The sequence below is a fragment of the Corvus moneduloides genome, chromosome 22, assembly GCF_009650955.1.
Source record: "Corvus moneduloides isolate bCorMon1 chromosome 22, bCorMon1.pri, whole genome shotgun sequence".
NCBI classification, from domain to species: domain Eukaryota; kingdom Metazoa; phylum Chordata; class Aves; order Passeriformes; family Corvidae; genus Corvus; species Corvus moneduloides.
The window spans coordinates 5,064,960-5,202,200 of record NC_045497.1 but is presented as its reverse complement, the minus strand read 5'-3'; the positions used below and the strand labels follow the sequence as shown (position 1 = coordinate 5,202,200).

Sequence of the window (137,241 nt, the reverse complement as noted above, 5' to 3'; positions counted from 1 at the left end):
TCTCTGGTAGAAATCCAGGTCCGTGAACTACACAGGGAATATTGGCTGTGGAATTGCTGAGTCTTACTGGGCTCTGATGAGTGCACTCTTGGCAACATTTTAGACCTCCCTGGGTCTGATGTGATTCGGTGTTGTTTCTGTCTTTGGAGAAGGTGGTACTTGAGAGGGCTGAGGCTGTGGAGGAGAGTTTATAGTGATTGCTGCAAAGGGGGGCTTGCAGTGAGGGTTGGGGTTTGTGACTGTTCCGCTGGTCAGTAAGATTTTTCTTTCTTCCTCCATGTGAGCACTTCTGAGCTCTGCTGTGGGAGACGACAGTGGATGAGTCACCTCTGTCCTAAGGCAGGTGTTGGGTCTGGTCTGATTGGGAGCAGGCTGAGGAGAAAGCTCTGGGGAGATGTCATTGCAGCCTTCCAGGACTTAAAAATGGCTTATAAAAAAGGAGGGAGAGTGGCTTTATGTTGGGGTGGCTCAGCCCACTCATGAGCTGAAATTGTTAAATGCCACTCAAGCCAGAGCCATCCATTGGGTGGATTTCCCCGCCCAAGACAGTGGGTCAGAGGGTGGATCATGGGACGGCTCGGAGGTCTAAGCCAGATTCCCCTGGGTGGTTCCCGGGCCCAAGTTACCTCCCTCTGTTCTGGAAAGTTCTCTTTTGCTCGGTTGTTCATTGGTTCCCTGTTGTGACTCCTGCCTCCCTGTCTCCCTTATTGGTTCTTGTTAAATTGTATCCTCCCCCTTGGCTGTACCCCATTGGTTGCTTCCCTTTTCCCCACCTTGTTCCACCCCCCTATAAAAAGGCATGCACAACCCTCCTTGGGGCCCTTCTGGTCCCTGGACCCTCTGGCAATAAACCTGTTGGAACCCACACCAGAGGCCCCTCTCTGTTCCTTTACCTCTGGGTTGACGCAAGCCCAGACATTGGCTGCCTGTCATGCCTCCTCTGAGGAGGAAGCAGCATGCGTGTTCAGTTTGTGCCCTGCCTTTCCACAGAAGGCGTTCCTTGAGGACATCGTGGAGGTGACGCTGCATTCCCTCTGACCGAGGCCACACCAGAGCTCGGCCTATCGAGCCAGCTCGCGTCAGCTTTATACATGGGCAGATAGTGATAGGACAAGGAGGAACGCTTTTAAACTAAAATAGGAGAGCTTTAGATTAGATGTTAGGAAGAAGTTCTTTACTCAGAGCAGGGTACAGGCCCTGGCACAGGTTTCCCAGAGAAGTTGTGGTTGCCCCATCCCTGGAAATGTTCATGACCAGGTTGAAAGGGGCCCTGAGCAACCTGATCTAGTGGAAGATGTCCCTGGCCATGGCAGAGAGGTTGGAACTAGATGGTCTTTAAGGGCTCTTCCAGCCCAGGCCTTTCTATCATTTTGATTTGTGTGCCCATCATTGTCACACAAAGTGGTGCTGACTCATGGGTAGCCTTAGACAACCATGTCTGTTTTCTTTCCTTGTACTGCAATTTCTCTGTCTGCAGAATCAGCTTTTATTACAGTTTTGAGTATTTAGTTTAGCATTTTTCTACTCACAAATATATAGTAGTGAATCTTAAAATAACACCAGGGCATGTCTCTGGGACATACCTGTGATTACAGTTAATCAGGGCTGTAAGTGCTTCATTGGACTGATGCCAGGGCACTCAAGCACACTCAGAGTCAAGCTTGCCTCTCAAATCCTTCTGCTGTGAGGCAGAAGAACACGCTTCCTCCAGGTTACTGTGTGCCAGGGAAGGGAAAATTCAGTATTACAACTGGAAGTGAGCTTTCCTCATCTCAGGTTAAGAAAACTTGCAGACTCTCATCCTGCTCCTAATTAATAGAATCTATTCTACTTTCATTGCATGAAACCTAACTCCTTAGAAAGGAGAAGACAATTATTTTGGAGCATTAACAACTTTCCTAATTTAATGTTGCATGGAATAGCTGATGCAGAAAGAAACCTGAGATTTTATGTCTACAACTCTCCAAAGTCTGCCTACCCAAAGGGAAAAGGCTTTTTTACCTAGGACAAGGGGAGGAATGAGTCAAGAAATAGATAAAGGGCAAAACATTTTTCTTCTATGTCTCTTTTCCCACAGATTCATTAATTCCTATGTGCCAGAAGACAGCAGTTGGTCCTTGTCACACTAGCAGGGGGAAAATTGTACCCTCAGCCCAGATATTTGCAGGTGAATCCTGTGCATGTGGTAGCCTTTGATGCTGAGTTACCTCTATGCCATGATGTAATTTACTACAAACCTAGAGATGCTACAGACAAAAAGTTGTGCATACCTTAGGGAAACTTTGCATGTTCTAGTCCAGACTGAGCTTGTGTGAGTAGTCCTCTCATGTAATCCATGAGGAATTGGGTAGGTGCTGCACGTTACCAGTTGCCGCTAGCCATAGGTCCCAGAGGCTTAAAAATAAAAAAACCTGGTGACCTACCCAAGCATGGGACTGCTGGTCAGAACAGAAATCAGTGTGCAGAGTACCTCCTTTCTTGCTGGCATACTTTTTCTCCTAAACAATATACCTGTCTGTTGGTTCTCTGTTTTAAGCCAGCTTGATGGTGCTGTGGTTCTCCTACAAGGCTCTGATACTCCCCCGCTGAGCTCTGATACAGAGAATTACTATTAAATGCCTTTCTAAACTTTGATTGATTGTAAGCACTTGTGGGACTGTGTATTTGGGATGCTAAAGCTGAGGCACTGCTAGGTAGAGGTGTTCCAGCTGTTCAGGTGTGGCCTTTCCAAGGGCCCTGTGCCTATTTTGGTGAGACTGGGGTGCAAAGCACCTGTAGAGGGTCCAATCCCTGCCCACCTTGTGCTCCTGGGAAACTGCCAAGACTGTCACTGGGGATTGGCATGTTGCTGATGGATAAGATCAGCTCCTTGGCACTGACTGCCAGCAGATCCTTCCCCACTGATCTCTTTTCTCCTGTAGTGTCCTTTTACGTTTTTCTTTAAACCATTTCTAATGTTACAGCCTAAAGATATTGTTTAACGCAGTACTTGTGCTCGAGGCACGAGCTCTGGCGAGCCCCTGGTCAGAGAGGGTCCAGCTGCGTTCTGTGTGTCGCTGAAGCGACTTCGGCATCAGAAAAAGTGCTGCTGACTGAGCTAGCTAGCTGGCATCTTTGCAGAGGGAGACACGGCAGAAGCCGATGATATCGGCTCACGTTAGCTCGGAGACAAAGGAAGAGAGAGGCTGTTCTGGTCTGACGCCTAACAGGCTTATTGTTAGAAGTTTCGCAACCCGAACAAGCTCGGAAGGGATGGAAGGCGATGGGATGCTCTCCCGAGGCTTGTCCTCAGTTTTATCGAGAGCTTGAAAACCCGCAGTGAAAGGGGAAAACAACCAATGAGTTACAAGCCAGGGGGAGGATACAATTTAACAAGAACCACTGAGGGAAACCGAGAGGCGGGAGTTATAACAAAGAACCAATGAACAACCGAGTAACCGAGAATTTTCCCAGGCCAGGGGAGGTGGCTTGTACCCGGGCACCACCGGGGGGGGGGGGGGTGTGGCTTAGGCTTCTGAGCCGCCCATCGACCCACCCTCTGAGTCTGCCTCTTCAGGAAACTCGATCCAGGGGATGGGCTGGGATTGATTGGCATCATGCTGCCCCAGACCCACAGTGGGCTGGGTCACAGCAACATGGGACCAGATGGGATCCATCCTAGGGGGATGAGGGAGCTGGAGGAAGAGCTCACCAAGCCACTCTCCATTATTTACCATCAGTCCTGGCTCATTGGGGAGGTCTCAGAGGACTGGAATCTGGCCAATGTGACCCCATCCACAAGAAGGGCCGGAAGGAAGATCCAGGAAATTACAGGCCTGTTAGCCTGATCTCAGTGCCTGGCAAGATTATGGAACAGATCATCCCGAGTGCCATCACATGGCACCAACAGGATGGCCAGGGGATCAGATCCAGGCAGCATGGATTTAGGAGGGGCACGTCCTGCCTGACCAACCTTTTCTCCTTTTATGACCAGGCGACCTGCCTAGGGAATGAGGCAAGGGCTTTAGATGTCTACCTGGGCTTCAGCAAAGCCTTTGACACAGTCTCTCACAGCATCCTCCTGGAAAAGCTGGCAGCCCATAGCTTGGACAGGTACATCTTCACTGGGTGAAGATGAACTGGCTGATAGCCAGGCCCATAGAGTGGTGGTGAATGGTGCTGCATCCAGTTGGTGGCCAGTCACTAATGGTGTCCCCCAGGGATCAGTGCTGGGCCTAGTCCTGTTTGATATCTTTACTGATGATCTGGATGAGGTTGAGTCCACAATCAGCAAATTTTCAGACAACACCAAGATGGGAGTGTGTGTCAATCTGGTGGAGGATAGAGGGGCTCTGCAGAGGGACCTGGACAGGCTGGATCCAGGGGCAGAATCCAACAGTATGAGGTTTAACAAGACCAAGTGCTGAGTCCTGCTGCCCTTTGGCCACAACAATCTCTGCAGCACTACAGGCTGGGGACAGAGCGGCTGGACAGCGGCCAGGCAGAAAGGGACCTGGGGGTACTGATGGACAGCAGCTGGACATGAGCTGGCTGTGCCCACATGGCCAAGAAGGCCAATGGCACATGTATCAGGAATAGTGTGGCCAGCAGGACTAGGGAAGTCATTCTACCTCTGTAATGGGCACTGTTGAGGCTGCATCTTGAGTGCTGTGTTCGATTCTGGGTCCCCCAGTTTAGGAAGGATGTTGAGGGGCTGGAGTGTGTCCAGAGAAGGGCAACAAGGCTGGTGAGGGGTCTGGAACACAAGTGCTGTGAGGAGCAGCTGAAGGAGCTGGGGTTGTTGAGCCTGGAAGGAGGGAGGCTCAGGGGAGCCCTCATCACTCTGTACAACTCCCTGACAGGAGGGGACAGCCAGCTGGGGGTCGGGCTCTGCTCCCAGGACACAGCGACAGGACAAGACACAGCCTTAAGCTGTACCAGGGGAAGTTTAGGTTGGACATTAGGAAGAAATTCTTCACAAAGGGTGACTGGGCATTGGAATGGGCTGCCCAGGGAGGTGGTGGAGTCGTCATCCCTGGAGTGTTTAAGGGGAGACTGGATGTGACACTCAGTGCCATGGTCTGGTTGACAAGGTGGTGTTGGGTCATACATTGGACTTGATGATCTCAAAGGTCTTTTCCAACCTAGCCCATTCTGTGTGAAATTACTCTCTATAGCCCCTTTCATTCCCACAGCCCAGAATGCTTTAAGCTTCCCAAGAAGTATAAATGAGGTAATTAAATGACATTGCTCCTTGGAGGTGAGAGAAGGGTATTAAGAGATCTCCTCAGACCCCAGTGAAATAGATTCACCTCTAGATGGAATTAGGAGCTGGGAGTACAACAAAACAGTTATGCAGACACATTTTGCTTCCTAAGACTCCTCTAAGTTTTGACTCAGGACTTTCTCAAATTATGGTATTTGAAATTAAGTTTCCACCATAAATACTATGAACAATTTTTGTAATGTGACTGCAGGAATTAGAACTCCTTGCTATTCTGATGGCAGGTAGGAAGCAACTTTCTAAGTCCTGGGACTTAGATCCACCACAGCTCATAGATGTTAGTAGAGCTGGTATTCTCATCCTGGCTTCATATTGTTCACTTCATTGCATGTCCCTATAGGTCAGCTCATCCCCCCACAAAGTTAAAAATCAAAGCAGTGTTCTGGATATTTAACGCAACTGGGGGCTTGTAACTACAAGCCTCGGCATGCCCTCGGGCAGAGGGGACGCAGCGTTAGCCTCCACAGCGTCCTCCCTGGATGGCTCAGTGGAATCGGCGTGGGATGGATGCGTGCGCTGGCTCCTCCTCAGAGGAAGCACGTCGGGCAGCCGACGGATCAGGCCTGCGTTAGTCCAGAGGCAAAGAAGGCGGGAGGGGCTTCTGGTGTGAGTTCCAACAGGTTTATTTGCAGGAGGGTCCAGGGACCAGAGAAGCCTCGAGAAGAAGCGGGCTCGCCCCTTTATGGGGGGGTGGAGTAAGGCAGGGAAAGGGAAAACAACCAATGGGGTACAAGCAGAGGGGAGGATACAATTTTTCAGAACAAATGGGGAAAACAGGGAGGCAGGAGTCATAACAGGGAACCAATTAATAACTACAAAAGGGAGAACTTTCTGGAACAGGGGGAGGTAATTTAGGATTGGGAGCCACCCACGGGGAGGTAACCTAGATCTCTTCTGGTCCGCCTTCTGATCCACTGTCCTGGGTGGGGAAATCCACCCAGTGGGCGGTCCTGGTTTGACTGACATTTGATGGTTTCAGCCTGAGAGCAGGCTGAGCCACCCCAACAGATATTAAAATTCACCACTACCAAAGTTGTTCACGTGTTTTTCTACACCAAGCTAGTTGCTCAGGAACATACCTCATAGGGGATAACTTCACAGTTTGCTCCTCTTCCTCCTGGCCCCCTTGTCCACGCATATCATGTCTCAGCGTACATCTGCACATGTCAGCAGGGTGTGAGGGACTGGGACACTCAGGCAGGCAGTGCCTCCCCTCCCCTCATCACCCTCTCCCCTTTCTTCTGGAACAACTGCAGGCAAATTTGGCTCACCATTTGCCACAAATCAGGGAGCCAGGACAGACAGCAGGCAATAGGGATGTTCTGGAGCCCAGCTGTTAGGGTCAGCCCAGCCCCTGTGCCATGGAAAGCATCAGCCTTTCAATGGAAATGATCAACTGTGCAAAGCAGTTTCCACAGGGAAGGGGGAAATTAATTCCTCCCTGATCCCCCTTCTGAGCTCAGCTTATCTCTGAAGCATGAGATTCAATTACCCTTATCATTATGGTAGTTTGCCTTGCTAGAAATGTTATTAGCGGTGATGAAATTATCCAGCCCTGTTTTACGCTGGAAAGAAATGCAGAAGGCTCCTCACGACAGCTACAAGCGAGCAAGTTGCTCTCTTCAGCAGAAGGGGAAAGGCTCTTCTCTAGGTGCCATAGCAGCCCCTCCAAAGGAAGGACCAGGACCTTGGTCTCAATTTATGCAACACACCTGTCACTAGCTAAGGACCACAAGCATATGATGGCCAAGTTGTCCTGAATTACACCCTCAGAGAGCTGTGACATCCAGGCCTGTTATGTAAACCCAGGTATTGACATTGCAATTCCCTTTTTGAGCTCTGGCCCAGGCGGGACATTCCCAAATTGTATTACTTGAATTGGGCTTCCTTCAGTATCACAAGTGATACTTGACCTGAAGTTGTGCTGGGCAGAGCTCCAGATGTTTCACCTGGGTATGGAGGTAACAGGAGATGCTTCTGACCTAAGGGACTGTGAGCTCTGCCACGGAGGACTGGAAACACACACATCTCAAGAAAATTCAGGCAGGGTTTCACCCATGGAGATCAGGAAGTGATCTGGAAGATGCAGCCCTGTAGCTTTGTCTTGGGTTATCTTTGTGCCCACAGACCACTGCAATTCAGAGGGCCAGGCAACACAGGCTTTGGAGAGCAACATTTCTCCCAGATGTACAACACAACTGGGACACTGCTTCCCTTCCTCTACTGCTCCCTGCCTTCTCTTGGGAGAGACCTGGAGGCAGGGCACTTCTCAGCACAGGCAGTCCCTAGCAACAGCAGCTCCCAGGGCCCATAAGGACATGCAAACAAAGCTCAGTGTATCACCAACCAGCACATCCAGTAACTAATAGGGAAAGCAAGGTAGAGCCAGCAGGGAGACAATTTTGAACCAAATCAGTAATTCCCACCATGTTCTTTATAGTCCTGTTAAGTTTGTTTTTAAACAGAGGTGGAATCAGCCTCAGCCTTGCTTGGAAAAAGCAAGCAGTAAACATTGAGAGCTCATGAGTGTAAGGGGATTTGGGGTGCCCTGGTAAAGTGGGAACATAGATGTGTAAAGGGATAGGAAGGACAAGTGTGGGCCTGTGTGGAGCAAAGGAGTGCAGGCAGGCAGGCATGCACACAGGTAGCTGGTCAGCCACAGAACATACAGGGTGCTCAAGTCCAGCTGTCACTCTGTTTGGAAGCAACCGAGTTGTGAATGCATGTCCATGCATGTAGGCACACAAAATGACACCTGAGAGCAGCAATATGATGAGCACCCTGTGCACAGATCTGTGCTGGGGGAGTTTAACATCCACTCAGTCTCTGGCTTCCCCCTGCCTGCTCAGCAATCCCTGAAGGGGCTTCCCATTTTTCAGCCAGCTCTAATCCCTTCTTGGTTTCTTCTCCCTTTAGAGCAAGTTTTAAATTCATCACTGTTTTTAAGGAAACACTTAAAGAACAAAGCAGAACTGATAGCTAAATTAAACCTGCTGAGAGTGCTTGTTTAATTGAAAATGCCATCTGTAATTTAAATGTCAGGGCTGGGGTGGTTATTAAAACCCTCCTTGATTACTGCACCTCATTTCAGAGTTTCAAAACAGACAAGAAAAAGCTGCAAGTGGGTCATGTAAAGCAGAATCACCAAGCAATGAATAAGCCTCCCCAACACACACCAGTGGGGCCAGGCCAGCTTGTCCTCCATGGCAAGGCTGGCTCTTGCCTCTGTCCAGCACAAGCTGTTGGGATATCATCTTCCAGCTGCAGCAGATCATCTTTTCTCTTGGAGGGTGCACAGGAGAGCCAGACAGACCAAGCAGTTCAACTCTTCCAGGCCCAGCGGGCAGGAAGCTCTTGGAACACTGGGCAGAGTAGAGTCCCCTCCAGAGGCTCAGCTGCTGACTGGAGAGGCAGCTCTGTGTCCCTGCACTGGCTCTGCCCAGCTGCCAGGCATGTGCTGTTTGCTGCCTGCTCCCCGTTCCTTCCCTCAGCAAAACCACTGGCACTCATGGGGCGCTACCCAGCTGTCCCCAGTCACTTACCCAGGGTTTTCCTGCTTCTCTATGCAGTGCTCTCTGCCCTATATCTAGCTCTTCCCAAGGCAAGAGGGAGAGCAGGTGGCTGGTGGAGTGGGAGGAAAAGGAGAAAGCTCATGCTGAGATCAAGGTCAGAGAAATCGCTGCCTTGTCCTGATCCCAGCAGGCTCTGATGCAGGGGAGGGAAGAAAACAAATCAGCAGCTGCTGAGGTAGCAGCACCAAAGGCAGGCTTGCATTACAGAAGTGCCATCCATCATTCCAAGACTACAGTTTATTAACCATGGGGCCTCAGTAAACTACAGGAGGAGCCAGAGGAGCATGCAGGCCACCATAAGCACAGGCTGCAAGCCATCCCCTTCCTGCTCTCCTGGGGCAGATGAGCTGCCAGCATCCCCCCCACTGCTTGTTGCCAGGGAGGAAACTTGTCCCAGCAGAGCTGGGTTCACTGACACCCAAACTTGGGTACAACAGCACACCTGACTCCTTAGCCACTGGTCAGGCTGGGGGTGTCCTTGTGCCAGCAGGGCACCTGCATGCTATGCACCCTTTTTTGTATGGGTACTGTATGCCATGGCAAGGCTGGTTAAATTAATCAGTACTGCAGTGGGGGCACTGGGAGCCATTAATTAGTTATTAATGGTCATTGTTAGAGTTGGAGGAGATTTTAATGAGTACTTGGCCATGGGAACTAAAGCCAGGTGCCTCTTTTCATCTCCTCTACTCTCTCACTTTACCTCTAGGTTTAGTCAGTGGTTGACGTTAGGGCATGAAATCCATCACTCCTCTGACATCAGGAGCAGGGAAGAGAACAGGGATCAGTTGAACCAGTGCAGAGTTCTGTGCCCCAGCCCTGGATTCCGTGCTGCAGCAACAGAGCAGTAAAGAATTGCAGTTGATGAGGTTTTGCACACAACTCCCCCCACCCCAAACCTTGATCTTCCTGGTTGCTTTTAATTTACTCATTCGCTTCACAATGCAAAGAATGTAAAAAGAAATAATTGAGACATTAGAAAATGTATCAAGAGATGAGCTAGGACAAAGGGTAATTAATATTGCCCCTCAGCTACCTCCATGAAGTCCACTGCAATTGGATGGTAAAGCAGTCTGCTTTATGTAATGAAAAAAAGGAAGAACAGACTTGCATTCCAGAAATCTCAGCCCAAATTTAAAATTACAGTAATCAAAGCCATAATGAGCTGTAACATTTCATGAAACTTTTCAACAATTGTTGCTGTGACCCAGCCCACTGTGGGTCTGGGGCAGCATGATGCCAATCAATCCCAGCCCATCCCCTGGATCGAGTTTCCTGAAGAGGCAGACTCAGAGGGTGGGTCGATGGGCGGCTCAGAAGCCTAAGCCACACCCCCCCCCCAGGCGGTGCCCGGGTACAAGCCACCTCCCCTGGCCTGGGAAAATTCTCGGTTACTCGGTTGTTCATTGGTTCTTTGTTATAACTCCCGCCTCTCGGTTTCCCTCAGTGGTTCTTGTTAAATTGTATCCTCCCCCTGGCTTGTAACTCATTGGTTGTTTTCCCCTTTCACTGCGGGTTTTCAAGCTCTCGATAAAACTGAGGACAAGCCTCGGGAGAGCATCCCATCGCCTTCCATCCCTTCCGAGCTTGTTCAGGTTGCGAAACTTCTAACAATAAGCCTGTTAGGCGTCAGACCAGAACAGCCTCTCTCTTCCTTTGTCTCCGAGCTAACGTGAGCCGATATCATCGGCTTCTGCCGTGTCTCCCTCTGCAAAGATGCCAGCTAGCTAGCTCAGTCAGCAGCACTTTTTCTGATGCCGAAGTCGCTTCAGCGACACACAGAACGCAGCTGGACCCTCTCTGACCTGGGGCACACCAGAGCTCGTGCCACGAGCACAAGTACTGCGTTAGTCCCACAGATTTGTGAGCATCTAAGTGCTTCCCCCTGGATTACAGGGGGGCTATTCTGCTCCCTGTCCCCATCTCCTAGCTCAGGAGGCCAGTTGTACTGAGGATGACCTGTCTTACTGTTGAAAACTAAGGCAAAGAAAGTCTCCGAGACCTTCTTTGTTAAGTAGCTCAGCCTTTTCTTCATCTTCGGTAATTTTTTTATTTGTTAAGAATGAACCACAGAGTGATGCAGCTCAGCCATAACGAGTTTTCAGACCTTTTTGACAGGGTGGGAGCTCCCACTAGAAAGACCTGGCTGACTGAGCTGGAGAGAGCAGATGTCTGGCACACAGTGGGAGAAAAATGTCAGCAGACATCTGCTGTGGGAGACAGAGGAGTAGAAACTCCTGCAATTAAAGGAGGCTTTGATTTACAACCCTGGAAGAGACTAGGTCTGGCTTAATTGACAGAGATTTATAGACTTTAAGCAAAAGGATTACAAGCTTCTATTCCTATAGTTATAAATAAAATTGTACACTGGGTGTTTTGGTGGAGGGTTTTAAAATATAATAGTGTGATTTTATATAGTTTAAGTTAAGAATGTAGATGGTATAATAGAGACATCTGTGTGTACGTGACATGAGAAGTTATTGGTCAAGATACAGCTGCATTGCAGTGGGAAGTGCCACAGGTGATAGGTCATAAATCTAAAACAAAGTGTCATTTTAAGTGTCTATTGGATTAGAAAGTTATAAATTATGATGTTACCCTAAATCTTGGGACTAGTCGCCATTACTCGGAGGTGTTGTAAAATCTCACGCCTCGACTGATGCGTTTGTTATTTTAAACAATAAATTTGTGTAATTGCATAGTCCCATCCCTTAAAGTTATTTTCCTCCGACACATGAAAGCACAAGAAACGGACAATCTCCCCTAGTCCTCTCACTGTACTCCATGACTATGCCTTTAAATGGATTTATTTCCCCCAGTGCTTGATTTGGATAGGAACAGGTGGTAGAGTTGTTTCAAGGTCTGTAAGTGGGCATCCAAGACCTTGAAAGTGAATTGACATGTTCAAGAGCTATGCAGGGAAACCATGCAGAACAATTTTTTTTTCTTTTTAATTTTTATTTATTTATTTATTTACTTCTAGGAGAGAAACCCCTATGCTCAGCTATGCTAGTCCTGGAGGATGGTGTGGTGCGGGCACAGGGGAAGGGGCTGGAGGCAGGAAAGCATTTCTATTCTTTTTTTTCCTTGTAGCAAGTGTGAATTATTCATGGAGCTCCACTGACTTAGTGCAGGGAAAAAGATTTCCTGTTCATTATTCACTGATCTCTTCAGGAACGTGACATCTTTTCTTTTTTTTTTAAACTTGGAATCTCTCTAGGAACAGGAGAAGTTTGGCCCCCTGGACTTTCAAGGAGTCCTTTGTCATGTACCTTAGTTATTTATTCTTTATAATGAAGGTGCTAGAATTAATTCCTAAGGAAGAGAGTGTAAAGAAACATCCCTGTCATTAAACAGTCTTCAGAGCTGTGGTTAAAAGATTTCCAAGTGGCAAATAAATGCCCCAGTGGACTCTATGTCAATTAACTCATTATGTGATTGATGGTGTCTAGTCTTGAATTGAAGCTGTCCTTGATGTCTATCACCTGGTTCCTTCTCTGGCTGTGAACATGGGATGAGAAGACTGCAGTGGGATACACAAAATTCCTGGTGACCATGCTGGGAAGAAGTCCAGCAGCTCAGCCTGGGACTAGATCTATTTGAGGTTACCAATCCCCAAAGTACCAAGGATATTGAAGTAGTACCATCAGATTTTTTGGCATTCACTTGCATTCCTGCACATGCCCGGAAGAACTCTGAGTTTGCTTTTCACTGGAGTTTTGCTCTTTTATCTCTTTTTCCGGCCCTAGCACTCTGTACAAACACAGGTGTTGCAAGCCCTGCATGTTGTTTCTTTATGGGACATTTGCTGTTTTCTAAAGGTTTTGTTCATCCTTTTCTAGTAATTTGCAGTTACATACAGGGTAATTTCTCTCCAGATCTCTTTCCAGGCAGGACTGTGATAGTATCAAGTATTTAATTGGGCTATGTGGTCTCTGAGACCAACCTCAGACTCCTGATTCCCTGTGCAGGTGAGACAGGTGCTGCTGTGCATATTGATGAAGAAGAGCTTTCTGTGGGAGCAGGCCAGGATGGGTTGGGATGATGAGAAAGGAAGAAAAGACCCAGAGAGAGGAGTGATTGCTGGTGTCATGATCAGGATAGGTCAGAGGGTGGGACTTGCACAGCGGGCATCGCTGCAGATGTGGCTGTGAAACAGATGCTATGTAGCACTGCTCTGGCAAGCAGGGCAGTGTCTGGAGCAGAGCCCTCTCTCTGGGACACTTAAGAGTGGAGAGGAGACACTGTGGCTCTCTGTGTGGGTCTCTATATATGTCTCTATTGATATGCTCAGGCTGTTGTAAGTTACATCCCATTATTGTGCTCTATCTACTTTGTTTTGTGCTTGCTGTGCAAGCTCTGCCTGCAAGAACAGGACAGCAGGACTTGTTCCCAGGAAGTCTTCGTAAGGACTTTTGAAAGACCAGAGAAGCAAAGTGAATTGAGGCATGAAGCATATGTTCACGGTCCAAAGGAAGGTATCAGTTCATCTGGACAGGAATTGCTTCCAGCTTGGCTATCCCATCTTCTCCTATCTGACATCATTCATGATTAGTGATTAGACTTATGAAGGAGTGAATGCAAAGAAGGGGTTTGAAAGCAGCCTGGTAGAGCTTGGCTGGGGTCATGGCATACAAGTCATTAGGAAAATAGCAGCACTTCTGCCTCTTGGTTGGCTCTAATGCTCTCTGGAGATGCAGGTGAGCTGCCTGGCCAGGCTGCATCGTAGGGAGGACAGGAAAATGGCCATAATTCAGTTATTCAGGCGGGTCAAAGGTCTCTGCAGGCAGCTGCTCCTCATGTATGTGTAGGGGAAGATTGTAGCATTGCTGATGAGTGTCACCTGCAAGGAAGGAAACTCAGAGTGTGTGGCTGAAACCTGGTGGTTCTGGGCCCAGGGTGCTCATTGGCACTGAGCCAGGGGCTGGGCAGTGCAGGATGGGCTTCCAGTGTCTATCCAGACAAGTCCCTAGCCAGCAATGCACTGCTCTCTGACAACAGGCAGTGTGGTCTCCTTTTTTTGCTTCATGTGGCAGACACTGTCCAGACACCCCTGGGTACTTCCTGGCTGTTTCTCTGCCTGCTGGACATAACAACCCTTTCAGAACTTTCTGCCACACAGGGGTGTGCAGCAGGATGTGCTCAGGGAGTGAGAGCTTGTGTGCATTCCCATCTGCCGGGAATTGTTATTGAGGGAGGTAGACCTTGACACTGGAGATATAATGGAAATTACTTGGAAATGAGACGAAACGTCATTCATTTTGCATGCAGGCAAAAAACACAGTAAATGAAAGGATTAGATGGAGTATGCACAAAGGGAGAGCTCTTGTCCTGATCAATAATTTAAACTTCCCAGACAAGTAAGTGTTAGGGCTTGCATGTACAAAACAGTTGAACAGACTTTCCAAGAAATTATGAAAAAGACTAGTTTATTCAGATTTACTGGTTGCAGTTGAGCTGAAGGTCAGAGCTAAATCTAGCTGAAACTTATGCATGTATAGTAATTCATAGTTCTTTCTATTCAAAGTGCCTTAAACTCTGTCCTTAGCATCGTGGCAGGAGAGAGAATAAAAAATTGAATTAGCCCTGTCTGCTTAGAATTGTCTCTGTCGTACTTAAGTCATAACAGTTGAAATACTTTTTCTGAATGTGTGCTGACTGTGACCAAACTTCCATTCCAAGTGGCCTTGTGCTGTGTTGGAGGCTGTACAAAGCAGTGAGCGAGGCTTGAATGGGGAGGCAATGTGGTTCAGGAAACAGGTCTGTGGGCATGGAGGTGTTGCTGTACTCAAAGACTTCCTGTGTGTGACAGGCTTATGTCTCTGCCATCCCTGTTCTTAAATAGGGATAATGGCTCATGGAAGGTAATAAAATGTGTTAATAGTTCAGAAGCACATAGGTATTTCATGTCTCACATTCTTGGAGCATGCACTGTCTAGGTATAGATCAGGGGTTAACGCATCCCTTGTGGTTTTCTTTCTTTTAATAAATATGATCTTCCCTTTTAGGCTTATGTGTCTGTATCCAAGCCCCTTTTGTCACCTTTTTTTCATCCATACTGAATTCCAAACTCTCTGCTAAGAACAGAAGCACTGACCTTCATGACTGTCTGTGAGTAGCATCTCCTCTTTAATGAATGTGTCATACCATGAGTACTGCAGCTTCTCATTTCTTTGAGCTGAAGCACTCAGTGGCAACAAATCAGTATAATTTCCTTTGTTTCATCTAGTTTTCCTCATAAATAGTACCACTAAAATCCAGAGGAATCCTTTGCTTCTTCAAATGTGCCATGTTTTCAGCACCCCCTGCCCCAGGTGGTGTAGTAAATCAGAGTGCATCAGGAAGGATTAGTGTTCCCTGCCCTCTGTGAAAGGCTGATTTGAAGGGTCTTATCTTAGATATTCCAGGGAACAGCTCCCTGAGGTGTCATCGAGGAGCTGGTTTTGCCTCTGGGGATCCCCAGACCCAGGTCTGCCAGTTAATGCCCCCAAAGAAAGTGTCAGAGCTTCCATAGTAAGAAAGAAGGGTCAGCTAGTGTGTGCTGGTCCAGATCCCGCCCAGACAGGGTGCCATCCTGCAGGCTTGGCCCAAGACAGGACACAAGGAGGAGTGTTTTCATATTTATTTTGGTGATTTTGGATCAGTGAGTCATCCCCCTGCCTCTGTCCACTCCTGCCACTCTCACACCCGAGTGCTGTGTTTCATGATGTGGCCATGGTGTTGTTTGCTTACCAGCAAGAGTTACCTTGGACAGATCATTCTCCATCTGGCACTGCTGGGTGCCCTTGAATCTGATGTGGTCCCTGAAGGCACAGTGGGAAGCGTGGGCTGGAGTTGTGCTCTCGGCTCTGCCCAGCCCACTGATAGTGGGTGACTGAGTGCTGTGCAGTATGGGGGACATGAGCATCTTACAAGGGTGACTGGGGATGCTGCCTGATTTCTTAAAATGTTGCCTAGAAACCAAACTCAGTATTGCTGAACTCCACCAGGTCTGCAGTGCAGAACTTGCTGCACAGGGAAAAGGATTTTTTATTTTTATTATTATTTTCTACTTTTTTTTCTCTCTTATGAGAAATAACTCACTTTTCAACTGTTGGAGAAGGTAGTAACTCATCTAGAGCTTTGCAGTTTGCCTTCCAGAATGGTTTTATTCTTAATGTAGGAATAAAATTCTGTTAGGTCAAATACACAGCAATAAATACAAGAAGCACATTAACTCTAATATATTGGATTATTCCACTTAGTGGTGACGGGGAAAAAACCGAGATTTAATTCCCCTGACAATGCAGGCAAAGAAAATCGCTTTCCCTGCCTGTGTTTTTTTCTGTTAAGTCATTTTTGTCTGTCAATGCTGGTGCTGCAGGCTTTGGTGGGGTTTAATTTTACTGGGTTTTTTTTAACCTAGTGTGAAAGTAAGAAGTATTTTCTCCAAGTAAATTGTTCACAAATTCTCTCAATGCCTTTCATTTCTAGCTGTTGCAGACTCCTTCCCTAGTGACATGCGTGGAGCTCTTGGTACTGTCAGAAGAGGTGGGATTGTCATGAGCTGGCAAGGCAAGGGTGAGTTTTAGCTTCACTCTGCTATAGGAGTGGGGCAGTGAGTTCAGCACAGGTGTTCTCCTTTTTCCAGGCATTCTGGTGTTGGTTTCTCTTCCTGCCCTGGAGCTTCTCAGCTAAAACTAGGATTTTCTTTTCCATGCCGACTATTTTTGTGATGTACCACTACCCTTCAATGACACAACATCTGTTGCACCTTTCCTTGTGTCCCACACTCCAGTGCTGGTTTTGGGCCCCCATACAGTGTATGTACATATACATGTACATGTACATATACATACAGAATGTACCCAGCAGTGCATTAATGAATCCCAAGTGATATTCCTTGCAGTGCTGAAGTCTTTCATCAAGTCTCTTAGTCAGTCCTTGTGCTAAGCCTTCCCTCATTTTTCTGGGAGAGCAGTGACATTAGAAACTTTTCCCACAATCCTTGCCTTTTCACAGGTTTCTGTTTTATATTGGGAAAAGGACAGATGAGATGAGAAGAGGCAGGAATTACTTCCTTGCTTGTCATCATGGCAGACAGGTGGCTCTGCTGTGGACCAGGCAAATAGCAGAAAGACTGCAACAGGGATTTTGTCTGGGTGAGAGAGGAAACATCTCAGCATGGAGGAGGACTGTAACAAAGGATTTGCAGGGGTAAAGCCTTTCTAGACAGAAAGCTTTGAAAAAAGGCTGGAGGAATCTCTGTCAGGAGAGATGTACAGGTGGGAAGGGATCTGAGTTAGACAGGAGAAGGAAACGTGGAGCAGGCAGGCTTAGGTTGTATGGCTGGAAGTGTATGTGTTCGTTCCAAAGCATCTCTCTCCTGTGTGCAAGTTGGCAGGAGAGACTGAGGAAAGGCAAGGTAGGAGTGTCTGTGTGGGTAACTGAGTTTTTGCGGTGTTTTTATCTGTCTAGGCAGAGTTACCAATACACCGGCCTCCTGCACCAGCACACAGACTCCATCTGATTGTATTTGTCTGAGAGAAGAAAGACTTCATGATAATCCTGCTGACAATTAATTGGCTTTTGTTCAGCAAGAGTGAACAAGATCTCATCTTAATCTGTTCCATTATTTCGCCTTGTATAGCACAGTCAACACAAGATTAGGTTTAATTTACAAAAAAATGCAAAGTCATTACTCATATCTGGATCAGGATTTTATCTGCTTCATTTTGCAGAGCGTCATGTGTCAATATTAATGAGAGGAGCTGCACTATGTGTGGTGAGGTAGAAATAGCACTTCTTGACTTCAGGACCTTTTGCAAGGATTGAAAGTAGCAGAGCTCTAATACCATCCTTACTCTACTCTCTACTCCTCCCTCAGCTCTTCAGAGAAGAAGCTTTGTGCTCAGGGAAACTTGGGTATATATACCCCAGTGCATTTCAGTGCTTCTGAACATGGTACATCTGCAATGTGCTCTGTGGGAGGCATGTTGCTGCCAAAGCTTCCTCCCCTCCCTGTCAGCGCCCAGCCCGTTCCTGCTGCAGTGAGATGTGTTTCCCCATGATCCGTCAGTCCAATGAGTGCTCTTATGGCTTTATTGGAGCCTCTCTGGGAGCACTGATTGCACTGTGATTAATGGGTCTGCACAGATACCAGCTGCAGATGAGTTGCTCTGAGTGACTGCAAAGGAGGTCAGCCAAGGCCATGTGTGATGTGTCTGGGGCTCCTGCCTGGTTAGGGAGGGCTGCAGAGCTCTGCATGCAGAGGAGGTAGGCAGAGGGGCTGTGAGTGCCTGGGCATGGTGTACCAGGAGACACAGACAGCCCTGCTGCTCTGGTGAGACTCTTCTGAGTCTTGTGGGCTGCATTAAGGTTAGAAAATACTCTGCAAGGAAAGGTGTGTTACTAATTTGAGTGATACTTCAATGCTTTAGGATAGTGTTGAGCAAATTGTGCTGCTTCCACTTGAATTTGAAAGGCCTTGATCTATGTTCAGACAGCTTTCACTGCTCTGATTACTCATTGCAGTTTAAAAGGCTGCCTGCATCCAAGAGAGGTGTGTTGTGTCTGCTGCCCAAGAGACAACAATCCTTCCAGAATGTGTATGGGTGTCCTGGATGGCAGAGATAAGCATTAGGGTCTGTGCAGCAAAGGCTGCACTGCAAACCATGCCTGCAGGCACTGCAACAGGACAAGAAGAAAACACTCATTCGAGCCTAAGCTTCAGCCAGAAGAAACAAGGTGCAGTGCTCAGAAACAGACTCAAAATGCAACATCCAGAGCGGTACAATTACATCTCTTGTGCATCGCTTGGCACGGAGAGAGCCGGCAACCCCAGCAGCTCCTGCCTGCAGCCTGAGTGCCCTCTGCTGTCACCTCCCAGGGACCAGGCTTGGGGAGGGTGACACATCCCCCAGCTGTACCTGCCTGGCTGTGCCTGGCTTCTCTGTTCCTGTGACATCTCTTCCTCAAGTGTCAGTCTTGACCATGAGTATCTTGTTCTGGTTGTCTGTGAACCTTTGCTTTACACACAGGCTGCTGTGTAAGGAGCTCAGCCCTCTCAGGCAGTCCTTGTGCTTGCCAGCTTCTGTGAGACTTTCCAGCTGAACTCACTGTAGCTGTTCCCCCTGTAATTCCAGAGTGGCTCCTCAGTAGCAAAGCATCTTTGGGTCCTTATTTCCCTACTAGGTAAGGAGACTGAGGCCAGGGAAGTCACTGCCTGTTCCGGTTTGGCCGAATTTAGAAATATATCGTCTGAGGGAAGACACAACCACCCCTCCCTACCAGGTTCAGGGGAAAAAAAAAAATTTCCTCGAAGGAAAGTGAAGGAGATAAAACTATTTATTTAACAAACACATGGGAAAAGGAAAATAATGCTAAATAATAAAATCTCTCGCTGTGGAGAAAAACCTGGGAAAGTGTTAGAGTCCTCCCTTTGGTTGCCTCGGAGCTGGGGCTTGGCCCAGGGCCAGGCCCTCTGTGCCCAGTGGAAAGTCCTCCCGATGTGTTCTGGTATTGAAGCAGTCCAGTGGAAAAGGGAGAAAATCCAAAATTCCAGGGAAGGAAAAAAAAATTCAACTCTCAGTCTCTCTCTGGAGAAAAAGAAGCTGAACCACTGGCCAAAAGCTGACTCTGAAAAAAACCCAGCAAGCTGAGTGCCTCCTCCCTCCCCCGCCGCAGCTGGAAAAAAAAACCTATCTCTGTGTGACCTTGAACAAGCTGCAAACTGCTTTGAAAAAGTTTTGCTCAGTTTTTTCCTTCCCCCTCTCAGGCTCAGTTTAGAGGCATAGAAAGGCACAGAAATTAATTTCTGGGCATAGGCAGCGATATGGGATACACATCATAAGGTCACCCCAAGACATTCCACCCCTTATCCCATATTGTTGGCTCAATGCCCAAACTAAGATATTCTAATTCTACACACACATTAATACATATATATACACACAGCTATATACGAACAGTGACAGTGACAATCAGCAAGCAGGGGTATACAAGCATTTCACACTACAGGTGGTTCTCATAAAATAATCAGATCTCCCTGTGGTACACAACATGTTGTTCCATCTTTCTGCATTACCCACCATGTGCAACCAGGTCCCTGAGCAAAGACAATCCTGTGGATGGGTTTGTCTGTACTTGAGGCAGAATTCATCCACACAGTCTTTCCTAACAGACCTCTGACATGCACTACTGGGACCTTATCTCCATCTACTGTATGCAGGGATTCAGATTGGGCTGGACCAGCTCTATTGGTGGAACCTCACGTGTTAACTAACCAGATGGTCTTTGCTAGATGCTGTTCCCAATTTTTGAAAGTTCCCCCACCTAGTGCCTTCAAAGTGGTTTTCAACAATCCATTGCACCGTTCCACTTTGCCTGCAGCTGGTGCATGGTAAGGGATATGGTACACCAACTCAATGCCATGTTCTCTAGCCCAGGTATTAATAAGGCTATTCTTAAAATGAGTCCCATTGTCAGACTCAATTCTCTCAGGGGTGCCATGCCTCCAAAGGACTTGCTTTTCCAGGCCCAGGATGGTGTTCCAGGCAGTAGCATGAGGCACAGGGTAGGTCTCCAGCCATCCTGTGGTGGCTTCTACCATTGTGAGCACATAGCGCTTGCCTTGGCGGGTTTGAGGCAGTGTGATGTAATCAATCTGCCAGGCCTCCCCATACTTGTATTTGGACCACCGTCCACCATACCACAGGGGCTTCACCCGCTTGGCCTGCTTGATAGCAGCGCATGTCTCACAATCATGGATGACCTGGGAGATACTATCCATGGTTAGATCCACCCCTTGATCTCGTGCCCACTTATAGGTGGCATCTCTGCCTCGATGACCTGAGGCATCATGGGCCCATTGAGCTAGGAACAACTCTCCCTTGTGTTTCCTGTCCAAGCCTACCTGTGACACTTCTATCTTTGCAGCCTGATCTACCTGCTTGTTGTTTTGGTGTTCATTAGCCCTACTCTTGGGGACATGGGCATCTACATGGCAGACTTTCACAACCAGCTTTCTTACTCAGGCATTGATGTTTTTCCACTCTTCAGCAGCCCAGATTGGTTTTCCCCGGTGGGGTATGCCCAGCCCCTGCCCTGGAGGGATCTCTGCTGAGATAAGAGGTTTCGTAATCGCCCAGCAGGACTCCCTGGAAAGGCAACCACTTCTTTGGTCACGGCGAGAAAAGACAGACCCACAATCCTTTAGGAGACACTATGCAGATCCTTTGTGACCCATTGGTCTTTACCCATCCCAGATCCTCTGTAACCCATTGGTCCTTTACCAATCCCCTGTATCCCTATAAAAGCAAGCCCTCTGGCCCCTGTGGCGCAGAGAGGGTTCTCATCCCTGGCTTTCCCCTTCGCCAGAGGGGACCAACAATAAAGCTACCTTCATGCGGAACCAGCCACACGAGCCTTCTCGTCTCTCTCTCTGGTCTGGCTTGGCCTGGAGGCCGCCCTGCAGAGCTGAGCTGGAATCACGAGCTGATAATCACTAAAGAGCTGACAGTCTCTGCAAGGGCCCTCCTGCCAGCAGCTGAGGGAAGACACGGGGCCTCGGGAAGGCGATTCCTTTCAGGACCATCTCTCCGGACCGGTCACCTCTTCCTTGGTCAGAGCTGCTGAACCCCATCACCAGCTGTAATAACTGGCGCCCGAACAGCCTTGGACCCCGGACCTGGCCTGAGCTGCGTCTTGACACGCCAAGACAGAACCAGCCGTTCGTGTGCTGATCCTCTGAAGATAGACCTACGTTTTAGCAGGCCTTTTGGACGGGGACAGTTCGAGACCCTTGCCTCCCACCTAGGACTGAAGTCCCTGAGGATCGAACTGCCAGACCATCCCCCCAGCAGACCTTTCTAGGAGCCAGCCTCACCAGAAAACGGGATTTGTAAGTTTTAACTTGAGGCTTTCCTCCTCTTTCTTGTGCACAACTTTAAGTAATTTTGGGTTTTTTTCTCTTTTTTCTGCTGAGGGAGGAACTAAGATGGGACATAGGCAAGCTAAACCCAGCCTTTCCCAATCTGAGAGAGACCTATACCCCTTTCTCCTAACCCTTCTCTTAAAATCTGACTTTAAATTCTGTAAAGGTGCTCTTTCTAAGAAAAATCTCAAGTCTTTCAGCAATTGGATATCTCAAAAGATGCTACCACAGACTCTGTCCTTTCTGATCCGTTCTGGGACAGAGTGGGGAACAAACTGTATTCCTCTCAAGCCTCGGGAAACCTCTCTGTTTCCAAATTCATTCCTTTATTTCATTTATTGGTTAAAATGAGTCGTGCGAAAACCCACCCTCAGCCAAACCCCTTCTCTGCCCTTCCCCCCTCCAACTTCCCCTCTCCGCCTCCGGCAATGGCCAGCCAGAGCGCGGACCCCGCCAGCCACTCCGGCCCTGGCCCGGCTGGGGCGCCGGCCACCCCACTTCCCTACCCCGATCCCCTATTCCCGGCAGTCTTCCCATACCCAACCCCCCCGCTCGCCCCCTCGGTTCCGCTGCCACCCCCCAGGCAGCACACGCGGGATCCATCCCAGACCCATCCCCCCTCCCCGGGATGGATACCTCTGAGCCGCCCCCAGCCCCATCTCCCTGTGCCCCTCTTATTTTGCAACCCTTCGCGCATGACACCGCCCTTCCCCCTCTCGCCTCTGACCCCCCTACCCCACCGCGTCCCAGCTTCCTGCTGCATCCCTGCTCCATGCGGCCCTGCCCCCCCCACCCCAGTGCGGCGGCCCCATCCCAGCAAGCCGCCCCACCGCCGCTGCCCCTCCCCGCACCCACGGAACTGGCATGGTACAACACGGGACCAGTCCCGCAGAGGCCCGCGCACGCACTGTGGGGCACGGAACAAGCGTCTGCCCCTCTCACCGCTGGCGGGACGCAGCTATCCGCGGCACTGCCCCAGGCTACCGCCCGAGGAGTGGAATCTCCCTCCTCCCTCCCCCCACCGCCAATGGCCCTGGCACCCTGGCAGGTGCCGGCACACCCGCTCTCTCCCCTCCCAGCTGCATCTTGCGCAATCCCTGCTGATGCTCCCCCTCTCCCTGCACCCCCCCCTCCCCCTACCACAGGTTCTTGTGCAATCCCCATCTCTTCTGCTCCTGCCCTAAAGCCCACCGCCCCCCCACACCCTCCTACAGCCCATCCCGACTCCACACGGAATTGTGAAACCGGCACTACCTGCAACCCGACCTCCCCCCAAACGACCTGCTGCTGTACAACCTCTCCACCCCCATGCTGCCACAACAGACCCCCTTCCCACCCCTCAAACCACCCCCCACCCCCCACTATCCCTGCCCTGGGTAAAGGAAAGCCGGCATTTCAAAGATGCTGTGCTACGCCCCCTGTATCCCAGCCCCGCCCTGCCACAGCCTATCCCTCCTTTTCAGATGACAGTAGCAGCAGCTCTGACTCTGAATCTGAGGACTGATGGGCACAGACACTCAGGGAAGCGAACTGGGAGGGAGACTGGGAGTTAGCCCAGAAAATCTCAGCCTTTCCAGTCATTATAGGGAAAAGGAGGAGGGGTGGTCCATCATCTACAAAAACATGGGAACCTATCCCATACAAAGAAGTCAAAGAGCTTTGCAAGGCAGCAAAAGAACATGGGAGAGGGTCACATTTCTTTAGAAACTTATTGGAAGCCACTTTCTCTGCCTATACATTAGTACCACATGATATTAAAAACATTATTAACTGCATCCTTTCCCCTGCCGAATATATGTTATGGGAAAGGCATTGGAAAAGACATTTAAACGCACTGTCTGACACTTATGCTAACGATGCAAATCAGACAGATTGGACAATAGAACAACTGGCTGGAGAAGGTGACCTCCAAAAACCCTTAGATCAAGCTACAACCTTACCTGAAGTAGCATTACAAGACATAGCTATTGCAGCTAAGACATCGCTGCTCCTTACTCCTGATGATTCTGTTCCTACACAATATTTCTCTAACATCAAGCAGTCAGAAAATGAAAGCTTCATTCAGTTTGTTGATCGTTTAAAAGCTAGCTTAGAGAAACAGACAAAGAGTCCGGATGGACGAAAAGAACTTTTGGGTAAACTTGCCATGGTAAATGCTAACGAACAATGTAAGAATATCTTGAGGGCCCTACCCATGGACACAGAACCCGCAATAGAACAAATGATAGAGAGCTGTACACAGCACACATCTGCAGAACACCCAATGACCCAAGCAGTTGTAAAAGGCATCACAGAGGGAGTTTCCGGTGCATTTGCTGCAGCAGTCTCTAAGGAGAATGCCCGCTGTTTCTATTGTGGCGAACTTGGACACTTTATAAAGGACTGCCCACAAAGGTCACCCACCCAGGACCATCGTGCCACTACCAAAGGCACCAGAGACAGCAACAGCACCAGCAGTGTCCAAAAAACTTCTGTCGGAGCGCAGTGTCAAGGCCCCGTGCTCAGACAACAAATCAAAGGCCATACTACCCCGCCCCGGCTGTGAACTCCACATCGGACCACTGAGAGCAGACAACTGGACCTCACCTGGCACCATCACCCCAGGCGATCCCAGAACACGTGAGAAGGATCCAACACACAGAGTGCTACCGATGGGAACCAGACGCCAACTGGTAACATCACTGCCATTTAACTTTGTTGACAAGCGTTTTTATCATATTCCCACAGGAAAGTATGGACCGCAGAACGGCCCATGGGACATTCTTATCCTAAGCGATACCCTCCATGGTCCAGAACAACTCTTTGTATTACCTGAGATACAAACAGTGCACCCTGGACAAGAGATTCTTGTCCAGCTTTGCTGCATGGACACACCTTTCTTTCTCCCACAGGGAACACCGATCGCTCAAGCTTTTTTACTTCCACAGAACCGCCCAGAACAGCTTCCTCTCAATCCTACAGCAATGTGGATAGAGATTGTGGGCTCAAACAAACCGACCATCGAGTGCAGCTTGTTCTGTAAAGGAGAGAGGGTCTACCGCCCAGAGATGCTGGACACCGGAGCAGATGTGACCATCATTGCCCGCTCTGAGTGGCCAGGGAATTGGGAACTGGAGCCAGTGGCAGGTATGATCTCCGGGATTGGTGGAGTTGCAGTATCCATGAGAAGCAAACGAAATGTTGTCATTGAAGGACCCGAAGGCAAGATAGCCACCACCCGACCATTCGTGGTAAGAGCCCCCATCACCCTATGGGGCAGAGACCTTCTATCCCAGTGGGGTGCCACCCTTACCATTCCCAGCCAGGATTTCTGACTGGGGCCACTGAGAAATGCGTGCTGCCATCTACTCCCCCGCTCACCTGGAAGACTGACAACCCAAAATGGACAAGGCCGTGGCCCCTCAGAAAAGAAAAACTCAGCACGCTGGAAGCCCTGGTGGAAGAGCAACTCGCCAAGGGTCATATCACCAAAACCACAAGCCCTTGGAATTCCCCTGTCTTTGTATTGAAAAAGCCCGGCAAGGACAAATGGAGACTACTCCAGGACCTACGAAAGATTAATGAGGTCATTGAAGACATGGGCCCCCTCCAACCCGGCCTGCCATCACCATCAATGCTTCCCCGAGACTGGCTGCTTGCCATCATAGACATTAAAGACTGTTTCTTTAACATCCCACTCCATCCTCAGGACGCACCACGGTTCACCTTCTCCGTCCCCTCTCTTAATGAACAAGCCCCACTCAGAAGATACCATTGGCTCGTCCTCCCACAAGGCATGAAGAACAGCCCGACCATCTGCCAGTGGTACGTCGCCCACATTCTGTCTCCCATCAGGAGCCTATTCCCAGAAGCAATCATTTACCACTATATGGATGACATACTAATCTGTGCATCAGAAAAAACTTACTTGGACAGAACTCTTAAAAAGACAATTGAAGCCATAGAAGAAGCAAGGTTCGAGATCCATGAGGACAAAGTGCAGCACTCCAGCCCATGGACTTACCTCAGCCTCCAGATCCGTGATAGAACCATCGTACCCCAGCAACTCGCCATCAAAGAGGATCCCAAAACCTTAAGGGACTTACACAGCCTGTGCGGATCCATAAATTGGATACGCCCCCTACTGGGAGTCACAACAGAAGACCTCACTCCCCTCTTCAACCTCCTCCGCGGCAGCGGAGACTTGGACTCTCCATGCGCCCTCACGCCTGAAGCCCGAGATACCATCACCAAAGTCCAGGAAGCCCTGTCTTCACGCCAAGCTCATCGCGTTGAACCCAGCCTGCCTGTCCAGTTTGCAGTTTTGGGTAAGGCTCCCCGTTTACACGGACTGATCTTCCAATGGGACCCTAAACTCAGAGACCCTTTGCTGATACTTGAATGGGTCTTCACAAGCCATCAACCTGCAAAGACATTAACCACCTTCCAAGAAGTAATGGCACATTTAATAAAAAAGGCCAGAACTCGTCTCCGCTCTCTTGCAGGGTGTGAGTTCACATGCATATACTTGCCATTGACCACTGAAGATCTAAAGCAGTTGCTCCAGACCAATGAGAGCCTCCAGTTAGCCCTAGATAGCTACACAGGCCAAATTTCCATTCACATGCCTGCGGAAGGTATCTTTTCAGCTTTATACCGGCTAGCGCTTGTATTTCAATGCCTTAGAAAGCCTCGAGCAGCCTTGAGAGGTAGCACGGGCAATCTAGCACTTCAGTAGCTCTAAAATCGGTACCTGAATCAGCTGCAGAGCAAATACCATCAGCAGAAGCAAAGAGGGAGAAATATAGCTCCCTGCTCGCTCAATTCCCTGCAGTTAGAAGCCTTCAAATGAGACAGATGACCAGAGATGTTTACAGGAAAGTAGCTGAGCTGAGAGAGAGCCTTTGCCTCCCCTCGACCATCTTTTATTAGGAGAAGGGGAAAGGGGAGGACTGGGGGCGGACCCGGGGTGACCGGCCAATGAGACACTGCTGAAGAGTCTGAGTTACATTTGGCTTTGCCCGCGCTTGGAACAAAGGAGCTATGAGCACATGTCTTTGGGAGGGGGGAGGGGAAGCTCAGAACAGGCAGCAACACATGCCAAAACATAGATTTTTCTACCGTGATGCAGCTTTTAAATTGATTCCAAAATTAATCCAAAGTAAAAAACCTCTCAAAGCTCTGACCATCTTTACCGATGGGTCTGGCTTGTCACATCGGTCTGTCATGACATGGAGGCAACCCAATACCCTGAAATGGGAATCTGATATCTAAATAGTAGAGGGATCTCCACAGATTGCTGAGTTAGCAGCTGTTGTCAGAGCCTTTGAGAAGTTTAAAGATGAACCTTTTAATTTGGTCACAGATTTGGCTTATGTCGCTGGCATAGCTATGAGGGCTGAACATGCTTTTCTAAAGGACGTCTCCAGCCAAAAATCATACCAATTGGTTTCTACATTAATTCATTTAATCTCCCACAGAAAACAGCCTTACTACATTATGCATGTGAGGTCACACACTGACCTCCCTGGTCCCATTGCTGAAGGGAACAGGAGAGCAGATGCACTGGCCATGCCAGCAGAGACTGCAAACGTCCCTGACATCTTTGCCAAGGCGAAGTTGTCACATGCATTTTTTCACCAAAACATTCCTGCCCTCGTCAGAATGTTCAAGCTTTCAAAAGATCAAGCAAGAGCTATCATTGCAACGTGCCCGAACTGCCAGAACTACCAAATACCATCTATGGGTACCGGAGTCAACCCCTGTGGTCTGAACAGCTGCCAATTGTGGCAAACTGACGTAACCCACTTCCCATTCTTTGGGAGATCCAAATACGTGCACATGTCAGTTGACACATTTTCTGGGGCAGTGTTTGCATCAGCCCATGCAGGGGAAAATGCCATCCACGTCATCAAGCATTTTCTCCTTGCCTTCGCCACCCTGGGAGTCCCTGAAGAAATCAAAACAGATAATGGGCCTGCCTACACCTCTCACAAGTTAAAAGATTTCTTCAACCAATGGGGAATAAAACACAAGACAGGCATACCTAGAAATCCCACAGGACAATCCATCGTAGAAAGGACCCACCAAACCCTCAAAAGAGTCCTCATCCAGCAACGGAGAGAAACAGAAATCTTGTCTCCTGTTGAAAGACTCTGTAAGGCTCTCTATGTCATTAACTTCCTAAATGGTACATCATCAGAGCCTGAACCCCCAGTACTCCGCCACTTCTCAAATTCAACCCAAGCTAAACTCACAGAGAAGCCACCAGTGCTGGTGAAGGACCCAGAATCACACCAGGTCTCTGGGCCTTTCCAATTGATTACCTGGGGGAGAGGCTACACCTGTGTCCAGCTACCATCTGGCCCGAAGTGGTTCCCAGGAAAAAGTATAAAACCATACTTAGGCCCTACGAACACTGCTTCCGCAAACACCAAGAACTCTCCTGAGACAAATACAGGACCTCCCCAAAACCAGACCAGCTCTGCATGGAGACGAAAACGTCGCCGGATGCCCACCAACCAGGAAAAAGATGGTCCCACCACACGGCAGCAGACAAAACAGAAAGCTGAACAAGAAGCTACAGCAAAAAGTCAAGCCGTAGGCCAGACACAGCCTGAAAAAACTGATCCTTAGTTTATATGTTATCACCCCTTGCTACCCCAAAATATCCCCTTCCCTCAACCCTTGTCAAACCTCCCTAAACCCCAAAACCTCCCCTCTCACCACAAAGCTAACAAATCTCGCTTATATTCCCTCTCAGAAGCCCCATCCCTGGCCAAAGATGAAATGTATCTATGTCGATGCTGTCCTCACCGCTGCCTCGATGTTCTTCGCCGTACCACATGCCTTCAGCTGGTTTGTCCCACAGCCTAGCCATAATGTTTGGGTGACCCTAGCAAAGACACTCAATCAAGACAATCTGTGCCTGTCCATGGGCAGCGTAGACAACCCACTCTCTACGTGCCTGGTAGGAATTCCTTTAGTAGCAGATGATTGGCCCATCACTAACTCAGAGCTCCTCCGCACCACAGGTAAGAGGCCTAAGCCGGTAGACACTTGGGATGAGTGGACAAAGATTCTGCCAAATGCTCGAGATGAACCCCAAGAATTAAACCTGCTGGGGTCCTCCAAAGCAACATATTGTGTCAAATTTTATTTTAGACTGCAAAGCCAACACTGGCCAGGGATTGACCAAGCAAAAAACACATAGAGAAAAGACATATCACCATTTAACAAAGCCTATAATAGTCAAGATTGGTGCAATTACACCAGCCACGTACTCTCTGTGTCCACTCTCCACCCAAAAGTGTTACCCCGGGGAGTGTTTCTTGTCTGTGGTGACAGAGTATGGGCTGGGATCCCCTCATGCCTCCAAGGAGGCCCCTGTAGCCTTGGCAAGCTTTCTACTCTCATCCCAAATATTACATTGTTACATAATTGGAGACAAACAGACACATCAACACATCAAAAGAGATCCTTTGCTGAGTTTGACGAAAGTTGTGACAGCCACATTTACAATTGGAATAAGGCAGGACAAGTTGCAGCTTCCGTGTTCACCCCTTGGTTAGCTGCACTCAAGGCCCTTGGGGATATCAATCACCTAGGGTGTTGGCCAAGCAAACAGGCCAATGCGACATCTGCCGCCTTGAGCAATCTTTTAAAAGATGAGGAGACTACCAGACATGCAGCTCTACAGAATCGAGCAGCAATAGACTACCTACTGCTTGCCCACGGACATGGCTGCCAAGACTTTGAAGGGATGTGCTGCTTCAATCTTTCTTTGCACTCAACATCCATCCAGGTGAACATCCAGACACTACAAGAACTAGTAAAAGACCTAAAAGTAGATAAGAGCCTAGACTGGGTCAATGACCTTTTTGGACGATGGGGAATAACGGGATGGATTGCATCTTTGATTAAGGGAGCTTTGTGGGCATTCATTGGAATTATTACTGTGTTACTTATGTTCTCTTGCCTCCTACGTTGCTGCAGAAAGGCTGCTGGGAATGCCTTTTTAATAAATACAGAAGGGGGAGTTGTGGGGTATGCCCAGCCCCTGCCCTGGAGGGATCTCTGCTGAGATAAGAGATTTCGCAATCACCCAGCAGGACTCCCTGGAAAGACAACCACTTTGGTCACGGCGAGAAAAGACAGACCCACAGTCCTTTAGGAGACCCTATGCAGATTCTTCGTAACCCGTTGGCCTGTACCCATCCCAGATCCTCTGTAATCCATTGGTCCTTTACTGATCCCCTGTATCCCTATAAAAGCAAGCCCTATGGGCCCCTGGGGCTCAGAGAGGGTTCTCGTCCCTGGCTCTCCCCTTCGCCGGAGGGGACCAACAATAAAGCTACCTCTGTGCGGAACCAGCCACACGAACGAACCTCTCTCGTCTCTCTCTCTGGTCTGGCTTGGCCTGCAGGCTGCCCTGCAGAGCTGAGCTGGAATCACGAGCTGATATCACTAAAGAGCTGACAGTCTCTGCAAGGGCCCTCCTGCCAGCAGCTGAGGGAAGACACCGGGCCTCGGGAAGGCGATTCCTTTCGGGACCATCTCCCTGGGCGGTCACCTCTTCCTGGGTCAGAGCCACTGACCCCCCATCACCAGCTGTAATATTCCCCTACGCTGCCAATTAGCTTTTTCCCACTTGTCCAGCCATTCCCACAGAGCATTGGCTACCATCCATGAATCAATGTAGAGGTAGAGCTTTGGCCACTTCTCCCTTTCAGCAATATCCAGGGCTAGTTGAACAGCTTTGAGTTCAGTGAGTTGGCTTGAGCCACCTTCTCCTTCAGTAGCTTCTGCAACTCGTCGTGTGGGACTACATACGGCTGCTTTCCACTTTCGTTTCATCCCTACGATGCGACAAGGACTGTCAGTGAAAAGAGCGTAGCGTGTGTCTTCTAATGGCAGTTGGTTGTACGGTGGAGCTTCTTCAGCACGTGTCACTTGTTCTTCTTCATCAGCGAAACCAAAGTTTTCACCTCCAGGCCAGTTTGTGATTGTTTCCAAAATCCCAGGGCGATTCAGTTTTCCGATACAGGCGTGCTGTGTGATGAGAGCAATCCATTTGCTCCATGTGGCATTGGTGGCGTGGTGGGTAGAGGGAACCTCTGCTTTGAACATCCACCTCAGCACCGGTAGTCAGGGTGCCAGGAGGAGTTGTGCCTCAGTGCCAATTACCTCTGAGGCGGCTTGGATTCCTTCATAGGCTGCCAAGATTTCTGTTGCAATTACTAAAGGATCCGGGACATGGATCATTGATAGAATTATGGGATCGATAAAAGAACTATACAAGCAATAGGCCTGGAAGCAAAAGGCCTGTGTGTGAGAAAAAACTCTCCATGAGAAAATTCTTGTGTGAAGAAAACAAGCAGGGCTGGGAACAAGAAGGGAGTTTTGAGAAGGTACAGCTGCGTAGATAAGACCGAGAGAGAAGGAGGATAAACTCTTAATTCTTTTAATCATAACATAACTGTAGAAGCTTGCCAATGTAAGTCCAATTATGTAGAAGTAGAAATGTGCTTTGATAAGCTTTAAGCCACTTAAGAGTTAACAAGCTGGTATACTATATAAGTGCCTTTGGATTGCTAATAAACGGAGTTTTGCTCTTATCAACCATATTGGCTGGTCTGCAAGGTTCTCCCCCCGCCGGAGCCGGGCCTCTCGCTTCTTTTTACAATTCCAACAGATTTCCTTCTCTGTTGGGGTGTAGTTGGCTTCAGATCCTCTGTAGCTTCGGCTCCAAAATCCCAGTGGTCGACTTCGAGTCTCACCAGACACCTTCTGCCAAAGGCTCCAGGACAGGCCATGGCTCCCGGCTGCAGAGTAGAGCACGTTCTTCACCTCTGGTCCTGTCCTGACTGGGCCAAGGGCTACAGCATGAGTGATGTCCTGCTTGATTTGGGCGAAGGCTTGTTGCTGTTTGGGGCCCCAATGGAAATTGTTCTTCTTGCGGGTAACCAGGTAAAGAGGATTCACAGTCTGGCTGTACTCAGGAATAGGCATCCTCCAAAAGCCTATGGCACCTAGGAAAGCTTGTGTTTCCTTCTTGTTGGTTTGTGGAGACATTGCTGTGATCTTATTGATGACCTCAGTGGGAATCCGATGCCGTCCATCTTGCCATTTCACTCCCAGGAACTGGATCTCTTGAGCAGGTCCCTTGACTTCGCTCTTCTTGATGGCAAAACCAGCTTCCAGGAGAATCCGGATAATTTTCTCTCCTTTCTCAAACACTTCTGTTGCAGTGTTCCCCCACACAATGATGTCATCAATGTACTGCAAATGTTCTGGAGCTTCACCCTTTTCTAGTGCAGTCTGGATCAGTCCATGGCAGATGGTGGGACTGTGCTTCCACCCCTGGGGCAGTCAGTTCCAGGTGTACTGCACACCCCTCCAGGTGAAAGCAAACTGAGGCCTGCACTCTGCTGCCAGAGGAATGGAGAAAAAAGCATTAGCAATGTCAATAGTGGCGTACCACTTCGCTGCTTTGGACTCCAGCTCATACTGGAGCTCCAACATGTCTGGCACAGCAGCGCTCAATGGTGGAGTCACTTCATTCAAGGCACGATAGTCCACAGTCAATCTCCATTCTCCTTCAGACTTGCGCACAGGCCAGATGGGACTATTGAAGGGTGAGTGGGTTTTGCTGACCACCCCTTGGCTCTCTAGCTCACAGATCTTGTGGATGGGAATCACAGCATCTCAAGCTGTCCGGTACTGTCAGCAATGCACTGTGATGGGTTCTCTGATAGCCCAGGCAAAGTGTTCAATTGCTTAATGCCCTCTGTCTCCACAGGAGCCATTCCAAAAGCCCACTTGAGTCCCTTTGTGTCTCTAAAATACCCATTCCGGAGGAAGTCTATGCCCAAAATGCACAGGGCCTCTGGGCCAGTCACAATGAGATGTTTCTTCTACTCAGTTCCAGTCAGGCTCACCTCAGCTTCCACCAAGGTCAAATTTTGTGATCCACCTGTTACACTAGAAATAGAAACAGATTCTACCCCCACATGCTGCGATGGGATTATTGCACACTGCGCACCAGTGTCAACTAAAGCATCGTATTTTTGTGGTTCTGATGTACCAGGCCAACGAATCCACACAGTCCAAAAAACACGGTTCTCCCCGACCTCTACCTGGCTGGAGGCAGGGCCCCTCTATGCCTGGTTATCTTTCTTTCCCTGGGCCTGCATCTTAGAGGTTTCTTCATGGGAATCAGACATGCCATCGTCTTTTCCATCATTTCCAGCAGTTTGGCTACAGGCAACTGGAGCTACTTCCTTTTTGGTAGAACTTCCTTTCAGAAACTTGCATTCTTTCAATTCACGCACTTGTGCTGCCAGAGCAAAGGTGGGTTGTCCACCCCACCTCTTCACGTCTTCCCCACTGTCACACAGGAATTTCCACAGCTCACTTTGTGGGATGTTCCTTCTCTCTGGGGAATGTCCGCTTTTGGTATCAGAATCTCCAATCTGTACTGTCGAGATTTGGAGAAAGCACTCTTTAATCTCCTGGAGACTCTTCTCCATCTTATCTTCCATTTTCTGCACACGTGTTTCCACAGCTGTGATTCTTGCATGTGTTGGGCCATGCACAGAGTCTGCATACACTCGGAGCTTCACTGCCATATCGTGCACGGTCTCATTCGCACCGTAGTCTGGTTTCATTATTGCTAAAGCAGAAACATATTCTTGTGGTCCAAGTCGTATGAGTTTTCGCCACATATATGGAATAACTCTGGCCTGGTCTGGACTCCTCAATCCTGGGTCATTTGTGAAGACAACCTCTACCACCCCTAGTTCTCTCAGGCGTTGGATCCCTTGTTCTATGGTCTTCCACGGGGTTTGCTGCATGTAGAGATCATCTCTACACATATATCTTTCACCCATGCCTGTCAAGACCCGTCTCCAGACACGCAGAGTCAGCCCCCCTTATCATCACTTGGTCGATCACTGGATCACATGACAGGGATCCCAAATGCCTCGCTTCAGCACCGTCCAGCATCACATCATCACCTGCAGCATCCCAAATATGGACCATCCAACTTATTATGGATTCATCAGACCGTCGGGTGTAATCCTTTCTTAGGCTGTGAAGGTCCTTTATGGACATGGACTCAGTAATGGTTTCTGTGCCTGAGTCAGTTGGTGGTTTTGAGGTTCCTTCCCCTGCATCCTTTGAGGTTCCTTCCCCTGCATTATCCTCATCTTTCACTGGGTGATCAGTTTTGGTTGTGTGTTTTTTCCTCGTGACAGGAGCCACTGTCAGTGGCTTAGACTCTCCATCTGGTTTGGGCTTGTCTGGTTTGGCTGCAGTCTGAGTGACTGCAGGGATGTCTGCAGGCTTTGCTGATTTATCTTCCTGCCCCTCTACCATTACCTGCTGCAGTGTGCGATAGGCATATGCCAAAGTCCAACATATTGCAAGGAGCTTGTTCTCATTGGAATTGTCATTGTATTTCTCTTTCAGATATTTTGCCATCTCAGCTGGTTTCTGAACTTGTTCAGGGGGAAAATTGCAAACCATTGGGTCAGAGAATTTCTTTAGGGTTTGGCCTATATCCTCCCATTCCCCACACCACTCAGGATGTTCCACCTCTGGGTCAGGTGTCTCGGCAGTTGCCCGGGAAATCTGAGCTCTCATTCTAGACAAGCTGCGAACCACATAGAGGAAGCTTACGAGATAAAATACCAGGAAGGTGGTCTCTTTAACATCCAGGGGAAACTGAACACTCCCAAAAGATAACCTATCAAATTTAAAGGGAAGGGAAACCCTGTGTCCTCCTCCTCTAACAATCTGGGTGCAATAAATTCCCAAAACAGGCTACCGAAGCTAGGACTGGGGTTAGGACGGAGAAACCACATACCATACACACCTCGAACAGCTGCCTGTACCTCCGTCAACTTCTTATAAATCATTATCACCGAGCACAGCAAGATAGAAATCCTGATTTGTCTCCCTTCTCTGTAAAATTTACATATCAGGGACAAGATTGAAGCAAGTTGTGGATAGGCAAACAACCCTAGGGACCAAAAAAGCACTAGTACCTCAATGAAGCCTAAGGACCAGAAAGACATGAGTACATCGAGCCAGAGAGACATTATGAACTCAACCAGCATGGTGACTACTTTACCCCAACACAGAATAAGTAAATTCAAAACAAAATGTAATTACTACAGGTTTTTTCACTTTCCTTCGAGCCATGCAGTCGGGTGCCACTAAATTTGTTCCGGTTTGGCCAAATTTAGAAATATATCCTCTGAGGGAAGGCACAACCACCCCTCCCCCACCAGGTTCGGGAAAAAAAAAAATTTCCTCGAAGGAAAGTGAAGGAGATAAAACTATTTATTTAACAAACACATGGGAAAAGGAAAATAATGCTAAATAATAAAATCTCTCGCTGTGGAGAAAAACCTGGGAAAGTGTTAGAGTCCTCCCCTTGGTTGCCTCAGAGCTGGGGCTTGGCCCAGGGCCAGGCCCTCTGCGCTCAGTGGAAAGTCCTCCCGATGTGTTCTGATATTGAAGCAGTCCAGTGGAAAAGGGAGAAAATCCGAAACTCCAGGGAAGGAAAAAAAAAATTCAACTCTCAGTCTCTCTCTGGAGAAAAAGAAGCTGAACCACTGGCCAAAAGCTGACTCTGAAAAAAACCCAGCAAGCTGGGTGCCTCCTCCCTCCCCCGCCGCAGCTGGAAAAAAAAACCTATCTCTGTGTGACCTTGAACAAGCTGCAAACTGCTTTGAAAAAGTTTTGCTCAGTTTTTTCCTTCCCCCTCTCAGGCTCAGTTTAGAGGCATAGAAAGGCACAGAAATTAATTTCTGGGCATAGGCAGCGATATGGGATACACATCATAAGGTCACCCCGAGACACTGCCTTAAGGACATCAGAAGGAACTAACTGGATGGAAGGAGAAGCAGGGATCAGGTTAGCTCAATGTCAAGGCTGCTGACATGTGGACTACTTTGTCCCCTAAGGTATCTGTATGATGTGGGACAGCAGTGAAGGAGGTGTGAGAGCAGCTGCAAAGGGAGATGTATGCCCCAGCGAATGTTTCTTCACTAGTCCAATGCTTTCCAGTTCTCGGGAAGGTTTCTGTTCTTGACAGGCAAGGATAAGTCTCTGGTTTTCCATCCCACTACCTGTGACCTTACTGATATCTGACTCTGAGATTATCTCATTTGGTTAGAGAGCATGGTGCTAATAACACTTAACACCAAGGTTGTGGGTTCAATCCCTGTATGGGCCATTTACATAAGAGTTGGAGTCAGTGATCATTTTGGGTCCCTTCCAACTCAGAATAATCTGTCAATCTGTGAATCTCTGCTGCAGCTTTTGGGTTAATGCTCTGCTATCCTGTCTTTCAGAAAGTGTCATTCCCAGCTTCTGTAAGCTGATGTAGAAGGAACTGAGCTCCTAAACTACCCTCCCTTTTACAACTAGAACAGCTGGGCTGCAAGCAACAGGGAATTGTCAGATAGATTACTTTTATTTTCTCCCCCAACTGTCCCATCCCGAGTCTTGAATTGCCTAGTGGGGGAGAAAACTCCTCAATCTGTCCACAACCCCCCAGGTGGGTAATAATAGATGCTTCATATAGAAAAATTCAATTAGACTTGACAAGAGATGTACGATAGTACTTCCTTGCCAGGACCCCATATTGCTCGGTTCTGTTCCTCTGCAGGAGACTTGCTGTAGAAGTTAATATGAAAAAAAACCAACAAACCACAACACCGACCTCCCCCCAAAACAAAACCAAAACCAAACCCCTTCCCCAATCCCCCCCGCCCCCAAAACAAAAACAAAACCCCAAGGGAAAAGAAAAAAACCCAGAAAACAAACCCCTTTTAACTATAATGGCATTTATATCCAGGATGAACTGTGGTGGGCTTTGCAGGAAAGGAAATTACAGTGGTATCTTGTACAACTGCAGACACCAAGTCCAATCAGCTACCCAGGACATCAGGTCCCAGCTGGTAAGAACAGGACAGGGCTGTTGTGCTGTACTAGGGCTTCTCTTGGTGCCTCTGAGTAGTATTAAAGCAGCCGGGGTAACAGGTGTTCATGTAGTGTCTTGGCAAAGAGTGAAAGGTTCCTGTCTTAAACTCTCTAGTCCCATCACCCACCTGTTCCATTCCATTGTGGGTGTTAGGAAAACACTTCTGTGTTCAGTGTAGTTCGGCACTGCTGGGGTGCCTTGTGGGCATGATGTGCAAAGGAACACGAGCCCTTTCTGCAGCACTTGTTGCCACGTTTGAGACTGGGAGGGGACCCTTTTACGTGGTTTTGGCTTTTTGGTGTTTTTTTTTCTCCACCATGAATGTTTCAGCAACACTCAATCTTTGTGTTTTAATGCTCAGATCTCTAAATACTCTGAGTCTGGGGGATGAAAATATCTGATATAAATTACTTGGGCAGACCTCTTTCTGTCTGTACAGCACATGTCTGCATTGGTCACCCATGTTCCCAGAAGCTACTGTGTAGTGTCACACAGCTGCTTGCTGGTGTTGGCAGAGCAGAAAGCAGAAGGAAGTTGCATTGAAGTGGTCGGCGACAGACCCCTATAGCAGCTGGGCCTGCAGCAGCATCTAAGGCCTTTTGCCACAGTTACACTTAGTTTCTGTAATCCTGTGAAATTGCATCATCTCAATTTCCATGAAGTCTGTAAGGTATGAGAAGACACTGCCCTCCTGCACTCTGTCTCTGATGGGTGAATTGCATTGCCTTGGAATTGGGTGTATGTGTATGGTGCAGTGTGTTCAGACTTATGATGTTTGATCAAAATTCAAAAGGCATTTGGAACAAAATATTTATAATGAGAGCAAGACTTCCCCCCCTCCCCCCCCCCATGTACCCAGATACTCACTTGCTTTGGGAGTCTAGTACTGACATGGTTGAATGCAAGGAGTAATTGCTTCTGAGGTCAGCAGTGGCTTTTGTGAGCAGCTGTGTGAAGTAGAGGTGGCTATTCTCTGCAGTGAGGCTGCAGGCACTGAGTGTCCCCTCTCAGAGGGGAGTGGGAAGGTCAGAACAAGCTTTGCAGGATGCCCCTGACAGTCAATGTGAAAATGGGGTGTGCTGGCATAAAGAGGGGGAGTGCAGGGAGAAAAGGCCTCAGGCAGCTGCTTTCATTGTAACAGAGCTGCTGGGGAGGCTGTCTGTGTTTAATGCTTCAGCCTAGATAAAGTGGGGACCACGATCCTACCCTGTATGTACAAGGGCCACAATATCTGAAGGCTTAATCCTGGGGTTTGTCCTGACTGTAAGATGGTGACTTAGGAAAAGCTCAGTTTAACAATTGCATTGAGATGTGAAATATTGATCCCCTCACTATACTGATTCCTTAGGGACAGACAAAGGGATTGTTTCTTCTGTGGGGCAGAGAACTAGCAGTGAGCTAAATATTAACTAACAGCTACATTAAAGGCTAAGGGTGGGTAAATCAGCACTGCATGACAGTGTGTGCAGGGGTAAGGGAGGGGAACCAATTAAATTCTGAACCGATTCTGTTGCCTCCTGGGTCAGAACTAAGGTTGAGCTCACAGTAGAGCCCAAATGACCTGGGCAGCAGGGCTGGACTCTGTAGACTTCATGTACTTCTCTGTGCCTTGAATGAATTCCCACTATGTTTGAAGTGCACTTCTGCTTGCTGTCACTGCAGACCCATTGCACATTAAGTGCTGCCCGTGGGTCCAGGGTGCTGGGGAACAGAGCACATAGCTCTTTCAGGGACACCCATGGTAGTATACAAGGTACAGTGACTCCTGCTTTTGGACCAGACTGGCTGACATACTCTGCATAATCAGAAGAGGATGCTTGAGCACAGGGGATGAATACCCAGTATACAAGAGGAAATCCACACAGAATTGTGTCACTTTATTATATTTGCGTGGACTCTGGCATAGCTGTGGTTTGGGAGTCCCATGTGCCCATGGCACCCAGGTGCAGCTGTGCAGGAAGCCTGAGGAAGTAGCCTGCACAGTGCCCAGGTGGGAAGCTCTTTCCTTTAGCTGCAGGCAGTAGCAGTCACTGCACATGTAAGGGGGCACTTTAATTGGGCAGCCCAGGGAGGGAAGACAGACAGATGGACACAAAAATATAAGTACCTTCTGTAGGCAACACCAGCTCTGCTGGGGGATGCTCTTCTGAGTGGAGTAACTGGCAGGGACAGTCTTAGTTCAGGGAAGCTTAGGGTTTGTTCAGGATGAGGCTCACAGCCCTGAGTGATATCAAGAAGCACAAGTGGGAGAGTGAAGTGCTGTCTTGTCAGCAAGCATGTGGCAGAGACAGACCTGTACTTCTTGCAGACACTTGTCAGTAGAGATGGAGTGACGCCAACAGCTTTCTGTGTCCTGCTAGCAGTCACACTGGATGACCAGGATGCTTGGTACATGAAGCATGCAGAGGCCAGGAAGGGGTAAATGAGTTTGTTTTCATTTGTTCCTGGACCCTATCCCCAACTTTTTCTAACCCATTTCCCTAAGTTGTTGTCATCTCTTTCTCTCCCCCAGCAATTACTCTCAGATGCCATCTATCTGAGGGAGCCAAATGAAGCCCCAGAGTTGGACACCAGACAGGTTTCTGTTCCAGTCACTTCCCTTGATAAATGGGTGCTGGAAATGGTGTAAAAGGATCCAATTGCTCTTGCTTTGCATCATCACTAAAAATTAAACTAATAGCACTTGACAGCCAAGCTAGAGCCCCTCTGTGGTAAACAATGCTACCTGTTTATAAATGGGAGAAGCCAAGGTTCTCACTGCAGTTCATGGGAACAGTTGGGGACAGGGCTCTGGGTTTCCCTGCTATGTTTTGAGACACAGGTTTTCTTTATTCTTTTCTTCCCACTCTTTCAACTTCCAGAAAATAAAGTACCCCTTAAAGTTAAGGAGTGCCCAAGTCTGGGAAGCAGGCAGAAGAGATACCTGATTCAGGCTGGGTGCTAGGGATTAGAGGCTTAAGAGAGGAGGTCTGCAGGATTTTTAGGTGATCTCCTGTCTGATGGAGAACATCAGTGCAAGTGGTGAGGCTGAGTCTTGTGGTGCATTCACAAATTCATTCACATTCTTTGCATAGTTCTCTTGAGGAAGGATGGGTGGTAGCTCCTGGCATCTTGCATGCATGTTCCTATACAGAAAGGCCATATGCTCTACCAGCCAGAAGCAGCACCATGCAGAAACCATCCAAAGGCCATGGGATGCCCTGAGGGAAGTCAGCTCCAGCATGCAGATCCTGGTTCAGCATAGCTATGGCTCCACTGTCACACTGCTGTTGGTGACACGGACACCATACCATCCCTTCCAGAACAGCGTGTCCTGGCCACCATGTTCAAAGTGGACAAAACGGACCCCAGGCCCGTAGTTGGAAAAGGTGTGGGAGATCTTTGGGACAAGAGACAAAATAGCTGTTAGTAAGTGTCAAACCACCACAAACCTACCGTTGTTCAGTGCACAGAGCCTTCAGCCCCACTGGCCACAGTCAGACCTACCAGGCTGGGTAACAGTGGGGACATTTACAGTGGGAGAAGCTTTGAACCCATTGTTCCGAGGCCACTTAATCACTCCCAGTTGGACATCTCCTTCACCTTACGGCTGCTAGTGGTGACTCAGCAAGTTTCCTGTAAGGCAGCCTCCCTTTTTCCTTGTTCTGTCATAGGGCCATGGCTCCAGAGAACACATGACAGAGCCTTCTCCTTCCCTTGGAGAATTCTGCTTAAAAATATTCCTGACTCATGTGGGTTGGGTGTCACCTGCTGAGCCCATAGCTGTAACTCACCTCAGTCCAATTGGCATCACTGTCCTGTGGGATGGTGACAGTCTCACTTTTGTACTCAGCCAGCACATCCTCATTCTCAGAGAGCAGCTTCACGCACAGCTCATAGAGGCAGCCAGCATCACTGCGTCCTGCATACCTACAAGGAGATCCAAGCTGTTGGCATTACCCGTAAGAACTCTGCAAAGGCTCTACTCTCATCAAGTTACTGGGGCCTTGGTTTGAGATGGAAATCTGCAATGGTTCTTAGCTCAGCCCACCGCCTCCCCTCATTCACCACAGGAACTTGGGCTTTGGAGTTCATGTGCTCCAACAGTTTAAAGCTTGTGGGAGCTGCCTGTGAGCCCTGTCCCACACCCAGAATCCCAGCAGCTGAGATTTTAAGGCCCAGTATATATGAGATATATGCCCTCCCTGCTCTTCCTTATCTTTCTTAACCCTCTCCCTGTCCTCGGAGCCTTCCTTAATACTTACCAGTCTCTTACCATGATTTTAGGCTGGGTTGTATCCATCAGCTCTTCCCAGTAGCCCTCAGCCTTAAGGTCAATGACTTGAGCCTTTCGACACCACCTGAAACACAAGACGTTAATTGGTATCACAGTCTCTCCTGGGACTGGGGGAACCAAAAATTCCCCCTTTCCTGAATAAGAGAAGAAAAGCAGCCTTACTCATAAGATGTAACAAAGTATTTATGGACTTCTTCACTAGGAAATTCTTTGCCAAAGTCCCCTGGGAGCTCTTCAATTTTCCAGCCATCACCTCCATTCTCTACCTCTCCCCAGTGCTCCAAGTCTTCTACAAATGGCAGAAAAGAGACTTGTATAAGTCCTGTGGGTGTGGGGAACCTGACCATCTTCCCCCGGAACCTTCCTCTGGCTTGTGAGAGTTTGATATTAGACATCACTGATTTTATATGTGGACTACGGATATGTTTGTTAAGTAAAGGTCAGGCAAAAACCTTTAGTCTGACTGAGTCTAACCACACCAAACTTTAACACTCTACAGCAAAACTGCTGTGTAGGTGTGGGTTTAAGAAACTGCTCCAGGGAAAGAACTTAGGTATTCCGAATAGTGTGTCCGCATTTTCCGTGTCACAGCACCAAAGGACCCTGGGGGGAGATGCTGATTGCTTTATTTCTAAGTTTTCTAAATCACTAAGTGGTATTTTTTGAAGCAGCAAGACCTTAAACATTGGGCTTTTTGAGAGGGAAACCTGGATGTTGGAAAAGCTTGCAGAAGCTCATCTGTAAACAAAATGGGGAAGCTGTGTTGATACTGCTTTGGTCTATATGTGTGAAATTGTTGCTGCTTGGGTTGTGAGGCTTGGTTAATGCTGCTTATTACTAAGCAGCTTATAGTTCTGGCAAGTGAAGTTAAAAGATTCAGAATAATGGCACATGGGGTGTGTGCCCAGCCTCTAATATGGGCTGTGGTGAGGAGGGCAAAAACATGATTGGCCTGAGCTGCTCCACAGAAAGAAGCCTGAAGGGCCTGGTGAGCTGAGGGCAGGCTGGCCCCTGGGAAGGGAAAGGCTTCATCTCTCCTGTCATGGCTTGGCAAGAAGCAATGCAGAAACAAACGCCATGGGACATTACTGTGTTGGATGGTTTCTGCAAAGGACATCTTTGTATCTCAAACATGATTTAGATCCCTGCAGAGGTTATATAAAGTTAATGTCATGTAAAGCCCTTTGCAAAGGCTGATAATCAAAGGCCTTTGTGCCCATTAAATGATTTGGCTGCACGGATTGAGTGACTTGACTCTTGGGCAAGGAGAAAATTCTGCAACCTGACAGCAACTAAGATCTATTTTCAAAGACTATAGATACGCAATTCTCAGTGACTGGACATCTCTCTGACACCTTGACGCTTCTTGTGATATCTCTCACCTTCACCACATGGGTTCTTGATGAGATTCTTCCTTTTCTTACTCAGGAAATAGAAGTTTTGCCAGTTCTCTGTATCTGACTCTGCTCTGGTGAGGCCTTCCTCCTGACACTTCAGGATCCAAAGTGCAGCTCCATCAACCAGGTTCTTCCACTGGCAGCAGACGAGGCGGCACACCAGCACCAGATCCACCGCAGGTATGGAAGCCAGGATTCGGATCAGGACTGCTTCAGGGAGGGACTCCATTCCTGGGGCAGGCTGGGTGGAGCTGTCTGAGAGAGAGGGTGGAAAAGAGTGTTGAGGGCTTCCCACCCTCAGCAATGTCAGATACCGATGCAGTAGAAAAAATGGGGAAATAAGTACATTATCTGAAGGCATGATTTTGCTTCCTAGCCTCAAGGTCTCCTGTTCCTTATTAAGTTAATATCATGAAGTAGATTAATATCTTTATATTCTAAGTAAAAGCCCTGAATTAAATCTGCCCACAAAATGTATGTATTTGACAACTGCAATTGTGGGCACTTTGTTCATTTTCCAGGCTGAAATCATTCCTTCCAGAATCTCTGCTGCTGCAAAAATCAGCTTCTTAGTAATGATTTCCTCTGCAGAGGGAGGCACATGGGTGCTTGTTCTGCCTTTAAGAACATCCCTGATAACAAATACTGCAAAGCAGTACTCAAATATCAGCATTAAGCATCTTGCCAGCCACCTTTGCTGTGGTTCATTCTATGTCTGACAGGCTTTCCCTCAGAGGGCTGGCACTTAATCTCCTTAGTCAGGTGCCTGTATAAAATAAAGGTCTGAGCATAACTGAAAATAACTCAGCTGATATTCTCCAATATTCTATTTTCTATGGCCTTGTAACTGGAGGAATTAAATCAGAAGTGTTTACTCTAACTTCATGTGCTAATTCTGGACTCCAAACAGCTCTCTGCTGCCCTGAGTTGCAGGTCCAGGTGCTGCAGGACTATGGAAAGGTGAGTGTGCAGGTTCATAGCCCATGTCATCAGTGAGGGATGCACTGTGACACTGCTTTTATGTCAGCTGAGTCCCAGTGCTGGGAAGCTGCTAAGATTGCAGCAAACTGCATGGATACAGCCAAACTCCTCAGGAATGACTCATTAAGCCTGGAAGAGTACTAAGAACAGAGGTGAAATACCCTGGCATGCAACTTAACGAAATATAGCAGTGCCAAACCTGGCAAGGCAGGGAAGAACAGGGAATCACTGCTGTAACAGCATCCTAAATCTAGACGTTCAGATACAGAGCATCATGCGTCCTCTATCTGCACTGCACCCAGCAGGGGCACTGTCATTTAAAATGCCCTGGCTTTTATGGAGACAGCATTAGTGATTTCCCATTCTCCCCACACTTCCAACCCTCAACCAGTCTCGAAGGCTAAAATGTAATTTTTAAAAAGTAGACAAGAGTAGGGATCATGCTGGTTTCATCTCGTACAGGAATTTCAGAAGTCTCTCCTGCTCCCTGCCTGCTGATGGAGCACTGTTAGCCAAGCTGCCTCACGCACTCGAGAGAGGGGTGGAAGTACCTTTCCTTTCCCACCCCAGTTAAGCACCCCAGTAAAGCTGTGAACGGCTTTGCATCACGGACGCGCTCCCGGGCAGCGCCCACCCCTTGCCGTGCTCAGAGCATAGGCGTGTCCCTCCTCTCTCCCCGGAGCTGCCCAGGAGACACCCCGGAAAAGCCGCAGGGGCTCGGGGGAAGGCACCGAGCGCTCTTACCTAGGCCACTGCTGAGCGGGCGGGCTAAGGCCGAGCCGAGCTGCCCTGCTCAAGGTCCGTGTGTCTGGGGAGGGCGGGCCGGGCTCTGATGATAAAGGACCGCAGCCCCGCCCTCGCCCCGCCCCGCGGAAGGGCCGCGGCCCCGCACATCCGTGTCCGGGAGCCGCAGATGGGCGGAGCTAGGTGGGGCCGGGGCCGGGGCCGGGGCCGGGGCCGGGGCCGGGGCCGGGGCCGGGGCCGGGGCCGGGGCCGGGGCCGGGGCCACTGCGGGGAGCGGGCCCGGGCCCGGGCGGGCTGTCCGTGGGTCTGTCCGTAACGAGAGGAAACCGCCTTCGCTTCCGACAGCTCGGCTCGTCGTGCCGGGGATTCCTCATCGTGCTCCTGCGGCCCGCGGTCCGCCATGACAACCATCGGCGACCTCCCCGAGGACGTGCTGGTGGAGCTGCTGTCGCTACTGCCCGTCCGGGACCTGCTCCGCACCTGCCGGCTGGTGTGCACGCAGTGGCGGTACGTGGTGGACCTGACCACCCTGTGGAAGCGCAAGTGCCAGCGCGACGGGTTTTATCGTCAGAGCTTGGACAGAAGCATCTCTGACTGGAGGATCTTCTATATGCTCTGCCACTTGAAGAGAAACTTAATCAAGAACCCTTGTGCTGAAGGTTTGTTTCATTATTTATAATGAAGGACTAAGAGTTTCCGAACAGTCAGAATGAGTCAGTGTCCTGCATGCCTCAACTACTGCTGATGCTGTGGGACTACCCAGCTACTGGGTGGAGCTCTGCTGGGTCAGATTCACAGCTCAACTCCTGCAATAAAACTGCTCTAGGTAGATAGGTGTGTATTTACCAATAGTTTGTGGTTTCAGCTAGAAAAATCTGGAGTCATAAGGCCCCAGTACTGCAGGCAGTGACAATTAATTTGCACTGCAAGTACAATGTGGTAGTGAAATGATCAGGTATTGGGATTAAACATCTGGGCAACTGGAGAACTTTTGTTACCAAAGACCTGATTTATATGACTACAGTAATTCTACTTTATTGCTCCTGCTGATATTCTGATGAGGTCAGAAATCTGCTGCCTACTGTCCTAGATGTTGACAGCCACATTAAAGGTAATGGCAGCATAATGACAGGAGTCACTTACAGCTGTAGGAAAAATACAGTGGATCTGAAAACACCAAGTAGCTTCCTAGAATTCTCCTGCTGTGATTCTAACAAAAGCTGAGATCCGGCTGGTAGCTGCAGTGAGGTCCTAACCCTCACCTTGGACACCTGTGTTTGTAGAGAGCTTCCAGCACTGGACACTTGATGATAACGAAGGAGATAAGTGGAAAATTGAGGATCTGCCTGGAGCTCATGGAAATGATATGCCAGACCCCACAGTACACAAATACTTTGTCACTTCATATGGGTAAGAACTGGATTCCAGTAATCTGGAACTGGGAAACCTGCTTCCTCCCATCTGTCTGAAATGGCACCGTGGTTAGAAGGCTGGTGGCAGGTTACTGAACCTTAGATCACCTGTGGGAAAAGGAAGGAACTTCATTAACCCTTTATGCCAATTAATTTGAAGAGATGGGTACTGCTGAGAGAATTGAGAATTGCTGAGAGAATTTAGCAGGTGCTAAATTTCTCTGCCTACCAGGAACTTCCTGTAACTTTTATAGGTAAGATAATCTACATGCGAGTCCTGCTTCTCCTCTCCCAAACGTGGTACGGAATGGCTAAGGGTCTGGCAAACTTTATCAACTGCACTTAGATGACAAGGTCAAAAGCTCTCTAACCTCCAGGAGTGGTAGGTGTGTCACAGTAACAACTTGTAATAAAAGCTGTTACCAGAGGAGGATCAACAGCTTTTACATGCCCTAGGCACTGGTTTCCTGTTACCAATATGTAAGCGCAGGGACTCCTCTTAATCCAGCTTGTAGGTAACTATTCCTTTTATCTTGGGGTGAAGCTAATTCAGTTCACTTCCTTGTCGGGTTCTGGCTATGGATAAGGCAGGGTTTAGCTGGATCAGCTTTGTGGGCCTTCAGGATTTGGGGTGGGTATGAAAGCTGTCAGGGAAAGGACAGTGAGAGGGAGGAGATGTGTTGTGTAGAACTGCATTTCTATGTCTGTTTCAGGCCATGCTTCAAGTCTCAACTCATTACCCTGAAGAAAGAAGGCTACTGGAATCAGCTGATGGATGAGAAACGGCCTGAAATTACAGTCAAGGACTGGTAAGTGGAAGCACTGAAAATAAGAATTTCTGGCACTGGTCTAGAGGCAAACTAGGCTTCTGGAGGTTTTCATGCTGTAAAATCAATTTTTTATTCTTTGGGGTTGTAGTTCTTGCGTGAAGAATAAGCTAAATCTAAACTTACTCAGTGGATTACAAGGTGGCAATCCTGTTAAGGGCGGGATAGCTGTACGTTCTAGAACTTCTCTATAGCTATGGGGATGACATTCCTTTTCCTCTGCAAACAGGGATTTCCTTGGAGACTGCTTTTGAAAAATAAATAAAACTGAATGCTGTATATAGAGCTCTGCTCCTTGATTCCTCCTGCCTCTCTAGGTATGCTGCTAGGTTTGACTGTGGGTGCCGCTATGAGCTCACGGTGAGGCTGCTCTCGAAGGATTACATCGTCCTGGAGGAGTTCCACCCTGAGCCAGTGGTCATTGAACAGTGGAGTGATGCCAAGTGGAGAGAGGTGAGCAGCAGCTCCAGAGGCAGGAGCTTTACAGCAGTGTTGTGACACGTGTGTTGCCAGTCTTACTTGGCCAAAAGTGCCAGTGGACTTTTCTCTGCTCTTTAGCCTCCTCTACTCTGTACAGAAGGTGAGTCCTTGCTATTGACAATGCTGAAGAAGCACTAGTGTCCTGAATGAGACAGGTGCTATTTTTAGGTGCCCAGCATTTTCTAGAGAGTATCCTGTGGGCTTCTGTGTTGTTTTAGTGCAGTCTTCGTAATTGTTTCCTGGTTTTATGTAAGATTCTGTCTAAATAATTAAGTAACAAGAACACATTTTGGGGTTTTTTTGGATCAAAAAGCTGTTCTAAAACTACTGCATGGATAGCCAAGTATTGCAGACTTAACTTTTCTTAAACTGTTACAGGTGTTTAACTGGTTTGATTTGCTGATTGTACAGCATTAGATCTTACTTATACATGCACTTAATTATCAAGCTTAATGTCAGTTTAACTCAGAGAGGATTTTGAGAAGGCTGAGTGAGAAAGGTTCCCCCCTCCCCCCCCCCCCCACCCCCCCACAGGGTATGGTGCACTTTCATTGAAAGATACCTGGTCTCAGGAAAAGCTCATTCTAAGACTCACACACTGTAGTTTTCTGAGCTTCTAGGTGAGTGGTGGTTTATTTGGGCAAATTAAGAGGAATTATCTTTTCTGTTCTCTCTAGATTTCTTACACCTTCCAGAATTACCCAGCAGGAGTTCGTTACATCTGGTTTCAGCACGGAGGCCAGGACACCCAGTTCTGGGCAGGATGGTACGGGATCCGTGTGACAAACAGCAGCATCACCATCGGGCCCCAGACGTCATTATGAAGCACAATGTAAGGATTTGCTTTTACCTCAGGACTGTAAGCAAGTGGCCTCAGGTGCACTTTTTGCCTGTACTCTGTGGGTGTGTCCTAGCTTTGTCTTTCAGCTCTTGTTCACAGCAGGACTTCTGCAGGCCCAGCCCTTTGGAAGGGCTTCTGTCTTCATCTTCCATCCTCTTCTACCATGGATGCTATTCCAATTACTGGTGCCCTTCCAGAGAAAAACTGGGACAATTAAATATGAGATCTATCTTTTCTAGTTAATACATTCTTATGCTAACACACACAGTCTAAAAGACACTTTCTTGTTTGTGGAACTTAAGAAAGGTAAGGCGAAATTATTTAATTTCAGATTACCAATGCTATCTACAAGGACTCTGCTACAGATTGTTTTGTATGGTATTTTCTTTTTCCTGTTTCAGCATCAGACCCTTCATAGCATCAGGAAACTGTCACCCCTTGTTCCTAAGTGCTGTGTCACTGGTAATGAATTCCTTACCCTTTCTCTAAGTGTGTATAATCAAAATGGTACCTGCCTTCCTATCCAAAACGGTCCCTTGGTGTTTGAATAAACAGGTAGAGAAAAAGGAGGTAAGGAGTCCCTTCAGGCAGCTGCCTAACAACACAAGTACCTTTTGATTGTGCTGGGCTTTTCCCACATCACCTCTGTGCTTTCAAAGGACTTGGTTTGTACTGAGCAGTGTAACCTAATATAAAATGTTAAAGCAATGCCCAGCCTTGATCTATAGTGTTCCTACATTTGATACCTGGAGGAAGCAGGAGGTGCTGGACAGGCTGTTGTACCAAATTCTCTGACAAACAAGCTCAGCTCACTATGAACTGTGTCTGCCACCCTTATATACCCAGAACCAATGCTAAGGCCATGTTCCATCTCCTCTGACAGGCATAGGATTAACAGTGCTTTCCTTGCCTGATCTCTGTTAGGAGTAGATACTTGGCAGGTGTCCTTGCTGGACAGACAAATTCCACATTGCTAATGCCACCTCTGGGTGAAAGGGAAGAGAACAAGGTTGTACAGACTTTCATAGGAATTGGCAGAGTCCACATATGGGCCAGAAAAGCAATGGAAGCTCCACAGAAAATAAAAATACTTCCTCATTGAAGAAGGGAGCCTGGTTTTGACAGAACTCAGCCCAGTTCAATGGGGGTAAAACTTAGTATTTATTGAAGACTACTTGGTCACAGTGGACAGACACTACATAAGGCCTCACTCCCCCTTAACACAAGTGTTGCTCTCGTGGATCGTGTGACAGCTCCCTGCTGTCAATCACTGCCTGTGTGCAATGGAGCTGCCCTGTTCCAGTGAGAACTGGCCTGGTAATAAAGCACTGACTCCCCAGGGATGCACTGTAACAACACCTGTACTCTCACATGAGTCCACATGGGAACAGGCTCTGGCTCCCCATTCCAAGTCAGTTCTATATACAGTGGTAAGAGCACTTGAAATAAAGAGGCAGCAGCTGCTCTACATTCACCCAGAAGGCCAGCTGAAGAGATGGTTATCAAGATATGGTTTGTGAGAGATCTTACTCCGCTGGAAGATCAGATGAAGCTTGAAGGCAAGGAAAGTTTGAAATCAGGTGCCTTTGTGAGCTCGCTCTTCTACATAGAGCTGCATCTGGAGAGAGAAACAAGCATCAGTCTTCTTGGTATACAGGTGGGTGAATGGGAAAAAAAAAAAGCCTGCAACAGGCTGAATAGGAAGTGCTTATACCTTTCCCCATAACCAAGTTTCCTATTTTACTATGAGGAGTCTTGCCCTGCCTTGATTACTGGCACAGACATCTGCAAGACTAAGCTCCTGCTCAGCAGTATTTAAAGTTGTTACACCACAGAAAACTGCAGAGCTGGTGTCAGAGCAGACAAAGTTCTGAACTGCAGCAGGTTCAGCATCTCTCGGTCGAAATGCTCTGCCCACCTTTAAGATGTCAGATGTCATGGTTTTCAGGGGAATAAGCCGGGGGTCATGCATGTGCATATCTTGCTCATCAGCGAGGATCCACGGGAAATCCTGGGGGCAGGAACACAAGATGTTACTGGCAGAACCCAGCAGTGGTGTAAGGTGAGCTCCTCCTCAGCACTTGTTTTGGGTTAAGTTGAAAGAGAGACAGAGGGAAGGAACAGGTAATTCAGACTTTTCACAACAAAACACTTACACACCTGTCCCTGACACTCAGCATAATTATCTTCAGTTACAGCATCAAACTATGAGGTCAGTCCATTTCACTTACTGCAAATGTGACATCTCACTTCTTTAAAAGATAACGCTCTCAGCTGTCCTTAGTTACCATGCCCAGTTCATTACACCAGCATTTAACTGCAACGCCAGAACGCTTAGGGCATGGGTTTCCGTCCTGCCTTGGAAACCTAAAGGTGGGTCTACTCCATTACTAAGCAGTGCAGAACAGAATTCCATTTTGAAACAATTTTATACTTCACTAGCTTTATTTGTTGTGCCTTAGGACACCTAAAATAAATTGGCTCAGGAAAAAAGTTTCCGTGTATCTAAGCAAGGATTCTTCAAAAATAATCTTGTTTTAGAAAGTGTTTCCTCTAAGATAAAATGTATTTGTGCCCCCAAACCTACTTGTTACTTGAATTTTAGTCTGTCTTGCTCTTTGTACAAAATCAGCCATCTACACAGTGGATGGTGGGTAAAGGCTGCTTTTTTGCTTGATTAAATTCAAGTACCTATTCTACACACCTGAGTATTTCTAAGTGAGCAAGCACTGGGCAGTGATTATTGTTACAATCTATTTCAAGACTTGAAGCTGTCTGCAGGTGTGGCTGTGTGTGGCGAATGTGCTGTCAGCTCACCAGCATAAACCATTTCACCACATTTGAAGTACAGTTATGATGTGCCTCATGTGACACCAACCTACATGTTCAAATTATCTCTCAACCTTAGAGATGCCAAAACTCTGCACTGCCCAGTCTTTGCTCTGCAGCTTCTCACACAGAATCAGGTGCCCAAGGACATCACTTACCTTTATCACCTGGATCTTTTCCATGTTGCGTGTGGCAGCCTCCCGTGTGTGAACCAGAACTGTGAAGGTGCAACCTAAGAGAAGTGTCAGGTTCCAACTCAGGGGACAGCTCCCAGAGGATCAGCCAAGCCAAGCAATGCCAGGCATTAGGCTGTTTGGATCCAAGTGACATTTACCTGGGGGGTTGTTGTCCAGCACAGCATCACAGACGCTGATTTTCAGGATGAAGGCACGCAGTAACTGCTCGACATGGGACAGCAGGGACTCAGAACTGTGGAGGAGACAGCAGTTGTTACTGGCATGCAGCAAAGGCCTGAAGTTGCTCCCAGAATATGTCCCAGGGCTGGCTGTTGGATGCCATGGGCAAGCAGGAGTGGAAACCTCACCTAATAGAAAGAAGAGGTGGCTGGGTGATCTCAAAGACAAATCTTTCCACGGGGTGGTGCTCTTTATCCAGGATTACAACCACAACTTTCTCCACATCGTTCTGCAGGAACCAAGACAGAAAAATCCCTTCCTTAATATGAGCTGTCTGCTGCCCAGTGTGCTTCACATACTTTGATGCAGTGGGAGTACACTCAGTTGTTGGAGCTCACAGCACAAGCCCTCATCCAAAACCTGAGTTCAGATTATTCTTTGCAATCAGAAAAAATGCTTTTGCAAAGCAATTTCTTGCTGAGTGTTAAGCTGCCAGCTTGTGGCTAAGGCTGAGGGTTGTGAAGTGTGCTAAACTGTACGTTCCTCTAGATCCCGTTTAGGAACAAAGGAGGAAATGCACAGCCATCTCACTGCATCACTCTGGGATTGACACCAATGAAGTTAAGATACATTCAGACCATTGCCCAAACAGAGCAGCTTTGTACAACCACAATGTAAAACTGACCTAATTCCATTTTCTTCATGTGCATTAAAACTGTCTGTAAAGAGCAAGGCATACAAAACCTGCCAGCAGCCTCCTAGAATGCTTCTTTGGTCACACCTTTCTCTCGCAAAACCTGGAGTCCAGACCTACCTTTGCTTGCTGGCTCACAGCAAAGCATTCAAACTGTTCTGCCACAGCAGGTGCTTAAACTGGGATAGATTGTAAAGCAGAATGGTAGGATGATGTAATTGGAAGTATACAGACATATGTCCTTGTGTGGTATATGAGACAAGCAAGGCAGGGTTTTAACTGCCAGGAAAGGTTATGATGTTTTTAGTTTTGTTAGAAACTTTTATCAGCTAGTATATTTTATATGGTAAATTTGTAAACAAATGTTGCAATTAAGGTAATATTTATGTTCTCTTATTTTCTATCAAATCCACTTGCAGTACCTTTGCCCAGGTCCCTGGTCTGAGCTCACCTTCTCCAGCAGCGGCTTTACACAGTGCAGTGTGTCCTGGATGTACTGGTTCAGCTCTGGGTGGCAGGACATCTGTAGCAAACACAGGGAAGAGTCAGAGCTGTGTTTGATATGAGCCAGGACAATGCTGAAAGGGAAGATTTAAACAGAAGTACCAGTGTGTACAAGGAATTCAAGTCATGCTTCAAATAGTGCTGAAAAATGCTGAGCTGCCCATTCAAACCAGCAATTCTTTCAGGGAAGGGTTAATCAGCAGATCACTGCACCCACACAGTTGTATATCAGGAATGTATACCCACAACAGCATATTTGGAATAGCATATTCCAGCCATCTTTACTTCCTAGGAAACATGCTTTCCTGTTACCTCACTGCACAGAGCTGGGGCAGCCTTCTACTACTGTTGTCCATGACCTGCTTGTTCCATGAGCATTTGCTGTATCCTCAGCTATGGGGCTGTTCTGTCATGACAGGAACTAAGTTCTCCTCAAAAATAAGGCTGTACATTAAACAACCACTTCCAGAGCGTAAGTTTTTTCTGGTGAGTGTTGACTGATCCTTCCTATTTTGCTTGTCCATGTGGCTGTCAGCTTCCAGGAGAATCTCCTACCTGGACAGGTACATTGTACTTTTTCCTCTTCTGAAAGATCCCAATAGGGTAAACTTCTCTGACGTACAAGATGAGGTGAACAGCCACTTCCAGGAATTCTGAAAGAACATCTGCAACAACTGAAAAACAGAAGTAAAGGATGCTGGAATAGGGTGGGGGGAAGCAGAGCAATACCACAGACTCAGGGGAATTTTTTTTTCAGGTATTTTTTTCTGCATAAATTTCACCTGCCTCCTCTTAGTTGCAGGAACTTTAGGGATAGAGCAACCCTACAATAACACTCCCCTAAGCTCAGTCCTAAGGAGGAGCCTCACAAGGACACCAGTTGCAGCTTAGTACAACACATTACCTTGCCCAAAGTTAAGGTCCTGCCGTGTGAGAGTGGTCATCTTCCCCAGGCCCTGGAAGTAACCACAAAAGGGATGGTTATTCTCTGGCTCATTGTAGATACAAAAATGCTGCTGGCAAGGATTTTCTTGCTATTTTCTAAGTCCGTGAGAGACTTTTCTCTCTCACAGAAGAGGTAGCAGTTATGTAAACAACCAAACCACCTGCAACCTTGAAAAGTCTTGTTTATGGTATAGTAGAAAAATATTTTGACAATGGATGTTTTAGGATTTTAGCCAATCACTCCCAAGGGGTGGCTGATCCTTGTCCAATTAGACTATGAAGAAAAAAAGTCTATAGAAGAGTTTGTAAAATAATTAAATAAATCAATCTTGCTGCACAATTCCTGCCTGCTGGATCTTCTCTCCTCCTCTTCCCTATGGCTGTGAGACACGGTGATATACCCTAGGGCCTAGGCCTGCAGTAATAATTCATCTAGTCAGTTCATGAAGCCATACACCACAAGACTCTGTGAGCCCACAGTGAGAAGTGTGAGCACCCCCCATAAGCACAGCACATCCTCAGGGATTACCAGCAGTGCACAAACCAGTGCTCACACCTCAGGATGAGAGATTATTCATAATTTAATTCCTGGGGTTTTCAGTCTCCCTTTCTGCGATACAGGAAAGTTCAGACAAATACTTTTTAGTAACACAAGAAACACTGTTTTGTAAAAGCTTCATAGTACTTGCCTTTTCTAAGCCCTATCTCCTACTATAACACAAGAACTTCTCGGGTCTTTGGGTTAATTCTAACACCACCGTGAACCACTGCTTGTCCAGGCTTGGAGCTCCATCTTCCACGGACACACCATCACACAGGTTCTCATTTGCTGCCACTGCCAACAGCTTCTAAGTTTCTCTCTGCAGTCCCAAGGAACCCAAACTCTGCAGAGCTACATAATTAAGTCAACATGGACTTCGTCACACGGGATTATGGAATACCTCAGGTTAGAAGGGACCCATAAGGATCATGGAGTTCAACTCCCTGCTCCTCGCAGGACCACCTAAAGCTAAACTATGTGACTTAGAGCATCATTCAGCTGTTCCTTGAACTCTGACAGGCTTGGGCCATGACTACATCCCTGAGGAGCCTGAAATTTGTGAGCTACAACGGGCAGTACATTATTGTGACAAATTGAGTTTCACATGCCCACAATCAAACAGCAGACGCTGGAGTTCAGCTTCCAAACAGCTTTCCCGGCATAGTAGACTCCATGCCTTACACAATTTAAGCCACAGTGTACATAATTATCTATTAGAAATTTTGTTTCATTATTTTATCCACACTCTGCATGTAAGCAAATTCTAACCACTAACAGCAGCACTGTTCATGAACTGTAGAGGTCTTTAAATGCCTCTGGAGCATCCACCAGTAACTCAGGTGTCCTACAAAGACTTTTGATGAACCACAGATGTTCCAATCAGCTCTTTCGACACTGATTTTCAAGCTGTTTCGGCTGCAACAAAACATGTCTTTCAGACCTACAAAGAATTTGTTCAGCCTTCACAAAACAGGGAGCTACTCTCACCCCCATTTTTTAAATCAGTTATACCACTGTATATATACAAAGACTTCCTGGAATATTAATGATCTGCTTGCTACACTAAATAAAACTAAGATAGTTTAGTATCCCAGTCACAGTGACTCTCAAATTAGTACAAAAGATCTACAGAGTATCATAAACAATCTGTGTTTTTAGAGGTTTAGGTTCACATCATCACAAAGTTGGAACTAAGCACCACACGCTCAAGGACTCTGCAGGCTGGGAGATAATGGAATCACAGAACAGTTTGGGCTGGAAGGGACCTTAAAGCTCATCTCATTACAACACCCTGCCAGAGGCAGGGCCACCTTCCACTATCCCAGGTTGGTACAAACTCCATCCTTTGGACACTTCCAGGGATGGGGCATATAATGCAACTGTAATCCACCATCCTCCCCATGCCTATCACCAGAGCTCCCGCACTAGCCCTGAACAGCCGGCACAGGCCACCCCAGCAGCCCGGACGTGCCCTGCCTGCGCCTGGGCTCCCAGAGTCACCGCCGCTCCCTCGCCCACTCCGGTGTCTCAACCGCCCGAGCAGAAGGGAGGGCGGACGGGGATGGATCCCTCGAGCGCCCCGGTTCCGCTCAACGCACGACACCGCCTTCCTCAGTATTCCCGAGCCCTGGAACCGCCCGTTCACCGCTGCTCCCTCCCGAAACGGGGCTTCTCGCACGGCCCGCCACCCCCCACTGCCGCCCAGGGCACCCGCCGACCGGCCCCGCCTCAGCACGGCCACCTGCCGCCGTGTCTCCCCCAGTCCCCGTGTCCGCCCAATGCTTACCCCCTCCCCGGTGTCCCCCTCCCCGTGTCCTCTCTCGACCCGGTGTCCCCCCCGGTCCCTACCGGGCCCGCCGCCCGTCACACCCCCCAAGCGCGGGGAGCGGTGGCGGCGCGTGCGGGTGACGTCAGGGTGGGAACGGCGGGCGCCTCCCGGCGGGCGGGAGGAGCAGGCGCAGGGCCGATCCCGCTGCCCCCGCGGGGTCCCGGCACCCCCGCAGCTCCCCCGTCACGGCGCGGCCGGGGGCTCGGTTCAGGGAGCGGGGCACACTGAGCCCCCAGCAGGTCTCCCTCCCCGTGACCATAACGCGGAGAAACCCCGCGGGAGCGGGGAGCCCGCCCCGCCGCGCAGGTGAGCGGAGCTCACCCGCCGCCGCCTCCTCCCCCCGGGCTGCCACGCCTTTGTCTCCGGCCTTTGTCTGTCCCGTCCGTGCCCGGGGCAGGGACTGCTGCTGCCACCAGTACCCTGCGCTATCGCACCCACCTCCTCCTTCGCGCCGGGCACCCCAGCACCACGCACCCCTGGCATACCCATGCACTCCCCCTGTGCCCCCCGCCGCACACCCCGAGCCCCTCCCAGCCCCACCTCCTTCCGCACCATGCACCCCAGTCCCTCGGGATTTCCGACGTCCCCGGTTCCTCTCCACATTCCCCCACTGCCTTCCCACTGTCTCCTCCTCCTCCCCCTCCTCCTGCCCCTCCTGCTCTCGGGTTTAGACACCCCTTGCCCCCCGCAGACCTGTCTCCCCTCCGCCGCTCGCACAGCTCTGCCCTGCCCTGCCTTGCCCTGCCTGCCGGGCTCCGCCAGATCGGGACCTCCGGACAGGTAGGCAGCGCTGCTCGTGCCGTGCTCACCCCGCCCCGGGGCTGGGGGTGGATGCTCCGCCGCGCTGATTCCCCTCTGCTGTCGCAGGGACTCGGGAGGAGTAGGGGACAATTTCCCACTTTCCGTGCGCCCCGGAGGAGACAAAGACATGGGGTGATGGGGGACCCCCGGTCCTGCCGCCGTCGGGATGCGCGCGGAGCTCCGGTCACGGCGGTATCGCTAAGCGGTGCGAGCGAGCACCGAGCTCGGACAGCGCCGGTGCCGGGGCGCGGTGCCTTCGGCCAGACCTATTGTCACCCGTGCTGGGGAGCGGGCTCCGGGCTCTACCGCTCCCGCCGCGGTTCTGCCACCCGAGTCGCCTCTGTGCCCTGCCCCGTGTGCCTCGCAGGGATGTGCGGTACGGGCTCTGGGGCTCACGTCCCACTGCCCCATTGCGGGTCACTCCTGCGAGCTCCCTCCCCAGATCGCTCTCCCCTTCCTTGGAAGCAAGGTCGCCTCGGACAGAGGCACCGTCCCTCTCGCAGGGCCTGAGCCCTTCGCGCACCCCAGGGGTATGTCCCGGCTCCGAGCCAGAGATGCCGAGGAGTGACGGAAGCTTTTCCCACCTAGTCATTGTGTTTACAGAGCCGTGCGCTGCCATGCACCTAGCCCCTGGGTACCCGAGGCTTGTCCTCTGCTCTTCCTCTGTTGATAAAAGTGAGGTCTCATTTCTGAACTAAATCAATTTGGCATAATTTAATGGTTTATTACAGCTAGTAATTAATCACGTAGAATTTAAGTGACACTTACCAATTCACACCTGAAGTTTTCTGTCAACCGGAGGGTTTAATGGAAGTGGTTTTGTATTCCCGTCTCCTCTCCCTTGAAGAAGGAGGCATTAATTCTATATGTATGGTTCAAAGTGAGAATGTCATGAAAGGAAGAATGTTGAAAGCACAGCCTGCCTAACTGTTCTGCCAGTCAGGACACATCCATGACTCTCTCCCAGCGAAGATCAGGGCAAATCTGCCCCATTTTTCCCTGTCACACTGGCAAGTACTTTCCGGCCAGGTGAGCAATGACCTTTCCTGTTGATTGTGTCCCATTTGTCACCTGGCATTGTGCACGAAACTGAAGAGTCTTCTCTGCCATGCTGACAGAAGCAACTATATCTTGGATGCTAATCTCAGGTGCATAGCTATTTTAATCTCATTATTGGGTAGACTCTGTTTGATAGCAGGTCGCCTGTGATGGCTATGTCAGCCACGCCGTGAAGTCCCAGAGGGAAACAGAGCAGAGGGTACTGCATATTCATTCATGGGCTCCTCTTCCCCTTCAATGCGGTGACTTGCTGGGCTGCTCTGTCCCTGGCGGATGTTGTGCTGGGAAGCTCTCAGGGCAGGTCGGGCTAGGCTCAGGAGAAAGGGTGGCGCAGCTGTGGCTAGGGGCATGTAGTGACTTGAAGGTGCCCAGTGTCGACCAAAACCTCGGTGCTGGAGCTCAGCAGGGACTCAGGCAGCTCACAAGCCTGGGCTGCAGGAGAGGGAGTTCCCTGGGTTGTGCTGTGTGAACAGATGACCTCTCTCCTGATGAAGAGGGTAGAGCACAGGCTGTCAGCCAGAGCTGATGGGTGAGGGGAGTCCCAGCTCCAGCCCTTCAACTGATGTTTAGTGGATTAAGTTTCAAGTGGTCACTGGATACAAATTGCCCCAGGGAGAGGCTGTGAAGGCACAGGGGCAGCTACAGCTACTACTAAACCCCCTGCAAACCTGAATCCTTATGTCCTGTCTCTTGTGCCACTAATGCAATTGGTATAGTACTGAATTTGGCCCTTTCTATAGCTGGAGTGCTGTCTGGGGATGGCAAAAGTGAGAGAAAACAACACAGGTAAAGGAAACCAAATGTTTCAAAGGGCGAGGGGGGGATTCAGGTAGCCTAAATATCTGCAGAGAGGAAATGTCTTGCATCACAGTCATGAGGGACAAAGAAACTTTGGAGTCTGGTAAATATGAAAGGCAAGGTAGGAGGAATGGTGATGATGGAAACAGGAAACCTAAGAAAGCAGGACAGCTCTGAAAAGGAACACAAAAGTACTGAAGATCTGTGAGCAGGGAATTCTGCTGTTCTGTCATTCCAAGGATGTCTGGGACAGCAGCAAAAACAATTAAAATTCTTTACAAATTGAGTCTGCAAGAAGTGTTGGAAAGAATAAAAGTGTTAGTACTTTTGCCCTGGAGAGGAAAAGAGAAGGGTGAATATTACCTGCCTGCTTTGGAAGACCCTAGAAAGCTGAGATTGAGCCTTTGGAAATGGGAAAGTCTCTCGGCAGATTGTGTATGAAGCTTCCCAGCATTTGCCTCCAGAAACAGAAAAACAGATGGAAAGAGACCCAGCAGGGAAGTGAAATCTCATTTATCTGCACAATGCCATCCTCCTGGCTCCAGCCAGCTCTCTGCATGTCAGCTACCATAGAGCCTACCCCATCCATTCTGCTCCAGGCCTTCCCAAGCCCATCCATCACTCTATGGCTTCTTATTTACAAGGAGCCTGGCACATAAAGCTGGGTTTATTGTCTTGTCATCCCTGCCACACAGGCACATACACACAACACCCATGTAGATGCCTGTACACTTTGTGTATTACTGCAGGTTGGGATTGTTTGGAGTCCAGGAAATCTTTACACGTGTCTGCCAAAGTCTGAGCTTTTCAGAGCCAAAAAGAAATCTGGCCCAGCACACATGCTTGGATCCAGCTTGGTTCAGCCCTTGAGCATACTAACTGCATCAAGGATCTTGAAAGTCTCTTGGTTCAAGGGTTTTGTTCCTCTTGGCTGTGACATGAAGAACATATGTGAAAAGTTAAAGCTAGGACTGTCAGATAGCATGTTTTAAATGAGATATGTGAATGAATGTAGATGATCTGATGTTCCTGCTTTGTCAAATACAAAATAAATACACCAGGGGCAGTTTTGGAGTCTATTTCAGAGCCAAGGTGACACAACTGTATTTATAGGGGAAAAACATGCGTTTATTTCTGTGTACCTGCTCAGCGCATGGCTGCCTTGCAGGATTACAAGCAGAGAAATAGCAATTTATATTAGTGAGTCCAGAGAAGGAGGCTTCACACAGGGAAAGTTATCCAAGATGCAAACACCCCACCCCACCCCTCCCCCCCCATTTTCTCTTACAGGATTGTAACCATTCACTACTAACCCAAAATGGATCAGAAATAGTGGCTGGAAGACAGCACTACAATTCACTCCCCAGTCCTGAGTCTGTACTCTGGGCAGCTCTAAGCCCTTATCTTTGCTGTACAGGTGTTTTTGTGAGAGGCAGATTTGCTAACTCAGGTGGTTTGTATCCTGAGGGTCTGTAAAGGCAGTGCAGGTAGAGGGGTGGAGCAATAAGGATGTAGGTTTGGTGTTGTGAAGAACTACAGGGGCAGCTTAACCTGGCAAATACTCCATCTATTTCCCTTACTAATATATGAACCCTAAGAAGAGCATGAATTCTGGGGCTTTGTTGTAACATGTGTGTTTGTTTACAGCAATTTAGAAAAGGCAACTCCTTACAAAACCAGACTTCTTTCTGCCTGGTGTGTGTCTCAGGCAGATTTTTATCCTTTCCAGGCTGCATCAGCAGGGTGAGAACCTTGCTGTCACCTACATCAATGAGCCCAAGGCTAGCATGGGCTTCTTTTGTGGACTGTGGTCCTGCTAGAAAAGAGGGTGAAGTTTACTTTGGTGCTCAGCCATTGAGGAACCTGAGCACTGAGAGCTAGGGATGCTGTTATGTTATCTAGCTGTCTTCTGTAAGTGTGAATTCTATAGGGTAAGAAAAATTAAGGAGGTATGAAGAGGTTTCTGGAATTAAAGATAGATCAGGATATGGAAACAAGTGGTTAGGAGAAAGCTGGGGCTGCTTTGCCTCTAGCACGGCAGTGTTGAATTAACCCAAAACTTGTCCATGCACTGGTTTGGTTTAGCAAACAGCTCAGATCTCCCCTGACAACAGTGTAGTACAGGTATTTATCTGCATTATTATTGCAAGATTCCCAGTGGCACTAACGCAGCATATTAACCTGCCCACTCTGCCAGTGCAGAGATGAGGCAATCTGTGTCTCTACCTGCATTTTCATCCTGGTTCATGCCAACAAGACAGCTGAGCAGCTTAAATAAATGTCCCCTATGCTTTGAAGCAGACCTTCTGCTTAACTACCCTGCAGCATTTAGCTGCCTCCCGCCTCCCACTGAAAATCAGAATGTGTCTGTCAGGTTCACCATCAAAGGGCCATGTCTGTGAAAGTGAGATTGGAGACACCCTTGCATTCTCTTTGCACTTGTTCTCTTCTCTTGGTATTTTGCATACAGATGAAAAGGTAAGATGCTCTTTATAGCTCTTTGAGTTGTTCTGAGTGATGTCTTAATCCAGTTGGTTTGCTCTGGTTCTTAAAGAGAAAACCCTAGGCAAAAAACAAGGATCCCATGGTCTGGGGAAAAAACCAAATGACCCCATGCAGAGCTGTGTGTTGCTATTTGTTCTACCAGTTTTGAAGAAGAACTTCAAATGCTTTTTTTAGTAGATTTAGTTGTCAGCATAGTTTTTCTTTTTCCAGGTAGTTGCCAATAAAATAGTATTTCTAGTGTTATGCCTTCAGCAAGTGAGCTTCCCAGTGCCTCCTAAATCAGTCCTCAGGGAACAGTTTTTTGCCTTTTATGGCCAGTAGAAAGACCTGCTTTTTGAAAACTGCATGAAAAGAAGGTCCCTGTGCTGCCTGCCTCTTTCCAGAGAATGGCTGAACTGAAAACTTGTTCCCAGGCTATGAGCAGCAGCAGAGAGGAATCTTGGAAAGTCAGGATTAGCTAGTGGATGCATTAGCAGGCTTTTTTCAATTAACAGGATGAAGGCATCTCTCTCTAAACTCCAGGATGCTGGGCTGCTGTGATGGCAGAGTTTTCACTGACTCAAAATTCTCCACATCTGTCTCTCAGGCTGAAAGAAAAGAGGAAAGGAAGAGCCCAGGCTACTCCTAGGGTATCTTCTGTCAACTCCACAAAAACTGGAGTCAGAATTGGCCTCAAAGGCCGTTACCTGCTGCCCTTCACAGGTGACAATGGCTGGTAAAGCAGAAAATCACCTGGAGGAGGGAGTATGAGCCCTTGTAATTAAGCAGCAAAGTGGTTCTCCTGGTGAACAGATGGAAATCAGGTGCAGCCAAGGGCTAACGTGCAGGAAAGACTGGGATGAGGTTGAGTGAAAAGCTGTGGCTGTAACCCTGTGACTGTATTTCTCAAATGTAAGCATAGGCCTGGTTTTCTGGCAGTCAATATCCCAGGGAACTCTGTTTTTAAGCATGTCTTCATGCTGCCCAGAGAAAGAGGGACAGTCTGGAAAAGCTGCACTAGAAATACTGCAAATCCCTTTCCCCATTTTGTGGGAAAGGGCAGGGGAGATTGACTTAATTAGAGAATGCTCTGGCTTGTGCAACATCCCAAGCACATGTCTTGTAACACAAGCACATGTAACACAATCAAAAGGATGAAAGAAGACCCTCAAAAATATGACAGTGAAGCACAATGAATGAGAATAGTCTGCAGCCACTGTGCTGGTGGACTCAATGAAACTTGGTCTCAGTGTTCTTGGGACTTAAATTACCCTCCCAGTGACAGCCCTGCCTGGTGACCTGTGCAGGATCAAGGAAGGAAAATGGGACAAGCTAAAGAAACCTCAGATTGCCTCTCTGCCCCTTGGTCCTTAGGCCAGCATCCCCTGCTCTGCTGACAGCCTTTTTATTTCCCTGCTATGCCATGAGATATCAGCACAAAATTTCTAGTGTTTTTTCTTCCTTTGACCAATTTCAGTCACCCTGAAGCAGTATGCAAGCATGTGTAGAAGTCTCTGTCTTGAGCTGCTCAGGGCTGTTGCTGGTCCTGTGAGGCCATCATTTGCCCCCAGTTCTGTTAATTTTGACATTTTCATTGCAAGGAAGCCAACTGTGAGGAGGGGCCAGTGCCCCTGGCCCAGGATGCCAACCTGGCAGCAGACAGCCCTAGCTGGGCAGCTGGTGTTGTGCCAGGCTCAGGAGCTGTGGGCAGGAGCCAGCCCCCCCAGACCCTCAGATGGTGGCTGTGAATAGGAGGGTGGGGGGGCTAGTGAGGAATCAAAGGGAAGTGTCCTACTGATTAATGGCCTCATTTGCACATGAAACTGGGACCTCTCAGCCCTGCAGGCCCTGCACGCCCTGCACATGTGTCTCAGCCCTGCACATGTGTCTCAGCTGCCGTAACCAGGGCCCCGGAAAAGAGGAGATAAGCAAAGAGAGAGTAACTTGCTTCCAGCTCAGGACACCATAATGGTTTTCATCTAAGTGTCCTAGGATTGAATCTTGATGGCCTTTACAGGTCGTAAGTGTTGGTTGCTTATTTTTTTTTCTTTTTTTAATTGCAGGTGAGACAGAGCACCCATGATTATGGAAACTTCTTCCACCTTCTATTCTTTCCTTTTCCTGTGTGTGCTGGTTCTTTCTAACATCAGTCTTGCAGTCTCCCTCAACCCTGGCGCAAAGCTCAAAAATGCCCCAGAGAAGAACAACCACCTTCAAAACCAAGAGATGTGGCTGCAGCAGCCTAGAACTGGGCACCATCACAGGCAAGGCTTGGCCAAGAAGCAGAGGGTCCATGCCATTCCTTCAGGAGGGCAGCTGGCTGGGGAACAGACCCTCAAGATGGGCAGTGGAGCTTCAGCTGTGGAAGAGCTGGTGGCAGAGAGACAGCCAGCAGCCCTGAAACAAAATAAGGATGTGTTCCTGGGGTTTGAATTGCCATATCCTGAGAGGGAAAACCAGTCCCCGGGCTCTGAGAAAGGAAAGAAGCAGAACCGAGAGCATCGTCGACATAGCCGCAGGGACAGGCTCAAACACCACCGAGGTATTTGAGCTCCAAGGGAAGCTGGGGCTGTTGTGTCACTGGGAAATGCGTGTCTCTTGTGTGAGGGCAAGAAGATGCAGATGTGGTGGAGCCGCATGGGTGTGTGGAGGGTGTGGGGTGTGTGCCTGCTCTAGGGAGACATCTGCCAAACAAAAGAGGCACAAGAAGAAAGGGGAACTGGAGAACCAGAGAACTTTAGTGCTGGCTGCAATTTTGTTAAAATGACCTGGTTTGTCTTACAGGGGGAGTTCTGAGAGTCCCTAAAGCTTGAGGGGTTGTTTTGGGGTGGCCTGCTTTGTTGTTTTTTTTTTTTTTTTCCTTTTTAGCAAATGGCCTGGTTTAGGAACAAGTATTTCCAAGCCATGCTCAATCTCTCCACTGACTTCAAAAAATGACCAGAATTAGAAAGAACACAAACACCTTATTTTGCTTTGAAGACCAGTTTCTTCTCACCAGAGCTTGTATTCTTCTATGTTTATGCTGAACTACAAAAAAAAATCAGATTTTGCGTATGTGAAATCGCACTGATAACTTTAAAATGTTGCTTGTGTTTGACTGGGACTGCTTTCCTTTGCAGGTCAGGTTGCGGGTGTGTCTCTGTGGTATGAGCTCAGTGTGGTAAACCTTGAGTTCTGTTAAAGCAAGGCAATTTGTGTCAATCAACACTATGTGACAAGTTGGGTGTCACATCCTTGAGTTTCATCTATCACTCCTCCCTGCCTCAGTAAGAAGAGCTCTATTGCTTTTTCAGGGGACTGGCTAAACAGCTTGTGTTAGCAATATAGGAGAGTATACAACAAAGCTGGTTTGAAGCAATATTTGCAGACTACAAACAGGGCTTGTTTCTTGAGGTTAACTTAAGGTCTATATTTAAATTAATACTTATGAAGAAGAGGGATATATCTGTGAAGATAATAATTTCAAGTTAGGTAAGTCCTGACTTGAGATAAATTGAAATAACTCACTACTAAAATCAAATAAGAATATATTCACAGGTATTTGCAACAGCTTAATCCATTAGTTTAAAAATGGTTAAACAGGTATATTTTGTACTCTTGAGACCAGAAAAAGACATCTTTTGCTTCTTAAGCAAGAGATAGACATATCTTCAGGAAGGTGTGATTACGTATGTCTCAAACGTAAAAATCAAGCTGCATATACTCTGGACCCGATTTATCACTGCAATAGCTCATTACTCTGTTTTACAGTGGTCTAAACAGCATCTCAGGGTCATGGAACAGTGGTTAGCGACTGGATAAAATGTGAATTTCTTTGACTCGAATCTGTCACACAGAGAAAAGGGATGAGAAAGGTAATGCCACTGTACCTGTTGCCCTCTGCAGGGAAGACTCCTGATGCTATGCCAAGCTCCCTGTACAAGAAACCCAAAAGCTTTGAAGAACAGTTTCAAAATCTTAGGGAAGAGGAAGCTACAAGTCTGACTCCCACCATGCTCCTCATTGCTGCACTGGACACAGCTGTTTCCACAGAAGAGCCTCCTGTTCTTCCAGCCACTTCACCACGGTCACAGGTAAAGAGACAGCTAGGAACTGTTCTGTACCTCCAAGCCTTGCCTCTCCCTCATCTGTCCAACTTCACTGAGCTTCAAGGACCAGAGAGACAGTAGGAGCCCTTGGCTGAAGAGCCAGCATGTCCTAATGCTCACTGCTCACCTTTTGTTCTCACACAGAAGCAGTGGAAACTTCCCTCTTGGCTTCAGCCTCAACAAGGGAAAACTCTTCCCTTTTGAAAATGAGATGCTAGGAATCCCCAGTGGATAAGACAAGAGTGGAGGAGGGAGGGGGAATCATAAAGCCTTTTTAATGTCTAAAAGCACCATGAAAATTTGCAACGACTTCAGTGTCTCTACAGAAGTGTAATCCGTTGCCTGTCTGGTTTTTTTTGTGGTTTGCAGGCCCACCTCAGGCAAGATGGGGATGTGATGCCCACCTTAGATATGGCACTCTTTGATTGGACTGATTATGAGGATCTCAAACCAGAAATGTGGCCATCGGCTAAAAAGAAAGGTGCTAAACCTCCCTGTCCTCTTCCCCAAAAGTCATCCTGTAAGGCTCGTCTACAGGTAGTATTCACAGATGTGCTGAAGGACATGAGATCATAGTGGTGGGGAAAGACGGAAGCAGCATAATGCTGACTGTGTTTTGTGCTCAGTTTCAGAATGTTTCTCATTTTGGATGCATAGTTGGAGGGCAGAGGAAAACTGATAAATGGAGAGTTGAGAAATAAGGAGGAGATCAGACTATGAAAGTTTAGAGTTCAAACTCTTGAAATTTGAGGCTGTTTCTACCCTGGAACAATACACTCTCCAAAATGAAAACACTAGCATGACATTTTCTATCAGCATCTTTTTTTTTTCCATAGAAAAGCACCGCAGTAAGAGCCCCAATGGTGGAAATGAAACCATGACAGCTGAAGGAGAGTCATGTGATCACCACCTTGACTGCCTCCCAGGTCAGGATCAGCTTGGCAGAGTCATTTCTCCAAACATGACATGTTTGAAATCATGCCCAGGTTTTAAGACATGCATCCTGATTTCTACTACTGATAGGAAGTGGTATGCATGGGAAGGGCAGAGGCTCTCTAGGTGTGTTGTGAGACCAGGTGATGTCTATACGATGGAGCTGTCATGGGTGCCAGTAGCCCTACAGGTAAGGGGATACCTGAGCTGTGCTGATCCCTGGTCCTGTGTTGCAGGCTCTTGCTGTGACTTGCGTGAACACCTCTGCAAACCACACAATCGAGGCCTTAACAACAAGTGTTATGATGACTGTATGTGCACTGAAGGTGAGTCCAGCTCTTTGCTCCCTGTCTCGGTTTAAAAGACAGGTGTCTGCCAAGGAAGGTGGAAACATCCCTTGGAATGGAAAATATGACCCCCTTCCCTCCAAATTATTCTAACTTTGAAATTACAGGGCTTTCAGGCCCTGTATAAGAGAAAAGGAATAACAGTTCTTTACTAGCATGTATAACAAGGCAAGTAACAACAACAGCAGCAACAACAAACAGAACCAGAGACCCAGTGCCGGCCTTTATCGGCCGCAGGCGCTTTCCCCTCGGTGCAGTTCCGGTCACGGCCGGCAGGGGCGCTGCTGGCTCCCGGCCGGGCAGGGCAGGTGCGGTGATTCCCCCGGGCCTGCAGGGGGCGCTGTGGCGCGAGCTCAGCTGCCTCTCCCACACATGGTAACGCCGGGCACAGCCGGCAAGAGAGAGAAAAAGGGGCTCCTGCTGCAAACTCACGGGGGGTAGCTGGTCTTAGTGCCCCTCTGGATGGCAAAATGGACTGCAGCAGGATCCTCAGAGCAGCAGGCTGGAACAGCAAAGGTGAGCAGACCCCCCACAGTGGTGAATCGAACTGTAGCACTAAGCCCCCAGCCGTGGAAAAAGCAGAAGCAGCGGGGGATCCTGGTGGATGCTGCGTGTTGGGCTGAAATGTAGCAAAAATCCTGAAGCAGTGGCAAGAAACTGCAGGGGCTGGAGGGGGGATTACTCCTTTGCACAGCTCACTGGCAAGGAGTGGCCCAGCCGGGGTCCCAGCACAGCACACCACCGGCTCTGGGCTCCCAAGCAACAGAGGAGAGAAGCAAACCAGCAAGCCCTAGTCACAGTGCCGAAGAAAAAAAAACCACGAGGGAAGAAAAGAGAAAGGCAAAAACTACAGGGCGACAGGATCTCACGTCAGACCCACTGTGCTGTGTGGCTGCCGAGCCAATCACCCCCACCGGAAGGAAGTGCAGCCCCTGGTCCCCAACCCCCGCAGGATCCTGGGCTGCCCCTCACCCATCGCAATATTCCTGGAGCCAGGGGAGGCAGTGACCATTTCAGACACAAAACAAAGACAAAACCAAACATGGTTATGGGATATAAACCATCCCCAAGACACTCCCTGACTTTGTAGTTGGCAGTGTTGACTTGGAATAGTGGTTTGTATGTGAAAGTGGGGGCCAAGCTCTGCTGTTCTTAGCCTTTCTCTGCCACTGACTCACAGTGTGACTATTGAGTCTTCTAGGATATCTTGTTTTCGTTCTTGAAAACAAAGATCCTGATGTCTACCAACCTATCAGAAGAAGCCACAATATATTAACATTTCAGTGGTGCTTTCAAGTATCACAGGCTATGAAAACAGACTGTTTTGTATGACCTTGTGCCTAACATGACTTTCCCAAGTTCATTTAAACTGAGATTGTAGCAATTTAGTAGGTGTGGGAAAGACTCAGGCTTTTGTTTCTTAGAACTATTTCTGAAGAGTCCACAGCAGCCCTTACTAGGAGGTGCATTACGAAGGTGTTAAAAGCTACTTTTCTAGTCTGAACATGTTCAGGATCAGCTCCAAGCACTGAGTCTCATCTGCCAGAACAAAGCTCTCTTTGCCAGGTTTTGTGACCTGCATTAGGTACCCAGTGATCTGACCAGGCTGTTCACCTACTTTTTACCCAGTTAAAGGGGTAGCTTTCCCGGAGTTGCAACGTTAAATGATAGTCTTCAACTTGGGCGTCTTGTGTAACACCTCAAGGTTCTAATCAGAGATGACCTTCTGATAGATTAGCCTAGAAAAGTGTTTCTGCAGTCCCTAATGAGGCTGCCCCAGGCCCTGCTTTATCTTTAAGCTAGTTATAAGTTGATAGCAAATGTGCATCCTGTGTAGCATAAAAAAGATCCCCAGAGATGGAAGATCCAGGTAAGATAGACAAGAGGCTTAGATAAGAGCAGAGCTCTGATCTTGCATGCTCTCCTTCTAGGAGGCCAGATTGCCCTGGGGTGATTGGTAATGAGGGACACAAACCCAACTTTTTAAGGTAGCTGATTGTCAATGTAGCCCAGGGACATGATTCCAAGAGACTGCTCTGTGACCTACGACATCATCTGGGTCTCCAGTGTATAATCAAGGACAGTTTTAGGCTGTCTCATTACAAAAGCTATAAATCCTCAGCCTCCCCTGCTCTGGGGATGCTGGCACTGTTGCTATCTGCTGCCTGCTCTGGAAGTTAAAAGAGCTGCAGCTTCTAGAATGATCAAATCAGCTCCTGCCAACCCCAATGACAAGATCCTGCACTACTGAAAAGCAGAGTTTTCATGAGAATTATTTACCCATAGGCTGTACCCTGTCTGGCCCAACTAGCTTTGCATTCTGGTCTAACAAAGTCAGACAAGAAACACCATAAATCAACATATTGGTACGAGAAACCAACTAGTTACCATGACCAGAGGTTCCCATGGTCTTCCACTGCCATGGGAGAATATGTACTCACGGTTTTTACAAATAAAATGCTTTTTTTTTCCCTTCGTATTCACCAATGCTATATTAGCTAGCTTCCTTCAGACCCTGCACATTGAGCATCTAAAACAGAGAAATTAAAGGAGATGAGCAGTGGGCTTTGGATCAGACCTCCCAGTAATAACACTTCCAAGTCTCTTCCCTTCTCTCTTGAAGTTTCAGGGAAATAAATAGCAAGGGGAGGTCCCTAGTCATCGCTGCTGCACATTAAATCTATAGTAATTTCCCAATGGAGAGATCATTTAGACAGTAATGGGAAGTAATAGGGGGAAACCAAGCAAGGCTTCTATAAAATCACTGGAAACAATCGGAATAATTCATTGGTATTTCAAGAAACCAGTGAAACCTGCCTGAACCAATGAATCCCAAACCAGAACAGTGAGCGAAACAAAATGCTGGTGCCCGGAGAGCAATATACCCTGTCTGTGTGAGGCATTTCTCTGCCACCCTATTTGAGACAGCACTGGGACTGTCCCCAGTGCAGCAGGATCTGAGGCAGAGAGATAGTTGGTGTTACTGCTGTAGTGAGCCTTGGTCCCTCCTCACTTCTACATGTCTTTTCCATAGGGCTACGCTGTTATGCCAAATTCCACCGGAACCGAAGAGTGACCCGGAGGAAAGGGCGCTGTGTGGAGCCTGAATCAGCCAATGGAGAGCAGGGATCTTTCATTAATGTTTAGGAGGGTGGGACTCCTGCCTGGATGGTCAGGAGTTGGGGTCAAACTGTTTATACCTAGCAATGGAAATTAGAGAAAAAAGTTGAGCAAATGATGGAAGCTGCAGGCTCTGAACATGCCAGGTCCCAGCTAGACTGAAACACATGTTCATTATAAATAGAGTGGCATCAGCCTTTCCTAGAGTGGGACTGCACTCCCCCTCCCTTCCCTCAGCACGTTCCTGCCATTGAATTGAGTCCCCCTCTCCCAGTTAGTAAGCAATGATCATGACTCCCATTCTGATGGTCCTGCCAGGAACAGGCTCTGCAGTTTCATCTCCTTAAGAGAGGCGAGATGTGGAAGATCCTTCAGGGCAAAGGGGATATGAACTTAAACTTTACCCCTTAATTATTGTTTGAGAGTAAAGGTAGGTAGATCCTCCTTAAGGACTGGAAGTTCCTATAGGAGAGGAAATTTGTAACATCCAGGTGGAATCAAAGATGGGAAATGGATCAGCAGGAAGCTGCCTGCCTAGGTGAGAGAGGACCCACTGGAAGACCTCTTGCTCTCTCCCTTTTTCACTGCTACAGACATATTCCCTAGCTGTTACACACTACCACTTCCTACCTGTCATCTTTGGGACCATCCAGTCCCACTCCATCCTTCCCTCCTTTCTTGCTTTCAGAGAACCACCTGGTTTCTGCAAGGATGTGGCAAGACATCCCAGCCTGTAGCTCTCACTCATTTAGCTGTCCTGCCAGGTATGTTATTTTTAATGATTATTTTTAGGAGCTTTCTGGGGAAGTGATTAGTTTTCCTAGTGAGCCAAAAATAAAGTTTTTGGTAACAGGAGATAGGGACAGGCTGTTCCGTTGTAGTAAATCCTGTGACATGTTGCATGTGTGTTTCCATGATATGTAAATAAAGATATGATGGATATCCTTTGTGCAACTCTTCTGCTTTTTTGACTGCACTCAAGGATGGGGAGGAGCCAGAAAAGTCTGTAAGGAAGTTGGCCAGCAGGTAAAACTGATGACTTGAGGTGATCACACAATTGTGCCACTGGTAGAAAAATTTCTCTGCCCAAGGTTGCCTGTATTCTCACTCAAATTGCAGATAACAGTTTCTGCCTGGTGTAGCCAGCCAGATGTTTCAAACTTCTTTGTATTAATACTTAATTACTGGCTTCCGTGATATATTGGAGCAACGAAGGCTACCTGTGTTAACCTGGAGTAGTGGTAGCCGGTGAAGACGTTCTTTGCTACTGCAATACCCTGACTTCTGCGGGGAGGCAACTATGAAGCTTTTCATATCCCAGAGCCTGGAGATGTATAGTACTTTCTGTAGGAATAGAAATATTAATCGTGGGGCTGTGGGCAGAATCCTCTTTACACAGCTTTCCTAAACCCCTTGTGTTCCATTTAGTTAGTCAAACCTCCATTTTGGAATCCTATTTATGCTGTGGTGCCACTTTGCATTGTGTACTCACTCAAAGACTGCGAGCATTATACTTTACATTTCTAATATAACGAGTGCCCAGTCATGGCCACAGAGAGATGCTGTGAATACAGTGTCACTTCTGACCTGCATGCACACACCTGCACTGCTAAAGGAGGAATTTGTATGGGAGCATTTAGGCAAAACCTACCACAGGGTTGGATGTAGCTGTTTAGGTTTCTGTTTACAGCATGACAGTCTTAGCCCAAAAGACAGAAGTAAAGAAAGGTGCTTTGCCTTCAGCTATCATGATTCCACAGCAGCAAGGATTCAATTTGTTAACCCAGGGAGAGCAATGCAGCCCCTCCTTCAGCCCAGATGCAGAATAGTGGGTGGTGTTGCCAGTGCCATTGTCAGTGGAAGCATAAAGGGAAAAAAGGCTCCTAATTGATCACATTCAATTGCAGAGCTCTCAGCCTCTGGTCTGTGTGACATTGATGAGAACCACATGCACGGGGACCATCAAAAGCAGCTTTGATATCACACTGCTTTTTAGTGTAGGAGCCAAGATCTGGGGGGAACAGTGCAACTGAAAGCAAGCAGGAAATTTTGCAGGGATCTTTATCCTTGGTGATGCAGGTATTCCTTGCCCCTTACACTACATATGGGATCCTTGTAGGATCATGGACAGTGTTTGGGGCAAGACTGTTGCAAATCATGTGAAATACAAGCAAGTCTGAATTTGGCAGAGCTTTTAGACTCTAAAAAGAGACTTACTCCTTCAGCTCGTGCTTTTTCAGCCTTCAATCTACTACTGACTCTGAATATAAAGAACAGATTATTCTTAATTGGTGGGATTAGTTAAATTAGTTAAGGTCAGTGAAAATTCACTTAACTATTATCAGTCAAGTCAGGGATTACTGGATTGATTGCTCACATTGGAGTTTCAGAAGGAGAGCCAGTGACCAAGTATCATTTCTGCTTAGTCAAGCTGTGGTATTGCAGATGTGGAGCAGAAAAGTGAGCAGTGGTACAGGCACATTGCTGCATAGCCACAGCAGCATGAAAAGAATCAGCCTGAATTATGGATCAGCCAGATCAACTACTGACTTCACAATTGCAGTGCAAAGGAAAGCTGTTGAGTAAATAATGTGCAAAGGTGTGGAATGCAAGAGCAGCCTGTGATATAAAACCTCAGGGCAGCATTTGTACAAGAAGTCCAACCCACTTGTGAGCACAGCAAAGCTTTTTAGTGCCATTCTGTGCGGCATGACAGCAGCTGCAGAGCATCACCATCACTGGGTTACTTTCAGCAGCTTTCCCCTTCCTTCCCAGTATCTCATAGTCACAGTGCAGCAGTGACAGTTTTGCCTTTGGGGGCATTAGGTCTGAACAAGAGAGAGATACAAATATCAGGCAAGACTTGATTTATAGGTTCTTCTCAACTGATTATTTAAGAAACTCAAATTAAGAATTCACACAAGCTCAGCTTCTCTGCTGCCCCCAGAGAATTTAAGTCAGATCTCTTGCAAGATTGTCTATTGTCTTGAAAGGACTTTGGACTAGGCCCAAACCAGCCATAGCAGGGTTCTGTGCAATAATTTCTAAAGTTAATTGCAGGGCACGCATGCAAGAAAGGTGAGCGACGAAATACCACCCAAAGTCCTGTTCTACAGCTACTGCTGTTAGTAACCTCCAAGAGTCCAAGGGTTATGCATCACTTTAAACTGCTTCTCCAAGGGTAAGAATCATTAAACATTGAAAAGAGAGAACAGCATGCTGATTTGACATAATCATTTCAGCACTGCCTGCTCTGCAAATGCTGTTGAATCTCAGGGATGTTGCTGGTAGTTGCCAAAATTATGACTGCAAGAGAGACAAGGAGTGGAAGCACAAATTAAAACACTTGGGAATCATTCTGTCTCAGGTCTGTAATAGTCTGCATTCATTTTCGCCTGGAGGTGTTTTATCCAAACCCTCTATCTTCCCTCCCCCCCTCCCCCCCCCCCCCCAGTAATTACCCTGTTGTAAATCCACAGTGTGTGAAAGTGCTTCAATTTCAAACCCATGCTATACCAAATTGTTCACATCCATGCCAGTCATTCTCTGCTACATAAAGCTTGGAAGAAACATTGCTTTCATATTTTTATCAGAAAAAAACCCGAGGGCTGTTGTTTTCTTGGAATGTTCTGAGTAAGCACATGTACTTCATAAAACCACGTCTGGTGTGTAAGTTCATTTTCTGGAGTGTCAGTGAATCTTGAAGAGTAGTCTCTTAATGTTATCTCAAAGCTTTATTTAGATTTTAGAAAATCAGAGGAGCAGCTTGTTGCTGCTGAGATTGGGAAGGACTTCCAAGTGCATTTGTCAAGATACCACATTAGTGTGACCCTCTTCACTCCTCAAATCACCTTGCCATAGTCTGTTTCACAGTTCAATTGCTGGAGGAGGCTTCCTGCCAGCATTTCAAAATGCCTTGTTTCCCCTCCAGTCCAGGTAAAGATTTTGTTTGCTGATTTCCCATTGGGATTTAAAAGGGAGTTTGTAGAGCCAGGCAGCTTCTATATGCCCTTCCTTACTACTCCTTCAGAAAGGCTCTGTGGCTAATATATGTATTTGTGCTGAGCGGGTGCCTTCATTCCCCTCAGCTCCATAGCCAGGGGCAAAACTCAGAGCCAGTGGTGTCAGCTGCAGTCTTTAGTTATCTTCAGACTAAACCCCTAGAGAGGGGAAGAAGGGCAGAACTATGAGTGGCGAGCTTGTCTCCACCCCCATGGGCCAGACAAGGGCAGCAGGAGCAATTGTATTACCTCCTTTACCTTCCTAGGGAATTGCTATCACCTTACCCACCAAGGGTACAGTGTCCTGAAAATGCAAAGGAAAGCATTTCTGCCTTATTAGCCTCACTTTTATGCTGTCAGGAGGGGATCCAGCTGTGTGTTAGGCTTTTACTCAGTCTGCACAAGGCAAACCAATTGATTTTTAAAAACAATAGATTTCGCATAAAGCAGCTAATTGCTGGGTATTGGTTGCAGTGAGCTGAACTCACCTGGAGCAGTCTTCTAGTCACAAAAATCTCCATATCCAGTCTCCTGGGTCACCTGCTTCTCTCTGCAGGTTTTCTTTAACTTGCTGCTTATCTTCGTCTCCATGTTGTGTTGCTTTATCAAGCTTGGGGAAGGGAAGAGAGACAGTGGGTTACACAGAGAGGCAATTTTCAAGGTACAAGCAGCACAAAGTAGAAATAAAAAACAAGCAACCTCCAGATCACACAGGTGTGAGAGACATGCAAATGCATAATGTCTGTCATGGCTCTCATTGTTTTCATATCATTAAGACATTTCTAAGTCCCTTGAGTCCATGACTCATGACTCATGCAAGCCCAGGATATAGTAAGCAGGGCTGAATTAATTGCACGATACATTGATGAACAAAATGAAGTAAAGTGTTTTTACTGTACAAGGGGAAATACTTTAAACAGCAGACACAACAATTCAAATTATGGCTCACGCTGCATAAATGATAATGAGACTGTCTCAGTCAGAGTGAGAATGCTGAAGGGTGCAAAGACACCCACATACTGCTGCATCCAAACAGTGCTTATCATTCAACTAGGACAGTGGAATTTGTCTTCATAACAGTTCTCCTTTGATAGATACCTGTCTTGGCAGAAGGGCATCCTAGTGCACTTCACACACAGCACTGAGCCAGCAATATGGCTATTCAGTCTCTCTATCTTTCCCCCCCATCCCAAGTGTCATATATTTTTGTCATTTACATTGAAATCCAGTCATTCCTTGACATTACTGGAACCACTAGCATTGATCCCATTTGATACCACTGCTTCTGTAAATAGAGGCAGGACTTCCCTGTAAGACATGTAATGTGTCCCTGCAAGATACAGTAATGGAAGTGAAGTCACAGCTCATGTGTCATGTGGCAATAGATGAGTTATATTTCAACCTTTCATTTGAAAGTGACACATTCAGAGATTCCTGGGGGGACTTGCACAGCCTTTTTGGGTTTTTTTTACTGCTGTTCTGAGCTACACAGCCAGTCAGTTTTATTCTGATGCTTCCTAGCCATTTTCTAGGTAATTTCATCTTGGCATTTAATGCTTTGCCTTGGGAGATCTTGAAGTGTGCTGCATACAAGCAGTCCATAGCACTCAGGACATTGTCAAGGACAGGCTGGATAGCACTGTATTTGTGGCTTGTTTGAGAATGTCTGACGGTAGGTTCAGCACTGCACAATTCTCACTGCTTGAACTGGAAATGAGACGGAAGGATGACTCATGCATTTCCACATCCAGCTTCTGCAATGAACCTCTGACCCAGCTCATTTCTTAGTGGGCCCATCTTTTCTGTAAGAAGGAATAATGACAAGAAAGGAACTGAGCTAGTAAGACATTGCAGTCTTACACTGCAGACAGCACATATTAGGCAAGGAAGGGAGGGTTTGAGAAGTGTCATCCTGACCTCCGGGTTCTGTTACTTCATTTGTCAGACTTGGGGAGAAGGCTGCTGGTATGAACCGGACAGGAAATGGTAAGTTATAGCTGAACTGTGTGGGGTTGAATTGGTCACTTACCGACTTCTCTAGCTCTAAAATGAAACCAGCTTTCTTTTGGAATGAGAAATGAAGACTTTGTTATTTGTACCAGATTTTAAGGCAAAGGGTTCAGTCATCTAGTTCTAGGGAAAAATCCAGGGCCAAAGGAAGCAACTAAGTACCTGCCAGCCATCCTTAGCTACCTGGCTCAACCAGTAAGACCGACCTTAACTTGACTTAGCTGTTGGGTGACATAGCTGAGCACAGTTAGCACCTTAAAATAGCCTTTTTATTGGTGTCTATCAACAGTTTCTTTGTCATTCCTCACTTTTTGGTCACAGCACTGACTTATGCATAAAAACTCTCTTCCTGCAGAAAGCTGCTAAGTCCTTTGCACACATTAGCTTTCCTGGACACTGGTTACAGTCAAAGTATAATGTCCAACCTTGTCTCACTCCATTGCATGTGCAAGCAGCAGGAAGAGTTTGACTGGGTGTTTGGAGCCAACAAACTGTTCTGTGCATAGTGGTGGCTTTGGAAACAGAATCCCAGGGTTGTTAGGGTTGGAAGGGGCCTCTGGAGATCATCCAGTCCAACTCCCTGCCTCCCCCTCCCCCGTCAAGGAATGTCTCCAGAGAAAGAGAGTCCATGCCCTTCTTGGGCAGCTCTGCCACCCTCAACGTAAATAAGTTCTTTCTCATGTTGAGCTGGAACTTCTGGTGTCTTAGTTTATGCCCATCGTCCTGTGACTGGGTACCACTGAGAAGAGTCTGGCACCCATAGCACCCGCCTTCGACGCATTAACGAGATCAGAAGCCGTGCGGTTCACATCACGTACGCAGAGCACCCGGACTGCCTCCTCCGCTGGAACACTTCTGACCAGCTGCCACTCAGCAAACTCTAACAAGAGCACCCGAGCCGCAACCCGACGAACCCCAGAGCCGCCGGGCACCGCCCGATGTGTCCGAAGGCACGGCAGGGCGGGGCCGGGGGCGGTGTCCCGGCTCTCCCCGCCCCTCGCCGTCCCCGGGCCCGGCCCTGCCCAACGCGAGCGGCCCCGTCGGCGGTCCTGGGGCTGCTGCTATGGAGCTGCCGGCTGTCAGCCTCAAGGTAGGGGCTTCCTCTGCCCCCGGGGCTCGGGAGCGGGGCCAGGGGAGTGGGAGGGCGGCTGGGGGCTTCCGGGGCGGGCTGAGCCGCGGGCGCTCGGATCGGCCCTCCCTGTATCCCTCCTCTCGCATTGTTCTCCAGCCCTGTGCCTGGTCCAGATCCTGGCTGAGGCCCTGCTCGGAGCTGCGGAGCCCTCTGAGGAGGAAAACCTGATGTTTCTGCTTTTTTCATCACATGGGCAAAGGCTGCAGAAGTTGTGAATGCCATGAAGCCGAGTCGTGGGAGGTTTAGGTTGGATATCAGGAAAACGTTTTCCCCAGAGGGTGGTCAGGCATTGAACAGGCTCCCCAGGGCAGTGATCACAGCACCAAGCCTGTCTGAGTTCAAGGAGCGTTTGGACAACGCTCTCAAGCACAGGGTGGAATTCTTGGGGTGTCTTGGTGCAGGGCCAGGAGTTGGTGATCCTGATGGGTCCCTTCCAACTCAGTGTATTCTGTGATTCTTGGTTAAACCCACCAGGTGATGACTCCAAAGTTTGCTCTTACTTCAGGGATATTGCTAAAGTGGCCAAGGACTGGGCAGAAACAACAGCTGGCTATTAACTAGTGTCCGTGGAGGTTTCCAGCTCAGCTGACCAGAGCTAAGCCAAGACAAACACCGCACAAGATCCTGAGGAGACAAAGTTTTCGGTTGTCAGGCAAAGTGTCCTAGACAGATAAGCCCGCTTACTTTGGGGTTATCATCTGATAGATAACTGCAATTGCTTCTCTGCTGGAGAGGACAGGCTCCAGTTGAGGGCACTTTGGAAATCTCAGTGAATATCTGATAGCTAGAGACAGGAGATATAAGTGACTTAACCACAGTTACTTTTTTCACTTTTGGGAGAAGCACTTCCTTGCGGACAAGCCAGTGGATGTTAAAATCACACTTTGCTTTTGATGTTGGTGTTTGATACTGTTGTCTTCTGTGCTACCAGACAGGTGACATTTCCTCTATTTTTTTTTGTCTTTCACATTTTCAGAGCCCTGAGATTTCTAGGTGTGTGTGTCTTTTCCCAGCTTCACTGCTTTGTGATCTCATTTAATACAGTATGGTTTAGGTGGTTTCTTTGGTTAAAGCTTTGCCCAGAGAGTGAAAGCATCACTCATCACATCAGGTTTTTCTGCTGGTGATTCGTTAAGCTGTGAGCAGTGGCCTTCGACCAGGCAGCCTATGGGTTGGATGGGAGAACAGTATTATCTCAGCTACCCTTATTAATTCAGCTTTGTACAGGACAGCTTTCATGTGGTTGGGTTAAACAAAAGATTGGTGTTCATATAATGATGAATACCCCTCTTACTAGTTCACCAAGAAAAGCAACTTCCCTTGTTAGAGGCAAGTAAGCAAATGGATTTTTCAAGGCCTGGCAAGTGGATTATATTACATTCTGGAAACTAGCTGATACTTTGCTCTGACAAGTTTGGACTATTGTGTGATTCCCAGGGCACTAGGAAGATTAAAAGATCGTGCCTTCTGCTTCGTTTTTAAACTTGGCTTGATTATTTTTTTGCCATGCTAAAACAACAGTGAAAACTAAGGACATTTAATTTAAAAGTTGGCCAACACAAAATACATGTTCTACCATGGGAAATGGAGATAGGGGAGCTGAAAAACACTGACTTTTCAATGAATGAGTCGCAAAGACAACAAAACTAAAATGTTGCCTTTCTTCTCTTGTTTCAGACAACCATTCCCCAATCTCTTACGAGATAAGTGTGAGCTTGTCCTGGGCAAACTCTTTTCAGCATTAAGAAATTCCTTGTTGTTGAGTCTGCCAGTTCTGCTCTGAGCTGAAGAGCCAGGAAATAGAGAGTTAATAGTTGTACCTACATCTTCATACTGTTCCTGAGTTAGGGCCCGATTCCCTGGAAAATACCACAAAGGTGGGGAAGATTCTTGCTCAGAAAGGGCCTGGAAATAACACACACTGCTACTATTCATTGGCATGATCTGCTTATGGGTTCTATGAGATTATAAAGACGAGCCTTTTGATAGAAGTAGCTCCAAGAAAGCTGCATGACTGAGCTGTGTTTGTGCCAGAATGTAGCAGTATCTTAGCCTTGGGGTCTCTCTTTAAGCTACTTGCAGAGCTATACAATTAATGTAGCCCTGGAGTGGGTGGGGAACATGCTCATGGAAGAGGATCTACTGGCTCGGTTCTAACAGCCATGCTCAGCAAAACATGGGGGAAACAGCACAGCCATATTTTTGCTGTGACAGCTTGACACCTATGATTACTGAAATAATCATGCAGAGCCTCGAAATACAACGTTTGACTTTGATCAAGTCTGGACAATGCCCTACAGTCCATGTGCCTGGAAACACACATTTTGTGCTAAGGCATTTTTAAATGCTAAGTCACAGCATCAAGGAATAATAGAGATGTCTGTATGTCATGTGGTTCAACCTCCTGCTCAAACCAAGGCAAACTGAAAAGTTAGATCAAATAGCTCAACTCGAAAATCAGCTGAGTTTTAAAATAAGAACAGAGGCCATGACAGCCCCATTGGATAGCCTGTCCCACTGCTTAAGCACTCATTATTATCACTTTCTTATAATAATGAGCAGCATCCTCACAGGTGGCCACTCAGATTCACATTTTGGTTTTGTATGTTCTCAGGTGAATGTCACCCATAGAGTAGATGAGCTTACTCTAAACTAAAAAAAAAGTAAGTAAAATAGAAATTTAGATACAACAAGAAAATAATTGTAATTTGGAACTGTTTAATTTTTAACTTGGTTGAAATTCAACCTTGTGCTAAGTTCTGTGCTGAAGCATGTTTAAAGGAGTTCTTGTTCCAAAGAGTTTCCCATCAAATGAGACCCTGGCAGACCTAGGCTCTTTTTATGCTTGGCAATTAGTTTCATCACATGCTGGGATTTGCAAAGGAGGTAGGAATTCTCCTTAGCTCTTCCCAGTTTCCAATGGGATGCTTCTAATCACGTGGCCATCCTTCTTCCCAGAAGAGATGGGGACAAAGGACCCACCTTTCTTATTTTCTGCTCTCACCACTAGTTCAAGTGTTAGGAGTTATTTTCTCAAAAGAAGAAATGTATGTCTGTCTTAGCTACAGACTTAAATCCTTGGACAGATGGAAAAAATTTAAATTTTTCTGCTGTCTTATCAGGAGACTGCCTGCAAATTAACTGATCTCACATAGTTACTGTAGCTTTTCATTAACACTATATTTTCTATGTTAAAGCATACCAACACCACCAGCCAATTCAATAGTGCGCTGCAAAACTGTCAGGTAAATTGGACTAATAATTAAAAAGGGAATATCTTGGTTTTATTTCAGCAGTCACTCATAGTATCAGCCCTAGTTTACCTGACTTTATGCAGATGACTAAAAATACTTCATAATTTAATAATTGCAGTATTGATGTAGACAGCTTTAAAAAAAACCCCTCTCTGCCTAATTATGTTAACTGGTGAACCTTGAGGGGTCTTGCGGGTGTGTGACATGCAATTAAATACTACCTAATTAAGAATTTTCCTGATGTTATGATAGTCTCTTGAGTAAATGCTATTTGCATGTCTCCATTCTTATCCAGGAACATCTTGTATTTTACTGATTAGCAGTTTTTCCCCTGTGTCTGCCATACAGTTGGGGAGAAAGGGAAGCGTGGGGAGTGGTGAAGCATTTTGTAAGCTTTCATGAACAATTAAAAAAATTAATTAATAAAAATATGTCTAAACAGTGTTTGAAGTTACAGCAAAGTCTGGTGAGTGCTCAGCAGCTGTGATGGGGCACTGCAGTGAAGGAAGAGCAGGAAGTAAGACATTTGCCTTGTGGTGTCATGGCAGAGCAGTGTGAGCCACAGCAGCTGGGCCACCCCTGTGCTTTCCTGACTGTGCTTCACTTATGTCACAGCTTCACTCTCTTCTCCAGCAACTAGTTTTGTTTTAAGTTAGAGCATGGAGAGATGTTTTTAAGTCAAGGAATCTAGCAGGGTGTCAGTAGATCTAAATTTCTTTTTAGTGTCTTAATGCTCCTATCTGCATACAGCTTCCTGTATCCACTGAGTAACTTAGGCTTTTACTACATACTTAGTTCCCAATTTTCTTTTTTTTTCCTTTTGGGGGGAGTGTGCTTCAGAGGGGTTTTGGTAATGTGGGTTTGGTTTTTTTTTAGACCAAGGCCAGCATAAATGCCAATTTAGAGCCTTTCTCACAGCTAGGAAAAAATGGAAGCGTGGCTGTATCCCATGGATCCTCTGGTATGTCCAGGCTTCAGCCTTTTTTTAGTGAGGCTGTTAATAGAGCCTGTCTTCCATATTCTTGTTTTCACAAATGTTTAGAGAGCAAATATGAGTGATCTCCCTTTGTTGGAGTGACCAGCAGGGTATAGATGTAGAAAAAGCCTGAAGTGATATATTGTTGTTCCCATTTGCTCTCTGAATAAACATGTAGGGTATATTTCCTTGGTTACAAAAACGGCAAGTGGTGGTGAAGAGAATCCTTGTATCACTTATTACAGTATGATCCTTTTTCCTTGATTTGTCCCCCTGAGCACAAGGATCAGGATCATTAAGGACACGTGCAAAGTACAGAATTTGTGGCAGCATTTTCTGCTACTCAGGGCACTGCTGGCCTTTGGACCTGGTGGCTTCATTGGGAGTGAAAAGAGCTGTGTGCTCTGTCAGGATCGAGTTCACAGAGTCCTCGAAGAAGCCTTCAGGTCTGTTAATACTGCAGTGAGGTTGGATCACTGCTCTGAACAGACTGGAAGGAGGTAAAAGAAGGATTTGCTGAGGACTGGAGTGAAATTCCGGGAGCTGCAGGCATGGCTATCCATGGGCTTTTTGGTGATGGGATGCCAGATTGGTCATGTATAAACTGTGCTAGCACAGTGTAAATCAGATTGTCTGGCTTTCTGTGCAAACTCTTCTGGAGTTCCAAAAAATAACCCACTTAGAAAAGGCTAAGTGGTCCCTGCATCAGCTGTCGACAGAGATGACAAGAAGAATGAATGACTACAGTGTAGCACCACAGGAAATATTCCGCAATAGATGTGGAGAAAAATAGCTTTGTCTTCACTGTCCCAATTGCCTCACCATCTTTCTGCACTGGTTCATGGGCCCAGGCCACTCTTCCACCCATCCCTTGGGGACAAGATGGTGTCATTTTGTGTTGATCCTCCCAGAGTTCTCCCAACATTCTGACCTGTCTTCCTGTTTTGTTTTTTTTTCACAGGCTATCATTCTGGTACATTGGCTGCTCACGGTTTGGTGAGTGATAAGTGTCTGGCCTGGGGGAGAAGAGGGTATTCCTTCAATCTAGGAATGGGGTGTTCCCTGGGAATCAGCACTGCCTGTTTATGCCTGTGTGCAAGAAGATCCTAAATCTAAGAGTGAGGTGTTTGTATGGGAACAGGGATGAAAGCAAACTGTTGCAGGCTTATTGTGAATGTGAGCTGTTTTTTTTTTTTTGTGTGTCATTTGGCAGGGGATGCATGAATTACATGTTGCCACTCTCCTATGCCTGGGGAAATTTCAGTGTCCTTGCAGTGGGGATCTGGGCCATTGTGCAACGAGATTCCCTTGATGCCATAATGATGGTGAGTGTAAGAATATTGGTCTCCCCCAGGCTGCTCAGGAAGAGGGTGGAGGGCAGAGCCTTTGAGCCAGTGATGATTTTCAACTGTTCCCAATACAGCAGTGAACAAGTCAATTCCCTGTTCGGGTGAGTTTGGGGATTTTTTAAGAGAGCATATAAATCTGTGAGCTCTGTAAACCATGGTGAGAAGCATTCACTGTCAATTATTCTTCTTCTCCGAGATGAGGCATACTTGATTCTTGTTTTTTTTACCTGCTGTTGTGACTTGTAATGCCAGATGAGGACTCAAAGTGTTTAATATGCTTGAGTTGGAGAGACTTTGTAAAACCCTTTTCTGAACACTGAATAGATTGGCAAACAAAAAGAAACAATTCTAGAATATATTATGAGAAGGTATCTGACAGATGTGAAGAAAAGGCATGAAATACAGGATCATTCATCCAGGAGTATCTGTCTGCCTGGGGCAGTACCAAGAGTGTTGTGTCATTCTGGGGTGAAGGATGATTGTGTAACATAGATCTCGTAGGAAACAGATGCTGACTGTTACTGTCAGTGGTTAAACGCTTCATGTCCCATTCTCTCTCCTTGTTTCCAGTTCCTGACTGGCCTGCTGCTCACAGTCCTCACAGACATCATTCACATCTCTATCTTCTACCCTTCACACGACTTCCTCAGTGATGCGAAGCGTTTCAGTATAGGCATGGCCATCTTCAGCCTCCTCCTCAAACCTGTGTCCTGCTATTTGGTGTATCGAATGTATCAGGAGCGTGGAGGAGAGTACACCTTTAACATAGGTGGGATGCTTTCTCTGCTTCCATGTCAGTGTGGGCCACTTCCTCAGGTGTTAAGGGGACAGCCTTGCACTTCGGACCCTTCAGCCTGACCTCTCTGCAACTGGATTCTGCCCTCCTTTCTAGGCAGATGGGGTGCTTATTCTCTCTTGCTCATATTTGTTCTCCCATTTTGTTATTTTGATGTGTCTTTGGCCTTAAATTTATATTCTTCCTCTCTCCTCTTGCAGATCTGAAGTTTTTGACAGCCACTTTGCCCACAATGGTGTTGTGAGAGGCTTTCCTCTCTTCCTCCTCCTACATTTGTGTGTGTTTGTTGGAAATTTTTGGGTGTCCTTTCTTTGTCAAGCCTTTCTTTTCCTTCTGGGGGAAAGTAGAGGCAGTATTTCCTCTGGCTGGATTATGAACAGGAGGGAAATAAAGCTGGATTTCTACCTCCATGCTTTCTGTGGGCCTCACATGTCCTATTTACCTCGATTGCTTTGGACTTTGTTCCTCACATGGAAAATGGGACTGATGTTTACCTCATGAGAGTTTGCTTGGAGACATGTAATTTTTCCCCTGGTTGTACTTGATAATGATAATGTGGAAGATTTGCCAGAGAGGATGGGCTGTGGCTAGATGTTCTGGGTCTTGGTCAGCTTTGCCAAGCATACCTGGTGCTAGTTCATGCCTGGGCAGCTGCCAGGGATTGATTGTTTGCCAGGGATTGTTGTTTGAGTTCATGCTGGCAAAACCTGCAGCTTGGCAGAGTTCTGTTTGTCAGCCTAAGAAGGCTGTGCAGGACAAAAGATGGCGTACCTGCATTACAGTGTCTGGAAGCTGTCTCTTATTCTGCTTTGGTGGTAGTAAATATCACACTCCTGTGAAAAGAGGTGGAAACCTGCAGAGGAGGAGAAGCCATGGAAGGAAAGCATGTCTTAGGGCACTGTGTGCTATTTGCATCTCTCTGCTAGTGCAGCGTGGATGTCATCTCTGCCAGCTACTTGTGAAAATCCAGACAGATAGGTCTTACCTGGGTCAGGAGGCATATGAGTCACCTGCAGTGCCTTGTTTGTGCCAGTTTTTATTAGCTGCTCACTGTGCCTGTCATTGGGATACAACATGTGTATTCAACATGTGTATCCCATAGAAAGTGTAGGTATCATTGAGGAGTCCATCTCTTTGCTTGGAAATTGAGATCTGTCTCGGTTTTGAAAGATAGGTGTCTGCTAGGGAAGGCAGAGGCCCCCCTTGAAGTGGCAGATATAACCCCTTTTCCCTCCAAGTTATTATATTTTGAAATCAAGAGCCTTTAGGCGAAGATGTGGGAAATAGGAATAACAGTTCTTTACTATATATATATATATGTATATAACCAGTCAAACAAAACAACAACAACTATGGCAGTAACAGCAATCACAAACCCAGTGCCAGCCTTCTCGGCTGTCAGGCCCTTTCCCCTCGGGTGCAGTTCCGCTCGCAGCCGGCAGGGGCGCTGGCGGCTCCCGGTGAGCAGGGCAAGTGCGATGGTTCCCCCGCGGCTGCAGGGGGCGCTCCGGAGCGAGCTCGGGACACACGCGGCACCGGTGCCCCGGGATCCCGGGAAGGGATGGAACAAAGGCTTCACAAACCGCTGGGCAGTTGATCCCGGGCTCTCAGGAACAGCAGGCTGGAACGGCAGGGACGAACGCAAATCCCGGGTGGCAGACGAGATGTATCCAGATGGGAAAAACCCACGGAGGCCCAGGCAGGCAGGGCGAGCAGGGCTACAGCGTAGCGAAAGCTCGAAGCAGCAGCGGGGCAGGGCAGCCACAGCTCGGTCTCCAGCAGGGCAGGGAAAAGCGGCTTTTGGGGTCCCGGCGTTGTTTCCAGCAGGAAGAAAGAACGGCCAAAAAGAAAGAAGCAGCAGCTCCTTTCTCTGCAGCTTCTCTCCCCGGACGCTCAGAGCGAACTGCCCCCACACCCAGGTGTAGACAAAGGAGTAGCCAGGTCCGCCCCACTCCCCTTTTGTCTTTCTTAAGTACAGCTATTTGTCCCCTAGCAACATGCATATGGGAGAAAATTCCTTTAACAGAGAAAAAACAGACTAAACTAAAACCCCAACAGGAGCACTTCTTTTCAACCACACTATCCCAAACCAAGAATCTCCTCTGAGGCACAGGTGGGAATTCAGACACTTTGTAGTTTCATATCCTCTCCTGAAGTGTCTTTCTTACAAGATTTTCAGTAGTGTGTTATTTTGTGCTGAATGTGCTTGACAAATTTCCTCTCATTTTCCTGCTATCTGGCATTTTCTTTAGAACCCAGCAGTGTTGAAATTTTCCTGGCCTTTTCTGTCTTGTTTTCCTTCTACACGAAATCCCTCTTTGTTGCTTGAGTGCATCCTTGCTGCTCAGAACAAATCCCTCATAGTCTGGTGGCTATCTGTGATTCAGGTTGCTTTCTCCCCATGGCAAATACCTGGCCCATAGATAAAGAGCTGTCCATGCACATTCTCTGCCTCCACTTTCCCTGCTCATCCCCTGGACAGTAACATGATTTTGCACAGACAATTTTTTCATAATACATTTAGGAGCGCTGTTGGATTCAAATTTGGTGCCATACTGGAGGCATAGCTGCATTGTTGGAAAGAGTGGTTCATGGATGTATCATGTCTTTAAATCTATGCTGTCAGCTAGCCACAGTTCCTGTAGCTTCTGGCTCTGTCTGTTCATTTTTCCATGAGCTCTCATACACTTTATCTTGCTGAAATACACTGTTGTGCTGCTACAGGGTATTGTGGGTCTTGCTTTCCACACAGCCATGTGGCTACAAAGAGGGCAGTTCTCAAGGAAAGAATAGGCGTGTTGGAAGGATGACTTCTCTTACCTCCTGCCTGTTTAGTGAGGATCACAGATCACAGGTGCTGGGAGCTGGTAAAATGTGTGCTCCCGAGCTGTTGGTTTCTTCTAGGGCATTCAGTTCTTGTGCTTTTGCCTTTGTCCCAAGCTTGTTCTCTTTCATCTCCATTCAGGTGTCACCAGTGCAGGCCAGGACCGCAGCACCTACGAGCCCATCGATCAGCCAGACGTGCCTCCACAGTGGCCTTCCTCAAACAAGGCAGCCCAGCCGCCGTACTGAGGCACCCTGCAGCCCAGGACCAACACTGCCCTCACCCAGCTGAGCCTTCCATTCTTCCTATGGAGCAGCACCTGCTACTGGGCAAACAGAAGATCTGATATTTCTTTTGCTTCCCTAAAGGTTAGGTAGATGGGTTCTGCAGTAAATCCAGAAGATCCTGGAGGTGTCATGTTAAGCACTATGACTCACTGTAATCCCAGTACTTTCCTTTCCTCCTTCCCTCTAAACCCCACCTCTGTACATGTGACTGAATGCGCCTTCTGCACTCTTCTAAGTGTTTCATTGTGCTTCCTCTTCAGTGTAAGAGAAGCACTCAAAGTACTCCTGCACAAGCAATCTTTAAAAGGCTTATGGACTGCCCTAAAACAATACAGTGTAGCCTGATTTTATCCAGATATATTTCCAGGAAATATATGGTGTTGCGATAACAAGTGATGCAGATTCCCCAGGCAGGTGCAAAGGAGAGCCGCTTTATTGCAAAAACGCGGCCTTTTTAAGCACTTAGCCGGTTATCTGTTTACATAGCTTTAAAGCACAACAAACATAACTCAACCAACCACCACGATGTGAGCACATGATGGTCACACAGCGTGTTTTTCTACCCTTAATTCCGCTGTGTCTCTTTCCCACAGTCCTTTTCTACTTAGCCGAAGTAACAGACCTGAACCATGATTTTACAAAGGCAGCAAGGCCTTCATGCAACAATCTGGGAGTTCCCAAGAGTTGTTTTTGATGGCATTATTTAACTTCTTGTGCTCCCAGGATCTGGTATTAGGTTTTATTAACTGATGCTTTTATGCAAGTTGAATGTCAGGATACTTAAAATGACTGTTGAATGTAGATTATAGATCCTTTGTGCCTTGAAATACCCTTTTGCCTTCAGCTGCCTGTCTTAACAGAACTTAACAGAAAAATGTTACATTTTTCTAAGAAAACTATAAAATGAGCACAGTTTTTCTGTGTTAGAAAAAGTTACACTGGTCACTTATGTCTCATTTGAAAATGTAGTTTTCCCTGAGGGCTTGGGACTGTAGCCAGGCAGTCTGGGAGGTTCATTATGGGGGAAGGTTTACAGGGCTCTGATGGCTTTTAGTCTAAGCTTTACTCTGAGAAGTAGAAGATACTGCTTATAATTGTGTGAGTTGGAAGGTGGGCTAGTAAAATGGGGATTAGGGAAAGATGGATTTATTTACAGTGTAGACATGAGTTCCATTGGGTGTGACAAACTATAGACTGTCTTGTTACGCACGATAAATCTGTCCTGCTGTGGCTTTCAGGTAAGATTCTAAAAAAAGAAAACAAACCAAACAAAACCCCAGAAGCAAGCAAACAAATTCCAACAGGATCATTTACAAAAGAAAAGGAGTTAGCTTTGGCAGAATTCTAGTGCTAGGAAGATATGTATTTTCCTGAAGCAAGTAAATTTTCAAAGTTTCTATCTGTTATTTTACAACTGCATTTCTCTTGACAAGACCTGCTGCTGTGTTGATTCTTTGGTAACCAAGACCCCTGTTGACTTTGCTCTAACCTCCAGAACCATTCCATTTGTATTTTTAAAACCAAGCAGTTTTCTCCCAACTTTGATCACTTCAAACATAAGCAGATGCTTCCTCTACTCTGCCGCACAGGCACTACAGTGGCCATAGAAGTGTGGTAGTTGACTTTACTCTCTCAAAAGGAGTGTTGGGCATTCATTTTACAGGTTTTACATATAATAGGGCACAAGAACAGGAATTGGTCTGTTCTTGTGATTAGATGGCAAAGAAGGAAAGAGTAGGCAGAAATTGCTGGGGCTTGTGGAGTGCAGAGCCTTTATGTGAATGGGTTTTTTCAGCTCTTTAGAACTGTACAGTGACAGCACAGATCCCTGAATAACACATTTAAATGCTCAGGTTTTTGTGGGTTTTTTTTAGCTAGACCTATGTACCACAGACTGAAAATGACTGCATTAAATGCTGTGGGTTTTGGATATTGGCACAGTCAGTTATATCTAGCGAGGCCTTCCCAGATGTTGTACATTGGAAATACCTATGTAGCTGACCTGCCATGCGTTTTTCTGTGGAAAATTTGGTACATTTGGGAGCTCTGGGGAGCAGAGCAAGGCAGGAGTAACACTCAGCTTAGAGTGCCTCAAGGATACCTATTTTGAGGAATAAATCAGAGGTGATGCTAAAAACAGACCCCTGTCCTGGCTGAGGAGGAAGAGAGTGTTCCTGGTTCAGGAGGACGTGAGGGGATTCACGGAGCTGCTGTGCCAGAGCATGGCCTCGCTGGCTTCCTGGTGGGACTCTCGTGGGGTCTCAGCGAGATCTCCTCACCCAGACAGGTGCGATGCTCCATTCGGCTGGTTTTGCTTTTTTTTTTTTTTTTAAATGCTCAGGTCCCGCTGTGCCCCGGGTTTTGGTGGTGAGCGGGCAGATCCCCAGGATTAAGCCTAGCCCGCCCAGGGCAGGTGCCTCCCTCAGCGCTGGCGGCTTCTGGTCCGGAGGAGGAGGGGGAAGAGGAAGACGTGGCGCGTGTCCTGAGGCGCTGCTCGGGAGAGGCACGGCTCCCGCCCGGGATGAGCCCTCCCTCTCCCTGGCCGGGTCCCGGCTTTAATTAGCCATGGCCCCGAGCGGCTTTCCCCGGCCATCTGTAGCCCTGGTCACCAACCTAATCGCGGGGATAAGCTGCTTACGGAGCCCCAGCTGGAGCGGGCGCGGGGCGCGGGCGCTGAGGGGGCCGAGGCTGGTTATCGCCGCGAAGGACGTGCCGGCTCAGACGCGTGTGGTTAGTCCCCGGGGCCCAGCAGTGCAGCCGGTGCCTCTCGGAGTGGGTAAGTGGAGTCATGGGGGTTGCTGAGCGGGGCCTGGGCCGTGGGCGAGGGGCTTCTCGCTCCCACTACCGCATCCCGGGACACCGGCCGGTGCTTGGATGGCAGCACTGGGGAGGGAAGACTACCTGTATGTGCCTGTTGATCTCACAGGCGTCATGCGACAGCAGCGATGGTTTGTTTGGTTTGTAACGCTGAGAGCAGTGTTTAGGAAAAACCTGCTTTTAAGGCACTTGAAGTGTGATCTCGGAGTAAACACTAGCCCTTACGTGGAATATGAAATGGGTCAGCCTTGGTCTGCAGGGATGGGGAAATAAGCACTCTGTGCAGCGCATATGTGCTTATTATGGGTCTGGCGTTGTTACCATATTGCTGAAATGGCATTTGCTTGAAAGAGCTTGATTTACTTTTCATGAACTGTGCTATTTACTTCCTTTTGCTTGTAACAACAGAAATAACTTGATCATCTTAATTTTTATTTGCTTAATTGAATTTGTTTCAGGTTTTAATGCATTGGTGTGTTGCTGCAAAGTGTGTATATAGTAAGCATGCATTGAAAGTTTTAGTTGGAATTATAAAAACTAATATAAAATCCATTGGTCATGGATTTTGCAGTTCATAAAATGTGCAGTTTGCCTTGAGTATCTCTTTTGGCCTCAGAAGAAGTTCTAAGAAGATCTTCATAAAGTCGTGTTGTGAGTGAGATTAACCCTACTGCTTAAAAGAGGTTATGTTAAAGTCCTGAGCAGCAATTTCAGAAGGCACACAAACATGATTTTGAAAGGATGCTTTTTCTTCCAGATCTCAATGAGACTGAAATTAGGAATGGGTGAGGTGAAGGACACCACCTGAAATAACCATGGTGATGTGTTGAGAACCTGGTACCTAGCACAAAGAACTGAAATGGAGAGCTAAAAAAAAAATCACAAGTTATCAAAAAAAATAGATTATTATCAAGAAAATAGATTATGTCCAGATTATTGAGCATAAGGTAGTCCAGAGCCAGGTTTTGGGTGTTCACAGAGCAAAACAGCACTGATAAACACGGTGGGTTTATGTCGTTTTGCAATTTAAATCACCCTTTTGTGACACATTACTTGTCGATTGGGTATTTCTGGGATGCAAGGAGTGCACTGCATTTTGTGGTTATACTTCATGCAGTGATAGGCACTCTAAGGAAGGCAGCTGTGCTTTGTCTGTTCACTCTGTAGTTGCCAACTTCAACTTGTCTGGAAAAAATAATGGGATCTTTCTGTTCACGGCACCCTCGGAGATATATGAAAGGCAGTAACAGCAGTTTCCAGGGATAATTGCAACACTGCCTGACTGTCTCCTGCTGCTTTAGGAACTGTGTTTGCTCCCCAGATTGTGGTGATTACTGAAGGAGTTTGCATGTGAGAGGGAAAAACGAGCTGTTACAAACGGAAAACAGCCTCAAATGCTCTCTTAGAAGAGAATGAGATAAACACAGCTTGGAAACAGAGTGCAATTTGACAGGAGGCTTTCTGGGATTAGAGTGTGTTTGAAAAAGACAATGGGCATTGATTTCATAGGCCGCTGCTGTCTCTTCTCAAATTGATCTGGGGGTTTTAAGATGATAGAGATGTGTGTGTCTTTATACAATACCATTTTCATTTTTTAAAAGAGGTGGAAAAGAATTGTGGTTAGAATGACAGTGATTGACAACTTGCTTTTAAAATCTGAGGGAATGGAAGCACAGTCCTCTCAAATTGCACTTACCTGTTAGCAGCAACTTAAGAATCCATTCTCAGCATGAGTGTTATATGTATAACCATCAGACTTAGTGGCTAGATTGCAAATTAGGTCTCCCAGCGATGCTGTAAATCTTCCAGATTAGGGGACAGTCTGGCTTCTCTGGATATGTAAACGTGGTTTCATCCTTTAGTGCAGACAAGAAGAAATAAGTCTGTGTAGCCTTGAACCTTTGCAGGGCTGTAGCATGTGAACAAATTTTCACTTGTAAAGCAGTTAAAGAGAATTTCAAGTCAAGGCCCTACCTTTCCCACAAGCCCTGAAGAAAATATGAATGTGGAGGAGATCTGAGTTGGATTTCCCGTAAATGATGAGGGGTAAGCATTGTACTCCAGCTGGAATCATGTTGCTCTGACTTCTGTGAAAATTTTTTTTTAGGCCTGTTGTTGGTTGGTGTCATGTAGATCTGGATATAGAACATCCAGGAAAAGCTGCTACATACTACCTTGTCTTGGCAGCAGGATAATTCAGCCTTGCTAGCAACAAATTCTTTCTGAGGCTGCAGGTGTATAATGCTGGAAGTCTTTGTTTTCCAGGTTTTTTGTTGAGAACTGAATCAGTCCCTTTCAATCATTCCTGCTCTGCCAGATGTGATTGTCTGCTGAAAAACAGGAAGAGAATAGTGTCCATAACACTTTCAGGACTGAGGCTGGTGGATCAGAGACAAGAAATTCACAAGGGAGGTACCCAAAGGCTTTAGCAAACTAGGCGAGATAGGAAGTACACATGGTGTTTTGCTTATATTTCTTCTTCTTTTTCTTCAGAGCAAAGAAACATTCAGAAGAACATGAATTTCAGTCTGTATTTGGGCACTAGAAGTCGAGTAGACATTTCTCATCCCTGGCCTGAGGTTGCAGCATTCGGTGTAAGCCCAGAGACAGCAGCACAGGGCTAGCTGTGTACCACACCTCTGTCAGATGGGAAGAGACCCCTGTCTGAGACAGACTAATCTCTCCTGCCCTTCTCAGCTGTTCCTGGACACTGCCAGCCAGTTCTCCAGTTCCTGTTTGCTGCAGCAGAATAGTCTGTGCCCTAGGCTGCAGCAGCACAGGTCTAAGTGTGTGGCTCATAGAGTCCCCCATCTTGCTTTGTCAGTGCTCTCTGCTGTGAATCTCCCCCAGAGACCTTGCACCTTGAGGTTTGTGGTTTAGAAGGGAGAAGGAGTGAGAGTATTGACTTTCCTCAACAACACCATCAGGAAGCAAAGGCAGTTGGTAGCTGCTCCATACACACTGTTCACCATCACTATTCAGAAAGAAGAAACAAGAATTGTGACTATCCAGTAGAAAACAAACAGCATCAGCTTTATGCTGCTTCTTGTATGGATCCTGTGAACCCTTTACTGGTCAATGCATGTTTGTCATCTCATGCTGCAGATTCCCCTCTTAGGCATGAATTAGTGGTGGGTCCTTCTTTAAGGAGCTCAAGTGAAAGTGTGAACACCTGTGACAGTTCAGCCCTGACCCTGGGGAATCTTGATCCATCTAGTTTGGAGTCTTTTCAGTCTCTTTTGCAATCCTCATGGATTTCTGCTAGCTTGTACTGTTCACTCCAGAGGCTTAAGCAAGAAAGTGCATTGATGGGGATACGGGGCTCCCTCCCTCTGGAGCCCGAGTCTTCTCCAGTCATTGGTCATTCAGGCTTTGCTCCTGATGATTTAGGTCCCAGTATCCTGACCATGGGAGAACAGCTAGCTGCAGTAAAAACCAGTGCTGATCAGGCAAGATTGAAATGGGGTGTCCCATTTGCTAAAGTTTGGAGCCTTAGTGCAGTGACAAGGGACTTCAGTCGTGCTGAGCCTCTCTCTGTCTCTCACAGATATGGATACATTGGCTCAAACACATGGAGAACCAAAATTTCAGGTGGCATCCAACCACAAACCTTTGCTTCTGGAGTGGGCTCTGGCAGGCTAGTGGACACAGAAGCAGATTCCTCCTTCAGTTGTTCCCCTTTCTTCAGATGCCAGTCCCTCATAAAGCCGTCTCTGGAAACTGGCAGTCTTTATGTTCACAGAAAAAGTAATTCTCCCAGAAGGGTTATTAAAGGAGAAGAGACATCTAATGGAGCGTCTCCATGTGTTGAGTCTTGGAAGAAAGACCTTCCAGCCAGTCTCTATGCAGAGGGTCTGCAGGTGTTACTGGAGACAGATTTGGGAGGGGCTCAGATGAATGTTGGTTTAGGCATTTGTGGGACTCCTACGGAAGTGTGTGTGAGCATCGCTTCTCCTCCTGGAGATAAAGAGTTTAGACCAGGCCAGCAGCTTAGTGTTAAAACTGTAGAAGTCAACAACTCTTGTGTTAAGTGCAGCAAAGAGTCAGAAGAGGTGTGTGACTCCAGACCACAAGCAGCCAGAAGAACGGCTGCAGTGGGCAGCAGCCAGTCCAGTCCTTTGGATACGCCGGCTGAAGAAGGTTTTAATGAACATTCTGATGTAGATTGTATGAACATGAGCAGAAAAGGAAGGAGAAACAAATACTCCTACCAAAGCAGCTGGAGGAATTTGGAAGCTGATGGCAATCTCGAGCAGTCTGAAGAATGTTCTGTAGAGAGGAATGCCAAAGAGCCACGGTGCTGTGAAGAAGGGAGCCAGACACAGAAAACTGTGCCCAGAGAGGTGAGGGTGTGCTCACTGTGAAGCATCCTTGTTCACAGGTATTACTTGTGCTTGTTTCTGCCACTTGCTAGAGGTGCAGAGTTGAGGTACAAGTGATGGGGATGCTTGTCCTATAGTTTTATCTTGTCACTGAATGGCCAGATCTCGTCTCTTACAGTCCTGCTTCAGCCCAGTGTATGCATCTTTCCATCTCACATGCTTCTTCCTAAAGACCAGCTTGTCAACTTGGTTGTTTTTGGGAATGTAAACACCTTTTTATATTCTCTGATCTGCATGCCAAGGGAAAGCATTAAACTGGTTTTTACTCTGTGCATTGTTGCAGGGCCCTGAGATTTCAGGCTTTTTGTGCTTTTTCATGACTGAAGTATGTAAGAATATTCACAGAGCAATGGTGTGGGAGCAGTATCCAAGGCATCTGACATAATACGCGACCTTGAGGCAGCCCTGCTCCATCCAAAATGATGTGTGCCACAAAGACAAATTCTTCAATAGAGTGGAGCAGTGTGAATAATTGTGAACTACTGTCTTTTGTCTGTTTGCAGATCTCAAAGAACAGCTTCTGGTCATTGAAGGTGAATGAGCAAAGGTAAAAAGACTCTGTGTTTGAGTGTGCTGGTAGTTAACAGAGGAGCACTTCTGGAAAGTGGCTAAGGAGCCATGTCCCTGGGAACATTTGGGTTTAGGACTTAGCCTACGTTAATCTGCCGTGGTTGGCAGAGGGGCTGCATCCGCTTTTTTTCAAGGGGTTGCCATTTAGAATGAAGCATGATCTAAAAAATAATTTCTGTATCTTTTCAATTCTATCTTCTAAATTCAGCCTTCGTTGTTGCTAGCAATGAAGAAGTGTTGGTACCATCAATGCTACTGTTCAGTACAGCAAATTCCAGTGTGCTCACTGCACAGATAGTGAAAATCAAGAGCTAGACTTATCTATGAGGTGGAATTCAAATTTGTGGATAAGATGTGAATGAGGTTGTTACCAGTTTAGCAACAGTGATTCCTTAATTTGGTGTGAGATTGCATGTTTTCCATTCTTTAGAGAGAATGATTTGAAATAACCTCTTTACAATGTGATGGCTGAACTCTGATTGCCACCTCCTGGCTGGTTTAACTTTCCTTTCTGTTAACTGGAACTCACCTCTGCTTTTTGTTTTTAAGTTTCCAGCACTTGTGTGACAGACAAATCCTAACAAGGTGTTTTCAAGCCTGGAGGAGACATATCCTTTCCAAGAGGGCAGCCAGGAAGCTTTACAGACACCAGCTGCTTCAGAAGGGCCTAGGTGCTCTGCAGTGGGCTGTGCACCAGAGGAGGACACAATTGGAGGTGGGCCAGCAGAGACATGCTTCAAGTCTGCTAGCTGCCAGCTTCCAGAGGGTGAGCACTGGCTAGGGTCAGTGGTGCCGTGAGCTTTCTGCTGTGCACTCAGAGAAGGCACAAATCCTGTTTGGATAGGGAGGAGGAAGGGGTACCCTGTGTGAAATTCAGTGATGTAGACCCTGGTACCCATACTCTGTCTGCAGGTTGTTCTAATAGTGTGGTTTCTTCTTCAGTGGAAGGAAGCTGTGGCAAAACAAAGCAAGAAGGAAGCTCTGCAGCCTGAGCCTTACTCCTGTACCCAAAGTTCATCAGCAGGGATTTTTGGACTAGGAAGATCAGCAACTATGACAACCTCAGCTCGGCATCAGCTTACAACAGGATACTCAAAGGAAGCGGAGCAGGCTCGTAGGTAAGCATAGAGTGTTCTCTTTCTGTTATCTTGGACGAGGGGAGGTTCACAAACACAGGGAAATCTTTTTTCAAATGATAGCAGACTTGTTTCCATGTCCTTGGATGCGTTGCTGTGGATAAACACTGCAAGAATTAATAGTTTAGTGTTAAAAACCAAACAGTCCTATTTCAGAGCTTCTGTGCACCAGCGTTTGCAGTCTGATTTGAGTGTCTGACAGAAATACTCCTGTACTAATTCTTGGCTTCAGCTATCACCTGCATATGTGATACTGGTGTAAATGAGGTTGGAATGAGGCAATACTGCAGTCTCTAGTAGTAGTTTGACAGTAGAGGTGTCAAAAGCCTTTTGTTGAGCCTTCTGATTCTGAAGGCAGAAGAACAAGTTGAGACAAAAAGAGAGAGGAAAGCCCTGGATTCTGTTCTGAGTGCCTCTTGGGACAGCTGGATGTAAGGCATGCTTGTGGCTCTTTCAGGATGGAGGGAGAACTGTGGACACAGCTTCGTCATAGGCAGAGAGGAGAGGAGTTCTGCTGGAGAGCTGAAGCAATCAGAGACATCAGACGGCTGGCTGGTAAGCACACATTCCATAGCCTTGGAACAGCTTGGAGATAATTGCTGTTTCATCAGTTTTTTTGGTTTGTGTCTAGTTGTTGTTTTGAGCTCTTTCAGAACGTGATCGTGCAAGTAGCTGGGCTAGTATCTGTGATGGTGAGAGGATGGCCACTCACCATGTCATACACCTTTTGCCTTATTCCTTGTATGAATTAAGCTGCAGCATGTGTTGCTCCAGCAACGTGAGCTGCCTTCCTTAAGTGTCCTTTCTCTGGCAGCTTGGAGTTAAGCTAGGGAATGTTTGCTGTGTGACACTAAGTTGTTTGAAGTTCTATTATTTCTCTTCCTGTCAATCTCTTCCTGCCCTGCGACACAGTAGCTTTCAGACTGTGGTGCCTGCAGAAGGAGCTGCTGAGCAAAGAGGAAGCCAGGCTTTTGAAAGCCCGTGCTCTGCTAGAAAAGAAGAAGCTACAAAACATTTTCTGGTTGTGGCATTCCCAAAGCTTGGAAATGAAACAGATTCTAACACTGACAACTCAAATCCAAAGACACTTGGTCTCCCGGTGAGTTGATGAGGTCTGTTTCTCATGTGAAAAGTATGTTCGCTGTGAACAAGGAATAACAGAGCCAACCCAGACAGTAATAGTTGTTCCGTCTTAAAGCCATCTATCCTTTTGTTTTAAGAATTAGTAAAGATTAAAGTAGGGGTAGAAACATGAAAAGGAACTCCTGTGGCCAGAGATGTTACGACTTGCCTCCTGTGCACTGCCAAAAATTTCTTGTCCTGACTTCTGATGTCCTGAAAGGCCAAACCCGAGACCAGTCACTGTGCTGCTGTGCTCTAAGCATGACAGTGGCTTGTTACTGAAATAAAGGAACAGAAGCTCAGGGGACAGCTTCTGTCTGTCTTTCCTGAACTAAACCCAGCCTCAGGAAGACACATAAGCTTGTATAAGTGTTTTTCAGCATTTTCTTTTTATATTCTCAGGTGCTTCAGTACATGGAAGGAGACTGTTGAGCAGAAGGCACTTGACAGGAGCAACCTGGCTTATCTCAGAGCAGCATCACTGAGGAAGCACTTCCAGCAGTGGGTTGTGATGCTGCAGACCAGAGGAGGTGATAAGCAGGCAGTGGTGAACCTCTTCCTCCTACAATGGAGGCGGCATTATGGTGAGCAGCTTGGGGTTTGTGCAGAATCTAAACTTTGGAGGTGCTTAGGCTCCTTCTTCTCTTCTTCTACACTGAAAACAGCCTGAAAACAGAGGGGCTCAGATGATACAGGATATGAACAAACCAGAGTGGGCTAGTTCTGGGCATGTCAGTGAAGCTAAAGGGAGATTTGTTGCTCTGCTTCATAAACCAAACAGAAACTCTTAAACCTTGCTGAAAAGAAGCAGTTTGAGGGTTGGGATGGGCTGAGTTGGAATGCCTGGAGACAAACGATCTCTTGTTCCTTTATGTAACTGGTTCAGGAGCAGTTATAAGCTCAGTAGCTGACAAGACTGTGACAAAGAGGCATGAAGATCAGACATCATGGACTGGAGAGAGACAGTTTCTGGAGAAAACAGTCTACTCTTTTGATGACTTCCGCCAAAAACTGAAGCTGCAGAGAGTGTATCTGCTGTGGAAAACAAGGCTGTGTGAGCATCACAAAGCTGAGTGAGTGCAGAAGAGCCAGTCACTGGAGCCCTGGCCCCATTAGTAGTGTCCACTTGACTTTCTGAACCTTTTGCAAGAACCGCTTTTACCCCATCTATTGTCCATCATGTCTGTGCTAGTCACCCCCTCTGGTGTTCTTCTTCTGTCACTTTACTGTCTCAGTATCTTCTGTCTCAGTTCTTTCTCTCAGACTTTGGAGCAGTGTAAACTCAGAAAAACTCTGAAATTATGGCACCAAAAGTATCTCATGCTGAAGACAATTGAACAATGTTCTGAGCAGTTGCATAGATCTGTCTATGAGGAACCTCTTGCCATGCTGCCTTCTGAGGACCTCTCAACATCATCTGGCTTTGGCAGCAGTGCACCAGCTACTCTGACCTCTCAAAGCTCACTGGAAAAGGTGAGAAAATCTTGATACACCCAGACTGCTCTGAGATATTAAATTGCTGGGATTTTTCAGGGGAAAATTTCTGCTTCAACATGATACTGTCATCAGCAAACTGTGCTTTAAACTTAGTGCTGAAGAGCACTGAATCTGTGGGGTCCTGAAGCTGAAATGTAATCTGAAAGTGTAAAGTCAATGCTCTCTGTGCCTTTTCTGGTTCATCAGTTAGAGATGTGGGAAGGTGCTGAGCTAGTGAGGTTCCCTTGTACACTTGCTTCTGTTTGTGGCTGCAAGGTGGAAGGGATGAGATATAAAGAGCTTCCTCACTGAGACAGTGCATATGCCCATTTCCCCTTCTCTCAGTATAGAAATACATGTATTTCTGCATTCAATATGGAAATTAGTAGTATAGAAATAACTTTCCCATCACTTAATGTTCGCACTCTAGAGGTGTCCTTGCTAGCCTGCAGTTCCTTTGGATGCATTCTGGATTTGCCTGAATCCTTGATGAAAAAGGGCGTAAATTGCATGGTCCAAACTGTTAGCTGAGTGCTTGCACTGTGAGAACACTCACCTCACAGCGTGTTCCTCCCTTCATACCTGCAGGAATGCAGTCTTAGTGACAGCAGCCAGCACGGCTTCTCCTCCCTTCTGACTGCTGAGGACGTCACACACATGTTGTGTCACAGTTCTTTCCTGCAATTCCACCAGTGCACAGAGCTGCCAGCTGAGCTGGGTGGGGAGCTGTGCTTGCAGACCTCCTTCCCTGGATCTGGGTGAGTTGGAGACTGGTTTTTTGGGATGCTGGTAGGAGCGACCCCTTGTTTGGACTGTCTGAATCCCTTGCCTCTGGATAATCCCTCATGTCATTTCACACCATCCTTCCAGGAGACTTTATCTTCTTCTTTCTTTCCCTCCTCACCCGACGCTTTCGTCTTGCAGAAGAAATTGGTTTGTGGGGAGTCAGTTCCAGTCTTTGGTGTTGCAGAGTCCAGATAATAATTCCCAGCCTCTCACCAGTTACTCTGCATGGGAAGAGGTGAGGCTCGAAAGTGTTGTGTAAAATGTAAATATACAAGTGTTTTCTGCATAGCCAAGTTTAGCAAAGAGCCTTTGGGTTTCCATATCAGCATATGGAAGGTCTCACTGCTGTTTTGTCTTTTTTGTTCTCTCTCAGACAGAAGAGTTGGGAGATTGAAACTTTTCTCAGGGTAACTCTTCCCTACCATTTGTCATCTGAGTGGAAGTGGGGCAGGTGTCAAGGATTTAAAAGGGATGTGTTAGAGCCTCATGTCTGGGTGTTCATGTGGGGTTTGTGGGTTAGCAACAGAGCCGAGCAATCACAGAAGTCCCAGTGGCAAGGAGAGGCAGCTGAGCTATGTGGAGTAACTGTGATATAACAGCAGTTCAAGGCCCTTTTTGGCCTTTCTGGATTACAGGGCTGCAGTTCTGACAAGAAGGTGAGGAGTTGTTGGCAGCAAGAAGAGAAATACTGCCTGCAAAGGTGCTTCATTGTCTGGTCAGCTCGAACTCGACATCATGTAAAGGCCCAGCAGTACTGCAGGCGCATTCGGCTGTCTCGGTAGGGATTGTGCTTTCCATAAGTTTCCTAAAGCTCTCTGTTTCGAAAGCTTTACACTTGCTTTAATAAAAAAAAGGAAAAAATTCTTCCTCTAGCTATCTTTTTGTGTCTTCAGTGGGAGTTTTGCAGCCCATTATTTTGGGGTTTTTCCAGCTTCAAAATGACTATGTCAGAACACAGTAATTTCTGGTTTGATGGGATGCCTCACAAATTAGAGCAAGCCCAGCTCTGCTGATAACAAGTCCCGGTAACTTCCTGTCCACTGAACTGGCCTTGCTCTCTACTGATTCCAAAGATGAAGAGCACAACAGCCTTGGCACAGCCAGGACAGAACACCTTACTCCCAACAGCTTGTCCTGTCCATCATTTCTCCTGACATTTAAAGGGGAAAGGATGTTAACAGATCAGATGTGTTTCCAAAACTCCCTCGCATATATGTTTGTTGTTAAATTTTCCGCTACCAGGGTGTGTATCTCTGTGAGTTGTTCCTACAGTCAGTGCAGTGACCTTTGTCCTTCTCAGAGCCTTTCTCAGCTGGCACCACTGGGTCATGGAAAATAAGAACCAAAAAGCAGCAGCAGCCCTAAAACATGGAGTTCATTGTTTGCAGATGGCTTTCAGCCTGTGGAAAAGGAGACTGGCCCAGAAAGTGGAAGTCGACCAGAGATTCAGGTGTCATGTTCACCAGATGACTGCTGATGCTCTGTGGCGTTGGCATTCTTGCTGGCAAAGTGAGTTACCCCATCCCACTGCATCGCTTGTGTCTGTAGAAGAGGGAAGCTCTGGGAATGGTTGGGATGAAGAAAGTCACACTTTTGGCTGTGATTATATGCAGTGCTCTTCTGGAAAGGCACATAACTACTCCAGGAGTCAGTAGGTGCATGTGTGACTGCATTCTTCTGGCTATCAGCAGGACCCATGCCCTACTGTTTTGTAGTGCTTTATATTAGGGAAGATGCTCCTTTGGCACTTCTCTCTGCACTACCAAAAGAGTGTTCAAGCAGTGTATTTTAGCAGCTGGGGAGTTAAATGGAGTTCCATACAGCATTCCAAGTTTGAACACTTCTCCTCAGACCAAGCAGTCAGGTTTTGCTTCAGCGGAAACAGGGTGTATCTTTTGGGGTGGCTTAAACTTAGTCCTGATCCCTCAAGGAATTCCATATGCTCTTAAGTACTTAGGCTGTGCCAGGGAAGAAAAACTCCCAATTTTTAATGGAAAACTGCCTTGCAGATAAGAGTGGAAGTGATCTATGATCTCTTGCAGGGAAAATTTCAAAGAAGGTCTGACTGCCTTGCAGGCAAAAAACTACAAGGTGAATTGAAAAGTCTCTTTAGCTGGTAAAGAGAGGACAGGGAATCTTAGCAAGTTTGGTCCCATTTGGTGTTTGCAGGAGATGTATTCTTTGCTCTTGTCTGGACTCTGCAATGGAGACAGTCATTGGGCTGAGCTCAGGAAGGTGTGTTCTCTCCCAGGGAAGCGTGTTCTGAGAGAACTGCAGCAGCGATGGGCTCGGCACAGCTGCCAGGAGAAGAAGAGGCTGGTCCTGCAGACATGGTATTACCAAACAAGGAAGCAGAAATATGCTGTTTTATTCTGGGAACGTTTTCTCCTGCACAGGTTTGTTTCTTGCTCTCAAAGCATTGCTAAAGGAAGCTCTGCTTGAAGAACAATTTACGTAGTAGTATCCACTGTATTCAGAGCAGAGCTTGGGTTTGAAAGTGTGCATAGCTGATATGTAAATGGAGCTTCTGTAGGAGCGCTTCTCTGAGGATGTGTCTATTTTAAGGGATCTCTTACTTATAGCCTCACACCCCACCTCATTTTTGTCTTTCAAAAATTCTTTTCTTTCCAGAACTTGTATTCAGTCTTAGTTGTGCAGGGTGGTATTTGTACACTAAGTGAGGGAGAGATGCAAACAAATTTGTGTAGTTTAAAAGTTGAAAGCCTCATTTCACTTAGTATTTGCTGGAAGGAATAGTGGGCAGAGGTCTTACAGAGATCTGATGTTTACGAATCTGAGTCTCTTAGGATTCTGGACGCAGTGTGTTGATTTTATTTAATGTGAAAAATTGAGTTCAGTTTGTTCCTGCGGCAAAGCAGTATAAAGCTTATGAAGGGAGAACCATGATATTCAACTCATCTTGGTGTTATTACAGTATAGGTGAAGCTGTAGTCTGTCTTTGAATCTTATGTTGCAGATCCTGAAAACACAAGAATTAATTGTGTTCAGTGGCTTTCTCATTGAAAACAGTTTTGTTTGTAGTTTATGTTGTATGAGACCAGTGCCTGCCTGAAGTGCAGAGAAGTGTCCAGCTGTAGTGAACCAGGATTGTTGAGGTGTTTCTTTGAAATAATTCAGGAGGATAAGAATGAATAAGATTATTTATGCCAAGGGTTCATTTGAGGCATGAGAAGTGCAGGTTTGGCCCTAGCAGGTTTTCTTTGGAACTGCAGGTTCAGACTGAGAGGACACAAAGATCTGCAGAGGAAAGAGCAACTAAAAACCCATTAAAACTTTGGTGGCTGTGATGTTTAAACTCTGCACTTATGCCACCCAATTGCATTTTCCTCTGCAAATCCATCTGTGTGGCTCCCTCGTGGGAATTGTATTTGGGAGAAGCCCATAATGTTGCTCCTTGCTGTTGAGTCTGTCTCCCCATTAATCTTCCTTCTGAGTCTCCTTTGATGAGAGAGTGCTTCTAATTTCTCACCTGTATATGGTACAGGCCCTGTCTCTTCTGAGGGGGGCATTTTTCATGCTAGGATAACCTGCAATAGCTTCTCTTGATCTTCCAAAAAGCCTGCCAGGCACAGGATATTTACACCTCTGCCTTATGCTGCAGTGGGGTGATTTGCATAATGAAGGTCCAAATGGAACAAGGAACCAAAAGGATAAGCCAGGAGTTAAAAGCAGATTGGATTCTCTGGTTGCAGAGGAAGACTGGCTTCTGGTGCATCAGCCTGCAAGATACAGAGGGATTATTGTGGGTGCAGATTTACAGTGCTGGTAATAGTAACTCCTGAAGTTGTTGATTTTTTGGAATAAAATTGTCTCCATAAAGATTCTAGTTGTACATCCCACATACATAGGGCCTTACAGGGCCTTAGTTTGTGACAGCCAAGAAACAAAATCTGAATCTTGACAACAAGCTGCTGTCATAAATGCTGCAAGCAGACTTAAGGAATCTGCTGGGTTCTATGCTGAAGGAGATTTTAGCAGTTTTGTTTTCAACCCATAATGAAAAAGCCTTCATCAAACACCATCTTTCAGGTCAGCTGCTAGCACAGAAATAGATTGAAGACTGACTAATTAAATTCTGGGTTTTGTTTGGTTTTTTTTTTGAGGGATCCAGTATGTGTAGTGGCAAGGCAGGCTAGGAAAAGCATTTGTTTTGTAGGCAAAGGAAAAGCACAGTGTAAGATTGGATTCAGTTTGCAGACGCCTTTGAAGAGGAGGAAGTGCTAAAATGGCCAGAGGGAAGCAGACATTCTCTTGGGGTTTGAGTAGGTGTGAGGTAGCAGTGCTGGGAACCTAAAGTAAAATGATGGCAGGTTTTCAGCAGAAAGACACTGTAGTTGAAGAGTCTGAACTTGCACCTCCCAAAGATAAGGCACTGGAAAAATAAGTGGCATAGGGAACAATGCATAAATCTTCATTGCAGAAGGAATAATAGGAACAGGCTTTTTTCTTGTTGAATGCTCTTTGGCTTGCTTTGATCATTTATGTGGGACACTGCGGGGCAGGGGAGAAGGTGGAATTTGGTCTGACATGGAATTGTGACTTTAGGCATCTGTGTCTTTTCTGCGCTTTTAACTGCTTTTCAGGTGCCTTGTCACTTGGGCCCAGGTCACTGCATGTAGACTGAGGCAGCATGAAGCTCTCTCTTATTTTAAAAGAGTCAGAGAGCACCGTCTCCTTGTTGTGAGCTTTACTAAGTGGAGGGACAAACTCTTGAGAGCTGAAAAACGGGTGCCAGGAGGGAGAAACCACAAGTGGCAGGAGCCCTCTCCAGGTAAAGCCTGTCACCGCTGGCGAGTGGCTGCAAGAGGACAGCAAGCCCTGCGCCTGGGATCTGTGACTACTGTCAAACAAGTAAGAGAAGATAAAGTTCCCTATGAGACAGTTACTATTAACTGTCTGTTCCCTCATGAAGACTCAGTGAGTCATGAGGCACTGAGATAGTGTGACAAGGCTTGTATAAAAACCCGTTCTGATTTGTGGTGACTGCTTAGTCCCTGCTGTGAACTTCTTCACAGACTGCGCACACAACTTCATCACCATAATCTGGCACTGATTGCAGCAACCATATGGAGTACAGCAATAAGGAAGGGAGACATTTTGACCAGAGAGATGAGAGCACTCCTTCCTCTCTGCTCTAAGATGAGATGGGATAATCACTGTCCCTGCAGAGCAGAGTGAGCTGTCAGAGTTGCAGCTTTTTTCAAAAGACTCACAGCTAGCAAACTACAAAGAGGTCGATTGATTTGGAAGGGCTGAGTCAGTCCTGCTGGGATCTCATCTGTGCAGTTTCCAGCCTGGGGTCTAGCACATTAAGCTACCTGCAGAGTTGTGAGCCTGTCTCTCTAAGACTGGTTTGTGTGAGTGCTGTGTGCATTGTGTTTACTCTTGGCTGCAGCTGTGTTATTTCTGTTTGCAGGCGTGCAACTACTGGACCAGAGCAGCCGCCTTTTCCCAATGCTTACGGCAGTGCAATACCCTCATAGGTTTTAGGAAAAGCAGGAAGATGTCTCTCTCTCGGTCCACGAGTAAGATGATTTTCCCTCCTCTCTTCCTTTCACAGGGCCATGTGGGGAGTGTGAGTGAGGAAGGAAGGGGATTAGTGTTTACCAGCTAAATGACTGGGATTCCTCTGTGGACTAGGAGCTGTGGGTTTCTTCTGTGTTCAGGAGTCAAAGGACTAAGGCCTCATGGCAGCTTTGATCTCTCCCTCTCTAGCTCCAAGGTTAGCTCCTGTGTCATTCCTCTTTTGTTTCTTAGAAAGCAGAAGAGGCAGAGAAGATTCAGCACCAACTGGACTTTTTCCCAGTACCATTCAGCGCTGGCTGGTGATCTACAGGAACCAAAACAGGGCTGAAAGGCTGCTGGAGAGACGTGATGTGGTAGGACCCTCTCGTGCACATGCAAGGATCCAGGAGAACACAGCAGAGGTGGACTTGGAGGAGTGGGATAAGAAGTGGCTTGGGTAAGTGGAGTGGAGGGCTCTGGGCTTCCTCTTGCTGATACCATCAGGGAAGGGCTCCATTGTATGACTGGTAAAGCTTATTTGCCTCCTTTGCCTGCAGGAGGAAATACCTGAGGTGGTGGCATCACACAGTGGTACTGCACCAATGCCAGCATGACAGGAGACTGCTCTGTCTGGCAAGGGGATGGCATCAGTGGAGGGAAGCTAGCAGGGTGGTGATACTGGCTCAGGTGTTGGTGAGTGTCTGGTGCCACTGGGGTGGCAGTGATGGGTGTTACTGGGCAAGCCTGCTCTGCCTGTAGCCTCACATACATCCTGGGAGATGAGACCTGGTGTTGCTGCCTGCTCTGAGTTTCCCCTCCCAAAGACACTTGCTTCTGCCACGTGCTCTGAGCTCCTTTGTTCTAAGCAGGGGCAAAACCAAACGTAACTCAAACTCTTCAGCAGTGTCTGATTGGCCGGTCACCCCGGGTCCGCCCCCAGTCCTCCCCTGTCCCCTTCTCCTAATAAAAGAGATGATCGAGGAAGACCCCGCCCTCTCTTGGCTCAGCTATCTTCCTGTGAACGTCTCTTGTTGTCAGCTTCTTTTGAAAGCTTCTAACTGTGGGAAATTGAGCGAGTAGAGAGCTATATTTCTCCCTCTTTGCTTCTGCTGATGGTATTTGCTTTGCAGCTGATACAGGTACTGATTTTAGAGCTACTAAAGTGCTAGATTGCCCGTGCTACCTCTCTAGGCTGCTCGAGGCTTTCTAAGGCATTAAACCACTAGCCTAGCCAGTAAAAAGCTGAAAGATACCATCCACATTTGGCGCCCAACGTGCTCTCTCTGAGCCCCGGTTCTGAGAGACTTTTAGAGTGTCCCGGCAGCTGTGTCTGCTGGAGTTAGCTCTGCACGTCCTGCTGTGCCAGCTCTGTGTGGCGAGGTGTTACTTTTTGTGTAACATCGAGCCCAGAGCCTCAGCCTGTACCCTCCCCCACACCACGTGGCGAGGGAACGGCTGGAAAGCAGAAGACCCTTCTTGCATGTTTTTTTTCTCCGGACCTGCTTTCCTGTGGTAAATCCAGAATTCTGGTGAGTATTTCCCTGCTGGTTTAGGGGCTCCTGTGTTAAGCTGGTGCCAGTGCAATCTTTCTTTTCTCTCCTTTTTAACGATTTGGGGCTGAGGGTTTGTGGTGTTGCTTTCATAATGGGATCTGACGTTTCTGCACACCATAGAGAAATATACCACCAAGTTCAAAGCTACCTTTCTTGTACTGGGCATAAATACCCTAAAAATCTAGTTCAATCTTTTGTACGATGGCTTTTTCAGTACTTTCCTAACCTGACCTCCGAGGACATAAGATCTCCTGAATTTCGGGATAAGGTGGGGAGAAAACTCTCCTCTCCTAGGCGTGCAGGAGACGAAAGTTTCTGGTGCCACTGGGGTGGCAGTGATGGGTGTTACTGGGCAAGCCTGCTTCGCCTGTAGCCTCACATACATCCTGGGAGATGAGACCTTGGGGTTTCATAAGTACCAGTGTGCACCAGAAATCCTGGTTTGCTGCTGTGGCTAGTTTTTTCATTGTTCTTCCTAAATGCCAGCTTGACAGACTGGCATATCCACAGACACAGTTGTGCTTTGCCCTTACAGATGGGAAGCTGGAACAGGATTTGTCTAGATTGTCTGTAGACTGTGCAAAAGGTTCACAGGAATTACTATTATCTTTGTCCTCATCTGTGTTCTTGGTACATCCCACTGGTGTCCACAGTTTACCAAGAGCTGTCATTTGGCTTCCCCTTCTGCTTACACCCATATTCTGCCTGGTTCCTGGGCATTAGCTGTGTGAGATGTGCTCTAGCCCAGGTAACAAGATGATGCCTGTATAATGTGGGCATCTCCATAGTCACTGAGGAGCTGTGCTGGAGCACAATGGGACATTGTTCTCTCCCCAGGGTACTGGGACTTAATTAGCCACACTATCTGCAAGAGACAGTAGTTCAGCAAGAGCTCTGTTATTAGTCAGCTCTGTTTGTTACCAATGCAAAGTCATTTAAGAGGGACCCAGGAAAGCAACTGGAACAAGGTGGGACTGGAGGGAAGTGAGGTAATTTGCCTGTCAGAGCCCAATTAATCTGTGCGCTGCCTCTTTTCCGGGCAGGACCAGGAGCAGCTGATAGAAAAGGCCTGGAGGGTGTGGAGACGGAGATATTTGCAAAGCTGCGTGGTGCAGAAACTTTTGGAGGAGGAAGCCAAGAGCCTCCTGTCTCAGGTAAGCATTTATGACTGCTTCAATTCAGTGGACCTCAGTGGTACAAAAAGCACCCCAGATGGACAACTGGTGTTCCCTGTATCTCTCTCCCTGCACAATGCACTTGCTTATGGAGAATTAGGGAGAAGTTGAATACATCAAGGAATGGGACTTGCCAGTAAAAAAGGAAAAAAGCTTCCAGCTTTACATGGGTTCATCTATGGGTGTTTTTCAAAGCTTTGTGTCAGGAGTCAGTTCCCCTGACACGTGCCCCCTTCCCTGCTGTTATTAGTGATGTTAATCCTCTAATCCCCTGCCTCTTGAGACCCCACTCAGGGAAGAAACAGGCTCCACACTGGTGCAGGAGGACTGTGCTGATTTGCACCCAGGGGCAAGCAAATCACTATGAATTTCAGCGAGCAAAGCCTAGAACTCATATCCAGTGTGCTCCTCTGCCTGGCTCTGTAAGGGTCATGCAGGATTAGGTCCTCCTTTAAGGAGACAGGAGCAGGTACTGAAAATAGAGGGCAGAGGAAGCATTGGTCTTTCTTTTCTCACATTGATTTGTACTCTGCATGCCCCATACTGGCTCCAGGAAAGACAGGGAGGGGTTTTGAGTGAAGGGTTAGGGAGCTGGCAGAGCCCTTGCTAGAAGGAAAGCTGTATGTTTACGGGTTCTGTGAGAATGGCTGCAGCCCCCCAAGGGCAACTCAAGTGTTTGATTTGTCCACTTTCTTCTTTCAGGCCTTTGGAAGGTGGCAGCAGCTCACAGCATTCCAGTGCAAGGACAAAGGATCCTGCTGACTGGAGTAGGCCTGCCTGCAGCTGCTGCTCATTTCAGGACATGTGGAGGATACGGCTCCTGTCACAACAAAGAGCTGGTCCTGGGCCATCAAGAAAGAGAACACTCTGCTCTTACGGCAAAAACAGTGCTGCAGGCCAGAAGGATGACAGCCAAAGAACAACCAGGAAGAGATGGTACCTAGTGAAAGGTCCTCTTTAAAGGACTTGTATCCTACCTCCGTAGCAGCACAAATGGAGAAGTTACTCCCAGTTGTTGTGAGGTTGCATTCTCTTCTCCTCTGGACTCTGCTTTTGCTGGAGTTCTGATTAAAGGTCAAAAAAACACCTTATAGGCTTTTCTTTTACTCAGTGTTTTTTCCCTGGACAGGAGCTTGGTGTCAAGGGGGGAGTATGCAAATAGAGTCTTAGAGATGAGCAGGAGTTTATGGGTGCTAGGTCCTGTTGATTCCAAAGTCTGGATTGGGTAGGTGCAAACACAGGTCTTTAGTTTTAGATTTGGCTTTTACCCTGGGGGAGCAGATTTCCACATGGCTCCCACCTCCTCCCCCTGTCTAGGTCTATCAGCTCTTCATTAAGCCTTTCAGTGGGTGGCCAACCTCCTGGCTGCTTCCTGCTGGTTCATTTCTGTGCTGAATGGGCAAGGGATGCAGAAACCTGCTGGGAACAGCTGAGCACCAAAAGCTTTGCTGAGGCAAGACAGGCGTGTCTGATCCCCAGCCTTCCCATTACTTGCCTCTGTGATTGATGCCCTGTAATTACCCTGGATATATGAGCCCAGTCTCAGCCAGCTGTAACAAGAGGGTCTGAAGAATCTGGAAAAGGCTTTTCTTCCTTGGCTTGTTTGAAAGAGATGCTCACAGCATGGTGGGGATCTTGAAATCCCACTGGGAATTGCCCCAAGGTCATTTTCCTAGCCTGTGGCAGCTTCGAAGGATTGTCAAGTATACAAAGGAGCCTCAGTAGCTTCCCCAACCCCTTATTCCAATGCCATTAGGCCTAAGGCTGTTAAGAGTCATTAGGCCAGGAAAGATAGGTTATCTTTCCTGATCTAAGCTTACCTTTCCCTACAGGCACTGGAAAAGGATCCTACAACTCCTGTGACCTTGCAGAACTGAGCCAAATAGTGTAGGTGGTTGCTTTTGGTAAATTCTAGAATTTAAGCTTTCTCTGCTCTACCATGGAGCTTTGGCCATACTGTGGGGCATGCATTGAAAGTGAAGGCAGAACTGCCCCAGAAACAATCGATTTTCTTAAAATTTTCCCTTGTGCCAGGTGATTAATTAGCAAACATGAGTCTCTGCTAGAGCATGGCCTAGTACAAGAGACATTTGTATGTGTGTATTTTATTGTACATAATCTAGAAATAGTGTGATTCTTACTTAGTCTTATCCAGAATGGATATTCATAGTCCTGTTAAAAAGAAAACAGAAAATATAGTACAAGGAGAAAAGTTAGGAATAAAATTTGAACCTTCTTCTGGAGTGAGTGCAAAAGAGCCTGATGATCAACTATGAAGAAATACATTTTAGGAGTGCAATATAAAAGCAATTTGACCTTTTCCAGGTTGGTAATTGCTGAAATAATCCCCTTGCATAGGTACAGCTGACAGGAGTGTTTCTGTCCCCATGCCAGCATTTCTGGCGTGCAAAAGTTACCAGAAGCTTGTGTTCTCCTGTTACTGTAGTTAGCATAACCATGATTAGCAGCTCTTCATCCTGCAGCCCTGGCCTTTGGGCTTAGTCTGGAGCCTCAGCTCAAAGGTTCAGGTAGTTCTGGCTATTGTTCATTAAGAGCAGTCAGGGAGCCTTTGTGTTGGGGACAGAAGAGCACATAGTGTGGGTAGGTCAGAGCACCAGTGTGGTCACTGGGTTTAGGAGTGTGATCAGCACAGGAGCTGCTGCTTTCCCCGAAGTCAGTGAGGGGAGGAGGAAGTAAGAGATTAGAAGAATAATTTTCACTGCTGAGTTGGAGAGTTCAATAGCTCAAAAGTGTCCTCCACAACCTGCCAGAGGCAGTTTTCTAGTGGGAAGTCATTGTCCACCAGGTTGACCAAGTAATAGTTGTCATGGATGTACTGGATGATCATGCGAGAGGGTGACTCCTCTTCATACAGCTTGGCCCATTGCTCGATCCACAGTGCAAAGGCCTCATCCTGCCACAGGAACAAAAAAAAGTTGGCAGTTGTGTAACATCTTCATGTTACTTAATTTAGGATACCCAGTGTTACACATGACTGGCCCTAATGTGGCTTGTTTCTTCTCAGTAAAAATGGCAAGAATTGAGCAAGGACCCTTGTGCTTTCCAGTCGGTGGGACGTGCCCAGAGCTGAAAGGAGACAAATTTGCAGTACAATGGATGGCTCAATGCTGCCCCTGTGTGCGTAAGAGGGGAGGAAAAGCCACTGTCCAGCACTCTTGAGGCCTGGTACAGTGACAGTAGTGGCTCTCAATCCCCATTACTGGGTGCTTTGTGCCTGGGAACAACTCTTGCTGGAGCTGAGAGAGCAGGAGGAGCAAGACCTGTACCTCTGCAAGCCAATATAGCAACAGCCGTCAACTGTGAGGGTTGTCAGAGACTAAAACAAAACTAGACACTCTGAACTTCCAGGGCATCACAGCAATGTATCCAGCAGAAGGGAGGACTCACCTTCCAGGAGAGGAAGCTTACAGGATCCACCACAGTGGGCTGGATGATCTCTCTTCCTGGGAAGATGCCCCAGGTGACGGCATTGGGTTGCAGATCTGGAGCATTGGTGATGTTCTGGCCCTGCCAAAGGAAGGAGAACCTTTCTGAAGCAACTTCTGGTGGAGGGACTGAGTGAGTTGGAAAAAAGTGTATTTACTCTCCTTGTTAAGGGACCAGACAGCTGCTGCACACCACAGCTGACTTGCTTTACTTTCTCTTCATCAGCCCTCATGTCTGAATATTTGGTATTTGTCTCTCTCCCAAGGTGGTGAAAGGAAAGTGTCCTGCGAATAACAGCCTACCTTGACATTGACAATGTGGTAGTTCACTCGCAACTCGTATTTCTTCAGCACTTTGAGCAGTGCTGTGACAATTTCACTGGAGGTGAAGAACTCTAGGTATGCCTGCAGGGAGGGATGGAGAAGGAAGAAGAGAATCAGAGCCTTAAATCACAGCAGAACTGAGACAAATACAGGTAAACAAGGACAGTTGTCGAGTCTGGGCTGCCTTGTACGTTCATCCCCAGAAACACGTACTACAGAGGCTTGAGCGAAGGGCAGAGCAAATTAGTAAGCGAGCTAGGTAAAAAAATAATTGGGGAGAGCAGAGGGAACAGCCCAGGAACAGTGCACTCAAGAAAGCTACATGCTTCCTGTTTTGCATCCACACAAGCAGACAAGCTGGAATGAACTCCAGTGTAACCACAACTGCTGCACAAGGAAGCAGTCTGTGCCAGAATGCTTGGAAGAAGCCTGAGCTTAACCTTTATTTTACAGCAGTGTCTTGCCAAGGCAGCCCAACCTGGTGAATGCAGAACTCAAGGGGTGTCAGCTGGGCTGTCCCAAGCACCACTCCCTGTCCTCATCTTTTGTTCACAATTCTCCCTATGTGCTTATACAACCAAATTCTGTACTTGTCTGTGCTTGGCTGCTCCAAACAACTGCTCTCCCTCCCCCCATTTCCTGGCTATTGTGTGAGATGATGGATTTCCCTCACCTCAGGGGAATTTTTTCCTTTGAAAACATAACTGCATTTGCCATCTGCTGGTCTCTGGCTTTACTGGTTTGGATCCCTTTTGAACAAGGATGCTTTTTTTTCCAGTATGAGCTACTTCCCTGGCATTTACCTTGATGGGATATTCCTATCACAGCCATTAGTGGCAAGGCTCTAGGGCCTAAAATGCCTGACAGTGGGAATCAGGCATGACAGGCACGACTGCTTGCAGGCCAGGGAAGGAATGTGACAGTTGTCCGAACAGCACAGCATAGTGCGTGGGCTGGGGGCAAGTGTGGAGAACTCTGCCTTACAGAAGGACAGAGGAAATTTTTAAATACCCCTTTACCACCATGAGATGCTGGGTGGTAGAGATACTACCTCACTGATTCCCATTTTATGAAAAATCTGGGTGCTTTGTGCATCACTGAATCAGATGCAGGGGGCAGGCACATGTGTATAAATAAAATGTCACAGCCCTGCTCTAGAAATAAGTTACCAATAATTACTTGCTGAGAGTAAAACCATGAAACTCTACAGATGTTCAGTAGATGTTTTGAGGTGGGGGAAAACAGCTGTGAAGTCAGCCATAGAGATGGCATTGTGGCTCTTAAGATACCAAAGGAGCTTTGCCTCATCTCACCAAGAACGCATTAAGATAAGGAGCAGGCAGAAAGATTATGTGGATGTAAGCCTGGGACCTCCCAACCTAACAAAGACCAAACTGGGTCATAACTCTTTACTGCCTGGCCCAGAGTAATACAGTACCTTTTGGAAAACATAACCTCCACTGGGCCCCCAGCCTACAATGGGGTCTGTGGATGGTTTGCCATTGATGTTTGGCTGGGAGTTAATGGTCAGGATTCCTCGTCTGTTGACCTTCTCCAGTTGGTCCTTCAGAAGGTTGGTTTCAGTAGCAAGAGGGTCATCATTCCAAGGCATACACGTAACCTACCATGAGGAGAAATGATGGCTCACAATGGATCTAATAACCCTTTGATTACCATCTGGATGTTGAAGGAACTCAGGAGTGCCTTAATGGTCTCAAACATACCTGCTTCAGGAGAGAATTCCCATGTTTGGTTCAAGGGTTAGGATATGCTCAACTGTAAGAATGACTGCTGAAGTCAATTGATACTGGTCCTGTCATACTGTAGCACCTTTCCTTTTATGCTGAGCTCTAGCTCTGGCTGCTGGGCCCCCTTCAACCAGTGTGCCAGCAAATCCTTTTGAATAGAGAAGTGCCAATTCTTCTTTAGAAGAACAGTGTGGTAGCAGAGGAAATGTGCACTACTGTTTGTGCCACACTGACCATCCCTTCATGGGCTCTCACCTTGTACCCATTCCTGTTGGGTTCTCCAGTGATGTAACATGTGAACACCTCAAAGACACTTTCCTCACAAGTAAGTTCTTCTCCCCACATCTTCAGAAGCTCCTCCCGAGGAGACTTGCTCTTCAGGTAGAAGAGGTAATAGTCCTTCAGTTCCCCAAAAGCTGGAGAGGAGGAGTTACCCCTGTAAGAGGAGAAGAACTGAAGTCAGAATTGAAGTCACTGAGGAAGATGAATTGATTTGGTGATGCAGGAAGACAGCCAACCACCAAGAGAAGTACACAACAAAACCCCACCTAGACACCAAAAGTCTCAACATCTTGGCGCCATTTGCCTCACCTCACTCAAATCCAAGCAATGGGGAACCACCTTGTTACGAAGCCTCCTAAAGTGTGCTCAGGACACCGGGCTTTCCTACTGCAGCTCTGCCTTACTGCAGGTGACAGCTTACCATCGGCCATTGGGGAAGTCATCCCACTCTTGAGTTCGATAGATGTAACTCTTCGGCCTGGAGGCCCAGAAGATTGGCCGGACATCTTCCACTCTTCTCTTGGGGTGAGCGCTGACTGCCCAGGGAAGAGGCCGCCTGCATGGGACGAGCAGATGTTAACACAGTTCCTCTGCTGACTTTCCACTAAAGGCTGGAAGCCTTTCCCATGGTGCAATTTGCCCCTGGGGAGAAATAACAGGGGGTGAGAAGAGTTCTGTTTGTCAAGAAGTAGGACAGGAAACTCTTCTTCCTTTATGGAAAATATTTCCTACTCAGTTCCCTCACAGGATGCTCAGTAGAGGTCTATTTAATGTTAAGGTAAAAGACTGACACCTGAAATTGGAAAAGGTAAGGGCAAAGCACTATGGGAAGCTACTTCAAGGGAAAATAAAAAACAGCTGTCAATTTTCCTTTGCTTCCTCTTGTCTGTGGACTCAGAGAGGAGTCCACATTCCCTTTCTCAGCTGCAGAGAACCCTAGAAATCCACACTGGGAGTATAGCCCTAGCCTGTAAGCATCAAAGACATGCTTCTTCCAAGTGGCAGCTCTAAGCTCTGTGTTTTTGAAGTCCCAGAATAGCTACTTTAAAGCTACTTGATTAAAACAAACTCCTCCTTTGGCTGTCCTCTCTATTCCTCCCAGCTTCTGTTGGAGATATGTGGGAAGGGTGAACTACTAAATGCAAAAAAGTTGATAAAAGAGAAAAAAAAAAGAAAAAGGAAAAAAGGAGAGTAGAGGTATTAACCCATCCATCGTTTGTACCTTCAGTGGATGGATGGATGGGAAAGTGGAACTAACAGAAGCCAACACATTCTGCTCACCTGGGGTCCTCTTTCCATAGGCCCAGGCGCTTCAGGACTTCAGTCGTAGCCACTTCCCGATTGAGGGTGTAAAAGTGGAGCCCGTGCACCATTCCACTGTCCAGCAGCTCCCGGCACATGGACACTGCCAGCTCCACCCCGTAGTTCCGGATAGCTGCATCATTGTCCTTGATGGGTTCAATCACATCTTTGATTTCCTGAGGCACTTCCAGCTTGGAGAGTTTCACCAGCTGGCGCAGAGAGTGGTAACCCTGGATGAGGATGCAGATTGTCATTTTTCCAAGACCCTTTTTTGCCATCCCAGTAACACAGGTACTTGATCCCAATTTTGTGGCAGGAGATTTAGAACTGGGGCTCCTGGAGTCTATTCCCAGGCCCCATCTCTAGGATGGTAACACTGTCCAGGTCATGTCACTTTAGGTGATTTCTCCCCAAGGCCTTGCCTGAGCCCAGCATGCTGAGAGTGACCTCAGGACTGGCAGGCCATTGTGCTTTTATATCCCTTTTTGCCATATGGACACAAGAAACCTTTTCAGCTTATTAGCTGCCTAAGAGTTTAATTTGGCAAACCACCTACAAATTGACCACATTTGATGCCTTGTGGGACTACCTAAAAACAGAGGCTAGACAAAATTAAGAGAATAACAAGCAGTTATATTTATTGAAGGGCCTTCAGGTGCATTAGGGCAGACAAAGCCCACCCAGGGGCTACACCCAAAATGGCCAATGGGTCACGGGGTTTTCATACTTTTATAAGTTTGGTCCATTTGCATATCAGGGTTAATCCTCCAATTACAGCTTCAGGTAATGAAGTCATTTACCCCAAGTGTGCTCCCCCCAACTCACTTCTGTTTACATTTCTCGGGGCCTGAGACAGTAAGGTGTCCTTGAGTTTCAGGCCTAGAGAGGAATTGTTTTGTCTGACCAAAATGGGAGAACAGTAGCTAACAGTCTATATGGAGTTTAGAATTATACACTAAAGAATTACTGAACTACAAATATAAGAAAAATATAAAAGCTGAAGTCCTAAGGCATTACATTCAGCACTCTCTCTTCCCTGAAATTTTGTGGAGGATATTTACAGACCTCTCTGAGGCCCTGACCCACAAACACCTAACACCCTAGATCCTCATTACCTCCCCAAATCCAAATTACTGGATTTCACCTGTATAGGGAAGATGCCAGGAATAATGGGGCAGGTGATGCCAATGGCTTGACAATCCTTCATGAACTTGAGAAAGGTTTCTGGTCGGAAGAAAAGCTGCGTAATGACGAAGTCTGCTCCAGCAAAGACTTTCTCCTTCAGGTGCCTCAGGTCTGCCTCATAGCTCTCTGCTTCAGGATGACCCTTGGGGTAGCCTTTGGGGAGAAGACGAGAAAAAATGAAAAATGTGGTGAGGACAACATGCAGAAATTAGGAAGTATCCAATCTGATTGTACTGTCACAGCCCAGGTCCAGGGAGGGACTGCTGAGCTGATTTCCCTGTCTCAGACCCTACTGCACACTCTGCAATAGAAGCCATTTACCTGCCACACAGATGTCAAAGTAATCATCAAATTCATTGCGAATATGCTTAACCAGGTCAACAGCATAGTTGAAGCCATCTACTTCTTCCTCCCATTCCTCACCAGCAGGATCTGAAAAGAGAACAAATCCATAGCTCTCTCCAACTGTTTGCTGAACTACGATCTGCTAGTTCTGTAAAAACCTCCTGCTATCAAAAGAAAGACAGAGATGAACTCCCAAATCTGCAGTTTTACCTATGAACTGGTTTTGTCTGCCCTTGAGCTGGAGGGACTGCTAAGAAACACAGTGTCAGCATTTAATTCCTGCAGAAGGAGCCCCTAAATCTTACTTCTCTGTTTTTACCCTGGAATTGAACACCACAGCAGCACAGGCTCCACACTACACATCACAGGACAGAAGGATTCACCTCCACGGAGTGCCATGATGTTCTTCAACCCAAGCCGCTTGGCCTTCTGCAGATGCCCTGTGATGTCATCCTTGGTCTGGTTGCAGCATGTCATATGCAGGATGGTCTCCAGGCCACAGTAGTTGACTGCAGTGTTGGCAATAATCATGGAAGAGGTTTCCTTGTCAGATCCTGGGTCCCCTGCAGGGTGCCACGTCACATCAATGAAAAGGGGACCACCTGCTCCCATGCGGTCAAACCTGTGGGGTTTAGAGCTGTGTTAGCCTACACCAGGTAGCCAAATCCCCTCCTTATGCCTGGAATATCTTGCTCACTGCTAGAATGCCAGCAGCAGGCAGAGAGAGCTTGGATGACAGCAACAGTATAGACCATAAAAGTGTTGCACTAAGAGTTTAGCAAGTGGCTGATGTAAATAAGGAAAGCTGTCCTTTAAGGCTCTATGGAGAAGAGCTTACAATCTCTTTGAAGAAGAGGCAACTGAGGTGTTCTCTGTACAACAAACTTTCTCCCTTCAAGCTCTAATAGACTGGTACAGCTTCTGACAGACAGCAATGCAAGTCCCATTCCTTTTGAGATGGTAGACTATGCTGCAGCCCCCTGTTGCCAGCTCAAACTGTAGAGGCCACAAATACAAAAAGATGGACCAGAACTCTGTTGTGCTCCTAAGTGTGCCTAAAAGAGAAGACAAGGGCTTCCCTAACTCGTCTCTCTTCTCCTCCAAGGTGGAACAGGCCCTTCTGTTTAACATATGGCATTGGCATACAGCAATTACAAAAAGAATTATGAAATACCCTCTTCTCCTCCAGGTAAGTACATGGTGGCTCCTGGGGCTCCGGAATAACTCCTAGCTCTGCTGAGACCTATCAGCTTTCATTTAGTATGTAGATAGGGACACCTCTGTCAGAGGCTGAAACTGTAATACTGAGGCACAAACCATAGTGTCCGGATGAATATTGAAAGGAAGTGGAATCTGTTTCAGAGATTTTGGCACACTGTCCATCAAGGAATATTTTCTGCTTTTAGTAGGTACTTTTCTGCCCCAGCATTGTGCTTCAGACCCAGAACATGGCATTGGAGTTACTCCATCTTCCCAGGGCATGGGAGAGGGGAAACAGCCTGGCCCCTCAGTAATCCCACCGTGACACTTAACTCTTCAGGGCCTCCAAGGAAGACAAGTTACCTGGTGTCCATTACCCTCCTCAGCAGGAAAGCACAGCCCCATTACCTGCTTCGTCACCTGGAAGGGGAGACAGAGCATGGGGCAGAGCCTGCCTCATTAGCTATTTCCCTGCCCTCCACCACAGATACTTCCCCTCTCCCCTCTCCTACCCTGCAGCGCTCACCTGGAGATGAGATTGACAGCAGCATTGGCTGTGCGTGGAGGGAAGAACTCCAGGGAGAACCACTTGTCTCCAGCATCCTGCCGGCGGCGCATCTTGTCCCGCAGCCGCTCATGTCGGTCAGCATCAAGGACAGGGGTAGAGCAGCGCGAGTTGTCCTTAGAGCTCTCGCTTCCACTGCTGCTGCCGCCATCAGACCTGGAGCTGGAACTGGCACTGCAGGTGTGTTGGGTCTCATTAACCATGGTGAGAGCTCTGGAGAGTGGAGCAGAAGGAGTATGGTCGGCACACGGGTCTCTGCAAGGAGCAGGTACTGCTGGGGTGGGCAGCAGATGATAAAAGAAGCCTATGCAAAGACCCAGCATTCCTCACTCCATCAAGGAGTCCCTTTTGCCAGCTTTCACTGTAAGCTGTAGTGGGGGATCTGGCAAAAACACAATAAAAAGCATATGTTTAGATAGTGCTGAGAGAAGTAATACAGCACTTGGCTTCATGCCACTTTGATGCAGCTCCTCTGGTGCCTGCTGGGTCAAATCTGGCTCTCAGAAGAGTCAGGTCAACATCACTTTTGCCCTGATTACAACTCAGCAAGCCAGGATGCCCATGTGAATTAGGTGATGGTCTCTGTCATCCTATAGCCTTAGGCTGGGAATGCCAGCAGAAAGATTTTTTTGTCTACTGCAGCTGCTTCTTGGACTGTATCCATCTTCAGAGCTTCCACTCTGTTTGTTCCCAAAAGGCAGCACTGCTTTACAGTGTAGGTCGGAAAGTGAGTGCTAATGGGGCAGGTACTCAAGAATGCACAAAGTATTGCTACCTCAGAAACAAAATACAGAATCCACTCTGACCAGGCCACCCCCACAAACTGTCCTTTGTTTTCTTTGCTGGCATCACGGCTCCAATTCCAAACATTAGCCTTCTCTACAAGACACACCATCTCCACAGACAACTGTCGTCTGTGCCAGTCCCATTGCACACAACTAACTCTTTACCAGATACACTATTCCCTTTGTCACTAATTGTGGCTGCTTGGAAACAAGGCCAGCAGAGACCATCCTCATCTCACTGCCTTGCAACAAGATCAGCTGTGCTTGCTTGGCTTTACAGAAAGCAAAACAGCACTGCAAGTCAGTGGTAAAAGTAGGTTTAGGATACCCAACTCCACTTAGCTTCGCAAAATGTCCCATCCTGTGCCTTTAAAATGAGGTAGGGATTACAGACAGTTACGGGAGAGCTACCACAAAATTTAGATCTGCGTTATTTGCTTTAGTACCTGCCAAAACTTAAAATTGTCACTGGGAAGCAGCATGTTGTCCAAGCATTACATAACTTTGGCGCTTGTTTTGGAGGAAGCAGTTGTGTGAGCCAGCACACACTCAGTCCTTATCATAAGCTCTGTGGGTTTAGTTCAGCCAAGAAGACTTTGAACTTGTCTTCTACTGTTTACACTTGAGTTGCCAAACCCTTTGGGAGAAAGTCTAGTTTTACCACCTGAGGAACCTCTCCAGCTGGCAGGAGATGTGAGAAAGAAGCACAGGCCTTCTGCTGCCAAGAGGAACTAGGAGCCTTAGATCTCTTGTGTACCAACATAGCGGCTGTGGTAAAAATCAGCAGCACAGACCTACTGAGAAGTGAAGCAAAACCAACTGGGCGCACAGTGACAGCCCTGACCAAGCTCAGGCAACTTTGCCTGACATCCACGTACACTAATCTGGGAGAATTATCCCCAAGCATGTGTTTGTGATCAAGCTAGTGGCTCACAATCATGTGCTGTCAACTCCCAATGTCTCATTCCTAGCAAGCATGGCACAGCACTGTAGGCAAATCAAAGGAGCTTTGTTTTCTGGCTTGAGATTTAACACCCATCACATAGAAAAAAGGTTCATGTCTTTATGTCTCTACAAAATGAGACTTGCTGTTGAGGAAAGGCCCCTATCTTGCTGTCAATATCAAATCATGAAGACAGGGGAAAGGCCCACTTAGATTTTTGTCTACAGGCAGCATTTGGAACAATTTTCTTACCATGATATGCATCACAGATTTGCTGGCAGATACTGCTAGTTATTGCAAAGAGAAAAAAGATAAGCCTAAACAAGAAGAACAGCAACAAAGTAAGACAATTTTTAACATCTGTCAACACTCCTGCACCTGTCTTGGCCACATTGCAGAGTTCAAAGATCCGTGGCTCAGCACACTGCTGATGCTCAGCATGGATGCACCTGCTGTGTTTTTATGATGCTGGTGGTATTCAAACTCCTTCCAGCCCTGAGCTGACACCAACACACACAGCGTGGAGTCTGCCTCCCCCTAAGCTCAGTTTTACCCTCAAGACTGAAGTCGGCTGCACCAGATGCACGCTTCACACAGGGTGCACACGCTTCACGGGGCTGCTCCAGGGCCACGGCATCAGGCTGACAGCCGGGCGGGCATCTCAGGGGGCCGCGGCTACGCCCACCGCTGGAACGGCTAATGGAGCAGCGGCTCGTCCACAGGGACAGCCGGGGGGAAGGGCCGGAGGGAGCCTGCCACCCCCGTGGGCCGCCGGGTGAGAAGGGGAGCAGCAGCACCTGCAGTCCCTGGTACCGGGGGGGAGGGTCGGGGCCAGGCAGGTCACTGCAGCTCGATCGCCCCTTCACTTCAGCTGACCTCGCCGAGAGCACGGCCCGGCCCGCAGCAGCCGGCAGACAGACCCGACGCGGGGAATATCTGGCGCTGGGGTAGCGATAGGACCCCCGTTCCCGGACCCCGCTCACCTGCGACCGGCACCGAGCGCTGTGCGGGCCGCCCTCCCGCCGTACTTCAAGGGCGGCCGCGGCCGGGCGGGTCACGTGGGGCCCCGCGGCTGCCCTCACCCGACATGGCGCCGCGGGGCGGGGCTGCAGCGGCAGGGCCGGGCGAGGCCTCGAGGGCGCGGCTAGAGCGGGCCGACGAGGCGGGACCGGCGGGGCTGCGGGAGCGGGGCCAGGGCGGAGCCAGGCGGGGCTGCGGAAACGCTGCCGGGAGAGGGACGGGGGCGCGGCACGGCAGGGGCGCGGTCGGGCCTGTTACGGGAGCGTGGCCATGTGCAGGCGAGGCCAATCGGGGCCGCGGGGGCCCCGGGCGGGAGCGGGGGCGTGGCCAGTCCGAGCCACGGGGGCGGGACTGTGCTGTGGGGGCGTGGCTATGCAGGGCGGGGCCGGCGCGGGGGGTGACGCGCGGCGGGCGGGGCGGGGCGGGGCCGGTGGCGGAAGATGGCGAGGTGCGGGGCCGGGTTGTGCTGCTGCTGCGGCGACCGGGAGAGCCGCACCCCGGAGGAGCTGGTACGGCCGCCGCCCCGCGCTCCCCTAGCCGCCCCCGATCCCCGTCCCCCCCAGACTCGTGCGTGTTGGCAGAGCCCCTTCACCCCGGGTCTCGGCCTGGCCCCACCCGCCTCTGGGGAACGCCTAAGGGCGGGCGGCTGAGGCGGGCGGTGAGCGGTGCTGTAGCGCTGGGCCCGGCGCCTCAGGGCCCGGTGTCGGCACCTCACGGACGGTGTTTTCAGCCAGCGGCTCCTGGCCCAGCCTCTCATCCGATGCTCGTCCCGGCGCCATAGCCCGTTTCTGCTCGTTTTGCTGCTGGGCCTGGCACTTCACTGCCAGTGCCGGAGCCCCGCGCTGTCCCTACCGCGGCCCGCATTCTTTGTCTGGGCCTCGTACCCTAGCCCCTGAAGCCGCTGCCCCTCGCAGCTGTAAGGGGGAGTGGTGCTGGCAGGGGCTCTCTTTAACTCCAGCACTGCCGAGTGCTCTCTTCAAAATTGTTGTCCTGTGCTCCCCTGTAACCCGTTGCTGTGATGGAAACGGGTTGTGGGTTAGGACTTTGCTGTCGGGAGCTCCTATATAGAAGGTGTGTGTTCTGGCTGAGGGACAAGCTGTAAGGTCAGACCCTGTAGCATTACCCCAAAGTAAGTGGTGATCTGATAACCCACACTCTCAATTTATAAGCCACAATGGTATAGGACTTAGGTTATTTTGGGTTTGCTAGCAGTGTTCATGAACAGCTGCAGATGCATTCATTCCCTTCATGGTTTTCCTTTCCTGCGTTTGTTTGTTTTGCAGACGATCCTAGGAGAAACTCATGAAGAGGAGGATGAGATCCTTCCACGCAAAGACTATGAGGTGGGGAATTAACTAATAGCAGCTTCTGATACTAATGTGAAAAGAACTGCAGAGAGGTTTTGATCTGTTTGAGTTTGTAACAGATTGATACTCAAAATGGATCATTGGGTTGCCTTGGCATCAACAGAAATAGCAAGAGTTGCTGTGCTTACAAAGAACTGTTCCTCATCTTTGTATGTTTCTGGGATAAAGCCATGTTAGTAGGTTGAATATCTGTTCTCAAGTCAGACTCTTGTTGAGAAAATTCATTTTCAGAGTTTGGTGCATTTTTCCACTTCTTCAGTGTGAGATTTACAGGCTCTGGTAGCCTTGTTTCCTGGTGACTGTAGAAATCATCTGTGGCTACTTGGTCACAGTTGCCTTTCTGATGTCTGTTGTCATGCTGGCTCACAGCAGATCTTCCCATATATCAGATTCTCCTGCTTACAGGAGATTTTTGCTTTTTGCATCTCAATATGGTGGCCCTGAAGTATTTGGAGCAGTTGCTGTCAGTATGGGTGTCACCAGCCCAGCCTGTTACTGCTTGGCTTGAAAAGGTGAAGATGTGGATAGAACTAGTGGAGTTTTGTGAGTGTGACTGGGAAGCTATTGCTGTTAACTCCCTACTGTGATATACTGAAGAATTGATGCTGTTCATCTGGAGAGGAGTTCCTAGCTAGTGTTCCTGTTGTAGTGAGAGGGTGAATATAAAGATCCAGTGATATCCCCTGCACTGTCCAAGTGGAGACACTTAAAGAAGTCTAAAACTGTACAGTGTGACTTCAATATTTTAAAGATGTATAAAAATCGGTTGTGCTTCTGTTTGTTTCACTGTTTCTCTCAGCTTGGGCAGTGAAATTGTTCCGTTCTTTCACTTTGTGATTTTCAGGGTCTGACTGATGGAAATGTTTAAATTAAGTTGTTTCCAGGAGTATTTTCTCCTACTGTTGTTTGCAAAATTTACTGGGGGGTAGTAATGACTTCTGTAGTCTTCAACAAGGTCTTCTAGACATAATTTTTTTTCACAACCTGTTGCGGCTGATTCTCCTAAATTGACCTTTTGGCATTTCAGAGCTTGGATTATGATCGCTGTATCAATGACCCATACTTGGAAATTTTGGAGAGCATGGACAACAAGGTAGGACCTTGTTCGTTCATTAGCTAAAATGGTGGAAATTGTCCAGAAAAACTGTGGATTGAAAGTGTTCAAAGCCTTTTTGGATGTGGCTTTGACCAGCCTGGAAGGAGAAGATGTTCCTGTCCATGGCAGGGGGGTGGAATGAGATGAGCTTTAAGGTCCCTTCCAACCCAGATTCTAATTCTGTGATTCTAAATATGCTCCACTGCAGGAAGCTTTATGGGTTTTTTCTTCTTTATGACGAAAGTTCTGTGTGTTCTCCTGGTTTCTCTATTACAAAAAAAAAAAAAAAAAGGTGGAGATTATAGCTCCCAGCATCTTCTGTGATCCTCAGGTTTATAGTGAGCAAGATGCTCAGTCTTTCAGTTTCCTATTTTCAGTTTGCTGTTGTCACCACCTTCTGTTGATTTATCCCTCTGGCTGTAATTGAGCTGTGGAGCCTAAAGCCACCTTCCAGAAAATCCCTGTTTCTGTGTTGCTTTTATTTTACTTTTTTTTTTTTAATCCTCTTTCTAAACAGAAAGCCCAGAAATATGAAGCAGTGAAATGGATGCTGGTTTTTGCTATTGGAGTCTGCACAGGACTGGTAAGGGTCATGCTGTTTGGGGAATGAGGAAAATTCAGGAGACTAAGCAGGAATAATCTAGAAGTCAATGGCTAAGGAGTAAAGAAGAGGAAACATTCTCTTTCAAGATGATGAGAGCTTAGTAGCTGGAGTTGTCTTTTGGGAATTACAGCGTGTTGTTATAGACTGTTTTTCAGGGAGCCTTTTTTTTCTTTCAGAATTTACTGTGTTTTCTTTGTAAGGTAGTCTGGCAAATATTTTAGTTTTGCATGCGGGAAAACTTGTCCAAAGCAAAGACTTAATAAGAAAAGATGCCAGTTTATGGCTGAACTGTGAAAATTAGCTGAGCTGACTATGCCTCAATTAAACACCAGTTTTCTTCTGGTACCCTTAAGTATGTTGAGGGTGTTAAAAATGCCTCCAGATTAGTACTTTAATGGGTACTGATCAGATGCAGAAATGCATCTCTTCAGGAATAATTCTAGGATGGATCTGTCCTGGGGAGAGAGAGGGAAGAAATCAGCGTTTCCAAAGCTGCTTTGCTCTGAATAAGCAAATGAAGATGTCTTCTTCATCTTCTGTTCTCCCCTGTGTACATATTTCTGGTAGGACTAACTAGAGGGTGGTCTTTATTATTTATATGTAGTAATTTCTGATGGCAATTCTGTCTTCTTTTTCCCAGGTGGGCCTCTTTGTGGATTTCTTTGTGCGGCTCTTTACCCAGCTCAAGTTTCGGGTGGTACAAAGCTGTATCTTTTACCTTGGGCCTTGTTAGACTCAAGTGACCTTTTCCATTCTGTTCCCATGTTTTGCTAAGAACAGCTGACTCTCACACTTCTGCCTTTGGTCATATTGTTCATGATTAAGCGAGTTTGCAACTTGCTTATGTGATTCAGCCCTTGAAACCAAGAAATGTTTCCAGTATCAGGTACATAAGCAGAGACTGAAAATTTAGTGGTTTCCCTTCCTCATAATTCAGTGTTGAGCTTTGAAAAGGAAGTCTGGCTTCCTGACAGTTGTTAGGTGCTCTGGCTGGATTAGGAAGCACAGGCTTGGCTCTTGATGCCAGTCAGAGGCCCAGGTATTACCAAGTGATTGTGTCTTGGTGTGGGGAACGTTGTTTTCCTTGACCATCCCTACAGCGGTGGAAGAATGCACTGAGAAAGGCTGCCTTGCGCTGTCCTTGCTGGAGCTGCTGGGGTTCAACCTGACCTTTGTTTTTCTTGCCAGTCTTCTGGTCCTGATCCAAGTAAGACTTTGGTCCATTGCTGCTTCTTACACAACCTTCCTTTCCTCTCACACAGGTCCTTGATATGAAATACCCTTGCTAGAAGCACTTTCTGCCCCAAAACCATCATACTAGCTTCACAGTGCTGTTTGATTTAGCTAAGCAGGGTCTCTTGGTCCCTTGCTTTCTGATGAGATGTTGTTGGTCAGGTATGAAATTAGTGCACCATAGTGTCAGTGTTGCTTTTCTGCAGCCTGTAGCAGCTGGGTCAGGAATTCCTGAAATTAAGTGCTACCTCAATGGGGTGAAGGTTCCAGGCGTTGTGCGACTGCGGACAGTGGTGTGCAAAGCTATGGGAGTGCTCTTCAGTGTGGCAGGAGGTAAGGAGGGCTCTGGCGTGTTGATCTTTCTGGGGGAAGGAGTCACTGAAGGGGAAAAAATGCTGTCTCTGCTTACATAGGGCACAGAAGGCCCTGTCTTTCCAGTAGAATAATTTTGGTGGTTTGGAGCAGAGTCATGAGCCTTGAGTGCATTTATAGAGTAGAGAATATACAGAAGGATCAGGGCTATCAGGGAAAAAGGTGGTTTTCTGAGTGGACTAGTCAGATGTGACTCTTTGTGGCACAAGAGAGAGACCTGAGAATGTTCCAGGACACATTGTCAGGAGCCCGAAGGCAGCAGGGCAGAATAACCTGGAGAGTTCAGAGTCCTTGTAACAGTTGTTTTTCAATTATTCCACCCACTTGGAGTGCAAAATCTGTGCAAGTCTTCACAAACATTTGGGGTTGTTGAGGGAGGAGGGTGTCGGCACCTCCCTGTGAGGAGCTACAGGCTTGGCACAGAGAGCTGTGCCATGGCATGGGAGTGGTGAGCTGATCTCTTCTGGCATTGTCAGCAAGGGAGGGTGGCAGTGGGGAAAGTGCGTTGCCTCATGAGCCCTGTTTTTCCAGGTCTTTTTGTTGGGAAGGAGGGTCCAATGATTCACAGCGGTGCTGTCGTGGGTGCGGGCTTGCCACAGGTTAGTGCTGGCCTGAGTCACTGTCCTGGTCATGGCACTGTTTTGTAAGAGTAAGTTTCTATCTCCTATGTTTCTAAATCTTTACTTTGTTTGTAGTTCCAGAGCATCTCTTTGAGGAAGATCCAATTTAACTTTCCCTATTTCCGCAGTGACAGGTACTGTACCCAGGATGTGAAGGAGGGGAGAGGAGGATAAGTGAGCAGACTTCCTTGCGAGAATGGTGGTGGGCTGGGGTGCACCAGTCAGTTGTTCTATCAGTTTCTTTCTAGAGTCCTGCAGTTTCATTCTGCAGCAAGACAGCACCAGGATGTCACTCTTCCAAGCTCCTCTGGTCTCCATGTTCATAGATGTTCTCTTGTGCTGCTCAGCAGATCTCTACCCATTCAAACCTTTAATGTGGATGGTTGAATGGCTTCACTGTTGGGAACAAGCTCAGTTACTCACCCGTTATGATTAGGATATACTACAGAGAAGGCTAGGTCACCTGAATGTGAACAAATTCTTGCCTTTTCCTCTCTGTAATTCTTTCAAGTGATGTTGGAGTCCGTGGTTTGGGATGGTTCCTCACACACTGGGCAGTTGTGGGCTACCAGAATTTTGATCTGTGTTCGTGCCCTACAGAAAGATCACAATGCTGCAGCTTAATGAACAAATGGTGGTGTCTGCCATGGCCAGCTTTGCGCCCAGCTCTCACTCCTGAATCCCTGGAATATATCCATACATGGGGATGATCTCTTACTTTTCAGAACCTAAGCATCTCCAGAGCTCTAATTTGCTAAACTGAGATTGTTTTTCTCTTCATTTCAGGGATAAAAGGGATTTTGTATCTGCCGGAGCAGCTGCAGGGGTTGCAGCTGCCTTTGGAGCCCCAATTGGAGGCACTCTTTTTAGTTTGGAAGAAGGTTCCTCCTTCTGGAACCAGGGACTTACATGGAAAGTGGTGAGTGATGACTCTGACTCTTCATGTGTGTTTCTTCCTTGAGACGAGGGCTCCCCTTGGGAGAGCTTGTCCATTGAGGGTGTTCAGATTATCGTATCTCTTCCTGAGCTCTCTTGGCAGGAGGGAGGTTGCCTGCTCTATCAGTTCTCCAGAACTACTAGAGATCAAGGGCAGAGATGAGCCTGGTATTATCTGGAGCTGTGGGACAGCTTTAGGCAGCAGATTCAGTGTACCTGGGAGAGAGGGCTTTTGTGCTTGGGCTCTCTGCAGTCTGATCCCTTCCCCAGTCAGTTCCTTTTCCCAGGCATAAGTCTCAAGGAAGAACTGACTGTGCCAATCTTAATTTTGGGAACCTTTGCTTCCCCTCCTTTTTTTTTTTTTTTTTTTGTCCTACTTCCACAGCTTTTCTGTTCCATGGCTGCCACCTTCACCCTAAATTTTTTCCGCTCTGGGATTCAGTTTGGAAGCTGGGGGTCTTTCCAGCTCCCTGGGCTACTGAACTTTGGGGAGTTTAAGGTAAGATTTATTGTTATTTCCGCACTCTCCAATCTCTTGTTAGTCCTGTGTTTCTGTCTGTTAGTTTGGAGGTTTCTTTTGACGTGCTTGTATTTCAGTGGAAGGCACTTGGTACTTAGCTGCAATACACTGATATCCTCTGACAGAATTGTTCCTCTTTGGTCTTAGCTGCTCTAAATCTCCAGCTGTGGAGACAGAAGTGTTGGTAGGAAATTGCAGCACCTACTGTAATGCCTTTTTTTTACACTTTTCTGTACAGTGCTCTGAATCTGATAAGAAATGCCACCTCTGGACAGCTGTGGACTTGGGCTTCTTCATTCTGATGGGGATTGTAGGAGGCCTTCTTGGAGCCACCTTTAACTGCCTGAACAAGAGACTTGCCAAGTACCGCATGCGCAATGTGCATCCCAAGCCAAAGCTGGTCAGGTATATGTGCTCTCTTGAGTTTGTGCAGGGATCTCTGCTCCCAAAGCAAAAGCATCAGCCTAGAAGACCCAGTGAGCAGGATTGGAGGAAATCCCAGACTGGGTATTTAGAAAATCACAAAATGAAGCCTCCACAGAACTAAAAAGTGAACACCAGAAACCAAATGTTACAGTCCCTGTAATTTCTTGATGACTCAGAGAGACAGAGAAAATTGTAATCCCTCTTGTAAGGGCAGTGAAGGGAGCTCTTTATCATAAAGGCTGAACAAAGCCGAGCTTTGTCTCCATGCAGGATTTTTTTGTGTCCTTGTCCAAACTGATGTGGAAGGAATAACTGATCTCGCTTTTTTTTTTTTTTAATTTGTGTTGGTTTATTAAATCCACAATATCTGTGCTATTTAGGGAGGGAACTGCTGTGTTATTCTGAAAGTAGCTGTTTGTTTGCTCTAGACAGCTCCTAAACACAAAACCCAGGTTTAAAAAGCAAAAGAAGTGTATTTCAGCAGTTAGAAAAGAGATTGAGAGACTGTACATCACCCTGCCCAGTCCTATCTACCCTTTTTCCCTGTAAGGATGTACAGAACATTGCTTCCATGTGAACAGCCTCCTTACTGAACCCTGGGGCTTTTCATGTGTGACTGCTATGTGTTCTCTGGCCAGAAGTAGCTTCTTTTTGGGGCAAGCAATTAAAAAGGGGAGCTAAGGCAATCCCTGGGAACCAAGTCATAATTCAACTTGATTTGCAGCATCCCTTGTTCTGATGCTAAGCTATGGTGACTGCTGCTTCTCGCAGCCTTATCAAAGTCATGTGCAGAGCTGGGACTAGGTTACATTGCTGAGTGTGGCATCAGTGTATGGTTTCTGTTGTGTCTTTCAGAGTCTTGGAGAGCTTGCTTGTGTCATTAACCACCACCGTCGTGGTCTTTTTAGCCTCCATGGTTCTGGGGGAATGCCGGCAGATGTCTTCCAGCAGGCACAGTGGCAATGACACCCTGAGCCTGCAGGTGAGGGATTCTTATGTGAAGATTATATTCTCTGTCATATTGTTCACCCTGCAGAGTAGCACAGGCATGTAATGAGCTTTTGACAGTGTGCAGTACATAACAGAACTGCAGTGAGAGCCTGTGGAGGGTTGCAGGAGCTTGGGTTAATAATGAAAGCTACATTGTGCTTTTGTACAAAGCAACTCGGGCTCTGAGTCAAGGAGCCCATTGATGTTGTAGGCCCTATCTCTGCTATTGATGTTTGGTCTGAACTTCCCAAAGGGTGGCTAACTGTAACAGAAGTGTTATTCCCATTCTGCCCAAAGGCTAATGTAGGAGACAGTCAAGTTTAACCCTTTATGTCTTTTGTGTCCTGCATTAGGATATATCAGAGGATGTAAATTCAAGCATCAAAACCTTTTTTTGCCCAAATGAAACGTACAATGACATGGCCACACTCTTCTTCAACCCTCAGGAGTCAGCTATCCTGCAGCTCTTCCACCAGGATGGTGAGTAGTTAGGAGACTGCCTCATCCCATGCTTAAGCTTCAGAGCTTCATCTTACCTGGAACAGCCTTGTCATAAGCACCACAAGGCTAGGAGCTTCTTCAGGCCTTCATGGCTCTGGAGGACTGCTAGTACAACTGGTGAAAGTCTCCTTGATGGGAAGGCCTGCTTTTCCTCTCTTTTCACTTACTCATTGTCTGCATGTATGTTTGGACTGGGAGATTTGGTAGCTGTTGGGAGATGAGCCTGCTGTGAGCTGAGGGGTGGATGGTGCAATACTCTATCTTGGAAAGATCTGTGCCCCTTTAGTCATGATTCTTCTTGTGTTACAGGTACTTTCAGCCCAGTCACCCTGTCCCTGTTCTTCCTTCTCTATTTCTTACTCTCCTGCTGGACATATGGGATTTCTGTGCCCAGTGGTCTGTTTGTACCATCACTGCTTTGTGGGGCTGCCTTCGGACGCCTTGTCGCCAACCTCCTCAAAAGGTGCATCAAGTGTGTGTGTGAGGGATGTGCTGCAGGTGCACCATGAGCTCTCAGGCAGGTTTTTCTAATCTGAAGGCTCTGTGGTTTGCTCTAGTTACATTGGCCTGGATCACATCTACTCAGGAACCTTTGCTCTGATTGGGGCAGCAGCATTCCTGGGAGGAGTGGTCCGCATGACCATCAGCCTGACTGTCATCCTCATTGAGTCCACCAATGAGATCACCTATGGACTCCCCATAATGATCACTCTCATGGTGAGTGCAGGGCCTTAACTCTGGCTTTCTGCAGACTGCTTGAACATGTGCTGGCCCTGAATCTTTGTTACTCCAGGGCTGTCATAAGCCAAGGAGTCTTGTACTTGGAGCAACAACTCAGTAGACCTTCTCTTTGCTATGCAGGTAGCCAAGTGGACAGGAGACTTTTTCAACAAAGGCATCTATGACATCCATGTGAACTTGCGAGGAGTCCCTCTTCTGGAGTGGGAAACAGGGGTGGAAATGGATAAGTAAGGATGCTCCTCATAGCCAGGCTGTGGGTTAGAGTTTGTGGTGGGGGTTCTTGCTCAGAAATGCTTTAATGCGGGGGGATGGTGTTTCATCTCCAACAAACCTGGTTGCTTTGAGGAGCAACTGTGAGGGCTGCTGTGAAAGGAGTTGTGCACCAGGCCTGCGGCAGGAAAGAGATGCTGAAGCCCTTTCTGAGGGGGTGGATGGATGGAAATCTGCAGGATGGATTTGGGAGGTTCATCAAGAACTCTGTGAAACATTCCATCTGACTTTGCTTCTTATGGAGTGTCATCTTCTTCCCACCTGTTGTCTCTTCCCAGCAGTGTTTAAAAACTTCCTTTATTTTAAGTTGGAACATTCTACCTTTCCTCTAGTGCATCACTGATACAATGTTCTGTTATAAAAAAAAAAATCAATTGTGCCATCACTGCTGATACCACAATGAAGGTGAGCACACAGGTGCAAGAAGCTAGCAGAACTTAACTGCAGCAGACTCCTTCAGGATCTTGTTTAGGGACTGGTTTGTTTCCATGTTTGTTCATCGCCAGCCTTCTGTCACTGACACGCATGCAGCAATCTTGGATTTCTGTTTCTTCAGACTACGAGCCAGTGACATCATGGAACCCAACTTGACATACGTGTACCCGCACACCCGGATTCAGTCCCTTGTTAGCATCCTGCGCACAACTGTCCATCATGCCTTCCCTGTGGTGACAGAGAATCGGGGCAATGAGAGGGAGTTCATGAAAGGCAATCAACTAATAAGTAACAACATCAAATTCAAGGTAAAGAGTTGCTCGTTTGATAGGTTGAAGAGTAGAGAGCTTTGTTTTGCATATGAAATGGCCTTGCTTTAGTTATTTAGGCTTTTGGGCAGAATTCAGGTCAGAGATAAGCACCTACTGCAATACAAAATTTTTAAGAACTCCATTTCATTCCATGCAGAGCGGGCTGTATTCCTGGAGGCAAAAGTTAAGAGGACAAAGTAATCTTTAGGATAGACATGGAAAAGTTTGGATTTGTTACTATATTGCAGTCCTATTGGCTATTCTTAGAAGTCCTGCAGCAGCAGTGGCTAATGAACATGTTACGTGGTGGCACAAAGCTATGATCAAGTATTTCATAGTCACTCTTGGATAACTGTTGACTTGCTTAGTGAGTATCTGAAAATCGTTGTATCCAGAAATCCAGCATCCTCACCCGAGCTGGAGAGCAGCGCAAGCGTAGCCAGTCCATGAAATCCTACCCTTCGAGTGAGCTGCGTAACATGTGTGATGAGCACATAGCCACAGAGGAGCCTCCTGAAAAGGAGGATCTGCTGCAACAAATGCTGGAGAGAAGGTGAGATCCTGGTAGGCACAAACATATGGAAACAGGGTTTTTCCGTGTGTTGAGATGTGTTATAGAGAATGCTTCATACAGGTTCTGTCATTCCATATGTCAGCAGAAACAGTGCTGGTGTCCATGTTCTAGAAGTGATTTGTCAGGTGTCAGGAGCCAGTGCTCTGGCTCACACCTGTGACAGAGTCCCAGGCAAGTGGGTTGATTATGTCCAACCTCTTAAATTTCCTTCAAACACCTACACAAATATATTTCCTGGAGAGGATGGAGTACCTGGGAAGATCTCTGCAGAAATCGATGTCCTCTTGTCTGCAAAAATATGAGTGATCTGGAAAGCTCACTTATCCTAGGTAATGACCTGGTGCCACGATACTGATCCCACCTTTCTGGTAAATGGCCTGAGTCACCAGGCTTGCGTTGCTGTTGCTTCCAAGCAGAAGGCCAGTCTAGTGAATCATTTTCTAAGTTAGTGATTGTGACTTTCATGAGTGGCATCCTGACCCTGACATTTTGCCAGGTGCTTTAGCATTTATTAGAATCTGAATAATTTGGCACTGAAAATTGCTTTAATAGCAAGTGATTTGAAATTGAGTTAGGAGACTGTCCTATTCTGCTGCTCTGACCACATAATGGCTCTTGACACCTTTCTCCTATTTTGTTTTGTGAAGACTTGCTTGTCCCTAGCAAGAGCCCCTGAAATGTTCAGGAGAAGGTTGCAAAGAGCTGAAATAGCTGCTCTTTTGGGAGTTGGGGTATGTGAAGCTTGTAACACATGGTGTTAAATCCATCACAGATACACTCCTTACCCCAACCTGTACCCTGACCAGTCTCCCAGTGAGGAGTGGACCATGGAGGAACGCTTCAGACCCTTGACCTTCCATGGCTTGATCTTGCGCTCACAGCTGGTCACCCTTCTTGACCGGGGGGTTTGCTACTCCGAGAGCCAGTCGGTGAGTCTTCCGGTTCAGGAATTGCAGCATAGACATCCCTGCCTCCTCAGCTGAGGAGGTTGGGAACAATATTCATGGGCTGTCAAAAAGAATTTACCTATTTTTACACTTTAAGGAATGCATGTGTGTTTTAAAAGTTGCAGACAGGTAATGTGAATTCTCCCTTGCAGCTCTTAGAGTAAAGAAAGTTGAATTTCTGTTCAAGTATCCCCAGGAAAAGGACAGCCACTGTTTACAAAGTCATCCAGCAGACCTGTTCGTTGCATAACGATGTCATCCTGTCAGAACTGGAGAATAGAGGGCAGATATTAAATGCAAATAGAGCACCCAGCTGTATATACTGTGTGTTCTACTGCTGTGTGTTGAGGTCTCACAAGAACAACGTCAGCTGTGTCACTGAGATCAGTGAGAGTATCTGAGGCCCAGCTCCTATAAGGCTGATTTCCTGCTGCCCTCCAATGTCAAGTGTAGATTAGTCAGAAGTTGGGGAGCAGGTCCATTCTGTGTCAGCTAAAGGCCTGCATAGGTTTGGGTAACAGCACCTCTGCAGAAGGTGGATGTGTGGGTGTGGGAGAAGGAGATCTGGGGAAGCAATTGCAGGGCATGGTTTCCTGTGCTGCTTGCAGCCCCTGTGTTGTCCGGAATGGTGACACATGGGTTCAGTGGGATTTGTTTTAATTGCAGAGTGCAAGTCAGCCCCGTCTGTCCCATGCAGAGATGTCAGAGGATTATCCCCGCTATCCAGATATCCATGATCTGGACCTCACACTGCTGAACCCTCGTATGATAGTGGTAAGATATGCACTGCAGTGTGACAGTGTCTCCTGATACATATTCACGATTGTCCAAAGCCTTTAAAAAACATTGAGAGCATGCTTAATACACCCTTTGGTGCAGTGACCAGCATCCTGTGCTCCTCAAACACTCGGCCTTCTCTGCATGTGGAAATCCCCTGCTATGAGGTAACAATGTCTATTGTTGCTTTACTTCTAGAATAAGGTGTTGCCTGTCCAGTTCAACTTCCCAACAAACCAAATGAAAATAATGTCATATTTGTGCAGAAATAGAAGATTATCCCAGTCAAATACCCTGTCCAGGCATCAGTGCCATGGAGGACTTGTAAGAATTGCTGGTTGGTGATTCCTAGAGACAGTGAAAATGCCTCTTGTAAATAACATGATTGTTTTTCTTTCTTAGGATGTCACCCCATACATGAACCCATCACCCTTTACTGTCTCTCCAAATACTCATGTGTCACAAGTCTTCAACCTGTTCAGGACAATGGGACTCAGGCATTTACCAGTTGTAAATGCAGTTGGAGAGGTGAGTCCTTGTCTTTTCTTAGCTGAGCAAGGAGGCCACAGTGTTTGTGCAACATTTTCCATCTTTGATACAATTAGGATCTCTTCTAACATCAAACAGAAATGCTTTACAGAGATCAGAATGTGATCTTTTTAGGGCCCTGAAGGCTTGTTGATTACTGTGACTTTGTTGCCATCTTTTGTGTCCCAGCCTGCTTCCCCTTTACCTGCAAAGAGCAGGATGTGCATCTCTCCTGTTTCAGGTGTGCAGCCTGTAGAACTGTCCCATTCTTGTATCTATTGAGAGGCCTTGAGCTCATCAGAGGCCACTAATTTACCTTTCCTTTCACAGCTTTATTCAAGGCCAAGAGCAAAATTTCCTATATGTTGGGGCAAGAGGTTTGTCTGTAGGAACAGAATTGTATTCTGTTCCTACTCACAGGAGCAGCAAAACAAAGGACTGTTTAAATGGTTTGTGCTTGACTCACTGTCCTTGTCTCTTTGCCATCTACAATGCTCAGGAACTGTCGGTAGATGTCAGCAACTTCCTATAACCACAATGAGAAGCTGTTTCCTTTAAGCCTGACCGGGTCTGTGTGAGGCAGCACTGCTTTTTCTGCCTTGGGGTTCCCCGTAGTTACTCTGCAGAGCCTGTGAGTTGCAAACAAGAGATGTTGGCTTGTTCCATTTTAGTACAAGATGCTCTTGCAGTACTAGAGAACAGCCTAGTTCTAAACTCTTTCAGTATGTAAAATCAGTGAGGTGTTTCATGAGCTGAAATGTGGACAGCAGGCTGGGAGAGAGTCCCTTTTGTCACCTGCCAGTGTGCAGTCACCTCTTAGCTAGTCTTGACCATTTCTCTGTTTTGGCCTATAGAGCTTCCTTGAATGTATCTGATAGGAGCTATCTGAAGTCATGCCCTGTGGAATACCAGAAATGTCTTGAATGAAGCCATAAAAGACAGCTTTGTTATTTCTAATTGCAGTTTTCACTTCCCGAAGGATTTAGTTACATCCTTATGCCATCTGACACAGAAAGGATTTCTCTTCCTAGGCAGGGGGTCCTGCTGGTTCCACCACAGCAATGGTTGAACTGTTTGTTCGGGTAGTTAAATCAGCATTCTTGCCTGGAGAGTAAGTGTTGGGAGAGGGAGGGATGTTGTTTGAACTTGAATCCACTCTAACTCAGCACTGGCCAAGAACTGCTTTCAGGTTTCCTCCTTTTGGGGTGTTGAAAAGAATGACCACTCTGTTGTGGATGTCTCTTAGTGGCTCATCTCTGATACCGACTTGTATCTTTTCTTCCTCTTTTCTTCCTGTTTAAGGTTGTTGGGATAATCACTCGGCACAACCTGACCCATGAATTCCTGCAGGCAAGACTGAGACAACACTATCAGACCATTTGATGCCCCTGCCCCACTGTCAGTGTGGCTTCCTCCCTCCTCCAAGCCTGCACACACGCTCGCATTCTGCTTGGACCCCACAAGGCCCAAGACTTGCCGTTTGGCTTCTCACATGCATATCAAGCCTGGGGAACTGGAAAACATCTTGCTAGCCAGAGAATTAGAGGAGCTGCCTGAGCCCAGAGCTGTTGATTGGCCTCCGGCACTTGGTTTGACAACTCTTGATCCAGGTGTTTTCTTCCCCTGTCCCCCAGTTATCTCTTTCCATCAGATGTTGTCCTAACACTGTGTGTTCTGCCGTTTTGTTTTGGGGTTTTCTTAAGAGTTGGAAAAAAGAACCATTGCCACTATGTCCTGGGCAAAGAACTGCAGCATCTTTCCCTTCCTCCTGTATGACTGCCTTTTCCTCTTCCTCCCTTGTTTCTGCAACTGTTGCCTTATTTTTGTGAGAAGGGGGTTGCTGTCACAGCTGAGAGGAGATACTGAAGTTTGCAGAGACCAAATAGCTGCTCTGGAGGATGGTTTTTTGCAAAAGCAGTATTAAAAAATCCAGCATTTTGGAAATATACCGCTCTTTGCAAGTGTTCCCCTTTGCCTGTGTTTTTTCACTGTCTTCATTTGTTCTTAATTTCTTTCCTTCTTCCATGAGGAAATGTTTCTGCTGTGATGTTTTTGACAGCAGATGACTTTTGAGAGCAGCTCAGCAGATTTGGAGTTCAAAATGGTTACATTTCAGTTACTGTTTGGGTTTATGAATATATTTATATATGTTTATAAATATGTTTGCAAAGCATCTCAGAGAAGGGAGATCTCTTTCCTATTAGCTGTTGCTATTATCTCCCTGTAAGAGACTCTTCTAAGGTGCTTGGTGGCACTCCACTTTGACATTCCTGCATTTCTTGGCATTTGTAGGCACTTTGTCCTTGCACTGCTCAAACAGTGAGAGCCTGGGGCACCTTTCCAGCTGGAGTCAGAGACCAGGGAACCTCCAGTGCTTTCTGGAGGCAAATAGAACTGAGGGTCTTTGGACTTGGTTGAATTATCTCTGTGTCATGAGAGGAGCTGCTGTAGTTTCAGGCTGCCATAAGGAGGGATACTTGGTGCTGGTAACTTAGGTAGGATCTGCTGCAGGTGATAAGTGGGGCTGTCTGTGCTCTAAAAATGCTTGGGATAATGTTTGCAACTGCAACAATCTGTGAGGGTAAAATCAGCACTTAGGAGCCAGTTGCAGCCAGTTCAGTGCTTTAGCAGGTACCATCCTGGCCAGCACCTGTATTGTTCCAGCAGGCACCTGCCCTCCTGAGTTCTCTGTGCAGATAACCCTCAGTGGGAAGCCAGTGCTGTGCCTCAGGGACTGCAGAACTGATTGGCTTGATAAAGCACAGAGCATTCTCTCAGCCAAGAGACTGGGCCAAGTTACATGGGGAATGTATTCCAGAAAAGCTTCTATACAGCCTCTGAGCCCTCCAGTTAACCTGTTGTCTGCCATAAGGAGCTAGCTAGGTGGGAGCTGGGGCAGAAGGAAGGCAGACTTTGTTGATTTGCTGTATTTCCTTAAAACATAGGAGTTGGCATCAGCTACTACTCTTGATTGGCGAGTTCTTTCCCTGTAAGTAGAGAAAGGATGTTTGTTCTGTCTGGATAGTCTCTGCAGGTGATGTCTAAAATGCCTGTGCTCCCTGAGCTCTGAGCTATCCCAAGAAACTTGCAGCACCCTTTTGCACTCCCTGAAGCTGGACTCTTAAGTTTGAAATATGCTTATGTTAGGCTACCTTTCATTCAAAGGATTTGTGCTCCTGGGTAGTTACAAATCACAGGAATCCTGGTTTTGTGGGATTTCAGATCACTCAAATGTGGAATTGGCAATCCTGTACTGTTAGAGCACCTGTCAAGAATGTCCTGTGTCTCTCCATGACAAATGTTTTTCCTCCTGCTCATGTTGAGTGTGTATGGAAGGGAAGGTTCCCTCTGTTCCTGCACATGAATAGGGCTCCTTAGGTCGTTTGCCTTGAGCTGGTCCTGTTTTATTTCTGTACACAAACAGCAGGATATTTTGCTGCAGGATGTCTTTGTCATTGCTGCTGAGGCTGGAGTTGGGAAATCCAGACAAGTTCGGCTGGAGAATCTCGTCAAGGTTTTTCTGAGCACCAGATGCTTCCCCATGAGAAGGCACCTTGCCTTCAACCTGTTGGCAGCACTGGCTGCTCTGCCTCGGCATCTTATTCAAGTGTTTCAGCTAGAGAACACACCCTTCCATTCTTTCAGTAAAGAAGTTTTCAATGAGGATGGTGGGTGACCCTGTCAGCTGCTTTAAAGGGAAATCTCAGCATGCAGTTACTGTTCTGTAGACTGCAGAAAAGGTATTACAAGTTCACCTGACATTTGAAGATGCAGCATTTCCCTTCTGATGAGGACTGATGCCAAGGTACTTGTGTTGAATCAGTCTTGTTTTCACACTTTAGTTACTTAATTCCCTTCTTAAAGCACACTTACTGCTTCTACCCTGGCTCTAGTTGCTTAGTGATTTACCAAGAGACTCACTCTAACCTAGGTGCCTGTAACATTTTAACAGAGCACCACTAAGGGAAAAATAATCCAGAACTGGATTAGTTCTGATGGCAAGGTTAGGGGGTTAGTCTGGAACCTTCTTCCTTGCCTCATGGTTTCCTGTGCAGTGTTAATTATGCCATTTTGAATTATTAATTATTGTGAGCCATTCCAATGGTAGCAACTCACCTTTCCATTTTTTTTTTTTGCACTGTTTTTTGTTATGAAGTGATGTAAGCTAATTCCATGGTGTGTGTATATAAATTGTATTTTTTTTTTAATTTGTACGAATATATTTTTGTTTGAACTATGGCACTTGGGAAGTATTCATGTAACTGTAACATGTCTGAGAGTAAAATGTTTGTGTGTCTCCTTCAGCACTTTCAAGACTTTTTGATGTTTCTAGTAGTATTTTATTTTTGCCCTTTTGATGTTTCTAGTATTGTTTTGTTTTTGCCCTTTATGAAAATAAAACTAGTAGAACATGGCAACATCCAAGAGCATGATTTGAGGTAGTTGGGTAGTTGCTATTTATGAGCTGTCTGGATCTAACAGTTTGTGCAGAAGGTGCTCTTAGACTAGGCAGAGGGGAAGGGCTGTGATCCTTTAGGTTGTGACCACTGTAGTTCTACATTCTCTCACAAGAGCTGTTTCAAAGGAGAGAATTGCCATGTTTGATAGGTAGCTAAATTGTGCACATTGTGCTGCTTTTCTTACCTGAGAACTCACCTTCCTCCCAGTAAGT

General features: G+C 47.3%; 8 protein-coding genes across 25 annotated transcripts; 5 read left to right on the top strand and 3 right to left on the bottom strand.

Annotated features, from left to right (window-relative positions):
* Nucleotides 1-11,368: 11,368 nt before the first annotated feature.
* Nucleotides 11,369-44,225, bottom strand: FBXO2 (F-box protein 2). 4 transcript variants are annotated; one of them, XM_032131913.1, is made up of 6 exons: nt 44,118-44,225; nt 42,378-42,647; nt 41,158-41,284; nt 40,964-41,059; nt 40,493-40,628; nt 11,369-13,675 (listed from the first exon to the last, which is right to left on the bottom strand). In XM_032131913.1, the coding sequence occupies exons 2-6, from the start codon at nt 42,619-42,621 to the stop codon at nt 13,586-13,588; spliced, it is 693 nt and encodes a 230-aa protein (XP_031987804.1). In that variant the 5' UTR covers nt 42,622-42,647; nt 44,118-44,225; the 3' UTR covers nt 11,369-13,585. The 4 variants fall into 4 exon arrangements, with proteins under 4 accessions (XP_031987804.1, XP_031987803.1, XP_031987805.1 ...); XM_032131912.1 differs by lacking the exon at nt 11,369-13,675 and adding an exon at nt 38,573-40,098; XM_032131914.1 differs by lacking the exon at nt 11,369-13,675 and adding an exon at nt 38,573-39,844.
* Nucleotides 44,226-44,230: 5 nt separating this feature from the next.
* Nucleotides 44,231-52,536, top strand: LOC116454860 (F-box only protein 44-like). 3 transcript variants are annotated; one of them, XR_004244224.1, is made up of 7 exons: nt 44,231-44,300; nt 44,463-44,776; nt 45,401-45,527; nt 46,243-46,338; nt 46,674-46,809; nt 47,514-49,334; nt 51,976-52,153. XR_004244224.1 is itself a non-coding variant. In XM_032131916.1 (7 exons), the coding sequence occupies exons 1-6, from the start codon at nt 44,287-44,289 to the stop codon at nt 47,658-47,660; spliced, it is 834 nt and encodes a 277-aa protein (XP_031987807.1). In that variant the 5' UTR covers nt 44,231-44,286; the 3' UTR covers nt 47,661-47,668; nt 51,976-52,536. The 3 variants fall into 3 exon arrangements, 2 of the variants coding, with proteins under 2 accessions (XP_031987807.1, XP_031987806.1); XM_032131916.1 differs by having other exon boundaries at nt 47,514-47,668; nt 51,976-52,536; XM_032131915.1 differs by having other exon boundaries at nt 47,514-47,668; nt 50,703-52,536.
* MAD2L2 (mitotic arrest deficient 2 like 2) lies at nt 48,815-56,086 on the bottom strand. Of its 5 annotated transcripts, none has more exons than XM_032131920.1 (9): nt 56,068-56,086; nt 52,965-53,016; nt 52,616-52,734; nt 52,008-52,079; nt 51,051-51,151; nt 50,841-50,935; nt 50,665-50,738; nt 49,596-49,688; nt 48,815-49,295 (listed from the first exon to the last, which is right to left on the bottom strand). In XM_032131920.1, exons 2-9 carry the CDS (start codon nt 53,002-53,004, stop codon nt 49,254-49,256), a joined length of 636 nt encoding a protein of 211 aa, XP_031987811.1. In that variant the 5' UTR covers nt 53,005-53,016; nt 56,068-56,086; the 3' UTR covers nt 48,815-49,253. The 5 variants fall into 5 exon arrangements, with proteins under 5 accessions (XP_031987811.1, XP_031987809.1, XP_031987810.1 ...); XM_032131918.1 differs by lacking the exon at nt 56,068-56,086 and adding an exon at nt 55,915-55,933; XM_032131919.1 differs by lacking the exon at nt 56,068-56,086 and adding an exon at nt 55,395-55,430.
* On the top strand, nt 56,000-69,951 carry DRAXIN (dorsal inhibitory axon guidance protein). The gene is made up of 7 exons (XM_032131909.1): nt 56,000-56,154; nt 62,580-63,058; nt 64,402-64,589; nt 64,974-65,085; nt 65,441-65,530; nt 65,774-65,863; nt 68,919-69,951. Exons 2-7 carry the CDS (start codon nt 62,596-62,598, stop codon nt 69,029-69,031), a joined length of 1,056 nt encoding a protein of 351 aa, XP_031987800.1. The 5' UTR covers nt 56,000-56,154; nt 62,580-62,595; the 3' UTR covers nt 69,032-69,951.
* Nucleotides 69,952-75,999: 6,048 nt separating this feature from the next.
* On the top strand, nt 76,000-86,569 carry AGTRAP (angiotensin II receptor associated protein). The gene is made up of 5 exons (XM_032131670.1): nt 76,000-76,105; nt 81,339-81,373; nt 81,591-81,702; nt 82,297-82,495; nt 85,488-86,569. The coding sequence occupies exons 1-5, from the start codon at nt 76,079-76,081 to the stop codon at nt 85,592-85,594; spliced, it is 480 nt and encodes a 159-aa protein (XP_031987561.1). The 5' UTR covers nt 76,000-76,078; the 3' UTR covers nt 85,595-86,569.
* A 1,742-nt stretch (nt 86,570-88,311) lies between these two features.
* Nucleotides 88,312-107,267, top strand: C22H1orf167 (chromosome 22 C1orf167 homolog). The gene is made up of 20 exons (XM_032131653.1): nt 88,312-88,409; nt 93,336-93,379; nt 93,952-94,168; nt 94,345-94,520; nt 94,996-95,093; nt 95,451-95,637; nt 96,063-96,244; nt 96,547-96,733; nt 96,911-97,133; nt 97,725-97,894; nt 98,007-98,157; nt 98,558-98,700; nt 99,223-99,431; nt 100,174-100,318; nt 102,527-102,794; nt 103,360-103,468; nt 103,701-103,905; nt 104,006-104,141; nt 106,045-106,155; nt 106,879-107,267. Exons 4-20 carry the CDS (start codon nt 94,456-94,458, stop codon nt 106,936-106,938), a joined length of 2,649 nt encoding a protein of 882 aa, XP_031987544.1. The 5' UTR covers nt 88,312-88,409; nt 93,336-93,379; nt 93,952-94,168; nt 94,345-94,455; the 3' UTR covers nt 106,939-107,267.
* Nucleotides 107,268-107,402: 135 nt separating this feature from the next.
* MTHFR (methylenetetrahydrofolate reductase) lies at nt 107,403-119,395 on the bottom strand. 8 transcript variants are annotated; one of them, XM_032131656.1, is made up of 13 exons: nt 119,285-119,391; nt 118,554-118,618; nt 116,535-116,955; nt 115,192-115,430; nt 114,785-114,895; nt 114,423-114,616; nt 113,258-113,508; nt 112,398-112,532; nt 111,950-112,130; nt 111,385-111,567; nt 109,926-110,027; nt 109,585-109,704; nt 107,403-109,090 (listed from the first exon to the last, which is right to left on the bottom strand). In XM_032131656.1, exons 3-13 carry the CDS (start codon nt 116,894-116,896, stop codon nt 108,893-108,895), a joined length of 2,076 nt encoding a protein of 691 aa, XP_031987547.1. In that variant the 5' UTR covers nt 116,897-116,955; nt 118,554-118,618; nt 119,285-119,391; the 3' UTR covers nt 107,403-108,892. The 8 variants fall into 8 exon arrangements, 6 of the variants coding, with proteins under 6 accessions (XP_031987547.1, XP_031987549.1, XP_031987551.1 ...); XM_032131658.1 differs by having other exon boundaries at nt 116,535-116,786; XM_032131660.1 differs by lacking the exon at nt 118,554-118,618 and having other exon boundaries at nt 116,535-116,786; nt 119,285-119,392.
* A 332-nt stretch (nt 119,396-119,727) lies between these two features.
* Nucleotides 119,728-136,983, top strand: CLCN6 (chloride voltage-gated channel 6). Of its 2 annotated transcripts, none has more exons than XM_032131651.1 (23): nt 119,728-119,830; nt 120,605-120,664; nt 121,716-121,781; nt 122,302-122,367; nt 123,029-123,095; nt 123,489-123,595; nt 123,828-123,954; nt 124,525-124,592; nt 124,689-124,747; nt 125,400-125,532; nt 125,935-126,048; nt 126,308-126,474; nt 127,351-127,477; nt 127,839-127,965; nt 128,296-128,449; nt 128,544-128,703; nt 128,848-128,954; nt 129,554-129,740; nt 130,139-130,296; nt 131,090-131,246; nt 131,931-132,038; nt 132,444-132,569; nt 133,872-136,983. In XM_032131651.1, the coding sequence occupies exons 1-23, from the start codon at nt 119,762-119,764 to the stop codon at nt 133,950-133,952; spliced, it is 2,595 nt and encodes an 864-aa protein (XP_031987542.1). In that variant the 5' UTR covers nt 119,728-119,761; the 3' UTR covers nt 133,953-136,983. The 2 variants fall into 2 exon arrangements, with proteins under 2 accessions (XP_031987542.1, XP_031987543.1); XM_032131652.1 differs by lacking the exon at nt 119,728-119,830 and adding an exon at nt 119,971-120,392.
* The last annotated feature ends 258 nt before the right edge of the window (nt 136,984-137,241 follow it).

Excerpts from the sequence above, each read along its gene's own strand:
- AGTRAP (XM_032131670.1), top strand. The coding sequence starts at position 76,079 with ATGGAGCTGCCGGCTGTCAGCCTCAAG. Across the intron at positions 81,703-82,296 it reads CCCTTGATGCCATAATGATG|TTCCTGACTGGCCTGCTGCT; the intron begins GTGAGTGTAAGA and ends CCTTGTTTCCAG. Across the intron at positions 82,496-85,487 it reads AGAGTACACCTTTAACATAG|GTGTCACCAGTGCAGGCCAG; the intron begins GTGGGATGCTTT and ends ATCTCCATTCAG.
- MAD2L2 (XM_032131917.1), bottom strand. The coding sequence starts at position 52,833 with ATGCAGAAAAAAATACCTGAAAAAAAAATTCCCCTGAGTCTGTGGTAT. Across the intron at positions 52,135-52,615 it reads AGTACAATGTACCTGTCCAG|CATTGTCCTGGCTCATATCA; the intron begins GTAGGAGATTCT and ends CTTCCCTTTCAG. Across the intron at positions 50,936-51,050 it reads CCACCTCTTCTTTCTATTAG|TTCTGAGTCCCTGCTGTCCC; the intron begins GTGAGGTTTCCA and ends TCTCCTCCACAG.
- LOC116454860 (XM_032131916.1), top strand. Across the intron at positions 44,777-45,400 it reads CAAGAACCCTTGTGCTGAAG|AGAGCTTCCAGCACTGGACA; the intron begins GTTTGTTTCATT and ends CTGTGTTTGTAG. Across the intron at positions 46,339-46,673 it reads GAAATTACAGTCAAGGACTG|GTATGCTGCTAGGTTTGACT; the intron begins GTAAGTGGAAGC and ends CTGCCTCTCTAG.
- CLCN6 (XM_032131651.1), top strand. The coding sequence starts at position 119,762 with ATGGCGAGGTGCGGGGCCGGGTTGTGCTGCTGCTGCGGCGACCGGGAG. Across the intron at positions 127,966-128,295 it reads GCAGCTCTTCCACCAGGATG|GTACTTTCAGCCCAGTCACC; the intron begins GTGAGTAGTTAG and ends CTTGTGTTACAG. Across the intron at positions 129,741-130,138 it reads GTAACAACATCAAATTCAAG|AAATCCAGCATCCTCACCCG; the intron begins GTAAAGAGTTGC and ends CGTTGTATCCAG.
- FBXO2 (XM_032131911.1), bottom strand. The coding sequence starts at position 42,753 with ATGCCTTCAGATAATGTACTTATTTCCCCATTTTTTCTACTGCATCGG. Across the intron at positions 41,285-42,377 it reads CAAGAACCCATGTGGTGAAG|AAGACTTGGAGCACTGGGGA; the intron begins GTGAGAGATATC and ends TGCCATTTGTAG. Across the intron at positions 40,099-40,492 it reads GTGATGCCAATTGGACTGAG|ATCTCCCACACCTTTTCCAA; the intron begins GTGAGTTACAGC and ends CTTGTCCCAAAG.
- C22H1orf167 (XM_032131653.1), top strand. The coding sequence starts at position 94,456 with ATGACAACCTCAGCTCGGCATCAGCTTACAACAGGATACTCAAAGGAA. Across the intron at positions 95,094-95,450 it reads AGACATCAGACGGCTGGCTG|TAGCTTTCAGACTGTGGTGC; the intron begins GTAAGCACACAT and ends CCTGCGACACAG. Across the intron at positions 103,469-103,700 it reads GTCTCTCTCTCGGTCCACGA|AAAGCAGAAGAGGCAGAGAA; the intron begins GTAAGATGATTT and ends TTTGTTTCTTAG.
- DRAXIN (XM_032131909.1), top strand. The coding sequence starts at position 62,596 with ATGATTATGGAAACTTCTTCCACCTTCTATTCTTTCCTTTTCCTGTGT. Across the intron at positions 63,059-64,401 it reads CAGGCTCAAACACCACCGAG|GGAAGACTCCTGATGCTATG; the intron begins GTATTTGAGCTC and ends TGCCCTCTGCAG. Across the intron at positions 65,864-68,918 it reads TGACTGTATGTGCACTGAAG|GGCTACGCTGTTATGCCAAA; the intron begins GTGAGTCCAGCT and ends TCTTTTCCATAG.
- MTHFR (XM_032131656.1), bottom strand. The coding sequence starts at position 116,896 with ATGCTGGGTCTTTGCATAGGCTTCTTTTATCATCTGCTGCCCACCCCA. Across the intron at positions 113,509-114,422 it reads CTGGCATCTTCCCTATACAG|GGTTACCACTCTCTGCGCCA; the intron begins GTGAAATCCAGT and ends ATCCTCATCCAG. Across the intron at positions 109,091-109,584 it reads TAAGCTTCCTCTCCTGGAAG|GATGAGGCCTTTGCACTGTG; the intron begins GTGAGTCCTCCC and ends TTCCTGTGGCAG.